The 121,896-nt window shown below is 34.5% G+C and overlaps 2 protein-coding genes and 1 long non-coding RNA gene across 4 annotated transcripts; 1 reads left to right on the top strand and 2 right to left on the bottom strand.

Annotated features, from left to right (window-relative positions):
- Positions 1-3,901: 3,901 nt before the first annotated feature.
- LOC129216691 (uncharacterized) lies at positions 3,902-32,628 on the bottom strand. The gene is made up of 7 exons (XM_054850907.1): positions 32,572-32,628; positions 31,108-31,271; positions 25,591-25,679; positions 21,837-21,892; positions 16,256-16,313; positions 13,867-14,068; positions 3,902-4,000 (listed from the first exon to the last, which is right to left on the bottom strand). Exons 1-7 carry the CDS (start codon positions 32,600-32,602, stop codon positions 3,902-3,904), a joined length of 699 nt encoding a protein of 232 aa, XP_054706882.1. The 5' UTR covers positions 32,603-32,628.
- On the bottom strand, positions 7,615-13,940 carry LOC129216186 (uncharacterized). The gene is made up of 3 exons (XR_008580173.1): positions 13,867-13,940; positions 11,077-11,187; positions 7,615-7,684 (listed from the first exon to the last, which is right to left on the bottom strand). It is a non-coding gene; the product is annotated as an uncharacterized LOC129216186 (long non-coding RNA).
- Positions 32,629-32,868: 240 nt separating the features above from the next.
- Positions 32,869-115,427, top strand: LOC129216185 (tyrosine--tRNA ligase, cytoplasmic-like). Of its 2 annotated transcripts, none has more exons than XM_054850365.1 (14): positions 32,869-32,942; positions 86,637-86,725; positions 88,969-89,115; positions 95,186-95,361; positions 97,939-98,068; positions 98,166-98,246; positions 98,945-98,996; positions 99,848-100,030; positions 102,636-102,721; positions 104,435-104,567; positions 105,241-105,320; positions 106,429-106,625; positions 113,028-113,166; positions 115,278-115,427. In XM_054850365.1, the coding sequence occupies exons 2-14, from the start codon at positions 86,654-86,656 to the stop codon at positions 115,389-115,391; spliced, it is 1,590 nt and encodes a 529-aa protein (XP_054706340.1). In that variant the 5' UTR covers positions 32,869-32,942; positions 86,637-86,653; the 3' UTR covers positions 115,392-115,427. The 2 variants fall into 2 exon arrangements, with proteins under 2 accessions (XP_054706340.1, XP_054706341.1); XM_054850366.1 differs by having other exon boundaries at positions 32,876-32,942; positions 86,640-86,725.
- Positions 115,428-121,896: the final 6,469 nt, after the last annotated feature.

The raw sequence follows: 121,896 nt of genomic DNA, 5'->3' as shown, positions 1-121,896 counted from the left end.
CAGGTTTTGGCGTTATATAGGTCATTTCATAAATTTGGAAACTAATATTCAGAATATATATATATATATATATATATATATATATATATATATATATATATATAGATAGATAGATAGATAGATATATATATAGATATATATATAGATATATATATATATGTACATATATATATATATATATATATATATATATATATATATATATATATATATATATATATATATTAGCACTTCAGAATTAGTTCTATCTGCAATGAGTATTAAAACACTAATTACACAACTAATCATTCACAAATAAATATGCTTTACAATTAAAAGAAAGTGAATTATCCTGCACTTTTGCCGGCTTCATAGTTTGCATAACAGCTGCATTTTCAGGAGCCATCTGATATTTTCTCTTTACTGTGAATAATAATTTTCATTTAAAAGCTTTGAATTAAGCTGGAAAGATGAAAATCTGTTTCAAAATTAATTTTCCTAGAAATTTTTATTTTAGCAAGGCAAAACAAATAGTCCGTGGAGTTTGTGACAAAAATACCCAAAACATTTCACTTCCGGAAACCAGTCTGAAATTTTGCACAATGCTTATGTACACACCTAAGAGCAAAAATCCGCCGGGAGGCATTTGATCAGAGGTTATGAACCCCCTGTGATGACGTCATCAAAATGGCCGCCTTATTGAGAAAAGTATGTTCGTTTAACTGCTTAGAACTCTATTATGGATCTTAATATTGCGATATTGAAGTATATCATTTAAAAGCGCTTTAAAAGAGCTATTTAATAGTGATTGACTTTTTTTCTTATCACAAATAGTTTAAGAGTTATTACGATTAACGTCATCAAAATGGCCGCCTGGAAAGGTAAGTACGTACGTTTAACTGCTTATAACTACATTACAGATCTTTATATTGTGTTATGAATGTGTATCATATGAAAGAGCTTTAAAAGCGCTATTTAACAGATATTGATTTTTCCTCCTAAGACAAGTAGTTTTAGAGTTATTAAAATTTCCGTCATCAAAATGGCCGTCGTGAAAAGGTGAAAAGTTTCGTTTAACTGCTCAAAACGCCATTAGAAATCGTTCTTCCTTAAAAAATAGGTACACTAAATAAAAACTCTAAAATAAACTATAAAAATATGTATTTGTTCTCTCCCCCCCCCCCTAGTAAATAGTTTAAAAAAATTTACTGCAAGAACGTAACTACATGGGACGGGAGGGGGGGGGGAGCATTCTCATTGAACTGTTCCAACTGTTCCGCCGCATCTAACCCGCACTGAAACTTTTAATTAAAAATTCCTTACTGGAATTAATATACAGATGTACTGTCACATAATAATTCACTTTTCCTGCAAGTGCGAACGTCTGCGGCCTAGCGGCAAGAATCAGAACTATTACTCGATTTTTTCCCGCCAACAAGCTGTAACTTTGGATTGCAGTCCGCCTAGCTCGTTTCTTTCCAGTTCTGCTGTTCTCAGCAATAATTAATTCCATAGTGATATGTTTATTATTCAGATATAATTTTCAATAAATGAATATTTGACTGGTTAATGCTGTAGCAAATAATATCAAATAAAGGTGAGTCATATAATTCTGTTACGGTTTGAAATCGATAACTTCAATTGTTGGTTCCATCTAGCATTAAAATTATCATATAGCTTGTATTCATTCCTTTACGTCTTTTTAAATAAACAAAACGTATCTAAAACTCACAATATTTTTTAGAATAAATTTTTCTCCTTCATTTGGTTCATGGGACCTCAAAATGCTAACATAGGTTGCAATCATTTCTTTCATGTGCTTTTGAAAAAGTAAAATGTTTAATGAATTGAATGTTTGTAATCTGGATCCCATCTACGCCCTGCTAAAATCTATTCAGTGGACTATGCTGAATGAGTATGACGAAGATAAAATGTTGGTCATGTTACGTGGTCTCCACATAGAAATGGCTGTTTCATCTGCAATAGGTACATGGCTTGAAGGAAGTGGATGAACTGAACTCCTAGTAGAAGCTCATGTAACAACATCGAGAACAGCAGAAAAAACACTAAAAGTTTCGCATGTGAAGAGAAGTCGATACGCTCACGATTTCGCACTGGAAGATCACCATGGAGCTAGAATGTACTTTTAAATCTGGTGTGCACTATTCGTCAAGGAAATTTCTCAGATTTCACTGTCTCTCTTGAGAACATATGTCCATGGATGTTTGCTCTTGATAATACAAATTATGTCCGACGGCTTTCAGTATTTCTGTTCAATTTGAAGCAGTCCAGCTATTTTTTAGGAGTTTCATAGGGAAAATATATCTGGCTCCAAAACTGAGAGAAAATTTTCCAGGATGGCCCACGACCATTTGCATGAGCAAAACAACAATTAATTTTAAAAATCATCACCTAATCTATCATGTTTAAGTCATGAGGCGTCATTAATACAATGGATGGTTGCTAGACCGGATGTTGTGCGCATGATTGGGGAGTTTGAAGGAAATCAGAGCCTGAAGCCTGACGTCATTACTGAAAGCTACATACTAGATACATGAAGATACTAAAAGCTTTTGTATTCGGTATGAAACTCATGTTTCCAGCCTAGTTGAAACATTTGAAGAACACGGGAATCCGGGAATCCTTTCGGAGATGACGATTTAACTACAGTAAACAGCAACAAAGTAATTCTCTCGGAAAAAAAGTGCCATTTTTGTGATATCAGTGCAAGCCAATTCAATGCATTTGTAGAAGATCGCTTAGTGTCAAGAAAATTATCCATACATGATGTTATTAAAAGAAACAATCTCCTCTTGATGAGCAGAAATATATTTCTGTTCAGCCTAAAGACGAGCAAAACATTGTTGTTGAAGAGGGGCAGCACTCTTTTTGCTAAGCTATATGTTGCCTGCCAAGCAATTCAAATGGATGTAAAATAATTTTTTCTCATGAAAACAGCTGGTGTCCACCTTCTATATCCAACCTTGGCAAATTTAGGAAACCAAGAAAAAAGTCCGATGTAGTTTCTTGTGTCGTCCAATCAACTAGACTGGTTTTGACGGCTATTCCGGAACCAAATTGTTTATTGATGGGACTGCACTGATTCACATGCTTGTTCCTCAGTCTACTCGAACTGTTCAACAATACTGCGATCAGATTGTGAAGCCGTACATATTAATGAGACTAAAAAGCGTTCATAGGGTAGATTTAGTTTTTGATCCGTATTCAAAAGGAAGTTTGAAAAGCGACACAAGACAATTGAGAGGATCTGGACTATGAATAAGTATTAAATCCAATGTTTTGATACCGAAGTCATTTACTAAATTTCTTACAAAAGATAAAATTAAAGAGGAGCTTTTCGAATTTTTGGCAGAAAATCTCGTGAAGATGGATCTACCAGATGGGAAGCAGGTTGTATGCTTCTGCTGAGACACTGTAATTGCTTCAGTCAAGAACAATTTTGAAACCATGTCTCCCGTATCCCACGAAGAAGCCGATGCGACGCTATTCCTTTATGTGCAGCATGCAATAGAATACTCGGGTCATGCAAAGATCACCGTGAAAACAGTTGACATTGATGATGTAGTGATTGCTATTTTCCGAGTTCCGAAACTGCAAGAGCTATGGGTGGAGTAATAAAGTGGAAAATATCTGCAGTATCTTCCCATCCACGTTTCGCACCGTTAAGTTCCACAAGGTGTTCCAGATCTTCTGCCTCTTTCCCATGCCTTTACATGAGCATACGGTGTCTAGTTTTGCCAGCATTGGTAAAACTAGGTACTGCACAGAAAATGTGGATGGCAATTAGAGATGTTGACGAAATTTTTTGTACTATACTAAAGTATCCAAGAGCATCAATGAAGACGATGAGCATTTCCTACTTATTCAGCGCTTCATAGTCCTGACGTATCATTCATCAAGTTTAGTGGAAACCGTAAATGAGGCTAGGAGAATTTTCTTCACCCAGCAAAACAGACCAGTTGATTGTATTCCACCATCCAGCAACGTTCTTCTGCATCACCTTAAGAGAGTAATATTGCAGTGTTTACTATGGACAAAATGTCTTCAGCAGAATTTTCAGCTCTTGGATCCATATCAGTGGGGTTGGAAAAAATCGGTGAAGAGTTAGAACCTTTTTTGGTATGCACACCCCGAAATAACAATGGAGAAATTACAGGAACTTATATCATGCAAGTGCAAAGAGATGTCTACACGATGTCGATGCGTCAGATCAGGTCTGAATTGTACACTTTGTAGTTGTGAGGGTCAGTGCAATACGTAAAACGTTCATTAAAAAAACTTATTACAGTTTTTGTTATAACAGGCACTTTTTATTTGTTATTAAAACATGTAATTTTCGTCTATTTCTCTTATATGTTTAAAATGTAAGCATTTTAACAAAATAGTTTTATTATACGATAGCATTAATAATTAAGTTCTCGATCCATTTTGGGCGGTGACTTTGGTTATTTCTGCATTTTAACCTTTCTTTCATTCAATATAAAAGTAAAATATTGACAAAAAGTGTTAAAACATGAAGTACAAATTTAAATTTAATGAAACTGAAAAGGTTCTTTTATAATGCAGGTATAACAGTAAAAATTTTACTCCAATATCGTAGAATACAGAAAAGTCATTGCTTTCCTATCAATTTTCACGTTGATATTGTAATAATTATTAAACTATTTGTCTTCTTTACTAATAATAAAGCTCAAAGTTTGTCTGGATATCTGTCCAGATGTCTCTCTGTGACGAGCATAGCACCTGAACCGTTCGGCCTATTTTCCCGAAATTTGGCACAGAATTTATTTGTAGCATGGAGGTGTGCACCTCGAAGCAATTTTTTGAAAATTCGATTTTGTTCTTTTTCTATTTCAATTTTAAGAACATTTCAATATGAACCGAGCAAATTATCATAACGTGGACGAGTAAATTACAAAATTATCATAACGTGGAACCATAACATAAAAAAAATGTTGAGAAAGCCAGAGCCCATCCAGGGCTGTCGTGCAATTGAGGAAGGAAGGAAGGAACCGTAAAATGGCCAAGCAAATTAACATAGCAAATTGGGGGAAAAATTATCATCCATTGTTTGTAAATATACAAGCGAATCAAATGACCTTTTAATTTTTCTACTACGAGCAAAGCCGTGCGGGTACCGCTAGTAGAAAATAAAACTAAGCACAGTTGGAGAGCTTTTTTAAATGGCTTTCAGATAATGTATTTGAATTTCACAAAATTATGACCTATTATGTAGTTCTAAGCAGTTAAACCAACGTACTAACCGATACATGGCGGTCATTTTGATCATGTCACCACAGGGGGTCCTGACCTCCAATCAATTGCCTCCCGGCGTTTTTTTACTCCCTTATATGAACATAAGTGCTGTACAAAATTTCATACTGGTATCCAGAAGTTAAATGTTTTTGCACAAACTCCACCGACTAAAAGGGATTTTTTAAACTTAAAAACCTACTGTTTACTTTTGAAAAGTAGTGCAGTTTATAGAGAATTGCGTTATATAGGTCGGCGTTATAAAGGTATTCTACTTTATTTGAAATTTACCCCACTAAAAAGCAAAAAATAAATTATTTTCTAATAAAAAAAGAACCAACTCCAAAAAACAAAAAGGAACTAAAAAGTAAAAAATAATTGGTCAGTCTTACATATGATTTTCTACCCAAACATATTTTAAATTTATTTTACAATTCCAGTACAAAAATCAACTAAACTAAACACCCAATTATAAATTAAACACTGATTTTAATTACTATACGATGAATTATTTTAATACAGTAAAATCTGTCTACAATGATACTGTTGAGACCTAAAAAAATATCATAATAGACAGGTTATCATTATAGACAGTTTGATTATTCATGCTGACATTTTGCTAGGGCCAAAAAAAAAAAAATTATAGATAGGTTATCGTTTTAGACAGTATCGTTATACACAGGTTTCACTGTAGCTAACTAATTCTATACGATTTCTTAAATTTCAATAACCATTTGAAATTGGGGCCTCCTATAAACCACTACCTAACATAACTGACAACCCACCAAATCCTGAGTTAAACACTAACTTAACAAAACGCAAAAGTCTTTAAAACTAAACCCACTCAGTGTTTATTTCATAATTGGATATTTAGTTTAGTTGAGTTTTGTACTGGAATTGTAAAATAAATTCAAAATATACGTCTAGGTAGGAAATTCTATGTAAGACCGACCAATTATTTTTTACTTTTTAATTCCTCTTTGTTTTTTTAAGTCGGTTCTTTTTTTATTTGAAAGTAATTTATTCATTTTAATATTGTCAACTCTCCTGTACATACTTTATGTTCAACTCGACATGGTAATGCGAGACGCATACACTACACTTCTACGCATACACGAATGATTCTTTTTTTGTGTGTGTGTGTGTGTGTGATTCAGCAGTAATTTTGTTGTGAAAACTATTTTTACAGCTACTTGTGAAGTGTTGAGCGATTTTTTTATGTGGTCAATGTTCACAGCACAAAAACAGGTCCGAGTGTATACTTGCTGCAAACATTGACAAATGCTCAGACATATTTTTCTGTAAAAATGCTGCAGAAAAATATTAGGGCGCATATAGCCTAATAAGCTAATGCTCAACAGGTTGGTATTTTGTAAATAGAAATAAACATTACTTTTGGTTCCAAGCGTTTTTGTACTTATAAATTAATCTAAAGACTAAGTTAAATAAGTCAGGTCCATAGGGTCCCATCCCATTACACAAAGCTGCAATGTTTCAGTTCTTTAAATTTTACTATTTGATCCTTATATGAATTCTAAGTGCAGAAAATGAACTTACTCATCTCAGAGCGGATGTTCTTCAAAACAGGAAAAGTAAAATGTTCCATTCGAAGAGCTAAACCACAATGCAACCTAGGATAAAATAGTCCTTCCTATTTCCATCGTCAGTGAATCTAAGTTCCACTTGATTTGTTGAGCGAAATGCCAAAAACCGCGAACAGTCAATCAAAAAAAGAAGTCAACCAATCAAGCTTTCAATGCATTGCACACTTTATAGATTGTTATCACAAGATGATTGGTTCAAGACTTCAGTGACTGATGAACCATGGTACTAGGAGGAGCGTAAACTGTGCTTTGAAAATTATTCTAAGGGAAAATCGAAGTAAGGAAAAGCTAGTGTTTTTTAGGAAAAAATATCTTGGTTTAGATGTTTCTGCAAAGAACCATACATCATTACTGTTAAAAAGCTATTCAGTTAAAAAAAATGTATGAATGGGGCTAAACAAAACATACTCTAAAGTTTAGTCCCTTTTGACAACTTTGAATTCGTGCTCCGATTCTCCAATCACTTCATTACATCATACAGCCCACACATAGGTTGCATTTGACGACCTTAACCGATCAACTGGTGAGTAACTGGTAACTTACCGCAGCGTTTTATCATCGACCAGCTACCACACCGGTTACCGTTTTAAGCTGCCGATTGGTTGATTGAAGCACGTGATCATTAGCTGTCACGTGATCGGTTAACCAGTAGCTACCGGTTGAGCTCGTCGAACGCAAGCATAAAATAATAGCAATTACCAAATTTAAAAACTGAAGCAGTTCATGAAAGGATACATTTTGCAAATCAAAGGGCTGAGAAGATAAGGAGGAATTGACGCAAAATCACACTCATCCACAACTTGCAGTATGGGAGAACACATGCAACACTAAAGAAAACAAAAGCACATGACAATGAACACACTCGACCAATTTACATCTACAATGCTACTACGGTGAAAACTATTAAGTTTTATAACCTTATTTTTCTTCCCTTTCTTTTTTTTTTTTATTGGGAGTATCATATCACCATTTTGTAATAGATATAACTTTCAAGTCCTTATATTTTCTTACCATAGTAGGGGTTTTAGTCAGAATGTAAAAAAGATAGGGTTCAGACAAAAGTTTAAGATATTTTAGGACTATAAATATCAATAAACATGCTCATTTTGAGCACAAGCTTCATTTTTGTTAAGTTCGTTCTGGACTGCACCCACTCCACTCTCAAAATATGTATGTGTTTTTTCTGTAAAAAAAATCAGGAGCAATTCCTAAGTTTATTTTACCATTAACAGATAAAATGTACAGAGCAAATAGTTCCCATTTTTTCTTTTTTGATACGATCAAAAGAAACAAGTCATACATGCAGATGACTGTCTTAGTTTATGAAACAGAAACTCTCGGCAAAAACCAAAACTAACCTATATGGGGAAATCTATTAGTGGACTAATCTAACATGCATCAAGACTTGACTATCACTTTTGAGACACTGGGCACGTACTTCATTGGATGACCCCCCTTCCCCCCCTTCAACTTCACCTTAGTCCTATATATTAGTGAGAAAAAATATTTTGGCTTCACTTGGAATTTATGAAAAAGGTTGAAACTTAAAGGATAATTTTTAGCAGTGGCGCCGACTCCATGGGGCTTGAGGGGGCCCGAGCCCCCTCAAAAATATTTTTGAGGGGGCAGAGCCCCCCCCCAATAAATCAAGAAAATTATAAGTTACATTATGCTTTCTAAACTCATAAATTTATCTTTTATTTTCCTTGTTTGAAGATAGTTTACCTTGTAAAATATATTCAGTAATGAGTTAAAACAAATAATTATTACGATTGTGTAAGCAAGTTAACTGAAAACGAGTGGTGCGAGTACTGTAAAAATTTGTCCCAGTGCGCGAACTTATGGGTCAGGTCTGTTGCCGATGGGCAGCACTGCGGCGTGCTCACCTAAGTGTTGCTGATCTGGAAAAATATATATGAGAGTTTGATTTGTATATAAAATGGGAGGCGTGATAGTTTTGAATACTTTTGGGAATCGTGTTTAAAAGAAAACCTTCACAAAATGATGATCCTTCCCTTCCTCGGAATCGACGTGTACCAAAAAAGTATGAAAACAATGAAGGCAGCTCACCGCACACTTTCAAAATCCCAAAGGAAAATATTTGACTCACGCTACTTATGCGAAATAGCTATAACACGATTTTTTCTCCAGTATTCAGATCTAACGCGAATTCCCCACCACAACACGAAAATTCTCGGAAGGGAATCGTGGTGTGTTCGTATCAGCTTCGTTATTGGCTACTAAAAAATTTTTTTTCATGAATGTATCTTTATCCTTTTACCATCGCTGAGAGTAGAAGTTCCCTTTTCATTTTAAATGCGAAAGTTAATGAAATATAATGACACCTAAGAGCGCTGTTTCATCTAAAGTTTGTGAAGATAAAAAGAGAAAGTTTCATGACAATTAAAGAAAAGCTAGAGCTTCTTGAAAAGCTGATGGTCAACTAAAAAATGCGCTGAAGGTAGCACGAGAATTAGGTATGAGTGATTCTTCCGTACATACAATTACAAGTCAAGAAAAGGAAATCCGTAAAAATTCACCGAGTAGTGTCTTGCAAAAATTTATGAAAATGGAAACTGCTCATGTATTGTGTACGAATATCATTAATTGATCGACTGTACAGTACAACTAAAGATGCATTTGCTTTTCTTACTATATACTGTGTCTACCGTATACCGGTTTATTTTTTCTTTCTTTCCCATTAATCATTGATTTTGTACATCGTAGCAGTATTTTATGTTGAATGAAACGTTTTTTTTTTTTAAATACAAGTAAACATTCAGTTCTTTATATAAGAGACAGTAATGTACAGTTAGTTAAGAGATGGTTTTTAACAGTTTGAGGGGGTGTTTACAAGTGTCTAAAATAATTGGGTACATTTATAAAAAAATTAACCCATACCCTTTTCCACAACGCGAAAATTCGACCTACGCGAGAGGTCTTGGAATGCATCCCTCGCGTAAGACGGGAGTTGACTGTACTACAAGGCAATATACATTGAGGTTTGTAAAATGGTGCAATTTTGCATTATTGGGCGATTTACATCAACTGGACGAACACAGGTCATTGCAGTTGAACAAGAGTGCTTGCTTTTATTAAACAGAGGTGAAAGAGAAGAGAACATTTTGAAAAATCAACTGAGTTTTTCAAAAATGACCTAGACATCGAGAGACTGCGTTTACACTTGAATATGTTAGCCGATGTCACTAATGTAAAAACAACTGGTCTTAAAAAGCATGCGTAAATTAAATTTCCTTTTTACAAAAATACTGTGAGTGTTTCTATTTATTTCTTCCGTTTTTCGAAGCCAAAAAATATGTGTCGGGCTTGTCGAGTTTTCGAGGTTCTAATGTTGATTAAATGATTTTAAAAAAACTTTAAAACTCACTATTTTTCATCTCAAATTTAGAAAATTTCCTGCGGCATGCCCCCTTTCCCCCGATATTTTTTAAGTCGGCGTCTCTGGCAGTGCCCTTCAATGCAAGTAAAGCGCCCTACATTTTCCATGCCTAGCTACGGCACTGCATGACTCTTCATAAAATAGAACAAAAAAATGTCTCTTACTAAGACAAGTGACATGATCTAGTTGAACCAGAAAAATTTGTATACCAATTTTTGGATTGTTTTACTTTGAAAACGCCATGCCACTGTACTGTTTGTTTTTTAAATTATACACACCAGAAAATATGTAAATTGGCATTTTCAAGGCACAACAATCGACCTTTATTTGGGGGGGGGGACCTCCATGGGAATACATAACCCCCCAAACCCCCGGTGATGACTGGGCCAGCCCCCCCAATGATTTTTGCAAGTCGGCGCCCCTGATTTTAAGCAACAGATTTAGTGCTCCCCAAATTTGAGTGCTCTGGGCCTGTGCCCCCATGCCTTAATCTGGTTCTCTGTTCACCATACAATATGAATGGAAGCAGTTTTGCTTGTTGTTTTGAATGCTCACAAAACAGACCCTCATTGTACAAAAGGCTTGTGATAGCTGAACATTCAGGCTATTGCATCAAATTACAAAAAAAAAAAAAAAAGAATGATCAAAAATACCTTTATGTAAAAATTTAAAGTATGGCTGATCCTAAATACAGACAAAGGATAATTCCACCACAAACCAAAATAAATCAAAATGATATAAGAAAATTCTCTTCAGAAAATGTCTGTGGACATTGAAAAAGTTTCATTATTCTGCATTAAAAAAGCAATGATAACACACCGATACTTCTTGCAGAAGTACTTCTGACTGTTTTGGAGACAACAGGGGTGATTTGCTTCTGTGACGCTCCAACTGCAACTCAAAGCCATGGCAATGAACTTTATTTGCATCCTGTAAAAAGTCAGTCACTATTTTCAAAAACAGCAATCTCCACTATACAAAATTAATACATAAAATAAAAATCAAGTTCAATTCAATTAAAAAAATTTCAATTTTCTGATTTGCAATTTCTTAGGCATTAATTAAAAAAAAAAAAAAAGAAAACAATATATCTTGATTTTAAATGCAAGTGCATAAGAAATCCAGTATTTGGTATGTATAAATTTTTGAACAGTAAATAAGCACTAAATCAGTAACCAAGGATTCTTTAAAAAGTGCATTTTCTATTCAAGAAGGTAGTAATGTACTAAATACACATAACTAAAAAAGATCAGCAGAATTAATTAGAGAACTTTCAAATCTGCATACACTGTTTTGTGCTTCTTAACTTTCTGTCAGATTGCAATATTCTTTCAAAATGCTCATTAATCACTTCATTACATGGATTTTTGTACAAGATCCTTAAGAAATTTCTTGTATTTATCAGTATTATGTACTGTGTTACGTAATAAGTAAGTGATTTTTATGGCTCTTAAACAACCAGAATCCTGATTTTCAACAACAATACTTGCTCTCCAGTCCCAAAGTGTTTATCAAGTCGTGCAATCATGGGCGGATTTATGGGGGGTCAGAGGGGGGCAATGCCCCCCCAGTTTTGAGAGGACTTTATATAGTAACAACACATCTTCCAAAAATTTAAAAAAAAAATCATTATTTTTTCGTTTTTGAATAGTTCAGAAGAACATGGGTGGATTTATGGGGGGGGGGAGGCAAAGGGGACAATGCCCCCCAGTTTTGGGAGGAGTTTACATAGTAACAACTTATCTTCCAAAATCGTATAACAAAAAAAAATCATGATTTTTTCTTTTTTGAATAGGAAATTAAAGTTTATTTTTTCTTTTAAACTTAAAATAGCCGTTTCTTACAAAGTTTGAACAATACTGTACAACTGCATAATCTACTACTCAATTTCAGAGACTAGAAAGTGCAAATTATTGATAGGTTCTAAAATCCCTGAAAAGAATTAGCGCAGTATAGCCTACAAGGGCTCTTGAGCCAAAAACCCAATCTAACCAACCAAACCTTGAAAATAATTAGACAAGTCTTTAAAACTCTTAAGCAAAGTTTGCTTCAATTTTATTTCTTATCAAGTGTATAAATTAAGAATTGTTCAAATGGGTAGTATGTTACTCTCTTGATACCTATTCTCTAAATCTGTGCACCATTTCTTTTAAAGTATTAACTTGCATCACAAAGCACTTTTAAAGCATAAAACTTTTAAAAAAAAAATATTTGCCTATTATTTCCAATTAACCCTTATAAGACTTCAAAATGCAGAATTTTATATCCATTTTAGATAATTTCCTCCGGGGGAGTAACCCCCGGGCCCCCCTAAAACTGGAGATATTCTATATCCCACTTAAAAGGGAGCACTGCGTCACTCTCTTAATACCAGCCCCCTCTCTTTTAAGGTTAATTTAAAAAGGACAGCATGATTACACACAGTAATGAAAAGGACACATGAAAAAGTAAAGAATGGCCTTACGCATCACAGAAAACAGACAAAAACATGGGAGGGGGGGGAGGGCAATTCAAAATGTTGCTCCAAAAAAAAAAAATCCTGCCCCCCAGGAATTCAGTCCTAAATCCGCCTATGCGTGCAATGATAAAGAAAATTTATTAAGAAAAAAAAAGGACTTCAGATTTAAATATAATTCTTTTTGCTTTTATTTTATATCTTTTTTTTTTCACAACATTTTCTAGATGTGCCCATTTTGTAGTTTCTGGAAGATTTAGACGATTTTCAACTTCATGCCAGGCATAAACCCAGTCAGAAGTAACCATCTGCGGTATGATGGTTTGGTCATAAGTCATTATATGGATATAAAATGTCGTATTACTGATAGTATGTGTTAAAACCAAAGATTCTGGAAGTTTAATCCTCAAAATTCCCCTTGTGGCGCCCAAGGGTATTTTTTCTTTCATAGATGCCATTTTCAGTTTTGGATGCTTCCGCTACCAACATGCCTTTATCTAATATCGTACAAAGTGAGGGAAGACTTGATGAGACATAGATCAAATTAAAAAGAGAAATATGTATAAATCTTAAACGGAACTATTTAAATTAATTTTCTTTATCAGTGCAAGATTGGCCCTCTAGAATATCACCATCCATATTTACATTAATATCTATGTAGCACAATATCAGGTCCAGTGACTAGATCTAAAAATTCTTAATGCTTCTAAATTAGATGCTCATGGAACTAGTGATGTGGATAGGGTAAATACCCAGTGCGTAGGTAAATATTTTTTGTGTATTTGTAGGGGACATTGATAAGGCATATCCAACACATTTAATGTAAATATCATATTAGATTGCTAAGTTGTTTCACACGATAACTCTTTAAATATGTGATCAAAATACAATTTTCGGGCAAAAATTTATTGTTTAGTATATGATTGATTATATATATACATTGTGGAATACAGACAGAAAAGTATTTTAGTTGAATATAAATTTTTGAAATAAATACCCGGGTAAATACCCATTTTGGGTATTTACCTGGGTATATATTCTGGGTATTTACCCCTAAAAATAAATACCAAGGTATTTTACATCACTACATGGAACAGAAACTCCACTGCTAACTGCAACATTTCATTAATAACTTAAGGATGCAGCCAACTCACCTCCAACGCCTGTAGCTCCAAACATCCTCTCCAAAGAGAAGGACCTGCATTCTGAGAATTTTTGTCCAGCACTGTGGCATCCATGATCTCCAGCCAGCTCTCAATATTGCAGAGATCCCTCCCAGTTGGAAGAAGAATTTTTGTGCGGGCACCATGCCACCACTGGAGACGATACAAAGCACTTGCCAATGTGGGCATATCTCTAAAACAAATAAACAGCAACTTTTTAACTATCAGATAAAATAAAAGACAATCATTTTCGCCTGTTTTTTGACCCAAAAACTGACTCTGACAGCTACAGTAGACAGTTTCACCCACTCCACAGTTAAGAAATACAAGAATGCATCTTTAAGCAAGAGATAACCTGACACGAGCTACATAAGCATAACAGGCGTAAAAAAAAAACTGCCAGATATTATGAAACAAAGTTCATTAGAAAAAAACAACTGCGCAATGATTCTGTGTTAAAAGCTCTTTTTAAAGATGAAATTTGGTGCAATGAATTTCATATAATTAGCACTTATACATAGTCCAACTTATACATGTTCTATATACTTGTAGTTACACATAGTCCAACTACTGTAAATTCAATATAATTTACAGTCGTTAGACTTCTAAAATTTAATGAGACAGTAAAAGTAATATAAAAGACAATAAAATAAGGGATAAAATACACAAATTTAAAATAAAATTAGTCAGCAATTAGTTTTGCAAATCATGCAGTACGGGGCCAAGTGCTGTCTTGTTGATAAATGGCACCTGGGAAATTTGATAGCATAGACAGTATCTACATGAATGTCATCCAAGTTCCAGCTTTCCCAAGACCAATGATCTATATATATATATATATATATATATAAAGGTGACGGTGTTTCTTTGTTTGTACCTGATGGAAAGAAGACCCCATAGCACCTACAGCCCTGAAACTTGGCACAAAATTTTAACGTACCCCGAGGGTCTGCACCTTGAAGACCGAATTCTAAATTTCTAATTTGTTTTTCATAATTAACTAATTAAGCTGAAATTTCATTTTTTGCCTAGTTAGGGAGTAAAAAATCCCCCCAACCCCTAACATTATATGTCCTTGGAAAGAGCTTTCCTTTCCAAACAAGATGATTGTTCTATTTCTCTCAATTAATTAGAAAAGGAGATATAAGCGATTCAAATTGAGCCAATTTTCAAAGTTTCTTTTTCGAGAAATTGCTTTAACACTAGGTCCACTTTCCAGACAATTTTCAACTACAACACTAGGTCCATTTTTCAGACATTTTTTCAATTACTTTCTTTTAAAACATTTTGGAGGAAGTTGCATTTGTTACATATGAACATTTTACTGTTATTGCTTTATTTTAAGTTCATTGTGAGTATGTTAATTGATTTTCTTTTTAATTAGAAAGTCAATTGGCGAATTTGGCGATGAATTATGGAGTTTTTTTACATTTGAAAGCTACTGCAAATGTAATTTTGATGCAATTTGTTTTCCTTTAGTTCAACCGATTTTCTTTACATTTTTAGCACAGGCATCGCTGTGCAGGTACTGTAGGTAATCTATTTGACGTGATGATTATGTTAAGATATAAATGGCAACTCAGTAATAATGGATACTTGATCTTAGAGTCATCAAGTGGCTAATAGGCTTAACTTTTGGTATTACTAGGTAGGTTCATATTAGCTGTTAAATGGCATCAAATAAATGATAGCAACCTTGCTGTAACTGTGGTTACTCTCAGTCTAACATATTTGCGGCCCTGCCATCTTATATTTGACACTCATCATTTCCCAGTGATATCAATGTTAATAACTATTTTATATTTTGAATGATCAAAGTCCATAGGATGATTCCTATAGATGGCTTATTCCCTAGCACAAGCGCAGCCAGAACAACTTTTTTTTCGGGGGGGGGGGCGATCAAAAATGCCTTTTGAAAAGGTTTTTTGATCAAAAATACCTTCTGGAGGGGGTTTTTTGATAAATGATACCAACTGGAGCGGGTTTTTGATTTGAAAAAAACCTTCTGGAGTTGGTTTTTTGATCAAAAACACCTTCTGGGTAGGATTTTTTGATCAAAAACACCTTCTGGGGAGGGTTTTTTGATCAAAACAGTCCTTCATATGTTTAAACTACTGTATTAGAATATGCATTTATGTTAAAACTAATGCCTCTGGGGGCGTTTTAATCCCTAACGCCCCCCCCCCCTTTGCTGCACCACTGTGCCCTAGCAATGGTACAACATGATATTCATCAAGACAAAGATGTCTCAGTTCACAGCTTACTTTACGAGCACTAAGAATGATCATCTGATTACTGTAAAATGTTCTTGTATGCACGCTAAAAGTGTGGAATAAAATTTGTTATTTCCTTTTTCGTGTCAAAAACAAACTATGCTTACTCGATAGAAGCAACCTCCAAGATATCTGAGGTGATGAAGACATCTAGCTTGTAATTGCCTGGAAATAAATATGAATTTAATAAAGATAAAGTAATACCAACATCAACAGAAAATCTTGCAAGAAAAAGTTACTATGAATCAAGAATTAAAATTATTATCATTGTGACATAACAAGTTCATGTTTTACATCAATAATGCTCAGGGCAGAATATGTAATCAATTTTCAAAGTCAAAATTAAGTGGCTTGGCTTCGAAGAATGTATAAAACAATTCCTTTGAAAAAGATATACAACTAACACACAAACTTATTTTTATGTTCAATAATCTCTTCCTTTGTTTAAAATACAGCAGAAATTAAGGCAGTTCAACCAGGGACGTAACTAGAGGGGGGCAGACAGGGCTTGTGCCCAGGGCGCCAGATTTTAGGGGCGCTAAACTGACAAAGTAAATGCTCAAATTAATTTTTGTAAAAGAAAAAAAAGAAAAAGAAAAAGAAAGAAATTATTATAAGTCCAAAAGAAAAAAAAACTCAGTGCGAGCGCAGGCAGAAAGCTTGTATGGTTTAATGTGGATAAAGAGTGGTAAAGATAGACCGAAAGAGAGCGAGGAGGGTGCAGTAAACAGCATGAAAGTATTTTCTTAGAGTGACTAGTACTTGTTATATCTTATTTAAAGAACCTGCCTGTCGGAGAAGGAATATAAAAACAAAGCTATGGGAAGTACAAAACAGCGGAAATGCAAATATGTCATTTTTCTACAATTAAACGTCATAAAGCTGCCAACATGATGTCTTCCTCTCATTTACAATGACCAGAGCTTGTCTACCCCACTGGCCTAAGGGAAAATTGTTACACTGTTCCATTGGTCTAGTTTAGTTTAAAATTTTTCTTATTCTTGGTGAAAAATCTCACACTATAATAATAGAGATTAGATTTAAAGTGTGAGAGGCTGCCCATTTTTCTTTAGAAAATACTACAGTATTTAGAGATAAATTCAGCTAAAATGAGAAAATTTAGACTAAGTTTCGACATATTTTTGGCACCCACACAATATTTTAAATATGCTTAAATCATCAATTAATGTGTTAGAAATCAACTATTTTCTACATCTCTCTTAATTTTGCTTTGGTACTTTTGATGCATATTTACATTTACAGTAGAAACTCATTTATCTAGCTCCCGTTTATCCAGACCTCCAGCTTATCCGGATCAAATTTGTAGAGTTAAAAAATATATTCACTGAAAGGATAATTCTAAATTATTTGAAGTAACAACGAAACTATAAATGTGCCAAATATTCGCTTATTTTGATTAAATACACAACTGCTATATATAAGTCGTGCAATAAATTATAGTCATCTTATAAACAACGTGACGTATCTGGAGTGTCAGTCTGACACCACTGCAGCTGAACTACACTGCTCAAAACAATTAAAGGATATTGTAAGTTTTTGCACAAAAAAAGGTATTAGCCAACCTTTTTTTTTTTTTGCATAGAATCGAAGAAGGGAGTTAAAAATGCAAATTCTTCTTAATTTCAAGGATTGCAGTATGCAAATTTTGAGTCTGATGTCGTAAACAACGTTTCAGTGGCGGTCAATGAGATTTTGCTCTTAACTTATTGTAAGACAAAGCAGAAAATAATGATCAACATTCAGTAAGCGCGTTGTTTTGATGAATACGATGCCTCAACAAACTCATTTAACGGAATCAGAAGCTTCTAAAGTGGTTGTCAAGCTAGAGGGAAGCCAAACACAAGCCAAGGCAAAAGAAGCTATTGGAGTTTTGCAAAGTGTGAATTCTACGAGATGGAAACGGTTTTTAGAGATTGGAAATGCTGGCCGAAGATCTGGGCAAAGTCGCAGACGGTCAATAACGCTCAACAAAGACCGTTATTTAGCTTTAACGGCTCCGAGGCACCGAAGTATGAACGCCATCCCACTATAATGACACCTTCGCTCGGGTACTGGCACCACAATTTTGACACAAACTGTACGAAATCACCTTCACGCTGTAAGTCTGTATGCTCTTCGACCAATGGTCTGTGTTACATTAGCTGCGAGACAACGTCGCGATACAGGGAGTGGATAACAGAGCATGTGAGTTGGAGAAGGAATGAATGGAGCAATATTTTTTTCTCTGACGAGTCCTGTTCTTGTCTTTATCCATATAATGGCGTATTTTCATCTGGAGGGATCTTGGCACTATAAACAATCCAGCTTTCGCTCCCGAAAGTGTCAGATTTGGTGGTGTGATGGTGCATGCCGGCATCTCCATTGATGGGCGCACCGATCTGCATGTCATTCCGAATGGAACTCTGACCGGTCGTCAAAGTAGGGATGAGATCCTCACACCTATTGTAGTCCCTTAGCCTGCAGCAATTGGAGGTGACTTCATGTTAATGGACGAAAATTGCAGACCACATCGTTCTTACTTGATGAATGATTTTTCTTTTGGCGGAAGGAATCATACGAATGGAATGGCCAGCGTGTTCTCCAGATATGAACCCAATAGAGCATGTTTGGGACATTCTAAGCAACAAGTTTTTGGACGCCTACCACCTCTCCAAACTCTCCAAGAACCGGAAAGAGCACTTCAGGAGGAGTGGGGTAGAATACCCCAGCCTCTCATTAATAGCCTCATTAATTCCATGCCTCAGAGGTGTTTTACATTGCTGGCCGTTCGGGGTTACCGTGCCCCTTACTAAAACCGATTTTCTTTTAAGAAAACCCCAATTTTTTATCGCTTTTCTCATACGCACAAAGTGCGTTTTTTCCCTTTTGTCCCCAAAAGTTGAAAAAAAGTATTTTTTCCTGCCATACAAATGTAATTGTTGTCTCAAATAGTTTACTAACGCCTGTCGATAATGTATCAATCATCCAAAAAGGTCTCCAGGGTCAAAATCAACCCAAAACCTCAATATCCATTAATTGTTTTGAGTAGTGTATTAATGACTAGGTATTTGCGAGTAACAATCCTATGTAATTTTGCTGAAAAGATCGTTTTTCACTGTTAATAAAAGATAAGTCTTCTTATTTGTGAATTATGTAATTACTGCTTATTATCCGTGCTATCCGGATTTCTGTTTATTCAAATTGCCTTCGGTCCAAGTTAGTCCAGATAAATAAGGTTGTACTGTAAATGGAAATAACCTGAAAAGAAACTCACTAAAAACATGTAATGTTAATATGTTTAAGATTTGTGTTTTTTAAAAAAGGTTAGTAGAAAGAATTCTGATATCAAGACATTAGGTATCTGTTTTTCTAAAAAATGTTTTTCAGCTGTATACTAAATGCTAGAAGTGGGGAATGTGCGTCCTTTATAAAAAAAATAGCTCTTTTAATAATTAATATTTAACTATACAGATTACGACAACTTAAAATGTGTTGAATACAAAATTTTCCAGATAATGTTTAAATAAGACAATCTGTTCGATTCGAGCTATTGAAGTTGTCGGATCAAAGTCTATATAATAAGTATTAGCAATATTCAATTAATTTCCCGTGAGAAACAAAAACAAATAGCCCACTAAATTTTTCATCGGGGTTGAAATTATTTCACACGTTATTGCAACATATTGTTGAATACTGTTATTTTTCTTACAAATTTCTTCATAGTAGTATAATATAAATACTTAAAAAATAAATAATTGAAAGCATTTCTGTTTTATTGTTTTCATTTGAAGTGGTAATTTTAAATTCGCATCTCGATACATTAAAAAAAATAACGTCAAAGAAATTGTGAAAAGATGCCTGTGGCGGGCCTGCGTCTAGAAGACCTCAGAGCACCTACAGCCTTAAAATTTTGTACAAAATTACTTCGAGCCCCAAGGATTTTAACCTGGGGTTGTTTACTTGAAATTTCTAATTAGTGTTTTTTTTTTTTTTGTAATTATTTTTTTAAGCTAAAATTTCACATAAATTGCCTTTAAAAAGATGAAAGATTTCTCACATACCTTAATATTTCATGTTGTTCCAAAAAGATTTTTTCTGCATCAAATAAAGCTTGTAACAATTTTATCGATAAATTAGAACAGCAGGTATAAGGGTTTCTATTTATGCAAAAAGACCTATGCTCAGTCCGGAGCTAAACAGCAAAAAATGCATCACTACAGACCACGAACTTAAAAGCAGTTTTTCAAAAGTACAAAACTGCCATTTGGCAATGCTCAGGAGCCCCTCTAGCACCAGCACCTATAGCTGTGCAAGTTGGTTCAAGTTAGTTTGGAACGAGAGAAAATGCTCTTCCAAGCGATTTTTTTTTCTTCTTCAAATATCATCTCATTTATGCATATTTCTATCAAATTATTTTTATATTTTCGGGTAGGAGTGGAATTTATTTTCTGTGGGTAGGAAAGGAGAATTTTCACTTTGTTCGAAACGAAACTCGTAGCGTGTTTTTCAATCAGATAATTTCTGACAGACGATTTAAATCTTCGCGAATCAAATAAGGTTGCGAAGCAATCTTCGGGGGTTGATATGCGTCAGCGAGCAGGGGGCAGAGCCACCTGATAAAAAAAATAATGCAACAAGTTGTTAATTACTCCTTTGTGGAAATACAAAAAAGTTTTCCTTCAAAAACTTCGTGTGTAAAATAATAAATAAAATATTTAATCCTTTTTACCCACTATCGAAATTAAAAAAAAAAGGCAATCCAGTGATAAAACCGCTTGAAAACTTATAACTACGTAAAAGTCGCATTTATAGGCTCATCAACATATGCAGCGTCCTTATCACTGCCGAATTTAAATTTATATTTTTAAAATAATATTTTTTTTTTGATATTTATTATTTTATGGGGGGGTGTGGGGCGCCGAAATGAGGTCTTGCCTCTGATCGAAAATGACCTAGTTACGTCCCTGAGTTCAACTCATTTAAAGCATTTAGTTAGTTTGAAAGAGCTTTAGATGTTTGTTGCTCTACAAACCATATTCAAAATAATTGATGATAAATGAAATAATTCCAGGGGTTTTGAATGACTGACCAGTGTCCTTCTAGCTAAAGCTTAGGACTCCCTAATTTTTGTACTTGTTGTTATGGCCTTTTAAATTTTCTCTGTAGCACTCAAAAGGGCTTAAACCAAACGAAAGGCAGCCCCCCTCCCGCTTTTTTTGCATGTATTCTGGCAATAGTCTGCACTCCTAATAAGCACAAAGCGACCACTTCTTAAGCCCTTTACTCAGGCTTTGCTCTCAATTCATTGAAAACAGCACATCAATTTATTCCAGGAAAATAAATAAACTCTTCATGAAATAGGGCAATGCTTGTAATTTTATTGTCATTTGAAAATTATTTTCCAGCAAAATTTTAAAAACATAAATTAAAATTAGTTCAATGCATAAAAGGATAAAAACATATGTCTTAAATTACGAAAAGATATTTGAAAAAAAAAAAAAAAACATCTAGAATTGCAAAGATTTCAATGAAGTTTTACACGCTAAAAAGAATCTACATTAATGCATAAATTTATTTGATGCTTCACTCACTAATGTTGCAGTTAACTGACCAGGAATCATAAAATGAGAAGGAAAAACAAATAAAATAAGACCTATGAAACTGTATTTATTACGTATAAAATATTACCAAAAGTAGGCAGAAGGTCAGCCAGCTCATGTATATGAGCAGAAATGAGATCGAACCTAGAACAGAAAACAGTTATCACTATTTTTGTAAGTCAAGAAAACCTTTCAAAAGTCAAGTCCTTTTCTATGGTGGAGTTAATTTTCTTAACTCTTTCAGTTCATTTGATTTCAGAAAGTAAAAACTATATCAGAATAAAAACTATTTAATGCACCATAGTCTTTATAAAAACAGAATTATTAAATCAGGTCCATGATCAAAGAGTAAAAGCAAAGAATTTATATCATTACATATCATTTTTTATGAGCAGCCCCTCTCACTCTAAGAAGCTTCTGAAAGGGATGTGAGAATGAATGATGAACAAGCAGGGGTCAATCCAGGTTTTTATATTCACATCTGCATTTTGTGAAAAAAATTAATGTTTTTTAACTTTTCTATATTTCTGAAAAATGAACTATTTTGTGGACATTTTTCTTTTATTTAATTTTTGCAAAAAAATCCTATTACACCATATCAGAGCAAGTTTAGCTATCAAAAAGCTAATCTGAAATCTCTTTTGCCTTTATTGGGAATGAATTTGAAGCTGGAGGGGTGATTTTTCATTTTTTACTGATGTTTTGATTTTGGACAAAGTGATCTAGCTTAAAAGTGATGAAAGAGCTGTTTTTACGTATGATATTTTATGAAAGATCTAATTTTAAGGCATAACATTTTGTTGAGTGGCCGCTTTTACGATATAGAATTTTGTGAGGAGACCGCGTTTACGATCCAGAATTTTGAAAAAAGGGTCACAAAGCAGACCCACTATGTTTCTGAATCAGGGGTCACCAACTTTTCACTCGCGGGCCACATTGTGAATTTTTGGAGACGAGGTGGGCCGGTCCAACAATATTTTTGCTCAGATAGTCCCTATTTAGCGCTACCCCCTCCCCTTCCACCCATACATCATGAATATACATAGATTTGTTTTTAAAATTAAGCGCTCAGCAGTGATTTTCGAACATTTCTGGGCTTGCTTCTAAGTTGCTATATTTCCTTATACATGTTCGCTGTTGTGCTGTTCGCTAAATTAAATTCTATTTTAAGTGTCCGTAAAACTCTAATAGTATAATGATAGGGAGTCTTGTAAAATTTAGAATAGTACAGAAAACTGAAATAAAAAGAATTCTTTGTTACAAAATAAAGTGAAGTTTAATAAAAAAGAAAAGGCTAATGAATGAGTGATTCAAGACAAAATTATTGCAATGTAATACAAATGTATTTTGTTGAATTAATGAAGATTAAAAACTTGGAAATAAATGAGACCTCAACATGTGTAAAGCTTTTAAAATATTTAAAACATTAAAAAATTAATGAGAAGATTGCATTTGTTCACCTTTTAAAATTTCAGTCTATTTCAGGGACAAACTTCGTAGCTCCGATCATTAAGAGGGACTTAAAATGTTCGACTGATAAAGAAGATCTATACTTAATTTTAGTATACTTTAATTTTGAAAATGTCTGTTCACATTTGTAAGTGGATACAAAAAGAGAAAAAAACATAGCTCTAGCATGATTTTTTCAGTTCTTAAAATCTTTTTCTGGTAGAGAACTGTAAAATAGAAGTAGGTTACCTTTCTTGTGGCATTCTACAAAGCTTTCTTGAGAAAGTCATTAGTTGCTAACTCGATGACTTCCAGTTGCATTTCAGAAGACACCTTGTCAATGTCACACTTAAAAGGGTTTTGAAAGAGTTTAATTTCTTCAAAGCGGGTTTCAAACTCATGTCGTAGCTGAGACATGACTTCCAAAATGTAATCCTTGGTAAAGGTAGCAGTGCGTAGTGCATTTAAGTTCTTACATGTTTCAAAGTAATCAAATTTTATAGATCCTAAATGCTTTTTGAAACGTATGAGTTTTTGTCTGAAAGCTTTGACATGGTAGTACAAGTCACAAACTGAAGAGTTTTCACCTTACAACAATTTCAAATTCAGAAAATTAATATGTGTCGTGAGATCAACAACGTAAGAGAGTTTTCATACAAATACACTGTCAGGAAGTTAAGGTACAGGACGACGCTATTCAGTCATAGGAGTAAAAATGTCAATCACTTCTCGAAGTTCAAAAAAATGCCGCAATAATTACCTCTGCTCAACCCGCGAACTTCACAATGGTACGGAACATCTGGGTAAACACTGTCAATTTCGGTAAGAAAATTTTTTAATTGACGGTGCTTGAGGGAACTTGATCTAGTGAAGTTAACTGTTTTGACAGCTATGTTCATTACTTCAGCTACTTTCAAGTGTTTCTCAAACAAGGCTTGTTGATGGATAATGCAGTGAAAAAACATGGGTTGAACACCTCCAACAGTTTTTATAAAATTGGAAATGTTTCCAACTATTCCGATTTTGGGACCACACATATTTTTTTAACCATCTGTAGTAACACCTTTCGAGTGTTTAAAATCAAGCCTAAAGTTAGAAATGGTTTCACGTATTTTTCCAAAAATTTTGTCCCTGGTCACATTACTCTCCAGGAAATGCCCAATGCCAGGGAACTTCCAGGAGAATGTGACCAGGAGAGGAGGAGATTTCTTCTCGGAAAGAGCAAAAACAGAAATGGGTGCTGCACTCATAGTTAATGGTAAAAACTGATTAAAAAAACGATTAAAATAATCCGTAAAAAGATTTTAAATAATTATTGGAAATTAAAAATAATTTCTCAATTATATTTCCAATAAGATCGTCTCTGTTCCGAAAGATAAAAAAAAGTTTGTAGTTTTCCCGCGGGCCGAACAAAATCTGTTCGCGGGCCGGATTCGGCCCACAAGCCGTAGGTTGGAGAGCCCTGGTCTGAATCAACCCCTGACAAGATGGTTACTAGTAAATGCTCAAAATTGGTTAAGTACATAGCAATCCTTAAGTATTCATTCTAAAATTAATCATGAACATGAATGAGGTTTTGCCCTTCGAATATTAAATGATAAAACATTGAAAAATAATAGCAGAAGGAAATTGATCCATTTTCAATGTATATCAAGGCAAATTTTTATGAAAAATGGGAAGCGATCAAACAATCTATCAGAATGTAAAATTCTTCCTTTAATCTCATTCTAAATTGCAAAACAATGTTTTCTTTCATTGCAAAAAGGACAGCTGCTTTTGTCATTTCATTTGTAGCTCATATTACACCTTCTCGAGCAGTAACTTTTAACCCATTTTCGACCCATTTTGTCTAATGTGGTCTGTAGTGGCTGTGGGTTGCACTAAATTCAAATGTACAACTTTTGTAAAAGGGGTTGCTTTTTTTTTTCATAAAACGTTATGTTGTTAACATATAAGAATTAATTATAACATATTTATGACCAAAAACTTAAGTAGTCAAACTCATTTCAAGATACAAAATCCTCTACTAAGAAAAAATTCAATGGTAGTTGGTTGGTTTTACTGACAACTGATGGGACTTATTCGGCCATAATGTGCCAAATCATTGTTGAATACCTTGATGAGATAAAATATAAACAGTGGGGAAATAAGGGTAAAATTTGGCATGAAATCTACAACAAGTAGAAGTTGCAAACATGTTCGGCAAAACCAAAATTTTTGGTTTTACTTAGCATAAATCAACCAATTTCAGCACTTTTAATTGTTAGAGCTATCATTTATTACACAAATATTTTTCTGATAAAAAATATCCTTCTTTATATTCATATACCAAGATGTACCCATGATATTCTAAGACTTTATTTTTTGTCAGCACTAGAGAGAAATCTACTTACTCAGAAGTATCAGTAGGTTCAGGTTCCTGCAGTGACCCGAGTGTTGACAGCAACTCATCACGGCTGCTGACTCTCATCCATTTTGAATCCTGCATTAAAGAGATGAAAGATAATGTTTTCCAGAGTTTGAAAATATTGTGATATTTTCGAAAATATCGAAAATATTCGATATTTTGATATATATCGGATATTTTCAATAAGCACAAACTAAAGTTCTCAAAATGGTGAATGCAACCTCAAATCACTCTTTATTTTCTTATATCATTATTACAATATGTAGACTTAAAATTAAGGTTTCTTTAATTACATATATATAACAATTCATTTTATATTTTTATCACTTTTAATGTAGTTAATTTAGCATTAGCTGTTTTACTGTTAGCTACTTCTACACAGTTGTATAATTCAGAAATAAAAAATGTGCATTAGTTGGTGCACAGTCATAAGACAATTTCTTTTTTCCTGACCAATGTCAGGAAAATTTAATATTTAACTAGGCACTTTTAATATGAATTCAAGTTATTACACCGTTAAAAATTTTATGAACATAAAATAAAAAGGAATATTATATTACTTAGTTACATTAATGATGCATTAATACATCATAAAAATTTAGTACATAACTTTGGTTATTTTTAATAATAAAGTTACAAAATTACTATGAGTAATTTTTAATTTTATATTGATAATATCTTAGTTGAAAAGATATATATATCAAAAATATCAAAATATCATGATATTTTCAAAATAAATATCGGATATATACCATGATATATGTCGACTGATATATATCTGCGAACCCTGATGTTCTCACAACTTTTCTTTCAATAAGTACGAAAAAAAATCTGACAGTTCAGCCATTAGGATGGGATTCTGCCAGTATGCACTGGTTCGCAAGAACTGTTCCTGAAAAATTCTCAAAGCTACGGGTACCAGTTCTTAAAATTTGTGAAGTCACACAAACCAGTATATAAAGACAGAAACACTTATTAAGCAATTCTCTGAAGTTTTCAAACATGAAATTGATGCAAATGAGTACAAAGACATTATTCAAATTGTTTTAGAAAATTTTGAAAGTTATATCATCCCTAAAAGTATCCAGAAAATTTGAAATATCCTTAAAACCATTGTTGTAAGTTTTGCTGAAGCTGAATTTTTTCAGCCTAAATTTTACCAATGAATACAATTTGTTCAGAGAAAAGAATGATATCAACCGTTAAAAATATTTAAAAGATAATGATAGTTAACTTAATTGGATTACCACTAAAATATAAGGATGAAGAACCAGTGGTAACAGAGTAGTTAAGTAATAAAAACCACACGGCAAATGATCCTTGAGTAAAAACTAAGAAATTAGAAGAGGTCAATGAACAACGAAACAATATTTTGAAACATCAAAAAGATAATAATAATCCTTATTCATTTTTTTAATTGAATGAGCTTGAAAAATGAGTATTTATTTGTTCATTTATTTTAAATTTTTCACTATTATGTGTTTAGTATTGCATTATTATCCCTCCCCCCTTCCCCATTAAATTTTTTTTTTTTAATTTCAAGCATCCTGCTTTCTTGACTGATTTGAATCACATCACTAAGTGCACTTCTTCACACATTTCCCATCTATACAATGATTATGCCAGGCAAGTTACTAACACCGATTTCTCCCAAAACTGTAGTTTGTGGTGCTACCTTCCACTTCTCCTCCGCTGAAAAGAAAAAACCTTTAATGTTTTATGTATCAAAAAGTGCTTACAATTTTCAGAAACAACTCTTTTTCATTGTAGCAGAGAAACAACAGTTTAAACTAAAAGAAAAGTATGAATGACAAATGGTGAATGCAATTTGTATATGGCACGTAGGCAACCGTTCCCTCCCTGCAATATTGTGCTCTATTTTTGTTGAAATGTGTTACATTAAATTGAAATATAATTTAAGACATATTAGGGGGAAATTTCAGAGGTATTTATATATTTAATCAACTCTTAAATCCCCATTGGGTGTGACCCACAGACAGGGGCGCCGACTTGCAAAAATTATTGGGGGGGCTGGACATCACCGGGGGTTTAGGGTGTTATGTAATCCCTCGGAGGTCCCCCATCCCAAATAAAGGTCAGATTTTTGAACCTTGAAAATGCCATATTTTCTAGTGTGTATAATTCTAACAAATAAACAGTATGTGACACGGCGTTTTCGAAGTAAAACAATCTAAAAATTGGTTTACAAATTTTCTGGTTCAACTTTTAAATTATATCACTTGTCTTAGTAAGAGATTTTTTTTGTTCTATTTTATGGGGAGCCGTGCAGTGCCGTAGCTAAGCATTGATATTATAAGGTAGGAAAGACACTTGACTTGAATGGAAAGGCACTCCCAGGGACGCCGGTTTTTTAAAAAAAAATAGGGGGGGGGGGACCGGGGGAAATTTTCTAAATTTGAGATGAAAAATAGTGAGTTTTAAAGTTTTTTTTAAGCATTGTAAAGTCATGTAATCAACATTAGAACCCCAAAAACTCGACAAGCCTGACACATATTTTTTGACTTTGAAAAAAGGAAAAAATAAATACAAACACACACAGTATTTTCGTAAAAAGGTAATTTAATTTACTCATGTTTTTTTTAAGACCATTTGTTTTTTCATTAGTTATACCGGCTAACATATTCAAGTGTAAACGCAGTCTCTCAATGTCTAGGCTATTTTTGAAAATTCGATTTTTTAAAATTTGTTTCACCTCTGTTAAATAAAAGCAAAGCACTTTTGTTCAACTGCAATGATCTGTGTGAGTCCAGTTGATGCAAACAGCCCAATAATGCAAGATTGCACCATTTCACAAACCTCAATGTAAATTGCCTTTGGGATTTTGAAAGCGTGCGGTGAACTGGCTTCGTTGATTTGGTATACGTCGATTCCGAGGAAGCGAAAGGATCATCATTTTGTAACGATTTTTCTTTTAAACGCAATTCCCAAAAGTATTCAAAACTATCACGCATCCCATTTAATATACAAATCAAACCCTCATATATTTTTTCCAGATCAGCAACACTTAGATGAGCTCACCGCAGCTCTGCCCACCGGCAACACATTTGACCCGTAAGTTCGCGCACTGTGACAAATTCTAAGTGTGCTTGCAGCACTGTAATACCATCATTATTCACACTACTCGTTTTCAGTTAACCTGCTTACTACCGTAATAATTATTTGTTTTAACTCATTACTGAATGTATTTTACAAGGTAAACTATCTTCAAGCAAGAAAAATAAAGGATAAATTTATGAGTTTAGAAAGCATAATATAACTAATACTTTTCTTGATTTATTGAGGGGGCTCTGCCCCCTCAAAAATATTTTTGAGGGGGCTCGGGCCCCCTCAGGCCCCATGGAGTCGGCGCCACTGCCCACAGACGGATGTCCTCCTGCCCCTATAGTGATACTACTGATGATGCAAATGATCAAAAGATTTCATTCATTTATCAAATTTTTCCAAGCTTTTATTCATGAAGAATTTTAAATCAATGAATTGACACATTACAATTTTCATATTCTTGACTATTTACAACTAGAAAATCCCCTGTCAAGGTATGACGGTTGAAAATTGCTTCTACATTTCAATGAAGCCATTGCCTGTTAGGTGATATTTTAATAGTTGAAATTGTAACCCTAATTCCAGTGGATTAACCCTAAACTCCAGCAGGTAGAGTTTATTGTTGACCGTTTTCTCGTTTCTTCATTCTCCTGAAATGACAGTCTTACCAGTAAAACAGTTAAATTACCGGATCGAGTTCAGCCTTGTCACAATAAAGCCTTTCCCTACATGTGTTAAACATTACCAAAACATTTTATCAAATTATCATGCTGAGGCATGAGTTTCAGAGTTGCCCAAAGGGAGAGATTATGGAGCCAGTTGGGCCACCAAAACTACTGGGGGATATTTTTTATTTATTTTTATTTATTTCTTTAAATTTATTTATCGATTTATTTTTGAAGTATTAATTTTATTTTACTCTGTTTATATTTTATTTCATTTATTTATCTAGTTTGTGTGTGTATCATTGACATAGCTCAGAACTTTTCTTATAAAATAATAACAATAATATTGAATAAATAATATTTAAAAATAATAATAATAATAATAAAAAGAGAGCTAGAAAATGTAAAAAAAAAAGGGAAAGAGGGTTGAGAATAAATTTTGGGGGGAATTTGCACTATTGAACTTGGGAGGGGGGGGCACCCCTGGTGAATTTCATCGTTGAATCTCGAGCGTTATTCGATCATTGGCTGTTATATATATGAGGATATGCAAGCAAACAACTTTTGGCTGCTTCAAGCAGACTAGTCAGTAGCAAGTTTAGGGATAAAACTAGATGGAGAAGCCTGGGTTTGCGCCCTGGGCACCAGATTTTAGAGGCGCTCAAATTACAAAATACATAAAAAAAGAAACTTTTCCTCAAAATAAATGGGAGAACAAAAAAGACAACTTATGTGAAACCAGCAAAAAAAAAAAAACTAAATGTAGAATGAAGGTCAACATGAATGAAGAAGAATGGATGCAGATGTAAGGAAGTTAAAAATTTACAAATAGAGACACAACAAAATGCTTACATACAAGAATCTGTCATGCCACATCTGAGAAATGCTTAGAAATTAAGAATGGTAGGAGAAGGATGTTGAGACATTGAGGGCTACCAGCCAAACAGATGATGGCTAGGACAAAGCTGAAGTATTGAATATCGGCCATCCTCTCTGGACTCAACTGCGATGGAGTTTCTTTTGAGCTGGCATGTCAAGCACAATGTTTTGTTTACAGTACAAAACAACTTACAATCGATGGATTGAAGCAGATATTGAAAGAAAATGCGGGCAAATACCAGCTGAAATACTTATTAATATTTTTCGATTAAGTCAGCAGCTGTTCCTAGTCCACAGAAGCCGACAATTTGAGCAACCCTATTAAATGGCTGGTTCGTACATTTGTTTACATTATTTTGATAATGGAAATTTCTCTGCACCATAATAGTTGCTAGTGTTGTAGTCATTCAAAAATAGTATACATTCTGTAAGATACAGGTTTAAATGATAGTTAAGTGCACCAAAAATGAGTAGAAATTAAAAATAAATCTGCTAATAAGGTTATTTTCAAAAAAAAAAAGTCCCATTTTTTTCAGCTAACAAAATATATTTTGAAAATTAATTTTAAAACTACACTTCAATGCATAATAAAATAAATATTTCTTCAATAACACCCTGAATTTTGTGATTCTGATGCCTCAGATTTCAGTAATTTATTCAGAGAGAGCAACACATTTCACTTCAGATTTTAGAAAAGACAGAGTGGGGTACCTGAACACAAGAGTAAAATACCATGAGTGCATCAATTACAAACCTTGTGAGATATCATAATGATCAACTTCATACTTAATTACAGAAACACGAATCAAAGCTTCTGGGATTATTTTTCCTGGAATCGCAAAAAGGTTAAATAACAGCACAAAAAATAAATAAATGAAAAAATAAAAAATACGTACAGCTTCAGCCAAAGGATTCAGGACAGATACATATGAATATCCAGTCATCAACAAAGGTGCAATGGGACTTGCTAGGCTCAAACCTAATTCATAATCATAGAAAGAAGGCAGCAGAGATTGAATGTGATCACAAGCCGATGTCCTCTGCTCCTCTGACAGCAAGCCTGGAAAATAGCAGAAACAATTAATGAACACAGTAATTACAATCATTAAAAAGCAAGTAAGAATGCTGAAGAAACCACATCCTAGCAAGGCGTGGTACATTCTCTATAGGGCGGTAACTTACTGAATATACCATGCCTTGCCTTCAATCATCGTGTTGAACCAAACCATTGCTTCAGTCACTCATCTGGTCAATGCTAATTCAATATTAGCTACCAGTTTGTTTGCCACTCTTAGCTTCCTAAAGAGGTTTTCCACCTCCAGCTCAGTCACTTTCTATGCCGGGCTGATGAGTACTAATAAGCACAAAACTGCAATCCTCCGCTGGAATTGACTGAGCTGGCGGTGTATTTCATGTATTTGGAATACTACCCTGGCTATAGGATGGTAATTAACTGAATATGTACACATACGTACATCAAATGCTACAGGTGTCCTATGACTTACACATCTTTGAAAATAGATTGTACGTAAAACTAGCAACTATATTGAAAGACAGTGAAACTGAGTGGCGTTTATCACTTTTATAAAAGATGTAAATAAATAGTTGCCACTATTTGAAAAATCCAACCCTCGTGTGTGGTATGCAAAAATATCCATGGCAAGTTCGATTAATACTAATAGGTATTTCATTTTTTGTTTAGCTATAAATTAAATAAAATCTGAAGCACAGCCATAAAAAAAATTCAGATCATACAATGGAGGTACTTTTAAAGTAATTTACTTTTATACAGAAATAAACGCAAAGGCGGGGAAATTAAAATGACAATTTAAACGAGAAAGAATAGCTTTTCCCATGAAAATTTCCTGTAACTGTTGCTTGTAAGGAGAGAGCTACTTCGACCATAAGTTGAGATCGAAAAATAGGGATTTCTACCATTTCTAGTCTGTAAAGAACAAACAATGACCATGTTTCAATGGTAATTTGCAAAATCGTGCGTGTTCGTAAATTAGAGGTTCCCAAAATCGAGTGTTGAGGAGGAAGATTTTCATTAACTACTCTAGTAAGATAGACACTAAAACCAGATTTAGCCTTCTTTTTTAATGTAGATAATTCGATACAAAATCAAAAATTTGCGTTGTAATATCTCTACAATAACCTCTAAATCTCTTTTAGAGGTGTACAACATATACAATAGACATTACTTCGCTAACATACACTTCTTTAAACAACAGCTATTTGAACATTTGAAAAACACCATTGCTCTGCAAAGATATCATTGACAAAATGTTGTTGAAATATTAAAGATGCCCACGCACAAACATTAAAACCACGATTGTAATCAAAAAGGACAAGATTACCTTTAAAAACAAATAAAAAATAACTATCCATTTCAAGAAATACAAATTTAGCGCAGTTTTGACGTACGTAAACACAATATAGCAGTTAACAGTTAACTTTCTTACATAACGGCAAGCAAAACTGACATAAGTGTGCAAAATTTTCAGAAGAAAAGTATGATTATCATTGTTATTTTATTAATTCTGGGTGAAATCAGCATTTAGGTCTAAAATTTTGTCTCTGGAATCATTTTTTCCACTGAAGCGGTAGTTTTGTTTTCTTTTTTTAAACTGTTGTGATGGCAACGAGTGAATTTCGGCCGCTCGTGTCTTTCATTTTAGGGAAAGTTTGCGTCGGTAGTGGACGTCACGTTTTTTCTTTGCTGACGTTGGTGAGCAGCAATTTCATTATAATTTAATTGAACTAAATTTGTTTTAAATTAACGCATCATTTTGTCGTAATATTGTTAAAATTTCCTAATAACTTTACTTCTTGTCATGATTATCTGGATGATGAAAGATCCATTTTATTTACTCTCTGTTATTATGTGTTAAATATGCCAATTATTTCGTAAGGTATTCACGTATGTTAAGTGATCTGTTTTAATGCGGGATCATTTAATGGAAAAGAGATCGAACAGTTTACAGGGTGAAACTTGTCATTAAATTCTTTTTTTTTAAACTTTGTCTGCTGTTTTATTTTGAATTTATCTTTCAATCCATCGATTACGTGTATTTTGCATATTAATATAATAAGTAATATACATATTGTCAAGCCCGTGTTTTCGTATTTTCGGGGGTTAAAGAGTCAATATTCAATGCAATTAAAATCTAGAAACAACAAAATCCACCCCCACCTATATGTAAACAATTAATTTCTCAGAGCCAGGGAGGGCTTCTGCCTCCCTCCCCTCGCTCATTCTGACACCCTTAAATAATGAGCCTGTATGTGGTACTGGTTTTTTACTGTGTTATACTTCCAACAAAAATATTTCATTTCGAAACATATTCGAAGATTATCCAATAAATATTATTTTGTGGTCTTACTTTATGATATGATTCTTTTCAAGCAGCAATCTGAATAAATAGTAAGTATTGACTAAGTGGTATTGTTGTAATTTAGTGTTAATCTTTTTCATAAATGAGTTAGAAAAAGCTGTGGCTGAAAATATGTATGAATTTTTTATAGAGTATAGAGAGTTACATCATTATTATTCTTCGGTTAAGATATCAACCTTTGCTGCAGATTTCATTTTGTAGACTTTTTCCACTATAAATTTATTATTTAATTAAAATAATTTTAACATACCATTCAAGAGTCTTGATGATTGGTGTTAAAATATTTTTCTCATCAACATAAATGATTGTCATCAGTGCAAGAATTGAAAAAAATGGAAGTGATTCTCAAGAATTCTGAAAATACTGGTAGGCTATCCTTCTTTTTGTGAAATATTGCTCGCAGGGTCCTCCCAAACTAAAATTTTTGGGAGAAGGATCAACATGCAAACATATCATACACATAGGAGCGTTATACATCATTTTAAAAACAATTTTCAAAAAAGAAGCTCAGTGTTGTAATTTTGACACAAATTTGCTGAATTGTCAGTAAAAGTTTTCAAATAAAGAAGTTTTTGGGAGGGTCACAGTGACCTCCCATTGGTTGATCACTAGGGTGAACCGAAAAAACTTTTTTTGGAAATCTGTTTTTGGATAGTGTGGAAAAATTGCTATATGGGTCTGTTAACCCTCAAAAATTGCCCTAAATTTGTTTATTATTTAGCCGGCTCTATTTGTCCTTGAAAAATTGAAATAAGGGCAAAACGACTTTTTTTTTTTCAAGAAAAAAAAAAGAGCGAGGGGTGTGCAAAAAGTAAATAAATTAGAAACTAGTTCCAGCAAACAGTAGAATTATCAGTTGCAACCCTAAAAGACTTTTATACATTTTGTGGAATATTTAGCTATGCCACTTTAAGACTGAAACATGGAGAAAATTTAAAAAAAAATTTTTTTTAACAACAATAGTTTAAAAAGTAGTTCCGAAAGAAGTACTAATACTGAACAATTACATAATGTGTTTCATGAGAAAACAATACCCAGCACAAGTGGATTGAGGAGTAAGGAAAGTCATATTACATTGAATGAACCTGAAACAGGGCTTGAATCAGGAGAATACTGGTGACGAGTTTAAATGGAACTATCTGCTTTTAAGAAAACTTAAGTGAACTGATGTGCCTTCAACATTGAAAAGTCAACTGAGACTTTCTATGCTCATAAAGCCTTAGCTGCAGATCTAACTGGTGCTTCAAATATAGCAGTGGCCAAAATTGCTACACAGCAGTTCTCACTGATTTCGGCTTAGTTTCTCCTAAGCAAAAAAGAAAAATAATATAGTCGATAAAAACAAAGTAATTAGAAAAGTTGATAAAAAAGGAGCGAGCTAAGGATTTAAGAGCAGCTAAAGGGACAGCTATAAAGCGTTTGTATTTTGAAGGCCATGCCCTTCAACAAACATCTTGCCATCAAAAATTAGCATCTGAAGCACATGTAGCACTGATAGAAGAACCAGGTACATTGGTCATATATCGCTAACAGCTGGTGAAAGTGCAAAAAAAATTTCACAAGGTATTACAGGCTTTACAAAAAGGTATAATATGAGCTTGCTCAACTTATCGGTTATTGGATGCGACGGAACAAATGTAAATACGGGATGGTAAGGTGGAGTAATTTGTTAACTTGAGACGTAAATCAAAAGGCCTTAACAGTGTAATATATGTCTGCTGCATACTAATGAGTAGCCAATGAGGCATTTTATTCTGAAAATGGAAGGTTGCACAAAGGGACCACATTTATATTCCAAAGCTATAGGACAACTTCTTAGAAATTGCAAAAAAAAATCCAGTGTTCAAATTTGATAAAATTGGCAACAATCTTCTGGCTTTGAATATGGAAGATATAAAAAATTTAAGTACTGAACAACAGTATTTATAGATGACTGAAAGTAGCCCAGATAAACTCAGTCATGCACTCAAGTTCAACAAGAAATCTTAACACTGCTTGTAAGTATGTAATGCTAGTTTATGTTCCAATTATTGTTTCCAATCCGAATCCCGCATAATATTTAGCAGGATAAATCCTGTAGGGTTCCCCATCTTGCAAATTTTCTCCAAATGTTTTACAACTTTTTCTGCTAAGAAAACGACTGTTTTCACGAGCATCAACTGAAGTTGAATTATCTTCCTCGTATATCTCCGAGAAGGGCAAGAAAAACTCTGTCTCATGGAATGAACTGTGGATTTAAAAACATTTTAAAATATATAGAGTATTTTTCTGTGAATAAATTGGTATTCTCATTTGAGGTTTCAGTTTTCATACATTCAGCAATTGAGAAAATACGTATTATTTAAAAACAATTTTGAAAAACATCACTGAAATTTAAAATCCAAAATTACGCTTAAGAAAAAATCAGGAAAGTGTATTATTGATTGCAAGAAAAGGCCGCTGTAGTAGCCTAAATGCAGTGTTGGAGCAATTCTGTAACCTCATAGGAATACACTCAAAACCTTTAACTTACAAAAAATGCACAATATTTTTCTCTGTAGAAGAAAGCAATGTAAAAGCTGACATTATTTTTGTTCGGCACGACTCTAAGAGAGGCGACAGAAACTTGGTTGAAACACAGGATGACTTGCACAACAGTACAATAAGTTAAGCTGCTCAAATTTTTGAATCTCTCTTCAAAGTGAGAGGTAAAATTAGCAAAGTTATCCAAAAACATTTAATAAGACTACAATTTCGTAAAACCAAGCAGCACTCACCCCTTGTTGTAATGAATCAAATGCACTGACACATTGACTAACATTAATAAAGCTAGAAGGGTATTCTCATAGGAGTTAAATTGAATACAGCAAAACATATCCAATGGACATCTTTTTTGTCCGAAGTTTGCAGTTCTTGAGCAAAAACCAAGCATAAGAAAAGAAAAATCCATTTCAGAAGGTGATGAAGTTAATGGAGATCTTACGCTGTCTGTAAACAGTTATTTAATCTCAGCAAACCAACTGCACTAGATCCACAGCACGTGTTTTCATTAAGCGCATTGGACTTTTAAGGGCACACTTTTGCGTACCAAATGTTAAGTGCTGTTTGAGGTCTGACTTTGTTGTGCTCTACAATTGGTGTACAGAATTCGGAAAAATTACTAATTTCAAGTAACAAAATCAGTCCTTCCTGAATAGAATGACCATTTCTATTTGACATTAAGATTAAATTTTTAAAGGAATAAAGTCAATCTCGTGGGGTTGGCTCCTTAGAAACCCTAGTTCCAATGAGACTTGAAATAAAAATGAAACCGAACTGCCAGTATGGTGCCCAACATTTTTGGGAAATGAATTTTCTTAGGAGGCAGTTTCCAGACAAAGATAAGCGGATAATTTTCAAAGTTTTCTCAAACAATGCATATTTCGCTCATTTTGAACAGCTACTGTTGACAATGTTGTTTGACTCTAGAAAATTCATTTGGGAATTAGCAGTTACCTGCATTCTCAACTGTAGAAATAAGAAGACGAAGAGCTCCAATGGTTTACGAGTTTTTAAGCGTCCTAAACTAAATTTTGAAGCTGTTGTATATGTTGATTTTATTATTGGGAAAACTGTGTTGTAACAAAGCCACCTCGTACGTTGAATCTAAAGGGCAAAAACTTGAAAGAGATGCGTAAAGAACAGCCTACAAAGTTAACTTTTGAGAAATTTTCCTGTCATACGCAGGCTGTGGAACGTTGCGTGAAACTAATAAGTGAAGCCAACAGTTTGTTTCGGAGCTGCACCATAGGGCTAGGCGACGTAGGAATTTCTACATCATGATGCATCGCCAATCTTACATTGCAATGTAGCTATGCATCACGATGTAAGTTTTTAAAAAATATTTATTATTATTTTTAACTAAACTTGCTTGTTTAAGTTTTATATACAAGGTAGAAAAATTATACATCATGCCAGATACGAATTCACAGATTTCAGCACCAGAAAGAAATTTGTTCTGTTATAAAGCAGTGCTAAAAGCGCAAGTTAGTGAAAAATATGGAAGACAAGTTTTGAGATTACAATGAGCCTGTTTTTTTCAATGAAAAACGATATAAGTAAATGGATACAAAATCATGCGTATTCCATTCATAAGCTCTCATATTCTTGCATTAAAAAAAGGTTCCATGTAATTAGTAGCGGGAGAGAGGTGCCACACTGTTTAACACTCAAAGAGGATTTCATAGTTCATAAAAAATATAAATACTTCAATTCTGGAAATTTCCACCAATATATCTTAGATTATATTTAATCTAACAGATTTAACAAAAATTAAGTTTCCATATATGTCATGAAGAAGAGGAGGTTACATGTATCATCTAGAAAAAAATTTTGCATTAACGATTCACAGTTTATATTTGTCTTCCAAACTTTTGTTATGCCACAAAAATTGCGGCATAACCGAGTTGTTTCTGAAATTTTTTTAAATTTCATATTTACATAGAACATTTATAAAGTTTTTTGGGGGAGGGCAGGGTTGATTGGTTTTTTAAAAAATGTTTTTTTTTTTTTAAAGCGTAAAAAAATCCATTTTACAGGTTTGCATTGATTTCCCCACACATATTGAATAAGAAACAGACTAGGATTGGAAAAAGCTTCAAAGCTAGTCTATTTGTTCAAGGCTTTCAACTAAATGAATTTTTTCTAAAGACTGTTGGAGAAAACAACGGTTCTTTTGGTTTAAAGCAAAATATTTTTAATTTATTACAAACAAAAACTGTAAAATTACATTTATAAATAGATATACAGCGTGTCCGAAAAGTCCTTGACACATTTAACCTAAAATACCATTGTTATGTGTCGAGGACTTTTCGGACACCCTGTATATGTAATGTATTCAACTCATTTCAGAAATATGTGTATTAAACTTTTTACAATTACATAAAATCAACTTTACACCACAATAACATATGCATAAATACATAGCAACTCTTACGTTATAAATTAATATTATTTTTATGCTGTATAGTATTTTGAACAAAAAGCAAGTTTTGAAGCTTTTCCAGAGCCTAATCAATTTTTGAGTTATGAATGATATCTAAATGACGAAAATATATGCACTGCACTTTTCTGAAGCTGGTTTTAGTAATGTTGAAGACTTTTAAAGACGGTTGCATTGCATTTTTCAAATTCTTTTTCCTGGCTTTTCCACCACTCAATCACTGTTGCAGAAGATATAACGTTTTTGGCAAAAAAAATTTCTTGAAATAGAATTTGCTACACATTTATTTGTTCTAAAGAGTTTGCGTTTAATATTTTTTAAACTTCAATGCTGGATGCAACATGTAGGCCAGTAAATAAGCTGCAATTTAAGCCATGTTACACCAATTTTTGTATTTTTGATTTGGTTCTTTGTTTTAGCGATAGTCGATATCTTTTCTAAGTCTTTCCAAAATAAGAACGGAGTCGAATATAGAGCAGCATTTTTTTAAAAACTTTGACAGTACAACGGCAATCTATTTTTTGACTGTTCAATCATGTACTGTTGTACATTTTGCTTTACTTCAATATTTGCGACATTGTGTATATAAAAATCAGCGTTATGTAAGATCAGAAAGAAAAAATATGAAAATTGTTCTTTTGAAAAGATTATGCTTAAAAATATAACTTTTACCTTTATTCGATAATTATTCATATTATGTTGGTTTTATAAAGTTTTTTCTTGGATCTTCATTATATTTTATCTTAACCCGCATCACAACCACTTCTTGAAGTATTTCGTATCGTAAAGGGTCTAGATATACATGCATACTAATATGTTAATCAAGTCAAACATTTCAATCAATATTTCCCTGCAGAAAGCTATTTTAATTATTTAATTTAGTTACATGATTTTGTTCTTATCTCTTTAATTAATCAAGAAATTAGGTATAGTGTGACTATTAAATAACTGTTAATTACATGGAACCTTAATTACCTTCCGAAAATTAATTGTTTTTCTCGCAAATAGTATTTAAACCAAAAAAGAACGGTTTAAAACAAAAAACCTGGTTTAAACCAAAAAAAACCAGGTGTTTTTGGTTTTTTGAAAAAAACCGGTTTTTTTACCAACCCTGGGGGAGGGGGGGGTCGGTGGCACTACAAGTTACCAACTCTTGTGACATCAGTGCTAGGAACTCCACTTCTTGTAGCACCAAAATACCCTACTACCCTGCATCATCCAGCATGCCGGAAAAAAGAGTGGTTGACCAGCATTCCAGGAAATTCGAATTTTCTGGCATGCCAGACAATTTGAGGTTCATTTTGCAACAAAATAATTTCCCGATTCAGTTCCATTGAGAAAGCAAATGACTGTAAGGAAAATCATAAATGAATCCCGAAAGTAATCTTCTTTCAAAAAATAGGGGCAGGGAGGTTATTGCATATAATATGTGCTTTTTATTTATGGTAGGTCATTATTAATGGATTTAATTATATACCAATTAAGTAATCAATTCAGAAGCAATCATCGTTATTGCGATTTTTTCATAATGTTTTTAAATAAATTATTTTAGGTTCCTTTTAGAGAGATAAGTTTATTTTTTATTTATTGAACTAGAGGACCCGACAGACGTTGTTCTGTTCAAACTTTGTAAATTGAAAAGTTAAAAAATAACTTTTTTCTCCCGTACTTGATGTTTGGTTCCTTCAGCCATACTCAAAGGATAAAAAGCATCCTCAGATATTAAGTGTAAAAAATTAACTACCCATCTAGAACAAAAGGGAAATCCCACTGCAACGTCCACCTTATGAGAAAGAACAGAACAATCAAAAGGATATTGTTTTAAAAAAAATGATAAAGGTAAAAACAGTTCTCTGAATGGGGGAAGCCCCCCTCCCGATGTAAAATAAACACATTCTTCAATTGAAATGACTAAACACTCTTTAAAAACAAAAAACAATACTTTGCAATTTGAAATATTTCGCCAAGCAAACAAAAAATACAATAAATTACATTAACAGTACATGAAATATACCGCCAGCTCAGTCATTTCCAGCCGAGTACTGCAGTTTCGTGCTTATTAGCATTCGTCAGTCTGGCATAGGAAAGTCACTGAGCTGGAGATAGGAAAACCTCTTAAGGAAGCCAAGAGTGCGAACAAACTGGTAGCTAATATAGAATTAGCTCAGACCAGACGAGTGACCAAAACAATGGTTCGGTTTCGACCATTGAAGGCTAGGCATAGTATATTCAGTAATTTACCGCCCATTAGCCAGGGCTAAGGCAGAAATAGATGAAATACACCGCCAAGCTAATAAGGGGAAAATGAGGTGTATTTCATGTACTTCTGCCTTAGCCCTGGCTAACGGGCGGTAACTTACTGAATATACCATGCCTTGCCTTCAATGGTCGAACCGAACCATTGTTTCGGTCACTCGTCTGGTCTGAGCTAATTCTATATTAGCTACCAGTTTGTTTGGCACTCTTGGCTGCCTTAAGAGGTTTTTCCATCTCCAGCTCAGTCACTTTCCTATGCCGGGCTGATGAGTGCTAATAAGCACGAAACTGCAGTCCTCGGCTGGAAATGATTGAGCTGGCAGTGTATTTCATGTATTTCTGCCTTAGCCCTGGCTAATGGGCGGTAACTTACTGAATATACATTAACAGTAGCTTTAAAATGTAAAAATATTATCACGTAACTCTATTGTTTATGGCCAAAGTCGCCAAGCCACCACGTTACTGTAATCCAGCCGATCATAAAGCGAAGTGAACTTCGACCAATTAGTAGTCTGATCTTGTGAACGAAAACTTTTAAATGGCCACTCTCTCGCTGAGCATTTGTCTCACTTGCTATCTTTCCTTGCGTATTTGGATGATCTTCATATATTGCTTAATTTGTTCTTTCCACCAAAGTGTTTCGCTAAACTAAAATTTCCTTTGTCTTTAAATTCCACTATCTTTTCCCTTAATTATGTAGTACTGATTAGTTTGATAATTCTTAAAGTGTTCTTACCTTTGGTGCCGAAACTCAGATGGATTTGAGCCGAGAAACAAATGTTGCTAGGTGCGGTTTTTTCTGATCATTTGGTTAAGAAAACCTAAAGTACCGATCTGGCCATATGATTCAACTACGACAAAAGAAGACACGTTTACCCCATTTCTTCCAGTACTTAGTTTAAAATATATCACAGGACCTAAAATTGTTGCTTTCAAGAAATGAAGGCTTCACTCTCTCTCTCTCTCTCTCTATGTTTTATCTATTCTCAATTGACATATATCACAGTAGGAAATTTCATTACAAAAAGCTGAGCTGGCTTTCTCATTGTTTTTTGGCAAGGGGTTAAATATTTATTTCAGTTCTCGCTCAATAATGGGCTAAAATAAATATTACATTTGGGAGATATAACCATCCAATGTTAAAATTAACTACCTAACAAAAATGTTTCCAATTCGATCCATTGCGCTTGGAAACCATGCTCGCCAAAACTTAATTACATAAAAAATATGATCAAAATCTGTCCAGCCGTTTAAAAAGCCTTATGGTGATAAACGTCCGTACTGAAGATTTTTATGTATTAAGGTAGCTATGGAAAATTCTTTAGCACTGGTGTAGGAGCTGTAACTTATTGCTTAAATGTTTGCTTGCAAAAATTTTCGCTTTTAAAATTAAACTGTTTATTAATACTAATTAAGATATATATAGAACTTTTATTCATTTTAAAGCTGAACATATATTTTCTATAGTATTTTTTTTCTAACCTTGATTTTTCCAACATGCCGGAAAGGACCAAAAGAGTGTTATTGAAAATCTTGTGACCCCCAAATTTTGCAGCATGCCGTATAATGCGGGGTAATACGGTACTCATTCAAAAAGATAGCTATAAAAATTTAATTTTACAACTTATCCTCTGCATCTTAACGCTTCTTATTAAAAAAAAATACATATATGCTTTACAAATTCTGCAAGTACAATTCTCAGCAAATAATTTAAAATTCCTTTTTTGTTCATTGTTCTGTTTTTAAGTGCTTAAAAAATTATATTTGCTGTATTGGCTCAATCAGAAAATAGTTTTAGAGTGTCCACGCTTAAAATTCTGCCAACTGTTAGAGGGATCCAAGGGTTCTCCCCAGTGGCTTAGCTACAATTTCTGCTGCCCGGGATGGTTCCTCTATTTGCTGCCCTTTTTCTGCCCCTTGTTAAACCATCAAAAACTATTGAACAATTGAAAACTTCATTGGAAGAAAAGGAAAACTAATTTAATCCTTATTCTTCCTACAAAAAAAAGGGGGGGGGATGTTGGGCGTCCGTCTCGGAGAAATATTCTAAATTTACGTCAAAAATCGTAGTTAAGAGTAACGTTTGGTGGGGATGGAGTTCTCTTCCGAATCTTCATCAAAACTGAAGTCAGTTTTACCTCTTGGTGACATTAGGAAGTCAGGGTCTTTTCTCGAATATTTTCCAAAATTTACGTTTTAAAAAAGCAATTTAAGTCTCTTAGTGGACATTAAGGGGGTGAGGAAGGCTTCAGGGGCTCACTACAGAAATATTTCAACTTTGAACTCTGAGAAAACCAGTTGCAGTCATAACAAAACCTTACATTTCAAAAGGGGGTTTTTTCTTTGCCTCTAGTAATAGATTTAAAATATGATTCCCTTATTTATTTTTTTCCCACATCAAAGGTGCTGAATCGCCGCCCCTAAAAATATGCCGCCCGGGACGGAACGCCCTACCCTAGCTACGCCACTGGTTCTCCTTCCGAAAAATTTTTAAATTGTAATCCTAAGAACGCAGTTTTAAACGTTCTCTGGTGTTTTGTGGGGAGGAAAGGTTCGAAGCGCCTTCTGCAGAAGTTTTTAGAAATTGAAATTTTAAAAACGTGATTATAGGCGTTATTAGTTGACGGTAGGGTAAGAGATGGGTCTTTTTTAGGCTGTGTCCAGTCGATTTTTTTGTAGAATAAAAATATAAATTTATCAACCTTCTGCCCAATGTTTCGAAATTGTAGTTCCAAAAACGCAATTAGAGACAGACTTTGATGATGTTACTAACAATGGTGTTTTGGAGCCCCCCCCCCCAAAAAAAAAATATATATATATATATAAAAATTCGAAATTAAAGTCCTGGAAACCAAAATTTGAGAAGCTCTTTAAAGGTTTTGGCAGGAGAAAGGGGATTTCCAAAGCGTAGCATTATGAAGACTTTCTTATTTTTAGACAGACTAGGCAAAAGAAAGGGGGGGGGGACAAAAAAAATAGCAGGTGTGGGATGTAATTGACTGATCAATAGTCCGCCACAACTGAGAAATTTTATTTCCTAGTTCTTTTCAAAGAAAAGTAAGATTTTTTTTTTTTTTTTGCAACATTCTCTTTTCCACCTTATTTGAATCCCTTTGTTTTCCCAAGGTACATTCTATTCTTCTCTTTAATTATAAGAAATGCTTTTGAAAAGCATTCTACTCATGATACTGTGGTGGAGGAGGACTGGCCTGTTCCTCTCCTCCCCCCTCTGGTTGCACCACTGAATTGCAGAAGCTTTTTAAAAAAATCATCAACTCTACACCAAATAGATGCAAAAGACAGTTTAAACAGGTTTGTATTCAAAAAGACTTATTTTAAAAGATTACTGGAAAACAGACGCAAAAAGCAAATACAAAAAGTAAGGAGACTGGAAATGACCCTAAAGTGGATAAATTGAACTACGACTGGGAAGCTGTATTGTGCCATATCGACGAACCTTTTAAAAATAAGTACGATGGAAAATATTTACTGAGTCCCCAAACTCGAATTTTTATGCAGTTAACTTCGCATACTCTTATAACTTAGCATAGCGTATAACCTATGAAGGAAGCATTTCATTTTTGTGTTTTTCTATAATTATCTTTACATTCCTGCAGTGCTGGCTCTTCAATTTTTCAGAACGGGAGCAAAACCTAAATCCAGCTACCCTTACCCATCTTCCTTGAAATTTTTTATCGAAGTCCAACTAAAACAACAGAAATAGGCAAAATTTCCCTCCCCCTAGAAATTGCTACCTGAGCAACTAGTTCTGTGCAGCTGTTTTTCTATTTCAAAGCATGTATCAACTACTGAACTAAAGCTGTGTCAACTGTTAGAAGTTCTCGTTTTAGTTTAGTGTCAACTCTCACCTAATTAGTCCAATCAATGAGTGCTCAAAAGAGAGGTGTAGCGTGCATGGAATATGCGATAATTTTTGACTTCAGAATATTGTTAGGGGAAGTTAGTCTGTAAACATATACTAAAAGTCCCCGACCCTGGGGGTTGAGCTAAAAGTGGAGGGAGGAGGGAAGTAAATTTTGGGGTTTTTAAATATATGTCGGAAACGGTGGAAAAAATGCGTTCAAAATAAAAATTCAAGCTAAATAAAGTTCCTATAGAACTGTTTCTACACATATTTGTCAAATTTCCAGTAATTTTCAGGGTATATGAAATATGTTATGAAAAATAGATTTTCGAAGAAATTCTCTCTTTTTGTCAAACATTTGCTCCTAGTGCCTCCCAGGATCAGTATTCATGAAAATTGTCAATGACAAAGCTGTAGAGCTTTAAATTTCCTTCAATTTGATATGCTACTTTGTTACATTTTATTCAACCAATCAAAAGTTATAGAATTTCAGACACGCACATTCATGGAAAAATATGGAACACTTGCCATTTACAAACATGAAACTGATTCGAAAGGATCGAAGGATCGCGCATTTCCCCTTTCCTCAATGAATTCGGCAATCCTGATGGACAATGAAGAAGTATTTGTGGATTGCCACTGCAAAAATTATGTCGCACTTCCGGAGGGGGGGGGGGGGAGGTCGGAGAAATTGTCTCCGTGTGACAAGCGGGAGGAATAAAACGATGTGTGACATCAAGCAATTTTTATTAATATGTTTAGGAAAAGTACTTGGTGACTTAGGTGGAGGGGTTAAAAATTGCTGAAAAAAAGTAAGATTTGTAGACAGCCCCTTACCAAGAAATCGGACGAAGATTTGCAGAACTTCGTTTTTGAAGTATGAATTAGCTCCATACCCTTGCCATTATTTAACGAAAGAAGACTGGGGAAATGCAGATTGTCAGCACTTCCTCAGTAACAAATTTGTTAGAAGTAATTCATAGGTAAACATTCCGAAAGCCCCCGACCCTCGGGGAGAGCAGGGGCGTAGCTAAGGGCCCCCCCCCCCGAAACGTTAGTCTCAAAAAAAAGAGAAAAATAAGAGAGAAGAGAAAGAAGAAAAAGGAAAAAAAAAGAAAAACTACTTTTTTCTGAGTAACAAAGGTCAAAAATTCACTTCGCTCCCCCCCCCCCCCCCCATGCCATTGAAAGTCTGCTCCATGTGTGACCCTCAAGCACAGGGGCGGATACAAGGGAGGGCCGATCGCCCCTCCCTTGTGGGACTCTCCACTGGAAAAAAATTCGATACTGAAGTTCTAAAAACGCAATTTTAGATGACCTTTGATAATGTTAAAGTTACTGTAAGAGAGGGTTGGGGCTCTATCTGTTTCAGAATTAAAAGTCCAAATATTTGCGATGAACATTTGCAGACCAAGATACGTAAAAAAGGGCATATAAAAAAGTATATCGCCCCTCCCTTGAAATAGTTTTGGATCCGCCCCTGCTCAAGCATAAAGGCGCATCCCTCTGCTGCGACAATTTTTTGATAATTGAGGGAAATTTGGCACTTCGCTTTAGAAATGAGATTGATTTGTTAAATCCACGTATATGCAGCCTTTCTTTGTCATAGATTCTGCAAATTGTTAAATATGTTTAATTTTATGAGCCGCGCAGTGGGAATATTGCATACAGTCGAATCTGTATATTTCGAATTTCACATTAAAGAAAAAAATCGATGTAAAGAGGTTTTGAGTTACGGAGGCTTTAAGAAACTTTTTATAGAAATTTGAAATATGATGGTGAAAACTTGAAATCGATACTAAAGACAATATGGGCTCTTGATTAAAATTCCTCTTTATTAGTTTTGTTAGGTATTTATTCTGTTATTACATTATTAAGTGCTTTATTGCGAGTTTAAGGAATCATTTTGACAGTAAAGGAAACTTTAAGCATATCTTTTTCAAGAAAAAGTCTTTTATTGCTTTTTGGTCCCTGATTTTTTTTTTTTTTTTTTTTTTTTTTTTTTTTTTTTTTTTTTTTGGATTCATTATTTATCCTTTTGCAGGGGTCAAAGTGGTCCTATATATCGTATATTTCCTATAATTTGAAAAAAAGCATCAAAATCGTCCTATATTTTTTAAGAAATGTCCTATATTTCCTATGTTTCTGTTTTTTATCCATTTTATTTCTTTAAAACAACAGTAAATATACTGAGTTCGGATTTTTTGTCGAAAGTACTTGTGCAAACGAATTTCAAATTAAAAAACGCAATTACCCTTCCAAACAATGACGACAGATGTTAAAATACTTTTAAGAAATTAAAATGCGAAAGATGGATTTTAAAAGCGTAACCATGGAAACGCGAAAATAAAATGGTTGACAACCTGAATCAAAATGACATATTTCGAAATTGATTTAAAAACGTTTGTAACTTTTTTTCCTTTGAAGATAGAAACTAATTTTTTCGACCAACGGTCGAAAGAGATCTAGAGTAAAAAATCTCGCTTTTTCCAATGCTGTCAAAAAGAAAACTGTGGGACAATTCCTTCACTTTTTATTGATATATTTAATGAAGAAAGTAGTGCCCAAATTTCAGCTAAGCCTAAAAAAGTTCGAGCTAAAAACGCAAATTACTTCCGCCGTAATTAAGTTAGAGCATTGAAATAAATCGTTTAAAACGCAGAAAATTCTACCCTTTTTAATGATATATAATATTAATATGTGCAAGCAATTTTTCACCCCTTTAATAGCCAATAATAGGCAATTTACGTGAAATTTGGACCTACATTTGAATAAAAAAAGAACTATTTATTGGATTTTTTTCGAATTATATCCTATGTTACTCAGTAAGCAAGCACCTTTCATATAGTGAAAGAATTTTTCAAATAGGTGCAGTGGTTCCAGAGATTACCTCGAACATATAAACACACAAAAATCCGCCCTCTCTCTTTATAATATACTAGCAGTACCCGCACAGCGATGCCCGTGCTAAAAATTTAATGGAAGTCCGTTGAATAAAAAAAATTGCCGCCTCCACCCCCTCTGATGTGAAACGATCGTTTTTCTTTGTATAAAATGCGTACACAACCTTTTCAAAAAAAAAAATTAAGTTTCTTTGGAATTTAAAACTTTTCGTTCAATCATTAAATTAGATTTACAGTTGCTTTAAAACTCTATTTAGCGTGTGAAGCGGTTTTTGCTGCAATTTAAAATATTTCGCCAAATAAACAAAAATAAAAAACATCAACTAATATCTTTCAAAAGTAAAAATAATTCCGCAGCTTTATTGTTTATCGCCAAACTTACGCAGCAACCACGCTATCATAATCCATTCATCTAACAAAAAAAAAAAAAAAAAAACATCCCATGGAACATTCAAAAATCATCGTCAGAAAAAAAAGAAGAAAATGTCGCATATTTCACTCGGATAAAAACAAATCAAAAGTTTCTTTTCTTACAAAACAAATCGCAAAAACCATGAATTACATTAACGGTTGCCTTAAAACGATAATCCTAGACTGAACTGCTCAGCGCCTAACGTGCCAAGCGACCACGCTACCGGAACCCAACCCTTTTGCAAGTGAAGCGGATGTTTTTTCTTTGGCAATAATAAATGTTTCGCCAAACAAACAAAAAGGTATAAAATCACATTAACAGTAGCTTTCAAATCTTTATATATTAAGAGCTGCGTTGCCCGGCTTTGTCCAGTCTACCTTGAGAACAAAAATTGTGTCAAGTGCCATATATTCAACAATTAATAAAAAGAATACCTTAATAACTTAAAGAATAACTTAAATAAAAGAAAAAAAAACACCATGCAAAATTACCCTTCCAAACAATGACGACAGCTATTAAAATACTTTTAAGAAATTAAAATGCGAAAGATGGATTTTAAAAGCGTAACCATGGAAACAATGAAATAAAATAAGTTTAAGCATGGCCCCACTCAATGCGCTAGCGCTTGAGTGGGGCCATGGTTTAAGAAATCAGATGCAAAATAAGGAATGGATTCAAAAAGCGTAACCATGGAAACGCGAAAATAAAATGTTTGACAACCTGAATCAAAATGACATATTTCGAAATTGATTTAAAAACGCTTGTAACTTTTTTCCTTTGAAGATAGAAGCTAATTTTTTCGACCAAAGGTCGAGAGAGATCTGGAGTAAAAAATCTCGCTTTTTCCAATGCTGTCAAAAAGAAACTGTGGGACAATTCCTTCACTTTTTATTGATAGATTTAATGAAGAAAGTAGTGCCTAAATTTCAGCTAAGCCTAAAAAAATTCGAGCTAAAAACGCAAATTACTCCCACCGTAATTAAGTTAGAGCATTGAAACAAATTGTTTAGAACGCGGAAAATTCAACCCTTTCTAACGATGTATAATATTAATGTGTGCAAGTAATTTTTCACCCCTTTAATAGCTAATAATAACCAATTTACGTGAAATTTGGGCCTAAATTTGAATAAAAAAAGAACTATTTATCGGATTTTTAACAAATTATAGCCTATGTTACTCAGTAAGAAAGCACCTTTCATGTAGTGAAAGAATTTTTCAAATAGGTGCAGTGGTTCCGGAGATTACCTCGAACATATAAACACACAAAAATCCGCTCTCTCTCTTTATAATATTAGTAAAGATATATATATATATATATATATATATATATATATATATATATATATATATATATATATATATATATATATATATATATATATATATATACAGGGGCGGACTGGCTGAGTTTGGCGCAGTCGGCAAAAGAATATTTTGGCCTACCTCTGTAAATGAAAAAAAGTTAAATTAAACAGTGCCGGATCTCATTCTTCGGAGGTTAAGCAAAGACATAAACTACCGCTAGTCGCTAGTTCTCACTTTCCTTTAAGTTTTTAAATCTAGTTTTTAATTTCTAAGAAAAGAAAATTGTGAAACGTAAAATGAAGCTAAATTTTACACATTTTTTATGTGCCTTGAAAGAAGGATACTAATGGTTACAAGTGTTTAAAAACCTCTTTAGGCTTCTATACTGACAACATAGGAAAGACCTGAGAAAAAAAGAGACGTCAGGTAAATTCCCCCTGAATTTTTTCGAAATCGGGTAATCTATATAGACTTAAGGAGAAAAGAATTGAAAGAAGGGGTTCTAGTACCCTTTCAAGCGATATTTGCGAAATAGATATCAAAAACTGCAATTTTACAATTCTCGGTAACTTTAGAGCAGCGGGAACGAAAGGGGTTCCCCCACGGTTTTTTTTTTTTTTTTTTTTCAAAATTATAGTCCATTTTAGTCTACCTTTGTTTACAGTAGAATGTCGGGGCCGGGGGTCTCTTCCCAGAAATTCTCCGAAATATGAAGTTTTAAAAATACAATTTTAGGCTACCCTTGGTAAAATTAATGGAACAGGGAAACATCGGGACCCTCAACGAAAACGTTTCGACTTTGAACTACTGAAAAACGCAAAACTATCTTTGGTAACGTGAGAGAGAGAAGGAGGCGAAATTTTAAAAACGTAATATTGTAATATGTTGGGAAACTTTAAAAGGAAAGGGGACAGGTTTCCCTAGCGTTTGCTCCAAGATTTTTTAGAAGGGCGCCGTGCATTTCCGCTTTTAGGTTAACCTTTGACCCTTTACCTAACCAACCCTCCTTGCCCCTTAGAAGTTTGATCAAAACTTCACAAAATCAAAAACTTTTTCGAAAGGTTAAGATTCACACAAGCCTGTCAATGAAACGTCAATCCCTCGTTTCAGTCACTTATCCACAAGAATCTGATCAGAGTATATAACTGAATGTTTTTAGCATTTTTAAAAAGTTAAACATCAAAAAAGCTTCTCAATATTTTTAAACTAAATACCACTGAAAACACTTGGGCTTTTTCTGCACCAAGTATACCAAAAAGTATTTAAAAAATCACCTTTTTTTATGACAAAACTTCTATCAAAAAGTACCCTTTTATCTGAAAACGCACTGCTCCTTTTTTGGTTTGGGGGAAACACTAGTTCCCTCTCGGTCATTTTTTCTGAAACTGAAATGAATTTTAGGCTATAGATAAAAGGTGCAGATAAAAAGGTTAAGGAGCTCTCTCAAGGAAATTTCTTATTAAGTAAAATTCAAAGCTATATTAAGTGACTTTAATGGAATGGTGAAGGTTCGAAGACTTAGTCTGGAAATTTTTCGATATTTAAGTCTGAAAAATATTTCAATCTGAAAAACACAATTAAGGGCCTTGATGCAAGAACCAGGTAAGTCAGGATTCACTCATTTTTGGTATGACCAACAAATAACAACAGTTGTAGAATAGAAACTCTATTATATTTCCCACATTATTTAGTACAAAGCACAGGTTTTATCTTAAATTTCTATCCCGTTGTTGCACCAATTGGGAACATCTATAATGTCCACACGCAAAAATGAATTGAATAAAAAAAAAAAAAATGAAAAATTTGGACTTACCTGGTTCTTGCCTCAAGGCCCTTAATTGTAGACTATTGTTGGTGACTTTAGGAAAAAGCCTTGACGTTACCAAAAGTCGAGCCAGGAGACACTTTCGAATTTAAAGTTCTAAAAACTCGGCTTAAGGTTTCGTTTGGAAAAAACAGGAGACATAAGGGGTGCGAGGTTCGGGCTTCTCAAAACTTTAACCGTAAAATCTGTCTCAAATTTAAGTCAGTTTCAAATCTTTTAGCTTATTAAAGTGTTCAGGGTGCTTTTTTGCGATTTAAACCTTATTTAGGCTATCTTTGAGAACGTATAGAAGTGTCAGGATGTTCTTAGAGCTTTTTTTTCATTGAAGATTTAAAAATGCAGTTTTTCTCTGTATAGTGAAACGTTACGAGTTTGTGTGTACGTTGAAATACTCACAGTCTTAAGTTAAATACGTGTACTCTCCCTAGGAAAATTTTCGAAATTGAAGGCCTAAAAACGCATTTCTACGCCATGTTTGGTGACGTAAGCGGGGAGGGTTCTGGGACTTTCCTAGGAAATTTTTCGACATTGAAGCTTCAAAAAAGTATAGGGGAAGTGATGAGAGATTCAGGAACTCTCCCTTCTGAGCTAAATTTTTGTCGTATTTCAGATTCAGTTTATCGTAATCCAAACTTGCTTTCCCGTATGCGATTATGAGATGAAAGTATTCGTAGCCGCAATTTACAATAGACCAATGAAATCTGTTGCCAACTTACAGTATTTAGTTGAATCTGTCACAACCAGCTGAGAACATAGTGAATGTTACCCATGTCTTTTTCCAACTGGGCCAGCAATCCAGGATATAGTCCTCTCATATTTGTTTGCCCCGATTCTAAATGGGCAGTCAACAAGGGCTGCAGAGAGCAAATTCTCAAAAGTCTCAAAAGTTTTTCCCCTTATCCCAAGTGCTTATATTGTTGTCTTCTTGGCTATTAGCCTTTTTAATAGCCTTAAATTTATTTCACCACGGAATGGATGCATAAAGATAGCTGATCTACGACTGAAATATCATGTATAGTAATGGTGCCCATCCTACGGCCTGCGGCCCACATGGGGCCCGTGAAGCTTATCTATGTGGCCCGTTGTTGGGTTCAAAGTTAAGAAACGCAAAATATATTCTGAAACATTTCAAGCCTACTGATCATCTTCATTGGGTTACATGAATAATAGTTGCAAAATTAGGAGCCAAGTAGTCATATATTGGTCTCTAAAAAACAAATCCAAAGTTCGTACCAATAAAATAGGCATGCAGTAATACTGGAAGCAAATTTTGGTTTATAATTATCTTTAATTTTCCTTGTTTTCCCATTCTATGCATTTAGAAAAATGATTAAATTTTATATTTGTACTGGCCCGCGATATCCCTCTCAATATGAGGTGTGGCCCAAGGTAAAACTAAAAAAGGTTGGACACCACTGATGTATATCATCAATCTCAGTTCTATAGAACTTGTTCCATTCTATTTTATGCACAATATCGACTTGAATTTGAAATGCAAGAACTTAAGTAATTTTTCTTAGGAAAATTTGTTTGATAAAAAAGGGTCAATTGTTTAAGTTGGCCCCCCTAAGCAGTTGGCCCATTCGGGGATCCCCGACTAGCCGACCTGACCAGTTCGCCCCTGTATATATATATATATATATATATATATATATATATATCTTATATCTTTAAACGAGCAATTCTGTGGGTATATATATATTTCTTACCTCGAAACGGCTCTAACGATTTGGATGAAATTTTGGATTTAATTGTAGTTTTGCGTTCTAAGTTCATCTACATCAGTGTTTTTTGGGGAAGTCATAAGTGTAAATGTTGTAGAGGGTCGGTCCTATCGCCGATCCCTGGGGCACTCCAGCCATAATATTATGTTTACTTGATAAGTAGTTCTGAATTTTAACTTGAAAGGTACGTTTGTGGAGGTAGCTATGTATGAGATGAATGATGTAGTTGGGGAACTTAAGTTGAATGAGCTTGTGTATTAGTCCGGCATGCCAGACTCTATCAAATGCTTTAGCAATATCGAAGAAGACACCAATAGTGTATTTTTCTTTGTTGCAGTTATCTTGAATAAAATTTATCATTCGAACAAGTTGATGGGTGGTAGAGTGATTCTCTTTAAAGCCAAATTGGAAGTCAGGAATTAGGTTATGTGTGTGAATATGTTCTTTAATTCTGGTGAGGAGGATTTTCTCGATTAGTTTGGATAGAGAAGAGAGGAGGCTAATGGGTCTGTAATTTTGTGGGAAGGAACGATCGGAGTTGGGCTTAGGGATGGGAATGACAACAGCATTCTTCCAAGAGCTGGGGAAGTAGCCAAGTGTGAAAATTTTGTTGATAACTTTGGCAAGGAAAGTGATAGCTTTGAGGGGGAGGTGCTTTAGATGAACATTCTTAATACCATCTTCACCACCTGCTTTTCTAACGGGGAGGTGCTTGATAGTAATCATGATCTCAAGAGGGGTGATGATAGGGGGAGGAACAGAGGTGGGAGGAGCTTGGAAGAAACGATTTATGCTCCTATTAACATCTGAGATTGTATCCTCGTCATACTCATGAGCATTAAGCTGAAAGTTGTCTTCAAGAGTGCTAGCGATAGCGCTAGCTTTATCTTGGGTGGTATAAACCAGTTTGCCATGATCGGCATGTATAGTGGGCATAATATGTGTCTTATTAGAGAATTTTCTGACAAGTGTATAAAATGCTTTTGAGTTATTGTCAAGTGAGCCCAGATAGTTGTTAAAAGTAGTCGACTTATGCTCTCCAGTCAGTTTTTTTAATTTCATTTTGTACAGCATTAAGTCTAGTTTTAACAGCAGGATCTTTGGAGAGTTGCCAGTGTTTTTTAATTATGTTTTTATACTTGATGAGATTGATGATATTGGGAGGAAAACGGAGAGGGAGGCGTTTAGAGAATTTCTTAATACTGGCTCTTTCAAGAGCAAATTTCATGTTGTCAGTAAGTGTGGAGATGCAGTTATCAATATCAGATATAGAGGTGATGGTGGGATTTCCCTGGATTCGGTCATGAATGATTTTGGTGTAGTAGCTCCAGTTGGTAATCGTTGAGGTGAAAGGAGCTTCGGGGATGCTCATAGAAATACCAATGTCAAGGAAGACAGGGCAGTGGTCAGAACTAAGTTCAGTGACAGCTGATATCCTAGTATGATAGTTAAGGCATTTTAACAGTGCGATATCAAGGGTGGAATTTGATGATGTACCGTAATAGGTGGGGGTGTCAGGTGCGATGAGCTGGACATCATTATCAATGATATAATTTAGCAGTTTCTCACCATTTGTATTTGGGAGACCATCAGTCCATATCTCATGTTTGCAATTTAGATCGCCAATTAAAATGGAGCAAGAATTGAGGAAAAGTAATTTGTCAAAATCACGTTCATAAAAGGTATTCCCAGGGGGAAAATAAATGGAGGAAATAGTAACCAGTTTGTTGTCTATATTGCAGACAATAGTGGTATTTTCAAAACCAGTAGTGGAGCAGGGTCTAGAGTAGTGGGGGATATTAAACTTAATGAAGATCGCAGTGCCGCCACCACGAGAATGTGTACGGTCATTACGATAACATTTGTAGTTAGGGAAGTACACCCTATTGTTATTGGTAAGGTGCGTCTCTTGAACGCAGAAAATGTCAGGAGTGTGCTCAGTGAGGAAGCTTTCGACCTCCCCCCTTGAAAATTTGTCTCTTCTCGCTTTAAAATTTTATACTTGCTTAGGGTTGCCAGGCTTGGCTGATATTGGCCACTTTGGCTAATTTCAAACACACATGGCTGAAAACAAATTCAAAAGCATTATGTAAGTCGATGTAAGGCTTTTTTTCTTTTTTAAGTGAAACTATTGCTTGACCATCCTATTTTATTTTATTTGTTTATTTTCTTTTTACACTTCAAAGAGTTTAACATGTTTTTTAAATCACACATCTAAATTTTATTTCGAAGAAGTGTATGCCTTGAGATTGTTTATGTTTTGTTAAGACAGTTGTTCTCATTTGTTGGAATGGTTTGTGGATCATCAGTTTTGATGGATATCATGCTGTATGTAGCATTTTCTGGCGTTAAAACTAAAAGTACTTATTCAAAAAGAAAATCTCGATTGGGATAAAATCGTAAAACGCATCATAGTATGAAAGGAAGTATTCGGTTAACAACCGGTTTCACCATATAGCAAAACTAAGGTCAAAATATTTTAATTACTGACAAGAAAATTGTATAGTGGAAACAAACGTAACAGATAGTTTAAAGCAAAATGTTGATTTAATTACATTCAGAATCTTCTTCGTTTGGTACTTTAGTGTTATAAGAAGGTCGAGTACATAATATTTCGTTAACGTGAAGCTTTTCAAGTATATTTGGAAAAGTATTGAACCTTAAAAAAACACAATTTGACAAAAATAATTCTTTTAAAGCCGAGCGAGGCTCGGTCGTCCACACTGTTAAAAATTTTCCGCAAAATTTACGGTAATTGTTACTGGCATCCATGTTGCCAGTAACTATTACCGTAAAAATCAAATGTTACTGTAAAATTTTACGGTTTCCTCGGTAGGCCACAGCAACCAGTTGGCGCTGGGATCGCTTATTTCTCCGGTATAAATTACCGTAAAAAATCAGTGATGCGTCGGCGATGCAATTTTACAGTAACAATTACCAGAAAATCTTCCTGAATTTTTAACAGTGCAGGTACTATATTAAAAAACCCCAAAATTTGCTTCCCTCACCTTTAGCTCACCCCCCAGGTTCAGGGACTTTCAGTATATTAACTTACTAACTAACCCTAACAATATTCTGAAGTAAAAGATTATCGCATATTCCATGCACGCTACAATGTGTTCATCGACTGGACTGAATGTCTTTGTTCATTTTTTAAAAAAAACATAAAATTTTTGCATTTATTTTATTTATCTAATTCTTTTGTTGCATTATAATAGGGGATTAGTTGATAGTTATCACTTATTAAAAATTTCTTCTATGATGAATTCCATCAAGCTACGTTAACAAACAGAAAAAAATTATCTAAGTATCGACACTGGTGATTTTACCTTACTGTTTTCTTAACAGTTTTAGGTTTACTTGGGATTTCGTATTTTTTCGAAGAAAGGGAACATTTTCTCAGTTTTCCTTCGTGGATCCGCTCTAATCGCTTTTCCTGGAGCCTTTCGTCAAGTTCTAAAAAGACAATTCCCCCCCCCCCCTGTACTCGGAGCAGTTTTAGGAGCACTTGTCTTTTTTAACCCCTTCTTCCGATTCTTTTCTGCTTAAGCCTAGATAGATCAACATATTTCGAAAAAATTCCGGGGTAATTTACCTGATTCCTCCTTTTCTTATGTTGTCAGTTATAGAAACCTGTGCTTTTAGACTTGTAGCATATTAATATCCTTCTTTCAAGGCACTTAAAAAATGTGTCAGTGTTAGCTTGATTTTACGTTTCATAGTTTTCTTTCTTAAATTTCAAAACTTGATTTAGAAACTTGAAGGAAAGTAAGGACTAGCGGTGGTTTAGTGTCTTTGCTCGACCTCGGAAGAATCGAGATCCGGCACTGTTTAATTTTAACTTTTTTAAAATACAGAGGTGGGTTAAAGTATTCTTTTGCCGACTGGGCCAAAGTCCGTCCCTGCTGTATACATATATTTTTCTTTCTTGAAGAGCTTAGGGCAACCCCCCACCCCCAACACGTTTAAAAACCGCGCCTGTTGTGTGTGTTTTATTTTAAACTGAATGATGATATTTTCCTTAGTCAGATGGAAAATGCGGAATGGGACTCCGATTAATTTGTGCCATTCTTATGTTAATTTCCTTTTTCTTTAAAATTCCTGTTTGCGATTTAAAAGAAAACTAAATAATATTAAAACCTAATACCGTGTAATGTTGTTGCTATTCCTAATTAGGAGCTGAATGAGCAAGTGTGTTTGTTTTTGCTGCACAATCGCTTTAAAAATAACGATCTGCACCCACACATACAACAGACTGAATGGAGCGGAACTAAAAATCGTTTTTAATGCTGGATGAATTCCTTCTGGTTTGAGAGTTAATTCTCGATTGAAAACGACTTATCAGATACCGAGTGCATTACATTTCTCAGCATTGCTTTTTATTTTACATGCTCATGCATTATTTATGTCTGTTTCCTTATTTTGCGTGTACATATTTTCTAGAATAGTATCAGCTGATGCAACGGGATGTTGCCACAGCTTGGGTACGCATTTAAGTTCTACGTCATGCCAGCTTGCAAACTGATCGATACATTATTTCATCATCATTTTAGACGCTGATTTCTCAAGTCATCCGCTCTGTCCAAAGACTAAGACTAATGGAAACAGGAGAAGGATCTGGTTTTCGGGGTTTTTTCGGGGGGTTCGAAATTCAAATTTCTCCTCTTTTATCTTTCGAAAAGGACTAAAGCTAACCATATGTCACTCCAAAATTTGCCTATTAATGTCTTGCGAAAAATGCCTCCGTATTTTTTCTGGTTGCGCCGCTGCTTATTTTAGTTATGATTTGTTATCACTCATGTTTTGTCTCCTGTAAATTGAAACATAAACATATTTTTTATTTGCACAAGCACTTTTTTTTTTCTAATTTAAAATATGTGTGTGTTTTATACTTATATCAATTTCGATAAATATGGGTGAAAACATATATAAAATGTAACGATTTTTGTATGCCTTCATATCAAAATATGTATATTCATACAATTGGGTCGGTGAAGCTACCTACAAAAAAGCCTAAAACTTCTGGAAAAGCGTGAAAACCAAGTGCGAAAGTTATGGAGTTTGAATAGCTAAGATGAAAAAACTTGTAGATAAATGCCTGATGAGAAATCTGTTGAAAGCAATCATTCTCGAGGGGAAAAAAAATTCAGCTTGTGCAAAATCTGATACGTTTGAGATAGGCAGTTTTGTGAAGAAAAAAATGATTGCGATAGGAAATGGTACCTAACCTTCTCTAGACCTTATATGTTGACTGTTATCCTCCACTTTGGTAAGGCCATACACATGACAACTAGAGACGTACCGAGTACTCGGTAACTACTCGGTACTCGGCCTACTCGGCCAATTTGCCGAGTACTCGGTACTCGGCCAAATTCTGATCAGATACTCGGCCAATATTGAGTAGTTGCAAAAAATTGAATATTGTCCAAGACAGATACTAAAATTTATAAAAAAAAAAGAGCAAGCATTATATTCTGCAATCCTTTACAATTAAAATTTATAAGTTAAATTTAAATTTTGAGAATAATGAAGTTTGTAATGCTTCAATGGAATAAATCTTTATTTTAATGTCCCCAAAGCTAATAAAACTTATTTATTAAAAATTACGCAAAAAAGGTAAGTATAGAAAATACGGAATATTTATATTAAAAATGAATTTTTGCTACAAACAAAAATTAGTTAAACGTTAAAAGCACAGTGCAGGAACTCTGCAGACACGTGTTTTGGCGTTACAAGGAATTCCTTTTTCAATTCACAAAATGGGAGCTCGTAGATTTAAAGGCATCCGACAGAAGTCAGATTTTTTTTTTATCGAATGTCTTTACATTTAGCACACATGTTATGCACTGAAAAAGACGTTCCTTGTAACGGGGAGGGGGGGGAGCAGAAACACGTGTCTGCAGTGTTCCTGCACATTTGTTCTATCTGCTTTTGAAAATTATTTATGTTTGGCGGACTAGAACTATGATTGATATACAGTGAAACCCCTCCTAATGGACACCTCTCAAAGGCGGACACCCCTCTTATGCGGACAATTTTTAATTCCCCAGTTCCAATGCAAATAACATTATCAAACCCCAGGGTTGTTTGGTTTAAACCAATTGGTTTTTTAAAAAAAAACCGTGCGGTTTTTTTAAAAAATGTTTTTTTTTTAAAAACAGCCAAAAAAAATCCATTTTACAGGTTTGCATTGATTTTCCCACACATATTGAAAAATGTAAAATTCCATTTATGCTAAGTTCCTAGCTAAGTTGCAGAGATAAATACTAAAATTGCAAAGTTGCTTCTTCAAAATGTATTACAAGCTTTAATCGAAAAAAAATATTAATATATTTTTTATTTCATATATATGCCATAAAGCAGATTTCAGTCAACTTCCATCATTATGCTTAATTTGCATGATTAGTTAAGATTTACTAAAAAAGTTTATACTTCATATTATGATACATAATAGTTCCTTATATTATAATGTAGGAAGATTAAAAGATAAATTTTTAAATTCCCAGAACAAAATGCAAATGTATGTGTAAAAATTGATTGAGAAATATATAAATCTTCACATATAAACTACTCTCCATTGTTTTTTTTTTTTTTTTTGGATTCTGTGTGCTCAAAAGATTTTGATTGGCTATACACCTGTGCTGCTTTGTGACTATTGGGTGCAGATAATTCTTAGTCCCCCCCCCCCTTTTGTTCATTGGAATTGGGATTTTGGTATTTGCTTTGCCTTAGCTAACCTGTGCAGTTTACAATAGTTACTTACTCATATTGTTTTAAAAAGAATGTCTAATTCTGGTAGAAAAAAAGACCTAATCTGGCTTTCATTTGATGAAATCAAAAATGAAGCCAGTATTTCGTATCATAAAGGGTCTATATATACATGCATACTAATATGTTAATCAAGTCAAACATTTCAATCAATATTTCTCCGCAGAAAGCTATTTTAATTATTTAATTTAGTTACAAGATTTTGTTCTAATCTCTTTAATTAATCAAGAAATTAGGTATAATGTGACTATTGAATAACTGTTAATTACATGGAACCTTAATTACCTTCCGAAAATTAATTGTTTTTCTCGCAAATAGTATTTAAACCAAAAAAAACCCGGTTTAAACCAAAAAACCGTTTTTATTGGTTTTTTGAGGAAAAAAAACGGTTTTTTTACCAACCCTGTTAAACCCCTGTCCTACGGACACCTCTATATTGCGGACAAAACAATTTGTCCCGTTAGTGTCCGCATTAGAGGGATTTTACTGGAATTTGTTTTAATTTTAACTTAATTAATCGTACCTTTTATTTATTTATTTTTAATTTTAAAAATAATTTTTTTGTAAAATTTTTGACACAAACAAAATTGTATACATAATGCGTAATTAAATTTCAACAGGAATGTAGTTTTAAAAACTATTATATGGACAAGGAGGTCTATACTACTATTCCAATAAGTTCAAAATTCATCACATGTGTGTCGGTGGTTCTTCTTAAAACATAATTGGTACTTGGTAACTCAACCGAGTAGTGAAAGGCCGAGTACTTGGTAACTCGGTACTCGGCCGAGTAGTGAAAAGCCGAGTACTCGGTACTCGGCTACTCGGCCAAAGTGCTACTCGGTACGTCTCTAATGACAACCGTTTCACAATTCCCGTAAGCCGCATTTCCCTGATCGCCCCCGCCCCCCTCTCCTCTTCCGATTTTAGAAACATGATGTAATTATACATTTTTGTACGTATTTTGTTGTTTTTTGCCTATAAAATGCATTGAATACAAAACCCTTTGCACCTCCTGTGGAAAATTCTGAAAATCCTGCATAAGTCCTCAAAAGTAGCTTTAGGATATAGTTGGCGCATAAGGGGTATTCTGACCTCCAATTAGTATCCTGTTCCGTCCCCATGTAGACCGTGGCGTTATTTGCTGACGGCGCCAATGATAGAACGATGACAACCAACCTGCAAAGGCAAGCAAATGAGATGGGAATTTCTATCATCAAATGTTTTGTTTTTCTATTATTATTTCTAATGTTGCTGTACTGTATTTTTGTACGTTATTTTATTTTATTTTATTTTTAAATCGTTAAAGTAATATATAAAACGTGTTAAAAAGCAGAGCTTATACGCTATTTCTCGAAACAAACCAGAAAGTATGCGATACACCCTTGGAGCAGGAATTAAAATAGAGGGAGCAAATCCAATCATTGGCTTGCAAAAGCTCACCAAAAAACCCCAAGTCGCGTGACTCAACAACGACAAATGGTTGACAAGGCTTGAGTGAAACAAGCGAAATAAACCTGACTACTTCCCAATGCTTTACTTTAAAATCTATCACGTGACTTGGGGTCTTGGTTTAATGAACGAAAGACTTCACTCCATCCATTTTATCTCAACTCAATGGATACACCATGTACCTTTCAACAGCGTAGTGCGTTTGTAATTCAATCACGATCATAAAGAATTCCTCTTCTCTTCACGTGGCTCGCAACAAACCTCTTGCTACACAAAGCACCATTTTCTTCAGACGAAGTTTTTTTTTAACTAAAAGAAACATTTATTCTGTGGTTTCAGGAAACATTTCAAATTCAAACCGGTATTTATCTCGTCTGCCATCGCTTTTGCAGATACTTCACCTGGATTTGCGCCGTCTGGGGTTTTTCACTCTTCTTAAGTAGAGTAATGTAAACCAGTGAAGCGATTAAGATTCTGCTGGGCTGATGTGGAATTCATTGTTTTTCAGGAATCATGTTATAATCAGATGTTGTTTCGAATCCAGATTGTTTTATTCCAATTTGTAAAACTGCGATCAAATCTTCACTTCGCGTAATCTTCAAGTACATACGAGAGTGCATTAGGTATAACGTTACCACAGGATCCTTAACGAAAATCTCGATCTTAATTAGATCGAGGGGCAGAATCGATACAGTTTGCGATCGCAAAGCTAAGCCTTCTTCAAAAATCACGATAGCAGTCATGTTCTTCACAAAGTGATTACCGCCATCTGTCCTTTTTATATAAGCGCGCGAAAAAGAGTAAAAAAAAAGAGAATAATTTAGAACCAGACCAGAAGCTGAATAACTTCTGGCCTAGCACCCCAGAGTTATCGTTTCACTTGGAGGACTTTGTGACCACAAGCATGTTTAACTTCACCCTAAATGATCTTCGACCGGCTAAAATCGAACCAGGACCCTCCGGTTACAAGTCCGATGAATTCCCGATCAGGCCTCTACGACCCACAGAAATCGAAGAATGAAATTAGTAAGCACAAATTAATTTGAGTTATCTTGATGAGAATAGTAAGTTTGTTCTTCTCTATTTTTTTTTTTTTTCAAATACTATGTAGGCTTTGTCTGTGACCAAGGCTAAACTCGATAAACACGCTTTGAAGCCTTGCTGTGACAAACTACACTTCAGGTCACTTTCAATGTACAGCTCGATGTTTTGACTTCCTATATATTGAAGCTGAAAATGGCAGATTCAGAGAGATAGGCCTGGGAGCAGAAACAGCGCGACGCTGTGATGTGCGTCGCAGATTCTTGAGAAAGTTTGCTGACTGCTTCTTAGTTGGAGAAGAAAACCCTAAAAATTTGTAAGAGAAAAGAAATCTTAACTTTTGGCTCATGAAGATTTGTATCATATTTTCAGGGCTATATTCCACAGGTTGCATTAGCATCTTATAGTTTTCAGCATTTCTCGGTGCCGATCCTGCAGATCATTTTTTAAATTCAATCTGTGCCTCAGACTGCTGAAAAAAAATTCTACTACCGGTTAGATAAGTGGATGAAAACTACTCTAATAAACCACAAAAAATGACGAAAATGTAGAATACATTTCCATACGACTGAAAATTCGAGCTAATTATTGTTAGTTTCACTTCATGCATTCAGCCTCTCCCCCCCCCCCGCTAGAGAACGTGAATAGGTTGAGAACCGCTGGGTCTGATTTAGTTAAACGGTAGGTGCAGGCAGCAGGGTTGTTTGGTTTAAACCACGTTGGTTTAAACCATGGTTTAAACCAATTGTTTTTTTTTTAAAAACCATGCGGTTTTTTTAAAAAATGGTTTTAAAAAAAATCCATTTTACAGGTTTACATTGATTTCCCCACACATATTGAAAAATGTAAAATTCCATTTATGCTAAGTTCCTAGCTAAGTTGCAGAGATAAATACTAAAATTGCAAAGTTGCTTCTTCAAAATGTATTACAAGCTTTAATCGAAAAAAAATATTAATATATTTTTTATTTCATATATGCGCCATAAAGCAGATTTCAGTCAACTTCCATCATTATGCTTAATTTGCATGATTAGTTAAGATTTACTAAGGATTGAATCTTTTATTGTAGATGCAATCCATTATATTGCTCACTCCTGTTGCAGGGGTGTGACATGTTTGCCCATTTATTTGCACTTTCCTGGAATTTTAACTTTGATTTTTAAGGTAATCAACAGTCCAACTTAATTGTTTGCACCTAAAAATTAAGATTTGTTCTGCAGGTGAACACAAATAATATTTTTTGAATCAAATTTTAAAAAAAAGTTTACACTTCATATTATGATATATAATAGTTCCTTATATTATAATGTAAGAAGATTAAAAGACAAATTTTTAAATTCCCAGAACGAAATGCAAATGTATGCGTAAAAATTGATTGAGAAATATATAAATCTTCACATATAAACTACACTCTCCATTGGTGTGTTTTTTTTTTTTTTTTTTGGATTCTCTGTGCTTAAAAGATTTTGATTGGCTATACACCTATGCTGCTTTATGACTATTGGGTGCAGATAATTCTTAGTTTTTTTCCCCCCTTTTGTTCATTGGAATTGGGAGTTTGGTATTTGCTTTGCCTTAGCTAACCTGTGCAGTTTACAAAAGTTACTTACTCATATTGTTTTAAAAAGAGTGTCTAATTCTTATAGAAAAAAAGACCTAATCTGGCTTTCATTTGATGAAATCAAAAATGAAGCCAGTATTTCGTATCATAAAGGGTCTGTAATATACATGCATACTAATATGTTAATCAAGTCAAACATTTCAATCAATATTTCCCCGCAGAAAGCTATTTTAATTATTTAATTTAGTTACAAGATTTTGTTCTAATCTCTTTAATTAATCAAGAAATTAGGTATGATGTGACTATTGAATAACTGTTAATTACATGGAACCTTAATTACCTTCCGAAAATTATTGTTTTTCTCTCAAATAGTATTTAAACCAAAAAAAAACGGTTTAAACCAAAAAAACCGGGTTTTTTTTTTGGGTTTTTTGAAAAAAACCGGTTTTTTTACCAACCCTGGTAGGCAGGCCCGACGAGAGGCCATGTCGCACCTAGTCGGAAACTAGGGACCCGGATCTGGGGGGGGGGCGACACTGACGCAAAAAAAAGAAAGGAAAAGTAGGAAGAAACCCCAAATAAGAGAAGCCATACAGATTCTGTAAAATTTACTCTTTACTATTATTATTTACTGTTGTGGCCCTTAAAATAGAGTTAGTTGTTTTCTAGTAAGCAGTTTTGATTTTTTTTTCTTCCCTCTTCTTTTTTTCTTTTTCCCCTTTTCCCCCCCCCCCCTTTCTTCCATTTCCCATTCTCTTTTCCTTTTTATAGGGGGGGGGGCGAGAGGGGCCCCGCGACATGACTGACAACGGGCCCGCATTCACTCTCTACGGCCCTGGATGCAGGGGTCTTCGAGGTGCCATGCCGTGTTTCTGGTTTAACTGTTTCGTTTTTCTTGTTCAGATAATTCCTCCTTTTTGTGACTTTTGGGGGAAAGTGTAAAAATTTCGGAAACCTTTTCGCTTGTTGTGCGAAAACGCGTATTAAGAGCTTTTTGTTTTAATACTGAAGCCATTATTTGTCGATTTTTTTCCCCTCATAGTCTATATAGCGTATACACCAAGTTTCAATGACATTCGTCTATTAAGGCGAACTCTAACTAGCAAAAACGCCCATATAGGGGGGCTTGAGCCCCCCCCCCCCCCCTTTGAAATTAGAACTTCCTTGCTTTTAGTACTTTTTTCTTTGCAAAAATGTAAAAACATTTTTTCTCCAGCCATTAATGAATAAGTTATTAAAAATGTCAAGTTTTAATGACTCAAATCTGACCTGAAATCAGTTTCCACGGGGAAAATATCCATCTAAACCACAAAGAAAATATTTGAGCCCCCCCCCCTTGCGACTTTGCATATGGGCGCCTATGCTACTTAGGTCTAAACTGGGTAACTTGAATTATGACCACCGGTATATATTGACTCTCCAAAAGGTAATTAAATCGCAGTTCGCAGTTATGCGGAGAAAAGGGATTGAAAAGGTCATCATGATAGGAAGCTGAAAAATCATCTCGTATTGTGCGCATGAGCTTTTCGAAACGAAAACTTGCTCCAGAATGAAACATGTGGTCAGTCCACCACGCCCCCGACCCGGCTGTGACGTCAGCGGAGATCTCCCGCGGCGATACAGTTATCTCTATTCCGGAATTGATCTTGAAAATGAAGATGGGAGATAGGATAGTTGTTTCCGCCTTACTCTTGATCTTGAGGAAGCAAGAATTTTTTTTAAGATAACGAGGGAATTCTCAGCATTTATTGAGATATCATGTTACTCTCCAGCATCATCGACAGAGATCTGTTCATTTTTTTTTTTTCCTTCGAAAGTCCGTTTTTCTGTGAAATTTCAATGTTTTTTCAAGATGCGGCGGCTCCTTCTGTGGATATTCATTTCGAGATGAGATATTTGCAATGTGTGTTGATTGGGTGGGTGTGAAAGAATCGACAGATGGATACACACGAAGTTGGAATCACAGGTGGATTATTAACGATCTGGGTTCGATCCGAGATATATGTACGACCTACTTCTCCTACGTGGCAATTCTAGGGCTCTACGCTAAAATGTAGGGAGTTTTAAGGGAAAAGTTAAAAATATATATATGAAAATGGAAGGATGAAGATTTTAATTTTATATCATAAGGAAAATTATCTTCAGTTTCAAGAAGTAGTTTTCTTATGTACTCATTTTTGTGAGTCGAATTGTGACCTTAAGAATCCCCAGACAGAAATATGGCCATGATCTTCTAAGTACTCTTGAATGGCCACAATAAATTTATATAAGTCCTCGAGTTACATTATGTGCCGAAGCAATGTTAAAGTTTAATGTTTAGTTAACACTTATCTGAGAACAAAAAATCAGTGAGTGCACCGATAGCAAGGTTCCCACTGCTGTCGAGGAAAACACAAGGAATTCCAAACTTTATGTTCTCGTGTTACTGATGACTATTTAACTGCAGTGGCGGATCCAGACATCATTTTAGGGGAGGCGAATGACTAATGCATTACATGTGGACGGCGAGGAGTTGACTAATGAAAATACATTGTCAAGGCAAAAGCATGTCGTTTTTTTTTTTTTAATATATTTATTTAACTTTTGTATGAGGGTTTTGAAATTCTGATCGACAAACTTTTTTTAGTGACGTAGTATGTGTTTATCAGTCTTTGTATGTATGTCCGTTTCTATGTGGCGTTCTACAGGCTAAACGCCTTGGCCAATTTTGGTCATTCTTACTTCAATTGATTTGTCTCAACCTTGGGAGTGTCACTAAACATATTACAGTAATCAAAAGTACCATTTCCAAAACCAGTTGCCATTTTGTCAGTTTGGGATCGGCGCACGCTGGGTGTCGCACACTGTGTCGCACGCTACCGGCGTGCTACAAATGCAGGTAGTTTTCGCTGCCTGAATTTTTACCCGACTGTGCGTGCGCGACGCAAAGGAGAGTAATGTGTTTATAAGTTTATGTATGTATATTTGTTCTTATGTGGTTTTCTGCAGGCTAAACGGCTTGGCCAATTTTGGTAATTCTTACGTCAATCGATTTGTCTTAACCTTGGGAGTGTCGCTAAACTCATGACAGTAATCAAAATTCACCATATCAACAACCAGTTGCTATATTTTGTCAGTTTGGGATCGGCGCACGTTGGGTGTTGCACACTGTGTCGCACGCAGGTAGTTTTCGCTGCATGAAATTTTTTGTTTACTAAGTCTACTAATTGGGGTCTCATTGGCCGAGTGGTCTAAGCGATTGCTTCTCCCAAATGAAGTGGTGGGTCAAGACACCCGCGCTCCAGATGTACTTTCCCCTCTTTCTGATGTAAATTCTTTTACGTGTTCTTTATATGTATTCTGTACTGTAATAAAAAATATATTATGCGTAACGAAGGCAAGACACTCAGATTGTAGTCCTCATCAAAATAAACCCGTGCAATAAGCACCAAAAGAAAGTCTACTAATTCGATTTTCATTTCTAACATGTTGCATTTGTTTTTGCCTTGATTCAAGGGACTGAGTTTCGCGACGTGTACTTTCTTGAGAGGCTGTTTTAGTTTTGCGAGAAAGACTTGACTGACGACGTTTCCGATTCCGCGTCATCATGAGTTATACAAGCTGTTTATATAGCTGGGCTGTGGTTGACTTAAGTTCGCTCATTTTTGCCGAAGGTCAAGCCCATGTAGCTTTAAGCCGAGTTAGACCCCTAGAGGGTCTAAGTATCAGTAGTTTAGAGACCAGCGCAAGTTACTTAATAAACTTCACGATACAAGCAAACTCTCTCAATGAAATGACAAGGTTGTGAAATGTACCATTTTATAATCATAATAACTAAGTCAATGAAAATTAACTAAAAAGTGTAAAATAAAAAAATATTAAATAAAAATAAAAAACCCGACTGCGTAAAAACCAAAAAAACTAAAAAGAAAAATATATAAATCCAGTAGTTTAGAATGTTATTAAGTACTACTGAATAACTTACACCGTTGAAATAGTTTTATACCGTACACAGATAAGGCAAATCATAAATTCAAAAGCAGAATAGACGGATCAACAGTCGGGGACCATTCAAATTTTACGGGGTTCTTTGAATCAGAAAGGAATGGGCCCCGACTGTTGATCCTTCTATTCTGCTTTTGAATTTATGATTTGCCTTATCTGTGTACGGTTATAAAACTATTTCAACGGTGTAGTTATTCAGTAGTACTTAATAACATTCTAAACTACTGGATTTATACATTTTTCTTTTTAGTTTTTTTTTTTTGGTTTTTACGCAGTCGGGTTTTTTATTTTTATTTAATAATTTTTTATTGTTGTTTATAATATGTTTTCTTCATTGAAATATACAATTTTGTTCTGAATATGCCTGAAACGTGTTGGCCGCGACTCGACCCTGGATCCGATGGGTTCGAAGCTGAGCACTCTGCCGATTGAGCCTCTGACTGTCAGTCAGCCTACGCTGTACGGTAATATTAGTAACAAAAACGATAATGTCTCTTTAGAACGAAGAAGATGATGCACAGTGAGACCTATGTGTATAATTCTAAGTAAATAAATGAATGATAAACACAATCTATGCTATTCAAAAGTGATGAATAAGTAATTAAAATGTTTCCTTGCAATACATAAATTTCACTTCTACCGTGCATCTTTATTTTATTTTCTTTTTGAATATTTATAGTATGTAATTAAAATAATTTTAATGAAAGTTAGAATGCATCATTGAGTGCAAATAAGATAGTTTAATAGGTTCAGCACTCCGGTAAACGTGTTATTCTGTCAAAATACGAAAATTTTTATAAAGCAAAGTTTCTTCTGTGCAAAAGAAAATTACTGTGATTAGCGAATGATAAGCATTTTTCATCAATAAAAAAGAAGTTTCCAAATCTCTGGGTCCATTATATAACTCGAATCCCGCAACTTATGGTTTTTTTGAACTCGGGAGTCATTTAGCTATGGGCGTCGCGGCCGGGAGGGGGGGAGGGGCCGGACCCCTTCGATAATTGAGTGTCGGACGATAAAATCCTTTATATGGGGGGAAATCATTACTGTTTTAATTCCAAAAAAAGGGCGATAATTCACAGTTACATAACACATAATTTATTACGTGAAATGCAGTTGTGAAATGTTTAATTATTATGTAATTAAAACAAAAGAATTTTGCGACCACAAAAGGAAAGCAACTGTTTTCAATGAAAGCTTAGAAGCAAAAAATTATTGCTGAAGCGGTGTCAGAAGTCTAAACTACCGCGCAAGCAAGTCCGTCATTTAGAATTTTTACGGAGAAGGGTGAGGGGCAAAGAGTAAATACTCCATGGAAATTATACCAAAAAAAAAAAAAAAAATCAAGAATAATTTTTATTTTCTGCGTCATTTGCTATGGAAGGACTGGAATTTCAGGGTCATACATTACGTCGAGGTTAGAAAAGAAGACGCTTAAGATCCCCAAAAAACTTTTTCTTGGTTTCTACAAAACTTCTGCAATAACAGAAGAGGACCACCTCTAATAACTGATATGTCGCCCTCCCCCCCCCCTTTTTTTTAGACGTTGCCCCTCCAATTTCATTCAAATGATAAAAAGAAGAAAAACTCAGTCTTAAAAATGAACAGGTAGATGATAAATGAAGATATACAATGAAAGTGAAAAGAAATTTTTTTTTTCCAAAATTCAATCTTAAAGTATTATTTAGGAACATCGAGATTCTGTATTATGAAATTACCTTACTTTTGACCTTGAATATCTCAAAACACGCCCCCTTAGAATTTTTCCAAAAAAAAAATACATTTTATAGCTCCAACACTGTTTTTCTACTACACCAAAACTTAGGCTGATATCGCGATGGCAAGGGACTGCAAAAAGATCAGAAATATTTTAATGTTCTAATTATGTTAAAAATGTGTATATTTTTAAAGAAATTCTAAGGTGGCGTGTTTTTAGACATTGAAGGTCGAAATTCACGGTAATTGAACCATGGTGAACACATGAAAACGTTCACACCGTTGACACACGGTGAACCTTGAAACTTAAACCTGTCGTAAGAAAACCATGTTTTATACCAATAGAAAGCTCTATTCTTTAACTTTACAATGGTTTTTAAATTTTTATTCTACTGTAATTAGGATAGAACCATAACAGTCATTTGCATATCACAACTTTCCGTTTATTTTGCACTTTTAAAGTTTTTATCAGCCCTGTATTTCGTAACATTTTTGAAGTAGAGTTATGAAAATGGGCAGGATTACTTATCGTGTTGTATGTGTCCTTCACACGAAATTTCATTAAAATCGGAAATGGTGAGGAGCTCAAGAAGGTGACTGACCTAACATATGGAATTCCACAATGTAAAACATGTGAATATTCTTGATTTTTTTTTCAGTACCTTGCCATTGAGATCCCAGTCTAAGTTTTGGTGTAGTGGAAGAATAGTGTTAGGGCTATAAAATATATTTTTTTGAAGAAATTCTAAGGGGATATGTTTTAAGATATTCAAGGTCAAAAGTCACGGTGAATGACCTTGAAACTTAAACCTGTCGTAAGAAAGTCATGTTTTATATCAATAGAAAGCTCTATTCTTTAGCTTTACAGTTGTTTTTGAATTCTTATTCTACTATAATTAAGATAGAAGTTACAGTCATTTGAATGTCTCAACTTTTCGTTTTTTTCGTACTTTTTCAGTTTTTTATCAGCTCTGTATTTTGTAAAATTTTTAAAGTAGAATTCTAAAAATTAGTAGGATAACTTATCTTGACATATGTGTCCCTCACACCAATTTTCGTTAAAATCGGACTTGGTGAGGTCAAAAAGTGATTGATCTGACATGGAATTGCCCTTCTATTTTTTTTATTATTTTTTTATTTTTTCAAAAATCTTTTATTACCAGTTTTTGCTCTGGACGTCATGAAATAAGCAGGGATAATGGTCATTACAAAAGCTGGAGTTATAAATAAAATTTGAGATAGTTTATGGATTCTTTGGGGTGTGTTGTGAAAACGTGTTCTAAAAATAGTTTTCAGCGCTCTTTGTTGATATTAAGTAAGGAGAGCTTCGGATGCTCATATCCGGAGAGATCTTCGCCCATGCTGAAAGAAAAAAAAAGCTTTCCCTCAAAGAAGATTCCTTTTCTTCGTTATGTTGTGTACAAAGTTTCATTAATTACTGAGCAGTAGTTTCGTCGTTAGAGAACTTTAAAGAAGAGTCGTTTAATTATGGACATCATGTATTCAATAAAGTAATAATTGGCATTATCATGAGAGACTCAATACTGTTTCTGAAGTTATTTGCAAACAAATAGTTTTAAATATGTGTGATATTTAAATGAAAAAATGTTTTTGTTTCTTTTTTTACTTTTTTCATAAGTAATTTTAAGTTGTAGATATTTACGTTAGAATACAGGGTGAACTTCATCTTGTCCACCAACATTAATAACCATAACATAACCATAAACATAATGCTGCGTTCGTGACCATATGTACCTCTGAATAGTTTTCTGAACGTTTGTTTTTCCTTCAAAAATGTTAAATATATGTCTTTTTACTCTGTTTAGGAATTGGTTTGATGTTAAAAGTGTTAATTTATGCAGTTACAGTCACGCCCGTTTAGGGGTACCAAATAAAAATTTCGTAAAAGCCGTAACATCATTTTTAAAAGTTAAATAACAAAAAAAACGTGAAGGGGCATTGAAGCTATTATGCCATACATTCGCGAAAAACATTCGCGACTCTATATACTGTTGTAAAATGTATAAAAATAAAACGATGTACAAAATTGGCAACCCCTTAGATTTTGACGGGAGACTCCCACTTTTCAGCGGATCTCCCGCTCTCCTGTTTTTCAGGTAATTTCTCTCGATTTGTTAATGCTCTTTATTATTACTATTTTTTTTATTTATTTAGTTAAATCTTTCCATAATTTAGTTAAAATTTTTCACAATTTATCATGTTACCGCTTCACGATCGTTCTCTGCAGTATTTAACTATGCTAGCTGATGAAATTTGCCCCTCCCCCCCCCCTTTTTACTCGCCCAGTGCAGCAATCAAAATTCTTATCTCGGGAGGGGTTTTTTTTTTATTTGCACCCTGAAATCGGCGGCAAACTAAAGGAATTTAATTATTTTTAAAACTTTATCTGATCTTTTTATTCTCCAATGCTTTTCAGACCTTCCACTTTTAGAATAAATGCAGATATGAAATGTGCTAATGCATTGGAAAGCAATTTTTAGTGAATTATAGTGTTTGCTGGAACTTACTTCATTTCTTGAACTGCAAAATTTATATCTATTTCCAATCTCAAACTAATTTTCATGAACGTTTAACGAAGACCTCTACTTTTTTTATTGAATTTTCTTTATTTCTGCTTCGTAGTAAGAGTAAAACCCTGTGTTTTGGAAACATACCGAACACGTGCTTCGCCGAAAATTGCCTGCCGTGATTGAAGTTTCAATCCATTTACATCATGTGAATGTTTCAATCATTTTGAATAATGGAAGTTATTTTAACCAATGCTATACTGCAGAAGTAGGGGACTGATTTTGAATCTTATCAGAAGTGGGTTCTGTTAGACATAATTGCTGTAAAAGATAAAAAATTCACTTGTGCTTTTTTATTTAAACTAAAGAAATAATTAATAAAATGCAACAATGCTTGATTTTAGTATTTTGGTGATTTTAAAACCAGCAGCAATTGCTTTGTTCACAAATATATATATATATATATATATATATATATATATATATATATATATATATATATATATATATATATATATATATGTGTTTTTAATTTAAAGTTGGTCACAAAAAAAAAAAAAAAAACTCATGATTTTCCCCCTTGTAATGTTGGCCACTCTTTATTTGTATGGTAAAAATTTATTAAAGTACCCAAAGTTACGACAGTCTCCCCCTACAATTTGGAATTTTCAGTTGTTGTTTTTTTTTTTTCAATATGCTGACGTTGTCTTACTCTACATGTAGTGTTAATAAATAATAATTCTCTATTTGGTTGTTTTATGTATTTGAATAAAAGTACAATTCCATTTAAATTTAAATCACTTTACAATAACCACGTCCGAAATCTCAGTAGAAGGTTTCTCAGAATGTACCGAGAGCTAGACCATCAATCAAGCTTAGTAAACATTTTTTTAAATCAATACAACTCAACATCTATACATTTTTCTTAACAAAATTTCTCATTCTTATGAATTGAACATTACAAACTATTCCTTATGTTGCTTATTTTTCGAAGACTGAGAAAGTGACATGAGATGGTGCACGCAGTGGCGTAGCTAAGGGGAGGGGGCGGTCCGCCCCGGGCGGCACTTTTCTAGGGGCGGCAAATTGGCCCTTTTGATGTGGAGAAATTAAATGTATTGTAACGGATTCGGTGCGACTTCCACTTTCTTGAAATGAAGACACAGTTCTTGATAAAAACACAGGAAATTTATTTACACTATGTACAGGAAAGATCTTCAACAACTGCTAAATTATTCATCAGCAATTAAGCAATTATCACACAACACCGTAAACTCAACGGTTACACACGTATTTACTTCCAAATACGAAAACAACACAGCGAGAATGCCTCGCAATAAACAGAGCAAAAATGCTATCAGTTCGAAATCTCAATCGAAACTAACTGTTTATCCATCGCTAACGGCTTAAATACACCGAAAAGAATTTTCTCAAATATTCCACACGCTTCTCGAAATGCGTTGACCGTTATCAAATTTTATCAATGAACAAAAAGGGAATAGGGGTCGTATATTTTAGCCATATGAAAAAGGGGTTGTATATTCATTACGGGAAACTATTTACAGGTTACGTTACTACAATAATTACTATTTACAGGATTTGTAACATTGCCCCCTTCCTAAGGACTGCACGTCCCGGGCAGTACAATCCCCAGAAAGGGTGCCAAACTTCATCACATGTTCACAAATATACACATTAATTAATAACTAACAGATACAGAAAATACAATAATAACAAGAAATATTACTAAACATTAAAAGCAAAAGTTATCTACAACTTTTATGTTATCAACCATGGTTGTTTACGTAATACTCATGAACTATGGCCATAGTATGGGGCTAACCGATCATAATGTACAACCCTAGGTTTTGCATTTGGTGATTTCTGGATCCTCACTACGACGTCATTCAGTCGGTTAAGGACTTTATAGGGTCCATCCCAATGCGACTGCAATTTGGGTGAAAGACCTTTCCGTCGGATGGGATTCCATAACCAAACCTTGTCGCCTTCGTTGAATTCATGTCCAGTAGATCTTGTGTCGTATCGGGTCTTCATCTTCTCCGCCGCGATGTTGATTCGCTCTCGTGCGAAGTTATGAACGTCTTCCAACCGGGCCTGGAGATCCTGGATGTACTCCTCAGGCGATGCAGGCGCATCCGGAGGACGACCGAAGACGAGATCACAAGGTAGCCGAAGCTCTTGTCCGAAGAGCATCTGAGATGGGGCAAATCCGGTAGTCTCGTGGACAGCACTGCGGTAGGCCAGCAGGAACAAAGGTAGCTTCTTGTCCCAATCCTGTTGATTTCTGGAGACCATAAGCGAGAGATTATTCAGGATTGTGCGGTTAAATCTCTCCACCATGCCGTCCGATTGTGGGTGTAGTGGTGTTGTCCTAGTTTTCTCAATTCCGAGAATTTGACATAGGCCCTTAAACACAGCAGAGATGAAATTCCTCCCTTGATCGGAATGAATCTGCAAAGGTGTTCCATATCTCGAGATCCAGTGTTGGACTAGAGTCTCTGCTACGGTGGTAGCCTCTTGATCTGGAATGGGATATGCTTCCGGCCATTTGGTGAAGTAGTCGATGGAAACAAGAATGTATTTGTTCCCATCAGCAGTTCTTGGTAGAGGACCCAGGATGTCAATCCCAATTCGTTCGAAAGGAGCTCCAACGTTGTACAGATGTAGCTTCCCTCTGCTTCTCTTCTTCGGTCCTTTACGAGCAGCACAGGCGTCACAAGAATGGCACCACTTCTCCACGTCATCCTTCGCCTTGCTCCAGAAGAAGCGCTCCCGAACTTTATTGAGGGTTTTCAAGACACCAAAATGTCCTCCAGTCGCACTACTATGTATTTCTTTCAAAACATCTGAAATCCTTGATCGGGGAAGTAGTAACTGCCACCTAGATGTTTTACCGTCGTCAGATTCCCATTTTCGGTGTAGCACGCCGTTCCGTAAATGGAGCGAGTTCCATAAAGCCCAGTATCTTTTTGTTGCAGGACTGAAGATGGAAACGTCCTGCCAGCTAGGTCGCCGACTGTCACTCTCCATGAACTCCAAAATTGGTTTTATGTCAGGGTCTTCAAGTTGATCTTTTCGAACTTGGTCGTCACTCCATGGATCAGGTTCTGATGATGTTGGGGTCACTGTCACCTGATAGGCAGTTGGGCTAGTCGTTCCATACTGTTTCTCGATTCGGGAACAATAATTGCAGTTCTCAGGACAAGGTCTCCTTGATAAAGCGTCTGCATTACCGTGAGACAGCCCTTTTCGGTGCTTGATCTCCATGTCATATTCCTGGAGCCGCTGTATCCACCTGGCTATCTGGCCTTCTGGATTCTTGAAGTTCAAAAGCCAAGTTAACGAGGCATGATCTGTCCGAAGCAGAAATTTTCGGCCGTAGAGGTAATGATGGAAGTGTTCTACAGCTTTCACTATGGCCAGTAACTCCTTTCGGGTGACGCAGTAATTTCGCTCCGACTTTGATAAGCATTTGCTCCAGTAAGCGATGACATGTCCATTTCCGTCAATTTCTTGGGATAAAACAGCTCCGATGCCCTCGTTGCTCGCATCAGTGTCCAGGATAAAGAATTTTTCAGGCTGAGGATAGGCGAGGATAGGCGTTGATGTTAAAGCCTCCTTCAGTCGTAGAAATGCAGCTTCGCATTCTGTGGACCATTCAAACTTTTGCTTGCTCTCCGTCAGCTTATGCAAAGGTCGTGCGATGTTGGAAAAACCCTTTACAAACTTCCTGTAGTACGTGCAGAGCCCCAGGAAACTTCGCAGCTGATGGATGTTTTCGGGACGACTCCAACTCCTGACCGCAGATACCTTTTCTGGATCGGTTTGTACACCTTCAGAAGAGATGATGTGACCAAGGTAGTTCACTTCCCGGCGGAACAAATTACATTTGGACGGGCTTAACTTCAAATTGGCTTCCTTAAGCTTTTGCAGCACCTTCCTAAGATTTGCCAGATGTTCTTCGAAGCTGCGTCCCACGATGATGATATCGTCTAAGTAGACCAGACAGGATTCGTAAGAGAGTCCTCTTAACACTGTCTCCATAAGACGCTCGAACGTAGCTGGTGCATTGCAGAGGCCGAAGGGCATAACTTTGAACTGCCATAAGCCTTGTCCAGTTGTAAACGCTGTCTTCTCTCGGTCATCAGGGTGTATCTCAACCTGCCAGTAGCCGCTCTTCAAGTCCAGGGTCGAAAACCACTTGTGTCCGGAAAGAGTGTCCAAGGTGTCGTCTATCCGTGGAAGAGGGTAACTGTCTTTCTTGGTGATTTCATTCAGTCGTCGGTAATCGACACAAAATCTGGTGGAGCCATCTTTCTTTCGGACCAAGACGATGGGAGAGGCCCAGGGACTGGATGACGGTTCGATTACATCATTCTCCTTCATCTCTTTCAGGAGGGTCTCAACCTCTTCCTTCTTGGCGAACGGTAGTCGTCTTGGATGCTGTTTAATAGGGAGGTGTTCTCCAGTGTAAATCCTATGCTGCGTTAAATTCGTACGGCCAACATCCTCCGATGTAGATGAAAACAGATGCTTGAAGTCGTCCACCAATTGTTCCGCAGCAGTTCTTTGATCCTTCGATAAGGGTGCACTCCCAATTAACTTCGATGTCAAGGACTCAGAAGACACAGTCTCGGGGGAATTGATTCTTCTAATGATGCAGTTTACGGGAGTACAAGTTGCTAACACTTCGCCTTTCCGGATATTCCTTGGCCTTTCACTCACGTTGGCGACTCTCACAGGAATTACATCCTTGGAAAGGTCCACAAGCGTAGATGCCACCAGCACTCCTTTTGGGTTATTGCTTAAGTTGGGGTATTCAATGAGTCCAAATCTAAAACTATTGCTTTCTTCAATGGAGCCGGGTATTAATGATTCTGACCTTGAGGGAATCGATAAATCTGTTTGGGCAATTATTTGATGAGCGGATTTTACATCACTTTCTGCGGGAAAGACTGCTATGTCTTCTCTCGTCGAGTGCAGCTCGTTAGTCTTGAAGTCGAGGTTGAAGTCATACTTCTTTAAAAAGTCCAATCCGAGAATGAAGGGGTCTATGATAGCAGCAACGAATGCGGTATGATGGTAAATGGCATTTCCAAACACAATTTCTAAGTTCACTTTACCTTCAATCTCGATCTTGTCACCTGTCACAGTTTGGAGGGTAACGCAGGGCGGCGTCCACAGAATGTTGAGTCCAAATTGACGAGCCACATCTGTTCTAATGATCGTAACATTGGCTCCAGTGTCAATAATCAGTTCGCAGGGAAACCCGTTTACATATGCGTAAACAAACAGTCCATTACTGCCGCCACTCGTCGATGAAATCTGGAAAACTTTAAGATGGGGCTCATTCCAATTTGGCGACCTCCGCCCCGCGAGATTGCCATGGCTTAGTTTTCCTGGACCTGCGAGGGAGAGGTGCTCTTCCCTCTGGTTTCTTGGCGAGCTCCACAGTTTCTTCTTAAGTGACCCTCGCCGCCACATTTCCAGCACTTAAGTGATTGTCCATTTTGGTACTTGGGAGCCGAAGTCCTTTTGAGGATTCCTGCAATTTCTTTTATTTGCTTTTCCAGTTCAGCAAAGCGTGACGAAACCGGATCAGGCTCATCAGTTTTCACGCCGCGGATTGAATGGCGATCCTTGCGGGTTGCTTGCTGGGCGGCCTCCAACTTCATCGCATACACAACAGCCGAACTCAGGTCCTTGACATCCGCCATCCGTAGAGCTTTCTGGATTTCCGGATCTCGAACCCCGTCGATGTAGTAGTTGAGTGCCAGGTTGTCTCGAACATCCGCAGGACAGTCGCAAAAAGCAAGATGAGACAGTCTCTCGACGTCCACCGCTAGCTCTTGCAGGGTTTCCCCGGTTTTCTGGAAACGGGACTTCAACTGGAGTCGGCTGAAGTCTTTCTGGCACTTCTCACCGAAGCGAAGCTCCAACGCAGATGTGAGGGCGGCGAAATCCAGGCGCTGGCTGTCCGGAAGGGTCTGAAGAATGTCCGCTGCGTCACTTCTCAGGGATGCTGCAAGATGGCAGGCCTTGGTAGCAGAGTCCCATCCGTTCGCTTCCGCCACTATCATGAATTGAGTTTTGTAAACCTGCCACGAAGTTTTCCCATCAAATGTGGCAAGTTTAATGGACGGTCGAGCAACCGATGTGGGAGCGCCAAACTGTACAGAGCTGCTTTCCGCGATCGCCAATCTCCTTTCCATGTTTTTAATTTTCTCATCCACATGATTTTCAACTGTTGCGATACTGTTTTCTACTGTTTCAAACTTTTCATCAAAAGCATCAACTCGATGCTCTATCTCATTAAATTTGTTTTCCATCACAGTCTTTACCGAAGTAAGGTCGTTTTTAATTTCCTCTTGGTTAGAAGCTAAATCATTTTTCAGTACCATTAAATCACTTTTCAATTGTTCTTGATTAGCCGCAATGTCATTTTTTAATTGTTCTTGATTTGCAGTAAAACTTGCAGTCAAATCACTCTTTAATTGTTCTTGATTAGCCGCCATATCATTTTTTAATTGCTCTTGATTAGCCGCCAAACTTTCAGCCAAGTCACTTTTCGCAGCATTAATTGCTTCCAGAAGTTGTTTTAATTGGTCATCCATTGCGCGAGTAATCACCATAAAAACAAAGTCTATAAATTCAAACAGTCTTTATGAAAAAATGTCCAAAGTCAAACTTACTCCAAGAAAGTCCAGAAGAGGCCCCACGTTGGGCGCCAATTGTAACGGATTCGGTGCGACTTCCACTTTCTTGAAATGAAGACACAGTTCTTGATAAAAACACAGGAAATTTATTTACACTATGTACAGGAAAGATCTTCAACAACTGCTAAATTATTCATCAGCAATTAAGCAATTATCACACAACACCGTAAACTCAACGGTTACACACGTATTTACTTCCAAATACGAAAACAACACAGCGAGAATGCCTCGCAATAAACAGAGCAAAAATGCTATCAGTTCGAAATCTCAATCGAAACTAACTGTTTATCCATCGCTAACGGCTTAAATACACCGAAAAGAATTTTCTCAAATATTCCACACGCTTCTCGAAATGCGTTGACCGTTATCAAATTTTATCAATGAACAAAAAGGGAATAGGGGTCGTATATTTTAGCCATATGAAAAAGGGGTTGTATATTCATTACGGGAAACTATTTACAGGTTACGTTACTACAATAATTACTATTTACAGGATTTGTAACAGTATTTTCCAAATAAGAAAATTATGGTTTTAATCTGTTACTGCAGGTAAGAAAATCTCTTCTTAAAGCACTCAAAAGAACAAAATCACTTTTCTGGGGCATAATGGACAGTTTAAGTCTTTAAGTATTCCTCTAGTTTTCAATTATTCCAAGAAAGTGACACCATAAACGATGAAAAGAGCGGCTCAAGTCATTTCAAACCAAACTTTCCCAGAAAATTATGCGTGTTTCAACACTCAAATTTATGATTGGAAGCTCGATAATAATAAGAAATTCTATACCTAACTTGAGCTGCTCTTTTCTTTGTTTGCGGTGTCATTTTATTGGAATAATTGAAAACTAAAGTAATACTTAAACATTCCATTCTGATCCAGAAAAGTTTTCTCTTTTTTAGTGCATTATGAAAAGTTTTTTTTTTAAATCCGTTATTTAGACTGTAGAGTAGGGTGGAACAAAAAAAAAGTTTTTGATTTTCAATTTGCCGTAGTGCGGAAAAGTTGCCTTTTCATGCAAACAAGATGTAAAAAAAATATGAAAAATATTGAAGCACGTCTTGAGGTGCCGCAAAGAGCATAAAGTTTTGCAAAATTGCTATTTTTGCTACATTTTAAATTTTTAAAAAAATTTTTCAAATTTATCTTTATGCTTCAAATGCTGCCGAAAAGCAATTTTTATGCTCAACAGGTCGCACAATAACTTTTTTTTGTTGTTCGGATTATGTCTTGAGGTGCCGCAAGAGCAAAGTAAGTTTCGCAAAAATGCACTTTTTGCCGAATGCACTGGCATCTGGGAGCTTGAGTCATTGCAGCAGCGGATGTTTAAATGGGGCGGGGCTGGTCAGCAGTGATTTGTGTGAGTGGGGCCAAGCTCAGATCAGGTGTCAATTTCTTTGTCGAGTTGAGTTAGTGAGTAACTTAAAATTTCGTTAGTTGGTAAAATACTTCGTTGTTGTGATTTGCAATGACTCAGTCTAAACAAGTGCAGACGAGACAAATGTCAGAATGTCCTATTTTTGGAATATTTAGCGATTTCAATGAAGTTTTACTACCCACTTACGAAGATGTAATGAAATGCTACTGTTTTATTAGACACGGCCTAAAAAGTGCGGCTGGAAAAGATCTTTCTGTAAGTGAAGTATATATGACTTTTTAGTTTCTAGAATAGATTACATTTAATCAAGAGCTTCTTTGAGACAACAGGAATAGAAGCCTAATGGATTCTTAGATGGTAAAACAAAAGAATCAAACGAATTTAAAGACAAACAAAGTCAACAGCTGGAAACCTGTTCTAATCTTCCTGTGGTTACTTCCTTACCCATTGAAAATAACCTTCTTTTTGAGAACATACTGGACATAAGTACCGATCACAAATATGTATTGGAAATGTGTTTCACTATATCAAGTGGGACTTGCTCACTAGATTTATCTTCAAGGAAACTGGGAAAACTTACCCACTCCAGATGACTTACATTTGCAAACCGTATATTTCGATTATACGTGGCAACTAAAAATCCGACTGAAAATCTCAAGACTCTGACTCAGTACATTGTTAAAGTGTAGTAAAATCTAGTTTCCTTGATATGGGCGTGGCATTTCGCTAAAATTGTTCAAAACAAATAATAATACTGAAATATATTAATAGTAATCATTATTCATTCATACATTTTCAAGAAAGGATCCATTTCTTGTACGGATGAAGTGGGCAATGCGTATGCTCCTTTGTGGTTTAACATCAAGTTAAAACCTTCGCGTACTTACAGCTCTAAACATTTATTTGAACGTATCTTACATTCACGATCTCTCTCTCATGATTTTAAGCACATTATAGACCAGGTTACATAAAGAAATGGGTATTTTGATGCAACAGAAAATCTCCATTTGGCTATGTTATGCAAAGAGCGTAGAAATGTAAGAGAACTTGGATAACGACGTGTGTTGAATGCAAGAACACAAAGTAGAGGTGGGGTTAAGAAGTTTAAAGTTCAACAAATTAATTTTTGCTGCCAAAGATTACAACAATTTGATCTCATGGGGGGGAAAAATGAAATAACCGAACCCCCCCTGGTAAAACATTTGTCTAGTGAATCCCTCAAAGTGAAACTTGTAACCCGTAAGCGGTTCTTAAAAAGTATGGTGCAGTCACAGGAGACGAAAAATTGACTCAAGAATTATTTGGAAGAAAGAGTTATTTGGTACAGAAAAAAAAACACTTTAATATGTCAAATAAGTAGATACAAACATCATACAGGTTTAACCATTTATTTACAATCAATTAAGAATACTTTGAATGGCAAAAATGGAATTGTTAATGTCTTTTATAGTATTCTAGTGATACCCGCACGGCTTTGCCCATTGTAGGAAAATTAAAAGGTCATTTGGTTTGCTTGTATATTTACAAATAATGTAAGAAGAATTTCTCGCCAATTGGCTTGCCCATGGTACGGTTCCACGTTATAACAACTTGGTAATTTACTCGCCCATCATATAATTTTGCTCGGGTAAATGTGATTAAAATTGGAATAGAAAAAGAACAAAATCGAATTTTCGAAAAATCGCTTCGAGGTGCATACCCCCATGCTACCAACTAACTTTGTGCCAAATTTCATGAAAATCGGCCGAACGATCTAGGCGCTATGCGCTTCACAGAGATCTAGATCTCCAGACAGACTTTCAGCTTTATTATTAGTAAAGATTATGATTTTTTTTTAAACTGTATTTTTTAATTAGTATTTTTTTCCTAATATAATGCTTAAAAATGTATTTACTGCCATATTTTGTGCTGTTATATACATTAGGAAAGCATAAAAAGGAATTTCATTGTTAAATGGAAATTTCGGCAATTATCAAACTTTAAGCTCGTTGCGGCACCTAAAGATGTTGTAGTAAAGCAATGAAATTTCTTCTGCTTCTTTTTATACTTAAATGACAACTTTTCCCCCCTACGGCAAACCAAAAAAATTGAAAAAAAAATTAACGTCATTTTCGTTCCACCCCACTGTAGAGGTTAACTTTCGGAAGACGAAAACAATGAACTTTTCCAATTTTTTTTAAAAGAAAAAGCTAATACAGAATTTTAGTTTAGAATTTTTCTTGAAAGCCTGCTCGTGAAACAAAAATTTCCTTTTTTTACTTCAGGAAACTTGTGACAAGAGTAAGAAAAAGGGAGGGAGGTGTAAAATGTTACACAAAACAATTTATTGCTCATCACACTTCATGTGCTTCAGAGTTTGCTTTGATTTCCCACTCTTTACGAGAGTTCTCTTCTTTAAACGAAGTTTAAGGGATTTCCGTTTCCTCGCTTTTGAGAGTAGATAATCTATCCGACAATTTTAGATCACATGTTAATCTGTTCCTTATGGGAGGTAAGCGAATTTCATTTTTCAACATTTGAGTTGGACCCTCAACTTATCCAAACATAGTCTAAAATGCGTTTTAAAGTATTCAGTTTCAAATAATTCCGGTTGGGAACATCTCCCACCCCCAATCTGTAGTCGAACAGTGCGAAAATGTTTTTAAATAGGGGAGCGCTTTAATATCTTATCCCTTTTCTTGATATCACCAAAGGTAGTTTAGAAATACGTTTTTAGACTTCAATCTTCAAAAATTTCTAGACATAGTGCCTAACCCTACCGTTTTCTCTAACGTAGCAAACAGAACCAAAAAGTACATATTTAGGCATTTAATTCTGAAAACTTTCCAGGAGAAAACTCCCACCTTCTCTTCTAAAGTCTCAACATCTAGCTTAAAATTACGTTTTTAAAGCTTGGATACTTCAATATCAATTTGTGAAACAGGATTTGAACCCTGACTGTCCTTGATCTCCCTAAGTGATCAAATATAGCCTATAATACGTTTTTATGACTTCAATTTTGGAATTTTTCCAAGACAGATATCTTAGTCGCCCTCCCCTCTCCAAAGATGAAAACTGCGTTTTTAAAACTTCAATTTTGAAAAATTTCCGATGAAAGAACACTTCACCCCTTTTCCTTACGTCCCAAAGATAGCCCAAAATTTTTTTCTTAGAAATTTGCGTGAGTAGGAGAGCTCGCTAACCCTTCCTTCTGACTGATATTGTAAAATAGTATTCAGCTTTAAGAATGATTTTTAGAGGGAAACCTCTCTCTGTGCCCTTTTCCTCCTAACATTATAAAACAAAGCCCAAAGTCGGACGTCAATTACGGACATTTTTCAGGAGAGAACTGCTTGGCTTCGCAACTTTTTTAAGCCATTAGGAAACTTTTCAACGTCACCAAAGACAGCCTATAGTTCTGTTTTTGAGACTTCGGTGCCAAAAAATTTCCAAAGAAAGAACCCGAGCCTTCCCCTTTCATCCAAACCACCAAAGATACCCTTAAAATTGATTTCAATTTAAAAAACATCTCAGTAAGAAACCTCAGTGCTTCTTTCCCCCCTAACGCCTACAACTGCGTAAGTATACGCATTAGGGTGGGCCGAAATAAGCCGAAATTTTTTTTTTCCGAAATCAATTTTTGGATAGCGCGCAAAAGTTGCGTAGTGAGCTAGTTAGAACTCACAAAAAATTTCTTGGATATTAAAAAATATCTAGCCAGCGCTATTTGACACTGAAAAACCGAAAAAAAAGAGAAAAGTGAATTTTTGTCGAAATTTTTTTTAAAAAACTAAATTTCAAATATTTTGCTGTAATGAACCTAAAATGTTATATAATGAACCAGTTCGAGCCAATAAAATGTTTCATTGATTTTAATTAGCATTTAACCGTTCTTTTCCGATATCAAAAATTGGAGAAAAATGAAAAAAATTGAAATTCTTTAAAAACAAATGAAAATTTTTTTTCAAAAATATATCATAGACAAATTAATTAAATAGCACTATTAATCATAGCAATTATTTTCACGCAATAGTATCATACATTTTCTAGAATTACACATAAAGATAATAAAATTTTGAGAAAGAAATGTTCTAATTTGATTTATAATACCTCATGCATAATGAATATTATTTTTTGGAATAATATTGCCCCTTGTTATCAAATGATGGACGTTCTTTCCTAGCTTGAAGTTTGGCACGAATGTATCCATCTCGAGCAGTTTCACCACGAACTTTTATTGCAGCTTCGGTTACTAGTTTCACACAACGTTCCACAGCTTGCGTGTGACAGGGAAATGTCTCGAAAGTGAACTTTGTAGGCTGTTCTTTGCACATTTCTTTCAATTGTTGGTTTTTTAGATGCATTGTAAGAGGTATCTCTGTTACAACACAGTTTGCCCAATCAACTAAATCAACACAATCAACGGCTTCAAAATTGAGTTAGGACGCTTAAAAAATCGTACACCATCCGAGCTCTTCGTCTCCTTATATCTAGAGTTCAGAATGCGCCTAACAGCTAATTCCAGAATGTATTTTCTTGAGTCAAACAACACTGTCAACAGTAGCTGTTCAGGATGAGCGAAATATGCATTATTTGAGTGAACTTTGAGAACTATCTCCTTAACGTTGTCTGGAAACTGCCTTGCAAGAGAAATCATTTTCCAAAAATGTTGGGCACCATACTGGCAGTTCGGTTTCATTTTTATTTCAAACCACATTGGAGCATAAACTAACATTACGTGCTTTACAAGCATTGTAAGATTTTCTGATGGAGTTAGAGTGCCTATATACAAACGCAACAAACGGTTTGCAGTTGTCAGCCATCGCGCATGACTGAGTTTGCCTGGGCTACTGACAGCCACGCTAGAAGGACAACTACCATCTTTTACGGCAAAACAGATTCTGTTCAAATATTGTTGTTCAGTACTTAAATTTTTTTAAATCTTCCACGTCCGAAATCAGAGGATTGCAGTCAATTTTATCAAATTTGACCACTGGATTTTTTTTACAACCTCTAAGAAGTTGTTCGATAGCTCCAGAATATGAATGTGGCCCTTTTGTGCAACCGTCCAATTCCAGAAAAAGATGCCTCAGTGGCAACTCATTAGTATGCAGCGGACATATGTTCCACTGTAAAGGTCTTTTGAGGTATGTCTCAAGTAAACGAATTACTCCACCTTTCCATCTCGTATTTACATTTGTTCCTTCGCATCCAATAACCGATAAGTTAAGCAAGCTCATATTATACTTTTTTGCAAAGCCTATAATACCTTGCGAAATTTCTTTTGCACTTTCACCAACTGTTAGTGATAAATGACCAATGTATTTGCTATCTGGTTCTTCTATCAGTGCTACATGTGCTTCAGATGCTAATTTTTGATGGCTAGATGTCATTTGAAGGGTGTCATCTTTGCGGCCGTCAAAATACAAATTCTTTATAGCTGCTCCTGTAACTGCTCTTAAGTCCCTTTCTCTTAGCTCCCTCCTTTTTTTATCCTTACTTTGTTTTTATCGACTACATATTTTTGCTGTTTAGGGTTGTTAGGACTTGTTGTCAAAGTCCGTCTCTATTTGTCATATATATATATATATATATAATAGTGTTAAAATAATCTTAGGAATAATAGAAGCAGTTGAGCGCCGTTTATTATCCATGAGAAACAATTGGAACCGAAGATGAAAAAATTAGCATCTTATATAACTATTTTTTGTTTGAGTGTGTGCATTTTTTAAAATTGGCGTACAAATGTCGGATAAAATTGATTGAATTTTCAGTTTTTTCCAAGTAACGTATTAAGTAACATTTCAGTATTTACTTAATACGAAACTTTTTTTTTTTCATTTTTCCCATGTTTCAGTCTTAAAGGAGCGTAGCTAAATATTCTATGAAATGTATAAAAGTCTTTGAGGATTTCAACTAATTCACTGACAGATACTTCTAATGTTTGCTGAAACTAGTTTCAAACTTTTATTTTTGCCCCCCCCCCCCCCCTTTTTGAAAAAAAGTGCATTTTTGCCCTTTTTTTCAGTTTTTCAAGGTCAAATAGCGCGGGCTAAATATTAAACAAATTTAGCGAAATTTTTTATGGGTAATAACGGGCCCATATAGCAACTTTTCCGCACTATCCAAAAACAGATTTCCAAAAAATGTTTTTTCGGCCCACCCTAATACGCATGCAATTGCGTTGTCGAAGATAGCCTAAAATTGCATATTTCAGAGCTTAAAATTTTCGCATTGAGTATCCGACCATTCCCGATTTCCCTGACTTCTACGTACCCTAAGCTGCATTTTAAAATGCTGTAAAATTTCCTTTCGTTGCCCACCGATCTCCTAACGTCAACAAAGAAACACTAAAAGAGACTAATTTTGAAAAAAATCGGGAGCAAACTCATGTGCTCTTTCTAATAACTTTGACTTAAATTTAGCAATTTTCTCCAAGTGTGGGCCCTTTAAGAGAATAATAAGGTCTTATTTTTTCTTCAATTAAATTTCTAGTTTAAATTTAAACACGTTGGCAGTTTTGTGTATTAGCTATTTCACAACGAAAGGGCGGCAAATTGAGGATCCGCCCCGGGCGGCAAACACTGTAGCTACGCCACTGGGTGCACGGTGCACTGACTCAACTTTTCTTTCTTTAGCAGGTGCTTCAAAGATCATGGCCGGGCTGATGAACGGAGACCATGTGTCTCCACAGACTAAGCTGGAACTTATCAAGAGGAATCTTCAGGTATGATGTGAGAGGCTTTTTCTATTCTCATGAGCTAGCTACATAATAGTCCGATATATTTTTGTTTTTATAACAGCTGAAGCTTCAAGTATAACACTAGAAGTGTTTGTATGTATTATGCATGCATAAACAATGTTGATCATAAAGAACATAAGTAATTTGTTGTAATATTTTTAACATATTTTTGGTCCAACTTATCATTGAACTCACTTACATAAGTGAAATTTCTTTCTAGGTCTTAGTGGCACCTAAATTTTAAGACTTGTTTATCTGCTGTCAACCTTTTCAGTTCTATTTTGGAGGTGTTTTGTAGTATCCTTTATTATACTAAAAAACAATCCTCTAATAAAGAAATCCTTAAATTATTGAACACAACCATAGACGTTGCAGCAAGTATGCAACTAATGCTGCTTCATATAAAGTGAACATACAACAGGAAAGGTCTGGTAGAGTGAGTAGAATTAATGCATGATGAGTAGAAGATTTAGTATGTATTGCTACTGTCACTTCTGGGGTACATCCCCCTGTGCATACACTGAAAACGTTGGATATCGAGGAACGGCCTTGCTTCACATCTCTTGCGTTGACGGAAAGTTTTGAGAATTCGCCAGGAGCACCAAATTCTAAATCCCACTACAATTTTCATAAGTCACAAGCTCAACCTTCCATTTCGCTCTCTGGCCCAATTCAACATGCACATGAGGCCTCCACTTCCAATACTGCCATAGAAGAACATTCCGGCAGAGGACACTGGCGTACCTTTATTAGCTTAAGCAATATCGGGGCCTCACATTTAGCGTTGACCACTCATCCTCTACTAGCTCCCAAAAATACCATCTTTACATCCACCGCTGGCCGTTATCGAACGTTATATGAGCAGAACTTCGAGTGGCAGTTTTAACCACACACGCAAGGCAATGTTTTATGCAAAAAGTTCCCCTTCAAACTCCTTCGTACTGCCTTATATCCTTTTTCTTCATTTCCAACTGTTGCCATTTTGCTTTTGGGCAGTATATTGTGATGGAATTGTGAATGTTGTTTTTTTCTCGCCCTATGTTGGTGGAGAACATAATTATGCTGTTTACATAACAATGCAATTCAAAGTCTTCTTTTATGTACAGAAAAACATATGGTAAACAGGAGATCACGAGTTTGTATCTCGCCTGCCAGTTCCTCCAAAAAAGAAATGTTTTCCTTATTAACTTCAGGAAATTGAATATAAATATAGTTCTGCACTTCAAAAAATAATTTAAATATAAAATAAAAAGACTTAATTGCAAACAGTATTAATTATATTCTCTGCCAACATAGGGTGGGAAAAAAAACCACATTCACAATTCCATTACTATAACTAAATTGTTCCGCATCATTTCTTTTGCTGTTGCCATTACAAAAAAAAAAGTACAAACAATAAATAAAAAAAGATGAAAAATTTTTACATTGCAGACGACAATTAAAAGTAAAATTAAATTCAAAGCACAGCAGACGATAAGTTAACAAAAAGCCATGACCATGGGGGTTGAAACATGATTTCATTTTTAAAAAATTGTTATGGTTGCAGGATAACACAATTTAATACGTGTTTAAAAGTATCAAAATTGAAAGAATGTTTCTTTCTTTTCTTTTGTGTTAATCATGTGCTGTGATCCCAAATGAAACCAAAAAAAAAGAAAATGATGCTGTCCAAAATTTCAATTGTCAAATTTGGCACCTAAGTTTAAAAACCTGTGGGGCTACTCTGAAATAACTAAGATTTAAAAAAATACAATCTTTGCACCAAATTCAAAGGATTTGTACGACGTTCAACAAGAAACTAGCAAAACAATCCAAATACTTTTACAAACAGAAAGAAAATCTCTGTTGCTTTAAAAGGTTTAAATTTTGAAAAATAAACATGCAAAGAAAGGAGAAGATTAGATTTATCTACTTACCGCCATTAGAAAATTTTCTTTTCTTTCATCCACCTTACCAAAGGAGGAGATGGAAACTGAAAACTATTAAATGATTCCAGTTGAGCTTTTAGCTGCTTGAATGTCAAATCAGTAAGCATTTTCGGTTTTTAGTCATGTCAAGCAAATGAAAGCTTTTGTTCAAATAAGATTATAAAGATTAAAATCCTGACATTTGTAGAGGCTCTATTTTTTAAAAATTGTTTCTTGGACAATTTTTTTTTTCTTTAACTTTTCCAACCTTAAATTGCATTTTGGTCTATGATTAATTGTTTATGCTTTGCTCTGTTACAGGAGGTGCTGGGTGAGGACAAAATTACTGAGATCCTGAAGGAGAGGGACTTAAAGATCTACTGGGGCACTGCTACGACAGGGAAGCCCCATGTTGCTTACTTTGTGCCTATGTCTAAGATTGCTGATTTCTTGAAGGCTGGATGTGAGGTGAGGACTATATTTTCTTTATTCTTATCAAGTTGACATTGACTTCTTGAGAATTTCAGGATTTGAAGGAAAGTTCACAATAACAACTTTCTCTAATTATCAACTGCCAAAAGCAAATTTATGTCTTCTATTTGAAAAAAATTAATCATATTTTTTTCCTTTACTCTTTTGTAGATACTTTTCTACTTAACATGTTAAGTGTTTGCTACTTTAAGCTCAGATCTAATGTAATAAACATTTGACTCTATTCCTGGTCAGACAAATAATTTATTTGTTATTGTGCTCTTATAACAGACTGAAAGTATACTTAATTCTCAAAATATATTAATTAAAGTTCCCATAGAAACCTCAATTACCACATTTCTCTGGAATGTAAAACTAGACAAAATTATCTAAATGTTAGTTACTGGAATTCCTGCCTGAAAATACCGATTGCTTCCTTTATCATGAAAAACAAAAAGATGCTTGTCAGCTGTCGAAGGAGGATTATTCTCTTTCTCAAAGAATAAATATACAGTGGCTCCCAAAAGTGTTCATACACCTTGAAATGTTGTAGTAAAACCTAAATAACGCAAAACTGAATTGGAATATGAAGTCCTTTTTTTTCACACCATTCCCATGCCATTCTGAATAAAACCCTCAAGTTTTTTAAAAATACAGACAAATCTTCTGGTCAAAGTCAAAGAAAAAGTCAACTGGCAAAGTTAACAAAGCGTGATTGGAGATTTACAGTTAAAAAAATTATGAAAAATACACATTTTGGTGCTGAGAAAGTTTCTGCAGAATTGAATGAAACATTTTACGTTTAATTTTCACCTACAATTGTTCACCAAGTGCTCTGATTAGCTGGAGTAAAGGGGACTTCTTCCCGCAGAAATTTTCTTGTTCGTGCAAAAAACAGTAAACTTACGCTTTCCATCGTAAAATCAGTGATAAATAAGCTCAAAACGTTTTGGAACAACGTCTTGCTTATAGATGAAAATAAATTCAATATTTTGCGTTAAATTGTTGAATAACTGTCAATAGAAGAAAAAATGAGGAATTTAGTCTTAAGAACTTACCTGGATCACTTAATCAGGACGGTGAAGGTGTTCTTTTGTAAGGGTACATAACAGCATCAGGATTTGGAAATTCGGAATTTTTTGATGAAATAATGAATCATGCTGTTCACTTAAATATTTCAAAAAAACAATTTTAAACTATTAGCCCAAAATTTGACAATCGGAAACAACTTTGTTTTTTATCAAGATAACGATAAGAAGTACACGATTGCGTTTGGTGCCTCAAAAATTGTCCTTAAACTTAGAAATATCTCTGCAATCACCAGATTTAAACTTAATGGAACATATTTGGAGATATCTGGTGGCTAGATTATGAAAATACACCATTGAAACGAAAAGCGAACTAGAAACAAGACTTGAAGTGCGAATCAATACTTATTTAGAAATTGCATAAAAAAAAGGAAGAAAATACAATGAAATCTATTCCCAGACATTTAAAAGCTGTTGTTGATACTGCATGATATTCTAGTGAATAATACTTTTGTAAAAAGTTAGATTATTTTCTAATTTTTTTACATTTTTTTCAAAGTGTACGAAGACTTTTGTGAGATAAAATTTCCGGCGCTTTTTGGTTTTTATTTTTAAAAAATTAAGTTTTAATGTTTTATTAAAAATTTTCATGTAGTTTTGTTAAAAAAAGATCATAGATCTTATAATTAAATACCTATTCCGAAATATTACTCCTAACCAATGCATAGGGGCCTATTTCATTGAAAGTCGTAGGTGTACGAACAACTTTTGGAGCCACTGTAAGTTGAGAAATTTTATTTGAAAAAAATGAAATGTGATCACTCTTTATACTATCAAATATTAACTTGTTGCTGTAAATAAATTTTATATTAAAATTTACATTAGAAAGAAAATACGTTGAATCTTTTATAAAAATAAAACTTAAGTTGTCTTTATTTTTTTATTTTTTTGTTCTAATTGCATTTGTCAGACTACATTTTTCTTGTGTATGTTTGATGTTATATTATTATACAGGGTTCGTACGCCCTTGAAAAACCTTGAAAAGTGCTTGAAAAATAAAGTTCATTTTCAAGTGCTTGAAAACCTTGAAAAAGTTTTAAAACCTTGAAAAAGTTTCTTAGTGCTTAAATTCTCTCAAAAATCAACGAATTGTGCATAGAAGTTTTAAAAAAGTATTTCACCAATGCAATTTTCTGAACATGTGTTCAGTATGCAACAATGAGAAAAATTGCTTCCGTGTTTGGGATTTCAATCCTATTGCATTTTGATGTTTTTTACAACCGAAAGATATTTTGACATATGGTACCTTACATTAGTTTATTTTTTGTTTAATTTCATTAATTAACAAAGAAATTAATTTGGAAACCATGACAACATTGAACTTACTCGGGTTTCGCGGAAAATTGCTCTTGTGTTTGAAAATTCAATCTTTTTGCATCCTGCAAATATTTAAATATTTTGGCTAATCAAATGTTAGTTTCGCATATGCTACCTTAGATTAGTATATTTTTTGTTTAATTTTAATAAAAAACAAATAAATTTATTTCATGGGAAACATGCCAGCTTGAACGCATTTTTGCATCTTGCAAATATTTAAATATATTCACTAATCGGATGTTATTTTCATATTTGCTACCGTAGATTAGCATATTTTATGTTTAATTTCAGTAAAATATAAGTTTATTTTATGGGAAACATGACAACATTAAACTTAATTCGCGAAAATTTGCTTCCCTTGTTTGAGATTTCAATCCTTTTGCATTTTGTAAATATTTTTATATTTTTGGCCATTAGTAGTTATTTTGACACTGCTACATCAGATTAGCTTATTTTATTTTTAATTTTAATAACTAAAGAGTTAAAGAATTTATTACCTTGGTCTTGTTTAATTATTTGCTCATTTATTTTTGCAATTTTGAATGATTATCTTTACCTAATTTTTGGTCATAACAGATTTTTTTTTAAAACATTTAATAGTTGAGCACCTAACAAATTAACTTAAAGTTTGTTTTTTAAATATAAAGTTGATTTATATAATTTTATTTATAAGTAGTACATCATTTTTTTATGTCTGCTAAAGTAAATAAGGTGTATAACAGGGGTTGTTGTGTTATGATCATTCACTTGAAATTCAGTAGTGTTCGTTTTTCTGCTTTTACCTCCCTATATCTCCAATTTTACCCTTTTCCTCAAATGTTCAGAATTACTACTTTATTAAGGTTGTTGGTACTTGGAGCTTACTGAAAGAGGCTTTAATCAGCAAAGGGGTAGATAGCTTAAGGAGGGTCATTCATCTTCATTTGGATCTAATAAATTGACCAGTACCAGCCTAGCTAGGCCCAGTGCCTGTTGCTGGTTATCAACAGGCACTGGGCATGGTATTTCTATGAAGAATAATTTGACTTAATAAACTATTTTATGAATTGTATGCATAGCAAAAGTTATTGTTGTACATATGTATATTCAAGTAATAGGGGTCTTAGTTTTAAAAATTATTCCCCCCCCCCCCTCGCCCCATTTTGCTCTTTGAAACTTTCAGTTGATTTTTTATGAACTCGCAAATCACAATTACACCTGAATATTATTGCCTTTCTAAATTTAAATTCTAATTTCAACAATAACCCATTTTTTCCCAAAATAAAACTACTTTTGTCATAATATATGTCAGCTTCTTGTGAATCTTTTCAATTTCGAAATATGACTCTATAAATCTGAACTTGCACATTTATTGTCTATTGCAAGTTAATCAATGAAAGCTGAATAGGCTCAAGTTTGCATTCAGAGTATTTATCACTGCTTAAGCTGTTTTTGTATATTTTGAGGTGTAGAGACTGGACTGTGGACTTCGATAAACTTTTCTTACTTCCTAATTTTAAATTTACTCGAGGACAGTTGAAATGCCTTATTGACTGAACAGCTAATAAATACATACGAATAATTGATTTGCATACTTATAAATGATTTGCAAACCTAATATTTTTAGAACTTAATAGTGCAAACTGAAATAACTTTCTGGGTAGTGTTTTTGTCCTAACCGCCCTTATATTGTAATAAACCACTGTATAGATATCGGAAATAAATGTTGAAACCGGGGGGGGGGGAGTGACTTCAAAAACTCCTCTCTGGCAATGCCATTGAGCTTAGGTATTTAAGTTTCTTCCCATAAAAGTTAAAAGCACTTATGAAAGGTTTTTTTTTTAAGTATTAATTTGCTGATTCTAGAAAATATACAAACCTCTGACTGCTGCAACCTTTGAAAAACCTCAAAATTAAACCTCTTGGTATCTGCTTCTCTTTATGATCAAACTTTTCAAACATTTTCAGAAAAACTTTCAACGCAGTAGATCTTTCATCAAAGCATCTCTCGTTGTAGAAAAAGCAATTTTGTTTTCCTATACTTTTTTGTATTATTGCCTTATTTCTATGTGTTTGTAGTAAATGAAATCTGCATACAATATTTTTAGTACAAATTTATGATATTGCCTTGAAAACAAAATTTTTTACCTTGAAAAGTACTTGAAAAGTGCTTGAATTTTTTTCTGCCTAAAGGGTATGAACCCTGTTATAGGTTTTTTCCATTCCTTTTCTTTAAATTTCATTTCATTTTATTTATTTATTTATTTATTTTTCTTTTTTGTAAAAAAAAAGATGCTTATTTTACTGCCATACCAGAAAAATTTTATAACATGGATAATTTATGGTTAAATTTCAATTTGAAATATCAATATAACAAAAAGAAAAGAACAGAAAAGAAAATAGCCACTTCCATCTGTTTTAAGTTTGATAGTAAATGTGAAGACATTAGTGTGAAAAAATACAATGTTAGTTAAATTTTCATCAAAATTATTTTGTCTTTCAATTTGGAAGTGCTTATATGAGAAAGCAATTTGTAGAGTGATAATAGATTTTAAAATAAATTTTGTTTTTAAAGGATAATCCATTCAGCAAGTTGAATAATGAAATTACAAATTAGTGGATTTAATTCATGTTGCTAGCAAAGTATTGTAAAATTCAACAAAAAGAAAAATGTTGTTGTAAATGCTCCTGCTAACTACTTCTTAGTCAGCATTTTTTCTCTTGTGCCTGACTGTGGGAAAGTAATTATTTGATTAATCAAAAAATGAATTCCGTTTAAAGAAATTTTTACTTTTGGAACGAATCTTGATGGTTTTTGAGAGTAACATTTTCAATTGCTTTCTGATGTATGTATTTTCAATATCTATTACATTTTCATTGTAATTTAATGTAGATTCATTAGAACTGTGTTAATAAAAGTATATTAAATGAAAACACTCTAATTCTTTTTTTTTTTTTTATCACAGCTTTCTGTGATACAAAGTTGATTAACTGTTGATTTTTGATGTCAAATTTTAAACTTTGGTGGACATCAGTATTCTAATTCCCATATAAACATTGAATAGGTTTTGCCTTGCATGGTTTTTGCAGGCTTGAAAGAGGAATTGTGTGAACTTTTCTAAAGCTCTGTATCAAAGAATTTCGTGTGAAAATTTTCAAATTCAAATCATACAAGAATAAGTTTGAAATTAATTTAGAAAAAATGCTTTGAAGAACCCATTACCATGTTCTAAACTGATTGTACTCCAAATTTCATAAATAATGGTCAAATACTCAAATGGTCTTGATGCACCCAAAAGATGTACTTTTGATTTTATTATTGGTAAAAAACCTAAAGTAGATTTTTTTTTTTTTTTTTGTAACCTGGGAAATAAAATTGAAGGGCTCGAGGCAGAAATATGACTGCCACAAGGAGTGACTTTTCAATCAAAATTTTTGTTTCTTATAACTAAAATGGAAATAAACATGACAATGGATTATGTCATTTGGAGAAAAACATATCTGGTTTTAGTATTGCAGAATATATACGTTGGAAGATGGCCTACTGAAAAATTCACATCCTGTGGCATATCACATTCTTGCCCTAAGCCCTTCAATTCAAGTCTTTAAAAATTAAGTACCTAATACCACAATGTAATAATGCTGTCATCTATTTTGATTTCCTCCCATTTGACCCCATGCAGGTGACGATCCTGTTTGCAGACCTGCATGCCTACCTGGATAACATGAAAGCACCCTGGGAACTACTGGACCTGAGGGAAAAGTACTATGAGACTGTGATCAAAGCCATGCTCGAGTCGATCGGGGTGCCCCTGGAGAAGCTCACCTTTGTCCGAGGCAGCGACTACCAACTGACAAAGTGAGTAACTCCTTTATGTCAGAAAATTGTGAGAAGACATCTAAATTTATGTGTACAGGATATCTTTTTGATGAAGTGCTTTTAATGAGCATCTAGCTTTCAAGTATATAAAATTTCTATTCAAAATTATAAAGCATCACAGAAATAGGATGATTCAGCCTTTCATCTAAGAGTTTCTCAGACTGGTCTACGGAACCCCGAGGATCCGCAAGTCCATGCCAGGGGGTCCGCGGTGCTATTCAGCTAAAACCTTAAATATAATTGAGATTGAAGGACGAATAACGATACAGTAGAAGACCGTTATAACGCACACCTTGGGAGCAGAGCTTTTGCGTTATATAAATCATTTCATGAATTTTGAAACTAATATTCAGAATATATCTATAAATTAGCACTTCAGAATGAGTCTTATATGCAATGAGTATTAAAGCACTAATATTGCAATTAGTCATTCACAAATAAATCTTTCCCAATTAAAAGAAAGTGAATTATCCTGCACTTCTGCTAGTTTCATCGTTTGCATAACAGCTGCATTTTCAAGAGCCATCTGGTATTCTCAGTTTACTGCGAATACTAATTTTCATTTAAAAGCTTTGAATTAAGATGGAAAGATGAAAATATGCTTCAAAATTTAATTTGCCTAACAATTTTATATGTTTGGAAAGCAAAACAGAGGGTTTTTTTAAACTTCAAAACCTATTGTTAACTTCTGAAAAGTTGTGCGGTTTATAGAGAATTGCGTTATATAGGTTGGCGTTATAAAGGTATTCTACTGTATTTTAATTCATATACTAAGCACATTCGTATCACAGCATAATAAGGCTGCCAGGGTAGGTTTGCCCGAACCATAGTTAATAGTCAAAATCCTAATAAGCCATAAAAATACAACTCATATGAAAAATTAACACACTTAACTAGGCTAACAGTTCACTGGCTTCAAAAGTTCATTTTTATTGGTAAACTTGTTGTAGAAATTTGGTGATAACATTTTTATTCCTAATTGAATTTCAAATAGAATCATACTTCCATAACTCAAAATAATAAAGTAACAAATCAAAACCAGGCGAGCTCTGAAAAATATACAGAACAATGAGAAAATATTAAAGAAAAAAAAGCTTGAAAATATATTAGAAAAAAAATAGATTTTACTATGTCTTTTTTTTTTTTTGTGCAAGCCAGGGGGGGGGGAGGGATCCGCAAAGTTCGTACTTTTTCCCCACACTTACAAGAACCTCCCACCCAAAAGATACCCACAAAAAAATTATCGCTTAAAATGTCACTGGTACAGTCTGTGCTTTCTCTCCAATAAGCACCACTGTATTAACCATGTTTGTAATAAGTTAATTTAACTAGTTATATATACAGTCGCCTCGCTTGTAGTCAACTTTTGAGCAATTGTGTTTATTGCCTCTCCCAAACTTTTTGCTTTTCTATCGGATGCGTTATCATTCTTTTTGGGAGGCTTAAAGAACAAGTATAATTATGTTTACTTTCAGACAACAATGTAGGGTTTTGCTGTTGAAATAATAGCACATTTATAACTACTGATAGATAGCATTTTACCCACAGATAAACTTTTTCAATAGTTGAGAATCTAAAATAGGTAAATGTAAATAATTATTCCCTTAGCAAATATTCTTGTGACGAGGGAAACAAAACCATTGTTGTAACGATGAAAAAAGAAATTCAAGCCAGCATGAACAAAAATATGAAAAACCAAATGAAATAAAACGCCAGAACGCGGTCACAGAAATGCACCAAAACTAATTTGATTAAAAAGAAAGAAATACCAAAAAGAGTAAAAAGAGCCAAGGAAAAACCTTCAGGTGAGAAAAAAGCTTTCCCATCGCAATAATGTCAAAAAAAAAAAAAAAAGAATGGAATCCAAGTTGCTGCTAACAAACAAAAAATACTGTATACTGCCGTGCTATGTGCAAATGCGCAAATGTCTCATCTGCAGTGGAGTTCAAAATAAGGAATTGTCGTTTAAGTTTTGCAACTCCATGTATTTGATACCAATGCAACTTTTTTAGAATTTTTTCCTCCCTGATATTTCCTATTTGCACATAATCATAAAACATTGTATTAAGGTGAAATATGTGACCAAGAAATACTTGGTGACTGAACTCAATTTTGATAAAAAGTGCAGATAAGAGTTTTGTGCTTAGCACAGCAGTATAGCCTCCCTTCACTTTTTTCATTCTTTAAATGTCAATTATAGATGTTTTGATCAACTTAGAAAGTTCAAATTAAGGCCATCTTATGTATGAAAAAAGACCAAACCTTTTTATTAGTATGAAATTCAAAATTGTGTACGGATTTCTTACCCTCAAACTGGGACTTTTATGTTAAAAATATGCTTAAAATTGAATTTCATAAAAAGCAAAATTGTATTGAAAAAAATTGTTTTGTTCACATCTATTACCCAGAATAATTTTAATGACATAAGTTTTGCTCTTCCTGTATAATTAATTGGTTATAATAAAGGATAGAGATAACTTTCGGTGTTGATAGATTAATGTAAAGATGCTCACATCTGAGATGGGTATGTAAACGCACATTATGTTATTTTTACAGAGAGTACACATTGGATGTCTACAGACTGGCTTCCCTGGTAACAGAACATGATGCTAAGAAAGCGGGCGCCGAAGTTGTTAAACAAGTGGAGCACCCTTTTCTCAGCAGCCTCATGTACCCAGGCCTGCAGGTTGATTATCGTTCCATGGAACTTAAAAACAAATGCACTGTGATTAAAACTGTATTTTTTGACAGTGGTTTGATAGCAACTTTATTTCTGTTTCCAGGCCTTAGATGAAGAATACTTGAAAGTTGATGCTCAGTTTGGAGGTGTTGATCAGAGGAAAATTTTTACCTTCTCTGAAAAGGTAGTTTTTTAAGCACTAAAATGTGGTTTTACTCTTTCGAAATGAGATTTTTTTTCAAAATGTCATCACACATCTGTTTGTCCTTATATGATTTATTTGAACAACAAGATTCATCAGTAATATAATTTGATGATATGATCAAAGATAAAGTCCTGTAACTTTCAAATGAAATCAATCCACTATTCAGTCCCCTCAAAAGTGCCGCTGGCTCACCCCTCATTTCCGAATAAATTTTTCTGTACTCCCATGTCCCCTTCATCACTAGAAGGCAATTTTGTATTTTATTTATTTATTTATTTATTTTATTTATTTATTTATTTTTTGGAATCGCCGATTGAAAAAAGGAAATGTACATGATTTTTGTAAGTAAACTTTATGTGAGATATTACTTAGTTTGATTGATAAGTGTGACAACAGAAAGAAATTATGTCCAGTTTATTTTAAAGTTATGGCACTTTAGCATTTATTTCCTTTATTTGTATCCCCCCCCCTGGCTTAAAATAGATTGAGAGATCTAGGAGCTGAAAGCTAGTATTGCCACTTGTTTACAATATTCAATAACATTTGGAGGCATGAGGAAGGTTTTGAAATATGTGCCATTTTGTTGATTACTTGTTTTCACCCCTGAATTGAACTCAAACCATCAAATACAGTCACTTATGTGGGCATGATTTTTATATGCTTCTTTCTTTCTCTAGTATCTTCCTCAACTGGGTTATGCAAAAAGAATTCACCTGATGAACCCAATGGGTAAGTTTTGTGTTTTTAAATGTTTTTTAAGAAAAATATTATGCTTAATCACATACTAATTTATTAATAAACCAACGTTTTTATTTACACAGCAATTTTGGATTATTTTCATTTTGTGTTGTGCATTGCAGTAATTGTATTCAAGCATAATCCAAAAATTTGCTTCTTTTGATCTTTTTGCATGAAAGATCATTATATTATCCATTCTTTGATATATTTCCAAGCAAGTTTTCCACATTTAGATTCTACTTCAGGCATAAGAGCTCAATTCATACAAAAAGTCTGAAAATGCACATAAAACTTGAATTTTGCAAAAAAAAAAGTGAACTTTACACTTTGCACAAAACACTACGATATTCAGGTATGCTTCTTTAAAAAAAAAAATTTACTTCTGCAGACTATTTCTGAAGGCATGCATAAATGAAAAATCTGCAAAAGACTGAAATTTATGCCAAATTATAACTTTCAGAAAAGTACAGCAATTATCAACGCCAAGTAGTGTAGTTGGAGGAAAATGTTTGGAAGAACTCACCAAAGGAAAAAGTGTTTAGAAACCGATTTAATTTCCATTATTTTAACAATAGAAAACCGGGTATTTTGTGGGATAGCGTCCCTTGCACTACTGCACAAAGCTAAAGCACTGCCCATAGATCAGGAAAAATTGAAAAGAAAAGAAAAAGAGTATTGCAGCAAAAATACAAAATCTTTCTGAAACCTAGATGCAATTTTTGATTATGAGAACTTGTCAGAAACAAGTTTTTTTTTTTTTTTTTCAAATTTTATTTTTTGATCTTATATGTGTCCATCACTTTGTTTTCAAGAATGTTAACTGGTTCATTTGTCACCTGCAGTTCCTGGTCTGACGGGAGGCAAAATGAGCTCTTCTCTGGAGGACTCAAAAATTGACCTCTTGGACACACCTTCATCCGTCAAAAAGAAGCTGAAGAAAGCGTTCTGTGAGCCGGGGAACCTGGAGGAGAATGGAGTGCTGGCATTCGTGAAACATGTCCTCCTGCCCCTCTTTAAGAATGAAGGTGAGTGGGAACAGGGGTGCAGAAAATGTTTTTAACACCAACATTTCCCCCAATCTGTATGAAAATTTCCCCAAAATTTTACAATATGCTATATGTTTCAGATAAAAATTCATTTCTATTACTATAGGTAGAGATAGTTTTTTGGGGGAAAAAAAGCAATTGCATCTTTAAAACTAATAGAATGAACTAGTAGCCTTAGAACTTGGTATCTAAAAAGCAAATTAAGTAAATGCATGTAAGTTTTAATTAAAATATCATATCTACATTTATTTTAAATGTAAATTATTATCCAACAAATAGTTGATGAAAATATAAAGAGTGGTGATGCAAAAGAAAATGCATTCAAAAGACACTTGCAGAAAAAAAAATTGGATTTTTCTTTTTTTAAAATCGAATCTGCAAAATTTTCCCCAGATGGTTCAAATTTCCCCCGATCCTAGATCGCCGGATCGGACATATTCTGCACCCGTGAGTGGGAACTATTCATTTGATATACAGTCGAATTTCCTTATATCGAACTTCCAAACATCAAAATTTTCTTTACATCAAAATCCCAGCAAAATTTCATGTCCATTACTTGGAAAAATTGTTTCTATATATTGAGAAAATCTCTGTATATCGCAATTTTTTTCGAGACATTCGCAGATTTTTTTCCACTTTAGATTGTTTGTCTCATGAAAAATGAAGGTTAGGGGAGAAAACTATGTTCACTAAAGGTTGCCTCAAAACTCATAAGAAATCTGGGATTGAGGGGTGTGTGGATAAGTCGTTGTTCCGTTCTGGAGCTCTTAAATTCTCTCAAGTTTATTTCAAATGTTAGATGCAACTAGTAATGCAGTAAAATCAGTTTCCAAGTTATTCTTACTGTCTGTTGATTATCATTCCAAGACTTTTTAGCTTCAGTGAAAATTATTCACTTTTTTACTTTTCTCTCGATTACATAGTTAAAACAAAAATGCCCTAATGTTGCAGAGTGGATCAAGTTGAATTGCCAAAGAATAGAGATGTATGAAGGTGCAAAAATGTCATTTCTGGTAAATTTTGTATTTTTGCAAACAGTCCCTGCTATTATGAGAAATCAGAAAGCCGTAATAAAAATACTGAACTTTACAAAAACACACTCAAAAATATGAAACAGCATTAGAGTTGGCAAAAATTAGTTTTAATTTTAATGTTTTAGGAGATTTTTATGACAAACTAAGATTGTATCTGTGCATCGAAATTTCTATGTATCGAATTTTTTCCTGGCAAATTGCTACTTTGATATATGGAGGTCCGACCGTATCTTTATTATTTCGAAGAACAGAGCGTATATAGGTTTTCAAAATTCAGTAGATTTTGCATTGAATTTTGAAGTAGTTGCATTTATGATTTCAAATGATGAATGTATCTATTTGTCTTCAAATATAACTTTTAAGTTTTTTCATTTTATTTATTTTTTTTCTAAGTCCTTGAAAACAGAGGAAGACATACTGTGGTCTTCAAATAACTGCAATAATTCCATGAAATCCAATTGTATATGACACTGGTTTTTCAGTTGTTGCATTTTTAATTTCGGGTATTGGTGGCAGTTCTCTGCTCATTAAAGGATTTCCTTAAATGTTTTGGTTTTAATTTTTCACACTTGGAGCAGAAGCAGTCCTGGGAAACCAAAAAAGTGTGAGGCATTTTTTAAAAATGTATGATATAATATAGTAATCTCCATTTTGAATGATATCATTAGCACAGATGATTGATATCAACAGCATAAAGATTGTTTTAATCAATTCGTTGGGAGCTTCAAATATCAAATTAAGTTTTGAGGCGAGAAGAGTAATTTTTTGAGAAAGTAAAATAGAGCTTGCAATTAAATATAATCACTATCCCCCCCCCCCCCCCCCCGCATGCTTCCAAGTTTTTCCAATCAAAACTATTTGATACTTGAAATTACATTATTAGTTTCTATACTGCACCCTATGAGCTTCTTGCAGATAAGCATTATAAAAAAGTTATTTATCAATTTCACATCATAGAATAAAGCTTTTTTTTAATTTAGAAGCATTAAATTAATGTGATCAAAAGATGCTCATTTTATGTAAAGGGTGTACGTATAACTTTTAAAATATGCAACAAGCATACACAAATATTGTCTTCATTTCGGGAAAGGTTTGTTAGACGACTATTTGTTCCAATTGTAAGGGGCTCCACCTATGAAAGAAATTAAGAAACTCTGGTGAAAATAATTAATAAAGTGAAGCACCGTTTATACGTTTCTGAAGGGACTGTATGAAAAAAGTGTACAAACGAAAAAACGTATAATAGGTATAGGTTAATGTGTATTAGACTTTGCAGGGACCAATTTTAAAAATGTATAATTGATAAAAACGTATAAAAGAGAAACGTATAAACTGTGCTTCACTGTAATTAAAAACTTAATTTGGCCTTAAAATGAGAAACTGAAATGTAAATTCCGGAACTTGTCCGAAAGAGTTCTTTGATCCTTTTTTAAAATAAAGTGTTTTATGCCAACTAGTGTGCAAAAAATATATATCATTGATTCGTTTCAGAATTAAAAATATTTCTCTTACTGTGTCACAGTTTTTGATCAAGCCCTTTTCTTTTTTAGATTTTGTCGTCCAAAGAGATGAAGCAAATGGAGGGAATGTCAACTACAAAGACTATGCTGCTCTGGAAGCAGACTTTAGAAGTTTGGTAGGTTTCCTTATACAGAGTTTGTAGCGCTGCTACAAAGTAATACATTTCATTTCAAGATGATATGATGCTTGTGTTTTAGATATAAAGCTTTTAATATTTGTAATTGCAAGCAGTGGCGGCGCAAGAGCAAAAGTAGACGTCGGCGATGCAGTTTTGCGAGGCCCTTTTAATCATAAAATATTTTCAGACAAATCATTGAATTCACGGAATTAATTTTTGTACTAACTATTGGCACTTATAGTTTCCAATTCACTTAATTGCTAGGACAAAAACGTTTCGTGACTAGTAGCGCAATCAAAAAGTTTTTTTGGTGGTGGGGGGGAGGGGGCGGCACATTGAAAGAGGAAAAATGACCTGATAGAAAGGTGGGTCCGGGGGTCCTCCCCCGGAAAAATTTTAAAATTTTTAGTTTGAAACCGCCATTTTAGGCTCTCTTTGCTGATGTTAGGGGAAAAAATTTACAGAGGTCTCGGTGGAAATTTCTAGAAATTGAAGCCTTAAAAACGCAATTATAGGCCATTTTTATTGACTTAAAGGGTCAGAGAGTGTCCCAGATCGATTCTTTTGTTTAAAAAAAAATAGGTCAAAATCAATCCCCTGCAAATTCTCGAAATCGAAGTTTCAAAAACAGAATATTAGACAAACTTTGATGATTTTACGGAAAGGGAGGGAGCTCTTCCCTCGAAAAATTTTGAAAATTATGCTTCTAAAAACTTAAGCAATATTTTATATTCAGGAGCCAGTCCACCTAAACTTTTTGTTGATGTAGTTTAAAAAACCTAATTGCTAATGATATAAAAGAAAGGCGGTATGGGGACCCTTGCCCGAATATTTTCTGATATTCAAGCCTTAAAAATGCGATTCTAAGGCCATATTTTGTAATATTAGGTTCGGTAATTTTTGAAATTCAAGCTACAAAAACACAATTTTAAGCGATTTTCGATGTTGTTTAGTATTTGGGGGCTTTAGCTTTAAGCTGGAAATATCGCGAAATTTAAGATCTCGAAACGAAATTTCAGATGCTCCATAATGCTATCGGTGTGCGCGTGTATGGAGGGGTGTGTGTTTGGAGGAGCAGCATTTTGAATATTTTCTAATTTTTCAACAAGAGAAAAAGAAAAGAAATAGAACGGGGTGGGGGGAGGGGAATAGAGTTAACTGATCAATAATCTGTAGCTAGTGAATATTTTAAATTCAGGTTCCTACAGAATTGGGCCCCGCATTTGCTAAAGCTGGCTCTGTGCAGTCTCCGCTGCACGCACTATTTTGATTACTTTTGTGTCTGTTGCATTTAATAAGAGCTTCAATTGAAAACATGGAAATTTCTTAAAACTTTTGAGAATTTACTTCTGAGAATTTTGCAAGGCCCTATCCGCGCGAGGCCGTCGGCGGTCGCCGACGCCTAGCGCCGCCACTGATTGCAAGACACTGTATACAAATAATTGAAGGAATTCCTCATACCAAGACCCTGACTCTAAAAATTATTTTGCTCCCGTTTAAAAACTGTACATCAAGTCTCTTTCAGAAAAATTACTGAAATATGAGAAAAGGAATTAAAATAAAAATTATTGATTATTCTAATTGAGTTATTATATAATTTCTAATTTGATTCTTATTACAATTTAAAAGATCTTAAAGTCCAAATTCTCTCACTTGCTCTTATGAATGTGGCAATGGTTCTCATACGAGGATTTTGTTCCCTCGCTGCAGAAACTCCATCCAGGAGACCTGAAAGCTTCTGTGGAATCATACTTAAACAGATTGCTTGATCCCATCCGCAAGAAGTTTGAGAACCCAGAACTGAAGAAGTTGGCCGAGAGGGCTTACCCACCGACTAATAAGAGTGAGTATCATATTTGTCATTACAATAATAGTAGAAGATTTATAAATATAAGACTTATATCCTGAGTTTCTGCTTAGTAGTATAGTTTAAATCTTCAAAAATTTTGTTTCTTTCTCTTACCAGAGGAATATATTGTCCAATTTCCTATCAAGCATAAATATGTACAAATACAAATTGGAAATCTGCAACATGCTCTGGAGACAGCTAGGCTAATTTTTAGTCATTGAAAATCAAGGGCCATTCAAAAATATTCCTCCCCTTGCAAGAAGCAGCTCTGCTTTCAGTGAGCCATTCCTAATGATTAAAAAGGTTGCGAGTTTGGCGAAGTGAACCAAAGAGAGGATCAAGAGTATTTTAGTTGTAATACAATAATATTCGTTGTTGAATTGGTGTATTTTCATATTTATTCAAACTAAAAATTTGATTCTATTAGTTTCCAAAACAATGGACTCCATCAAGTCAAAAACTATATGAACTAATAATGCTTTTTTAATGGTATCTATAGACATGTGTCTTATCCATATAGTTAGAAATGAACTTATTTAGTACTTTACTCTGTACTTCAGTACAGTTTTACTTCTATTTTTTAATTAAATAGCTATGTTGCATAGGGAGACATTAAATGGCCAATTTAAAAAACAAATATATGTCAACATATTTAATTTTCTTGCAGAGGGGAAATTGGTATCCGAAGCGCCCATCTCTCCGGCGAGATTAGACATTCGAGTTGGAAAAATAATAGAAATAGAAAAGGTGAGTTTTTTTTTTTTTTTTTTTTTGGAAAAAGATTTTAACAAGTTGTAGCAATAAAACTTTGTTCATTTTTGGGAAAATTATGAACTGGCAGAAATTAAATGAAATTGAAGAAACAACAATGACAATTTAACATATGAAATTGCAATGGTATTTCATCAACAAATGATCAATTTCACAGATTGATGTTGTATGTAATAGTTTGCACCTTGTTAAACAAATATTGAGATATGTGCTGCAACTGTGTAGGGGGGGGGAGGGGAGTACATAATAAGTCAAAATGCTTAAAGGGTTTTTTAATGTGAAAAAAAAAATGGTTAGCAGTCCTAAATTTTGAAATACTGTATATACTTGTGTATAAGTCGGGAAATTTGGTACAAAAAATGAGGGGAAAATTGAGGAATGGACTTATCCGAGAGGCAGAATTTACAAAAATTTTCACCTAACACTTCTTCAAAGTAAAAAAAAAAAACTTGAAAATGTGAACATTTTCTCAATTTTAGTTCAATCTGTTTAAACAAATGTTAAAGAAGTAAATATTTACACATTCTACTTTGATTTTATATAATATGATTGTGAAATAAAGGCTAAATAACTACACTACGCAAAAAGTGAGAATTGGCGTATTCACAAAATTTTCCAATAGTTTCAAAAGAAACTATTTTAAAGGAATTTTAAAAATTGCCAAACTTTGTGATTATCTAGAGTACAGTCAAAGGTCTTTAGCTTTGCATTCATCTTAGTAGGAAAGAGTTACAAAACCTTAATGATTGTTAAAAAGTAAAGAAATCAGATGTTTGTTACAGCAAAGACAAATTTCAATTGCCTTTGAAATTTTGTTACCTTAAAATTATTGTTGATTACTTGTAGATAAAACTTATAGATTAATTTTTCTACAAAGTATGTCATCTAACAGCATGTATCAATTTTGTCCTTGCATTTATCTCGTTCCAAGTTAAGAAAATTTCTTCTCATTTTTCATTTTGTTTCTCCTGCTTTTCTGTTTTGCAAGCTTGGCAGGTCTGCTATAATGATGTACTAACGAAATAAGTATAAAATTTTTACTTCTTATCATTCCAAGTGTCTGATTTCTTTAAATACCTTGCAGCACCCAGACGCAGACAGCTTGTATGTGTCAAAGGTGGACCTGGGGGATGCTTCTGGCCCTCGGACAGTGGTGAGTGGTCTTGCCAAGACAGTCCCCAGAGAAGAACTGGATGGCCGGACAGTGATTGCACTCTGCAACCTGAAGCCTGCCAAAATGAGAGGGGTGGAGTCGCAAGCTATGATCCTGTGTGCCTCCAGGTCAGGAGAAATCTTCTTTAAACTGTTTATGTGTATGATTAATGCATATTATCCACGGTGGCATATAATCTGCAGGTCTTAAAATTGGCCTGAAGGAAAAAATCTTAGATAATTTAACTTAAAAAAAAACATGCAATTTTAGCAACTAAATTAAAAGCATCAAGAAGTAATAAATTTTAAGGTGAAATAATAAATAATGATTTGTTAGAGAATACATACAAGTATAGGACAAAATAATAGGAACACCTGTGGAACACCTGTAAAAAAATGAAAATCCGTTATTAATAGGGGGTTGGGCCACCCTTTGCCCAAATGACTGCTTGTATTTGACATGGGACTGACAAACCAAGGTCTTGAGTATAGTTCATTATAATTCACACCCATTCCTCATGCAAGACCACCTCGAGTTCAGATAGAGTGCGTAGAGGAAGAAACCGTGCATGGACTTAGTTCTCTAAAAAAACAACAAAGGCTCAATGATGTTCATATCAGGGGCCTGGGGACATCACGTTAGATGTTGCACTTCATCGTCATGCTCATGTAACCACTTTGAACAGAATGGTGCTTGTGAATAGGGGCATTGTCATCTCGGAACACCAGATGGAAAGAGAGTCTGAAGCACAGGTGGAAGATGATCGGTGAGAATAATTCAAAAACAGGGTTCGTACGCTCCGGGAATTCCGGGAAAACCGGGAATTGTCAGGGAAAATAACACTGTCGAAAATGTCAGGGAAAAGTCAGGGAGTTTTCAAATTTTGTCCTCCAAAAATTTTTTTCCATTTTTTTCCCAAGGAATTAAGTACCACGAGATCTAGTCTTCCTTTTTATTGTGATTTCACGAAAAAAATTGTAAATTTTTATCTAAACTGACTCCGGCACTTAAAAACAGCAATGGAAAAACGAACGTTTTTTTTCACAACGAAAAATGCGCCAAAAGAGCGAAGATTTTCTTACATGGAGTCAGTGAGGGGAACGCATTTCTTTCTACTGCCTAAAGTTTTAGATGGGTTGCCACAACATTCTGTTCGTTTCAGGGTTCGTACGCTCCGGGAAAACCCGGAATTATCAGGGAAAATAACATAGTCAAAAATGTCAGGGAATTTTCCAAATGTGTCCCCAAAGTTTTTCTTTTCCCAATTTTTTCCCAGGGAATTTTGTTTTATGAGATCTAATCTTCATTTTTATCGATGTATTTAAAAAAAATTGTAACAATTTTATAGCAATGAAAAAAGTGGCGACCCAAAAAACATTTCAGCAGCCGCCATTTTTGGCTCTCAGTAGTTCCCAAGGGAAAAAAAATCAAGTGAACAGGAATTTTGCACAAACTCAACAGGAGAGAAGACAATTTACTGCTTCGGAAGCACAACCTGTAGATGGGAGGGTCGATCGGGAAAAATCTTTTTTTTTTTTATTATTATTATTATTATTATTATTATTATTATCGGAAAATCATTTTAGCTACGTGTGAAACGTAGTCGCCATCTTTGGTCATTCACAAGATAGAAGTAGATACGATCCTAAAATGCCTAAGTTTCTAAAAACAAAGCAGAATTGGATGTTTTCTTTAATTGAAAACTGATGAAAATAACAAATTTTCTGCAAATTGTTTTTCTATTATTATTATTATTTAAAATAATTTTCTTGAGAAATGAAAAATTTTGTTCTTAAAACAGAAGGATAAGATTATATCCTCACTGCCTTGGACGCAAATGTGATAAAAACTTTTCAATGAATTGTAGTTTCATGAAGATTTATTATTTTTTTATTGTCTTCATGCGACAAATTAAAAAAGTTATTTATTATTTTTGGGCATAGCCGCCATATTTGGTCATTCCCAAGATGGAAGTACACAAGACTTTTTAAGTGCCTAAGTTCCCGAAAACGGCATTGGATGTTAATTGCAATGCAAACTATTGAAAACAACACAAATTGTGCCTTTTTTTCCAGATAATTTGTAATTATTTTCTGGAAAAATGCAAAATTTAATCTTCATAACATTTTTTTGTTTTAATTGATTTAGACTCTTATGTGTTAAATACTGACTATTTTGCTTTTATTGCAGTTTTTTAAGGATTATTAATTATTTATTACTACTTTTATACTGCAAAGCCAAAAATCTACTTATTATTTTAAATTTTTCACTTTGTCGCCATATTTGATCGTTTGCACAATGGAAGTAGACTTAAACTTCCAGAAACAGAATTGGATGTGAACATTAATGTGAACTATTGAAAATAACATTAAATGTGCAAAAAGTTATGAATTTTTGAAAATTAACTGTTACTTTCTGGAGAAGAAAATTTGACATTTTAATGTAAGCGTCCTTTAATATGTGAAAAAAAAAAAAAAAAAATTATTGGCATTGGCCTATGATTGGCGGATGTTGATTTTCGTTACTATGCATTACATGGTATGCCGATCGATGCAACAAGTTAATCATATTTATACTGAAATTTAGCTTTGCATTTTGCTCAGTATGTTTTGTGTAACCTACTAATAAGAAAATAAAAAGCAGTATTGTAAACCAAAAGCGGATGCTAAAAGGTTGCTGCAGGACTACAGCAAAACGCTATAATATTACACATGACATCAAAGAAACGCTAAAATATGGTGAAAGTACTCTGTTTTCAACAAATTAAAACAATTTTGAACAAAATGTTGAAAAAAAACTTAAAATTTTGACAGAGAAAACAAAGTAAAAAAAAAATTCCAAGTTTTTTTTTTTTTAAATCTAAGGGGAGAAGTTTCAGTTCTTCTGCATTGCTACTTTAAACAATTTTAATTATTTTGAAAATATTACTATTTAAACTTAAATTTTGAATGAAGCAAGTAACCTGGAGTTTTCTAAAAAACAACCTGGAAAACCTGGAAAAGTCAGGGAACTTTTTTTAACCAAAAGTGTATGAACCCTGAAAAATGTTCATCTGTCATTCTTCCCCTCGGGACAACAAGAGGCCTAAATCCACGAGAAGATATTGCTCCCCACACCATCACAGAACCCTCTCCATGCTTCACGATATAGGATCTAAGCTGTCAATATGATATGCTTCTGCCAGTGTTCACCAGACGGAACACATGTCCTGGAATAGTGTAAACGATAACTTGTCAGACCATATGAGGTAGTGAGAAGCAAAGGGATGTAAGTGGCAAAATTAAAAATTTGGAGATAACCAGTGCAAATGGTAGGTGAACCTCTCCTCTGTCTTGGGGCAAGAGATTGTTCTAATAGCCTTGGTAGGTGCTGCAGTACAGCATGATTTAGAAAAACAATTCAATGAAAGCCTGCCTAAGATCTGATCTTTAAACGCGTTTTACTCGAAACTTAAGATAGTCCATTTGCGTCCCTTTGCTTCTCACTGCCTCATAAGGCTTTTTCCCATTGCAGTGTGTCCAGTTTTAGGTGGTCTCTGCACCACTATAGTCTCTTCATATAATTTTGCATCGAAACTAATGGTTTTCAAATAGCTACTCTATCATGAATGTGGGCAGCATGCAACTTCCGTTGAATAATTTTGATTGATACGGTGCTCTAAAGGTTTGTTTTCATTTTGGACATTATCTACAGCAGTGTAGTCTAGTGTTTTTGGAGGATAATCCTCTTCAACTCTCGTCTATGTCATAACTCTTGATACAATGATCCTTGAAACATCCACAGGAATGACTTTTATGGACACTGATGCTCCAGGAGACAAGCCCCAATTATCATGCTTTTTTCCCGTCGGATAAATCGGACATAACCACGCTTTGGTAAATACAGAATTTTTCCATGGAACCCTCTCACTGCCAAATGCTTGACTGAAACCTTCCCTAACACTCCCACTTGGTGGCGAACTGTTGCAACAATTGGTGGTGGTTCATTAGGCATCGAAGAAAGACTATTTTAACTGGGTGTTCCTGTTATTTTTTCCTATACCTGTGTCTATGCCGCTCGCACTACTATTCTCCCTCATATGAATATGTAATCATTCAATGTGAATCAACGCCATCTATATATCTATGGTAACGAGCTGGCCGATACTCTTGCCAAAGAGAGTCTTGCCCATCCAACACCTTTCACCTCGGAGCTCATCTATCTAGAACTGTTCTCCAAGCAAAAAGCCAATAATAAAGAAAAATGGTTAACACCTCCATCTCACAATTGGTACAAAGGCAAAAGGCCAGGACAATCTCTTGCCCTTCCCTGTGACAGGCAGACTAACACCCTTCTGTCTCGCCTCGCTAGTGGACATCTGAAAAGTCTCACTTTCTCTGGAAGCGCAAAGAGGTTCCCCATCTGCCCTAAATGCCAACAAGACCAGGCATCACCACAGCATATATTGAGCTGCCTGGGATTGGACTAAAACAACATATTCGACAGTCCACTGCTAGTGTCAGATTTCATAAGGGTCAATGGCTGCATCAATTTGGTCTGACTCCGTCAGACCAAAGGGAGATTAAAAACAACAACAACATAGGCGATGCTCCGTATCTGTGTAGACGATGAGACAACTTCATTGTGGAAGCATGGAACTTTAGTTATTTGTTTATTTGTGTGATTTCATCTTGTCTGAAGAGGCTTGAAAATTCAAACGTATAATTGGCCACCAGTGGCTGGTAGGCACTTTTAGTTTAATACCTACCTTTTTTACCATTAGTAGTCACCAGGGGCAGATACATTGGAGGGGCTGTTGCGTGAACCCTCTCCCCCTAAACCAACAATGATATTATTTAGTTATTGTATTCAAATATAGTGACTGCTGCTTTTATGAATCCATTTTTGTTTAAAACAGTTTTGATTCAATAAAGTGGCTGATTCTATAAAGCAAAAGTGTGTTATTATTTTTCGTAATGTAGCATTCTACATACAGTTTAAGAACTTTATTCAATTTTTGGTCAAACAAGAGAAAGTATCCCGTTCACTAAAAATATTCACTCGTTTGTTACTACAAGAGTTTTAAAACAGAACAGTATGAAAAAGCATTTGCAAAATTCATATTTTAATTTATGTTCTTCGAAATTTTTTCTGTTGTTGTTTTCTTAAAATAGGTTAAAATTAATTTGGATACTTTTTTTCTTCACTGTTATAAAACTACTTATAATCCTCAGAATTTGCATATTGTTGCTCCCATGTTAATGCTACCAGTAACAAAGCCTAGAGCAGACAAGTCCTGTCTCGACACCATGTCTCTCTCCCTGTCTCTCTAGTTTTGTTTGACTTTTCCTGAGAAAACTGTTTCTAAAAGTGTGCAACACCCTACCTCCCCCTCTTTTCACTATTCACAAAAAAAGGAGAAAAAAAACTTTAAAAAGCAAAGAAAAAAGATGGCTCTGGTGCACCATATGTTTGTGAGAAATTGGTTACTCATATATGCTCAATTCATTTAAGCAGCATGTTTGATTCAAATAGTCAGCCTTTCTTTTATAGCTAAAGATGTATTTGGCTCGGTTTTTGAGGATTTGATTCATTAAAGTGACTGAATCAATTTCCTGTAGCTTAGTGTATTTTATGAATTTTGTACCAAAAAAGTTATCTTCTTCAGGATGCCCCCCCCCTCCCTCCCAAAATAATAGTCTGTATCTCTGCCCCTGGTAGCCACTTTATCTAGGGCTTTTATTTTTATGAAAACATTTTCATTTGAGACCTGACTAAATATTATACTTATAAATACTTATGAAAAATGAACTAATGGTGCATCAGCCATCAGATTTTTTTTTTTTTTTTTTTTTTTTTTGATTGAAGCATACAGATAATTTTCTTATCCACTTGTGATATGAAGTACCATTTCAGAATTAGGATCATTTTTACATCACTTTGCATGACAAACTGGAAATGTCTTGTTAAAAAATAAAATAAAATTTCCCACAAAAGCATTTTTCAAAATCTCTTATGCATCAGTTTCAAATTGAAAATCTTTATTATTTGCCAAGCTTTTAATGTGGTCTGGTGATCTGACCATAACAAAAGTGATCCTTTTGTCTATTATTTTGCTACACCTTTGCTTTAAACAAGCATCTTATTCATTAATTTCCCTAATTCTTCACTGATTTAAAATTTACTACAGTTATATCCTCCTTTACTACAACGTTTTTTTGTTTTTTATTTTTATTTATTTATTTATTTATTTTTTGAAAGCAATGCTTACTTTTTTTTATTTTCATATTCATAAATTTTCATTTTTCTATTGTTTTAATGGTTTTTTCCTCTCTCTCTCTATTTTCCATGTGATAATTTCCTATTATTTTTTGCTCCAAAATATTTATAAAATTTCGCAACTAAAGAAAATCATCTAGGTACATAAAGGAAAAAAATATGGAGAAACTTGTAGAGACCAGGGCTAGAATGTCAGAAAATGAATAAGTAATATTGTCTCGGAAATTTAACTTACTGTGTATTGTCTACGAATATGAATGTTTAAATTTCAGGGAGGAGCCACAAAAAGTTGAACCTCTCAGTCCACCAGAAGGATCTAAGCCTGGAGATAGGGTCTTTGTGGAAGGGTATGAAGATTCTCAACCAGATGAGCAGCTCAACCCAAAGAAGAAGGTTTGGGAAACGCTACAGGTGGGTGTTTTGGTTCTAATATGCCTTGGAACCCTATGAAGACCTATTTTAAGCTGTATGAATGTGTTATGACAATGTACAATTAATAATGAATGTTATTGCAAATTGTTAAAAGAAAAGGAAATCTTTTCTTTTTTATGGCCATTGCTATACCTTGACTCCAGTGTGTTTTGAAATTGAGACTTTGATAATGATCACTCTATACATTTTTTCTGGGCAAATTAACTCTCAAAGAATCAGTTATCATGTATACTGTTTGGGGGGGGGGGGATTAACAATAACTTAATGTGTCATGAAGGAAATCAAGTTTTGAATATTACTCAGATTGTTATCAGAATATATTTGCAAACTGATTTAGTGGACCATCACTATTGTTTATAAAATTAATTTGTGTTAAAAGTAGAACAGAATTGGGGGAGGGTAGGATTTTCAACGTCAAAAAATTTCCTTTTTTCCGTTTTTTTTTTTTTAAATAGTTTGATTAAATTTATTGAAACCTTTTGTGCATTATTATGTATAGTTTTAAGAATATTCTATAAATTTTTGATCAAAAAATATCCATAGACAAGCCACTATGACAGAGCTTTTCCAGAGAAAGATGATTTGCAGTGTTCACTATATCTCAGCTGACATATATCTGAAATCAAATTCTATTTGAATTTAGTAAAAATATTAATTAACCCATTCCCTCTCGTTCCTGTGAAAATGACGGGCTGAGGTTTCGACCTCCATTTCTCGCGCCCGTGATATTGCTGTGCTGGGGTGTGCAATATTAATGCGACGAGATGATTGAAACCAATTCATTTCTGTTGCCCGGAATAGTTTATTTCTCTTTTTATACACCAGATGGCAGCACCAGTCATTTTAAGTAATTGTAGAGCTGCATGAAGGAAATTCGGTGCTACTCGTTAAGATGTTGCTTTGAAATTTCATCATGCTTTGAAATTTACCATACAAGAAAAAATTTACTAATCTTTACCTATATGACACAAAAGATTAATAAAATTCTCTTTTAATGTTTAAAAGACGTATTTCTTAGATTTTTGCTGCTTGCTTGGGTGGCTTGTTGGCTTTTCATAAAATTTTTTTAAAAAAATTTTAATTTCAATCTAAAAAATGTCAAAAATTAAAAATTTAGTGCACATGTTGTTCGTATACTTATTTTTATATAATTTTGTTAAATAAAAAAAATAGACACTTTTATGACCGTTTTCTTGAAAATTATTCGATTGTTAAAGGGTTAATCCTCCCCCCTATGTCCTCAGATCTTTTTTTGTTTGACTTTAAAACTTTGACCCATTTGAAGTTAAAAATGCTGTTTTTCTCACAAAAAATTCCGCGATTTTGTTAGTAAAAAGCACATTTAAAAAAAACTCAAACTCAACGTTAGGGAGGGGGGGGGATTTTTTATATGCAGAATGTGTATACAAAATTAGAACTGGGTCTGTCAATTAGTTTTAAAATGGGTGTGAACACCAGCTTTGAAAAAGTGGTTTTGAGAAAAACGCGTTAAAAGCTAAAATACATCAATTCCAGCTCCATAGAAGACAGTCCCTGTAGCTGCTTCGATTTCCTCAACCTTTTCTTTTCTCATTATTTATTTGTATTATGTATAGCTAACTCCAAGCAAGCAACACTGACATTCTGAGCTTCCACAGCTGTCAGAACAGCTGCATTCTTTGGCAGCTGTCGGAGCAATAGTGTGAAGGAGCGGAGACTGAATACTTGATAACTTTGAGAATTTTGCTCAAGACTTGAAATTTTGGAAAGATATTTTTGAAATGCTAAACTACAAGACGAAGCAAAAATTAAAAAAATCACTTTTTGAAACTGCAAACCCCCTCCCCCTTTAAGCAAAAGAGTAAAAGCTGAAAAAACTAGTGTGCTAATTAGGGGTATAGGCCTGTAAAAATCCAAAAATGGTGCCAATATAGCATACAGGCAAAAGAGGCAAGGTGTTAATAGTAAAAGTCCCCAGGTTTCCTTCTGATTTTCTCTCCAAATTACAACCTGTAATATTTGAAGTAATTACAGGCATTAATCAGTTTACAATAAATCCCGCATGAGAAATTATATAAAATTATGTAATGTGATAAATCTCATTTTTCCAGGCTGACCTCCGTACATCCGACAAGTGTGTGGCACAATGGCAGGGTAACAACCTGGTGGTATCATCTGGGCAGACAGTGACGTGCCAGTCTCTAAAAGGCGTTCCCGTCAAATAGAACTGAAATCGTCTTCGAGACAACAACTTGTGATAAAAATGCCACTTTTAGTATTCTTAATAAGCAACTGCTCATTTCTCAGAAGTGTCCTTCTCACAGAATGGATGGGCCCTATTTATTTTTTGTGAGCTCTGTGTTTAATTTAATGGACTGTACATTCCCCTCTGTAAATGCTCGATTAAAAGAACCACCTGCGACTTCATGTCCTCTTTTTCTTTCTCGCGGAGATTGACATTCTCAATTCTGAAGAAATTTGTGAAACGGGACTTTCAACAATTATTATCAAAAGACAATAGTTGTAAAAAAGTGTACTTATGTCTTCCGATACTGACAGGAGATTTCTGAATCTCTAATTTTTGTACGACGTAGGAAAACATGACGTACGAAAGCATGCGTGCCAACTAAAGGTGGGAAATGTCGTTCTTTTTCTGATCTGTTCATCAGAGGATCGTTCATTCTTGTGATACGTTCATTCAACTCGTTCATTTGAATGACTTTGTTCATTTATAAAAGTTGCTGGTGATCTCTCTGAACGACATACACACTGAATATGAAATATTTCATTACATCAGTAATATTCTTTGAAGGAAAAATAACTAAAATTATCTAAAAGTAAGAAAATATGCCTATGAAAAATTAATCAAAAAATATTTTATTTAGGATCGGATGTAGAATGTTCAGATAAGCACAATTAAGCTGCTTCTTTGACAATGGGTTAGAGCAGCATACCCTAAAAGGAACCTCATAAGTCGCGAGTCAGCAAGTAAATAAGGTGAAATCATTTCTTATAAAGCAAATGTTGAAGTAATTACATAACTAATGTTCTTTAAAGTAATTCAGATTACAATTTGAAAAAAGACAAGTTGACATTACAAGGTTTGTACGCTCCTTCAAAACTCCTTTATTTAGGAAATTTTTTTGAAGGGACCTCCAAACTCCTTCATTTTGGTTTTAACTCCTTCAAACTCCTTCTTTTTTAATTCCAAGACTGCATAATCTTCCTCTGCGACAGTAACTTGAAATACTTCGATTGACAACTTAACTTTGCCACAAGGCAAAGTTATAAGGTGTAAAGGTGATTTAGGGTATAAAGGTGATTTCAATGTAGTTAATCTTAGTATTTATTTTTTTCATAAAGTAATCATAGTCTTACAAGTCATCATAGAAATCATAAAAGTTGAAGGTGAAAATATTAGATGACTAAGACTTTTCATAAGTGAAGTAAAATATGCTTAAATGGTGCTTGATTATTTTTTAAACTTTGTGATTATTGTTTTTTTCTCCACCCCACTCTAAGCAGCAAAAGACAGTTTGCCTAATTATTATTTAAATATTTAAAAATACATAAGTACTGTATTAAGTGATTGTGTTAAAAAAACAATTGTTTAGTAAATCGCAGTTGCGATATTGTAAAAAGGGTTATCGACATCCACAAGTGATGTCATGCCATAAAGGGAAGAGGGGTCCATGAAATTGTGACAAAGGGAAGCGAGACAGTGACTAAGAGTGACATCGCACAGTTATTAAGATATGTTTATAGAAAAATTACATGTGACAAGAGGAAGAGTAAGGTGAGGTGTGATATGTGACAAAGGGGAAAGGGAGTCAAATATGTTAAAAAAAAGTACGACATCGTATAAGGACAGCCCGTTAGTACTCCTTCAAAATCTCATTTTACTCCTTCAAAAAACTCCTCCGAAACTCTGTCATTTTCTTTCTGAAATTGAGCACCTTGCATTAATTTAAAAAGAATTAACTTAGTTATAGCCAATTTACTGTTTTCAAAACCAAGTTCAGGGTGGCGACAGATCAGGGGGATCAGGGAAAAGTCAGGGAACTTTATCACTCATGGAAATATCAGGGAATTTTGAATAAGTAACAAAAGTTCAGGGAAAATTGATCAAATGAAGAAAAAAAAAATTCCTTTTGATTATGTACTTTGATTAGTACTTTGATTCCCTATGAATTTTGCACCAATTATTTATTTTAAAAAAGTAAAATTAATGAGGTGTGATTATACAGTGCCGCATATTTGTGCATCTTTTCCCCCCAAGGTCAAAGTATTCAATCTTAGGATGAGCTTCCTAAGATTGCTTCTGTGTCTGTAAAGTTGTTTATCTTACCTTGCTTGAATTTTCCTTCCAAGCATTCCAAGCTACGTAAAATAAACAACCCTACAGGCAAAGTGGAAGCCGTCATTAATGACCTTGCTCCTTTGCCTTTACTCATTGTCTTGAAGTAATTAGCATACTATTATCACGATTTCAAGAAAAAAATCTTTGTTTTTAAATTAATGCTGAAAAAATCCTACAAGTTATTACTTGGCATTTTTAATTTAATTGCTAAAATAGAATTTTGACTGAAAATCTTTTTTTTTTTTTTTTTTTTTTTTGCCATGGTATTATTCACTGTCATTTCAGATTACAGATTACTGTATTCATTCATTAAAACCTAAGTTCTTGATTAAAGAATAGCTCAATATGACTGGTTGTTGAAAGGATTCAATTTGTTTTACATAAATATGTCTATTCTGCCGGGAGGGTGGGCAGGAGCATGACTTTCGTAGGTGGATACCTCTTGTTAAAGTTACTGCATTCTACTCGGTAAATAAATATTCTGGTAATTTATTCAAATAATATTAGCTAAAGCAGGGGTGCCGTCGGGGGAAGAGGAAGTTGGGGGGGGGGGGGGACTTATGATGGAGGCTACTTGAGCGAAAATTTCAAAAGAAGGCATTTAAAAAGAATTCCAGTCTCAATTTAAAGGGGAACATTTTCGGGGGGAGGAGGGGGGCTAAAATAGTGAGAGGGGACGCTTTGGCCCTTAGGATGAGCTTTCCTAACTAAAGTTTTTGCGTAGAACAGCCTGTGGTTATTTTGTTGTTAAAATGTTTCAGTATTTTTTCCCAATATAATTATAGCTAAAGCAAGGGTTCCGACCGCAGACGTTGGGGGGGGGGGGGGGATGGTTTATGGAGGAGAGTACAATATTGAAGTTTTTACAGAAGGTGCTTCAAAATGATTTTAGTCTCATAATCGGGAAACTACTGGGCACTACTGGGAGAATGCTGAGTAAAATGGGGAGGAGGGGAGTGTACTTTGCGTCATCACTCTTAGAAAACGTCCATACTAACTATCAGTGTATTTGTTTCTGTTTAGGTAGAAAATCAGTCTGCCATCTCGGTAAGTAAATATTTCAGCAATTCAATTTTAATTATTTTACTAAAGGGGGACTGGGAAGGGGGGTAAGGCTCTGTTTTTGCCATTCAAATTTTTACAAAGGGTGCTATAAAAAGATAAAAGACTCATTTTGGGGAATAGCATTTCTGAGTAGTGGGGTGCTTCGTAAAATTTGGAGATGTGGATGGGTTGGGCGTTTGCTCTTTAGGGGGGGGGATCCATAACTAATAGGGCTCGACCGATGGCATTTTTTGGCCGATGGGCCGATGCCGATTGTTCAAAGTTGGCCGATGGCCGATTGCCGATGGTTTTCCTCCAAATGGCCGATTGCCGATGGCCGATGGCCGATGCTGTTGGCCGATGGCAAAAAAAAAAAAATCTAACGGAAATAAAGCGATAAGATTGCCAGGGATTTAAAGGATCATTTATTCATTTCACTTTACTTCCTTTCTACGAATAAGGACTTCTAATCAAAAAAATATCAAATTTCGACGTAATTTCTATTTTACGATCACCAAATTTAAACTTCACAAGTTTTTTTTGGCGCATCTGTACAAGCATATGTACCAAAGAACATATAGATGACCAAAATATTAATTTTGAACACCTCCTCAGTTAATTATCGCAAGTTCTCTTGTGATGTCTTTATACGCGTAAACTTGCGTCACGCAGAAACGTTATAAATAGTAAGTTGAAAACTCATACGTACGTAGTATGATCTAAAACTTCGAGGACAAGCAGTATAAAACCTTACCCTGAGTAGTTCACATTACCGAAGCACATCTATCTACAAAATAGTCACCTTCAACGACTATGCACTTCTGTCAACGTTCGTATAGCTTTTAGAGGCACTCCTGGCAGCCATTTTTCGGAACTTCCTGTAAAGCCTCTTGCGCTGCTGCTTTAATTTCATCGTTGGGAAGAAAGCGACTTTCATGTTGAGGATGCACGGTTTGATTGATCAATGCTCTGATACGACAAACAAATAACATAATGTTTCGTTGGACTTAGCTCTGTGTGACTCTTACCTGTTCCCAGCAAAAAAACATTTGCATGGACGCCGCTTTCTTCCGTCAGGAGAAGATAAAGCTGCATCATAGTAGGTTGCGAAAAAGGCTTCCAGGAGTGTTTCCTAAAGTTATATAAACACTGGCAGAAGTACATAGTCCCTCAAGGTGACCCTTTTAAGGTGGATGTGCTTCGGTAATGTGAACTATTCTGGGTAAAGTTTTATGCAGTTTGTCCCCGAAATTTTGGATCGCGTACTACGTACAATCTATATAGGATGTAGTTATGCTTCTCTTTTTTGACTGTTGTATGACGATAGAGAAAGAACAACAGCCAAAAAAAGGAAAAGAAAAAAAAAGGAAGAAAAACAAAGACACTGTTTAGTAACCAACTGATTTTTTTTAATTGAACATACAACTAAGATTTTAGCAATATTGTAATAATGTATGGATTATGTACACTATACATAGTTAAAAAACATTAAATTATGTTGTTTAATCATTCAAAAAAATTTAAGAGTAAAAATATGAAACCGTCAACAAATTACGCAATTAAAGTGGAAAGATTGCACGTAGATATTTTTAGTCATGAAATTAAACAAAAAAGGTAACAGATAAATTAAAATATTAAATCGTAATAGGAATATTTTTATACTTATTTAAAAATTATGAACTAAAACATTTGAATTTTTCATAAAAGCTATAACAGTAACATGAATTTTTCAGAAAAAAAAAATAGCCATGAAAAGAGTGAGGTTCTTAAAACGCAGCTACAATAAACAAACTCGATATTTACTCCAAGTTAATAATAACTGAATATATATACTACTTGATCTGATGTTTGCACACATAATATTGAACAATTTGATTGTTTAAAATCTTTTATGAAGTACTACAAACAAGTTGAAATTAAATTTTTCAATTTAACAAGAATTTGCTGAAATTTAAATAATTGCTTAATAGAAAATCCTTGAAACTTTTCTATAACATATTATTAAATATATGATGAAAACGAAAATAACTCGTTCATTGATTTTATAAAAATACATGAAAATAGTTACTTACAATAGAAAAAATCGATCGCTATAAATGATGCAAAAAAGATGGCTAATTACGAAATAAAGATGAAACAAGAATGAGAAATACGTAAAATGACATTTCTTGAGCAAAATAAATAATTACTAAATATTTAAGAAATGCTTGAAACGACGAGGAAGGGGCGGGGGTCACCTGCTGATTTTGGAGGAACTCACAACATTAAACTTCGTTCCCTCATTCCCTTCGGCCTCATTTGTTTAGTACAGAACCGCTACCACCAACGCCTCGGAAGAGTTTCTGAGTCGACTTCAGCACTTCCGAAGAAAAAAATTCAAAAGACTCTTTGATTTCCGAATTATGTAAACATTCAAAACGTCTTTAATCAATTTCTTACATTAATGCTCTAAATTCTTCCTAAACAATTGATTACGTTTGAAAAAAAATCTCTAATTTTATGAATGGTGTTAGTTTTAAACAACTCGGAAATGCAACTAGAGTTTAATATAAGAAATACAGGCAGGGGGAGGTGGGGCACGCAAGAGTGTTCTAAAAATTACCATCGATTCAACGGGAATCTAACAAAATGACACAAAAACCGGCTTCGCCATCTCATATTTGTTTCCATGGTCTCCAATTCGGCAATATACACTCTAACAAAAAAAAAAAAAAAACTCGAAGCATAAAGAAATCAATTATCCGATTGATTTGAAATTTTGTATGCATGATTGTTTTGACCAGATGTGCAAATGATTAAAATTTGGTGCCCAATGAATGGATAGTTTGATCTCCAGCGCATCGAAACTGCGCATCCAGATGTATATAAAGAGCAATTCTTCAATAGTTGTTAAAACTTTCGGTTTGATTGCGATTCAGATTACCTTTCAACAACTTAAAAATGCCTCGTCGCATGGTTCGTGCTCATTACGAGCAACTGTCAACTGTCAGAGTTTAAACTAGGTCACATCATTGGATTGAAAGAGGCCGGTTGGTCAAATCGGAGAATCGCTCGTCATTTGAGTCGAAGCGATGCGGCGATTCGAAGATGCTGGAAAGGATGGGTGGAAAATGGCAGAATTCAGCGTCAGGATGGTAGCGGTCGACCTAGGGTCACAACAGATCATGATGACAGAGGGATTGTCCGATCAGCTGTCACAGCGTTTTCTTCAGCTCTATGAACCATCAGACATTCAACCCAAACACCAGTGTCCATCATGACCATTTACAGACGGTTGGGACAACGAAATCTACGCTCGCACCGACCGTTACGCCACCTGTCACTGA

The sequence above is a fragment of the Uloborus diversus genome, chromosome 2, assembly GCF_026930045.1.
Source record: "Uloborus diversus isolate 005 chromosome 2, Udiv.v.3.1, whole genome shotgun sequence".
Classification (NCBI taxonomy): Eukaryota; Metazoa; Arthropoda; class Arachnida; order Araneae; family Uloboridae; genus Uloborus; species Uloborus diversus.
Note: the sequence above shows the minus strand (reverse complement) of the source record. Positions and strands in the feature narration are given on the sequence as shown.

What these genes read in the sequence shown, in the direction of transcription:
- LOC129216185 (XM_054850365.1), top strand. Translation starts at nt 86,654, where the DNA reads ATGGCCGGGCTGATGAACGGAGACCATGTGTCTCCACAGACTAAGCTG. An exon ending in TTACCCACCGACTAATAAGA is followed by an intron (nt 104,568 to 105,240) that starts GTGAGTATCATA and finishes ATTTTCTTGCAG; the next exon opens with AGGGGAAATTGGTATCCGAA. An exon ending in AAATAATAGAAATAGAAAAG is followed by an intron (nt 105,321 to 106,428) that starts GTGAGTTTTTTT and finishes AATACCTTGCAG; the next exon opens with CACCCAGACGCAGACAGCTT.
- LOC129216691 (XM_054850907.1), bottom strand. Translation starts at nt 32,602, where the DNA reads ATGGATAGTTATTTTTTATTTGTTTTTAAAG. An exon ending in TTGGAGGTTGCTTCTATCGA is followed by an intron (nt 14,069 to 16,255) that starts GTAAGCATAGTT and finishes TATTTGTTTTAG; the next exon opens with AGATATGCCCACATTGGCAA. An exon ending in TGGAGCTACAGGCGTTGGAG is followed by an intron (nt 4,001 to 13,866) that starts GTGAGTTGGCTG and finishes TACTCTCTTAAG; the next exon opens with GTGATGCAGAAGAACGTTGC.